This window comes from Genypterus blacodes, unplaced genomic scaffold (genome assembly GCF_046128005.1).
Source record: "Genypterus blacodes isolate CSIRO-AG114 ecotype Tasmania unplaced genomic scaffold, CSIRO-AGI_Gbla_v1 ptg000029l_1, whole genome shotgun sequence".
In the NCBI taxonomy this organism is placed as follows: domain Eukaryota; kingdom Metazoa; phylum Chordata; class Actinopteri; order Ophidiiformes; family Ophidiidae; genus Genypterus; species Genypterus blacodes.
Window position 1 is genome coordinate 6,845,915 of NW_027466842.1, and position 114,925 is coordinate 6,960,839.

General features: G+C 44.0%; 8 protein-coding genes and 1 pseudogene across 12 annotated transcripts; 7 read left to right on the forward strand and 2 right to left on the reverse strand.

The window, feature by feature from the left end:
- The first annotated feature begins 15,004 nt into the window (after positions 1-15,004).
- On the forward strand, positions 15,005-19,784 carry LOC142994104 (organic cation/carnitine transporter 2-like; annotated as a pseudogene).
- Positions 19,785-19,805: 21 nt separating this feature from the next.
- Positions 19,806-25,390, forward strand: map2k2b (mitogen-activated protein kinase kinase 2b). Its single transcript, XM_076144792.1, has 11 exons — positions 19,806-20,690; positions 20,789-20,999; positions 21,306-21,452; positions 21,776-21,853; positions 22,033-22,084; positions 22,336-22,460; positions 22,625-22,838; positions 22,943-22,995; positions 23,193-23,254; positions 23,416-23,461; positions 24,009-25,390. The coding sequence occupies exons 1-11, from the start codon at positions 20,602-20,604 to the stop codon at positions 24,117-24,119; spliced, it is 1,188 nt and encodes a 395-aa protein (XP_076000907.1). The 5' UTR covers positions 19,806-20,601; the 3' UTR covers positions 24,120-25,390.
- A 3,133-nt stretch (positions 25,391-28,523) lies between these two features.
- Positions 28,524-50,930, forward strand: tcf3a (transcription factor 3a). Of its 4 annotated transcripts, XM_076144623.1 has the most exons (21): positions 28,524-29,049; positions 32,633-32,728; positions 33,144-33,216; positions 37,276-37,349; positions 38,326-38,398; positions 39,002-39,042; positions 39,153-39,288; positions 39,740-39,789; positions 40,941-41,034; positions 41,614-41,750; positions 41,890-42,040; positions 42,173-42,231; positions 42,338-42,416; positions 43,656-43,732; positions 43,878-44,027; positions 44,197-44,305; positions 44,465-44,588; positions 45,471-45,539; positions 47,435-47,676; positions 48,086-48,232; positions 48,362-50,930. In XM_076144623.1, exons 2-20 carry the CDS (start codon positions 32,675-32,677, stop codon positions 48,223-48,225), a joined length of 1,932 nt encoding a protein of 643 aa, XP_076000738.1. In that variant the 5' UTR covers positions 28,524-29,049; positions 32,633-32,674; the 3' UTR covers positions 48,226-48,232; positions 48,362-50,930. The 4 variants fall into 4 exon arrangements, with proteins under 4 accessions (XP_076000738.1, XP_076000739.1, XP_076000740.1 ...); XM_076144624.1 differs by lacking the exon at positions 32,633-32,728 and having other exon boundaries at positions 28,709-29,049; XM_076144625.1 differs by lacking the exon at positions 45,471-45,539 and having other exon boundaries at positions 28,710-29,049.
- A 648-nt stretch (positions 50,931-51,578) lies between these two features.
- Positions 51,579-52,947, forward strand: uqcr11 (ubiquinol-cytochrome c reductase, complex III subunit XI). Its single transcript, XM_076144820.1, has 3 exons — positions 51,579-51,724; positions 52,131-52,266; positions 52,673-52,947. The coding sequence occupies exons 1-2, from the start codon at positions 51,675-51,677 to the stop codon at positions 52,249-52,251; spliced, it is 171 nt and encodes a 56-aa protein (XP_076000935.1). The 5' UTR covers positions 51,579-51,674; the 3' UTR covers positions 52,252-52,266; positions 52,673-52,947.
- Positions 52,948-53,753: 806 nt separating this feature from the next.
- On the forward strand, positions 53,754-58,990 carry mbd3a (methyl-CpG binding domain protein 3a). Its single transcript, XM_076145119.1, has 7 exons — positions 53,754-53,912; positions 55,139-55,292; positions 55,993-56,130; positions 56,265-56,355; positions 56,460-56,637; positions 57,706-57,867; positions 58,011-58,990. Exons 1-6 carry the CDS (start codon positions 53,866-53,868, stop codon positions 57,860-57,862), a joined length of 765 nt encoding a protein of 254 aa, XP_076001234.1. The 5' UTR covers positions 53,754-53,865; the 3' UTR covers positions 57,863-57,867; positions 58,011-58,990.
- A 170-nt stretch (positions 58,991-59,160) lies between these two features.
- Positions 59,161-67,802, forward strand: LOC142994234 (RNA-binding protein MEX3B). 2 transcript variants are annotated; one of them, XM_076144980.1, is made up of 5 exons: positions 59,161-59,426; positions 59,588-59,729; positions 60,239-60,800; positions 62,484-62,725; positions 62,854-67,802. In XM_076144980.1, exons 3-5 carry the CDS (start codon positions 60,305-60,307, stop codon positions 64,072-64,074), a joined length of 1,959 nt encoding a protein of 652 aa, XP_076001095.1. In that variant the 5' UTR covers positions 59,161-59,426; positions 59,588-59,729; positions 60,239-60,304; the 3' UTR covers positions 64,075-67,802. The 2 variants fall into 2 exon arrangements, with proteins under 2 accessions (XP_076001095.1, XP_076001094.1); XM_076144979.1 differs by having other exon boundaries at positions 59,161-59,729.
- A 2,529-nt stretch (positions 67,803-70,331) lies between these two features.
- Positions 70,332-96,792, reverse strand: LOC142994139 (protein unc-13 homolog A). The gene is made up of 41 exons (XM_076144823.1): positions 96,461-96,792; positions 92,657-92,686; positions 92,276-92,375; positions 90,968-91,085; positions 90,746-90,869; positions 90,200-90,270; positions 89,421-89,463; positions 88,975-89,004; positions 87,772-87,985; positions 86,110-87,204; positions 85,866-85,968; positions 84,662-84,705; positions 83,975-84,053; positions 83,677-83,751; positions 83,360-83,579; positions 82,471-82,698; positions 82,236-82,377; positions 81,833-82,002; positions 81,551-81,666; positions 81,249-81,412; positions 80,977-81,130; positions 80,634-80,702; positions 80,421-80,510; positions 80,023-80,157; positions 79,759-79,886; positions 79,200-79,285; positions 78,918-79,044; positions 78,725-78,821; positions 77,455-77,598; positions 77,288-77,365; positions 76,774-76,851; positions 76,611-76,699; positions 76,385-76,528; positions 76,103-76,226; positions 75,938-75,997; positions 75,767-75,847; positions 74,936-75,083; positions 74,753-74,809; positions 74,185-74,271; positions 73,933-74,089; positions 70,332-73,380 (listed from the first exon to the last, which is right to left on the reverse strand). Exons 1-41 carry the CDS (start codon positions 96,480-96,482, stop codon positions 73,092-73,094), a joined length of 5,610 nt encoding a protein of 1,869 aa, XP_076000938.1. The 5' UTR covers positions 96,483-96,792; the 3' UTR covers positions 70,332-73,091.
- Positions 96,793-97,941: 1,149 nt separating this feature from the next.
- Positions 97,942-102,076, forward strand: btbd2b (BTB (POZ) domain containing 2b). The gene is made up of 9 exons (XM_076144525.1): positions 97,942-98,491; positions 98,580-98,699; positions 98,873-99,029; positions 99,123-99,228; positions 99,350-99,547; positions 99,652-99,844; positions 99,946-100,033; positions 100,274-100,420; positions 100,531-102,076. The coding sequence occupies exons 1-9, from the start codon at positions 97,974-97,976 to the stop codon at positions 100,690-100,692; spliced, it is 1,689 nt and encodes a 562-aa protein (XP_076000640.1). The 5' UTR covers positions 97,942-97,973; the 3' UTR covers positions 100,693-102,076.
- Positions 102,077-102,148: 72 nt separating this feature from the next.
- On the reverse strand, positions 102,149-109,734 carry LOC142993939 (elongation factor 2b). The gene is made up of 14 exons (XM_076144524.1): positions 109,591-109,734; positions 108,021-108,235; positions 107,591-107,772; positions 107,290-107,501; positions 107,015-107,193; positions 106,809-106,914; positions 106,478-106,730; positions 106,196-106,391; positions 105,957-106,080; positions 104,156-104,398; positions 103,684-104,037; positions 103,391-103,573; positions 102,896-103,028; positions 102,149-102,776 (listed from the first exon to the last, which is right to left on the reverse strand). Exons 1-14 carry the CDS (start codon positions 109,591-109,593, stop codon positions 102,583-102,585), a joined length of 2,577 nt encoding a protein of 858 aa, XP_076000639.1. The 5' UTR covers positions 109,594-109,734; the 3' UTR covers positions 102,149-102,582.
- Between the last annotated feature and the right edge of the window lie 5,191 nt (positions 109,735-114,925).

Below are 114,925 nucleotides of genomic sequence, written 5' to 3' on the forward strand. Positions count from 1 at the left end.
TTAAGCTGTTTGGTCAGTTGTGATTTTATGTTAAATCTATTAACTGGGTCAGTTAAGGAGGCCTTAAATGAAGTAACTGCTTACTGTTTAATTATATTATTATTAATAATAATAATAATAATAATAATGGTCATAATAATAATTTATAAAATAATCAAAAGACTAATTAAATCAATTCATAATATGTCCGTCTTTCTTTTGTATTTTGTATGCTTATTTGTGTTTTCGCAGACGTTTAGTGTGTGTGCGTGTGTGAGCGCGTGCGTGTGTGTGTGCGTCTGTGTGTAATCAGTGTGAGTCAGTTGAGGACCAACAGATATAAATGAGGAGCGGAGCCGCTGCGGGTTCAGATCCTCTGATTGATGCGCGGCAGAAGTGCAGATGCTGCGTGGCCTTTTTATCTGACCGTGTGTGTGTGTGTGTGTGTGTGTGTGCGTGTGTGCGTGTGTGTGTGTGTGTGTTTGTCCGCCTGTGCGTGTGCGTTTGTATTATGACTCAATTTGTATCCATTTTGAACATCCGCTTTGTCTTGGTTTTAATTTGTAGGGTGCACAAGGAAAAATCAAAAATCAAAATCAAAACATTGAGACATTTATGCCCTAAAAGCAATAAATGAAAAATATTGCGCAATTCGTCCATTTGTTCTTTAATCATTAAAATATAATCAACCGGAAAGACAATAAATACTGCTTTTTAATTGGTTGTTTTATGGAAACTGTAGCCAACGTCACACTGTAAATACATGCATTACACACACACACACACACACACACACATACATCACACAAACACACACACACACTTTATAGTTTCCGGAAGATTTTAATCGTGATTAGTGTATGTGAGAGATATAATTTTTAGATTAAGATTAACTTCGTATTTTTTTAGGAATGAGTGAAGTACAGTGAAGGGAAGCACACACGCGCACGCACGCACGCACGCACGCACACACACACACACACACACACACACACACACACACACACACACACACACACACTTGATCAAATACAATTTTGATAGGCCCTCCATCCTAAACAAGATCTCTCTCACACACATAAACCATATCCAAAAAGGCCATATATCAAAACAGCTGCAAGGGTTAAAACGATAAGAAGAAGAATTTCGGCATTATCTAAAATGTGTCAAAGGTTATTTCCGGATATGATAAAGCTCCCTGGTTGAGCTGTTTCTCTTAAGTTCAAAAATTGATCGCTTCTTTCGATGTATTGATTATCGATCACTTCAACCTAGACCCGAGCTGTTTCCCCCCCAGTGTGTGTGTGTGTGTGTGTGTGTGTGTGTGTGTGTGTGTGTGTGTGTGTGTGTGTGTGTTGCATAAGATTAATAATTGTGTGCGTGCAGGCCTGCATGTGTGTGATTTATGTGATTATATATGTATATTTTGAATTAGTAATTGCATGTTGCTTGTTTTTATACAGAATTCAATCCTGATCAACCCCTATATTGTTCCGTGTGAGGGTAAAAAAGATATTCTCTTTTTCAGATGTGTTGCAGTAACACACTTCAGTTGTGTTTCAACGTTTTGCCTTGGTTTGGCAGCAGAGGTGCGTTCATGCTCCGTGTGTCTGATGGGATATTGACGCTTCACACACACTTTTATATCGCATTCAAACAGGGTTATGGCATGATATCTATAGCTCGATGTGTGTGTGTGTGTGTGTATGTGTGTGTGTGTGTGTGTGTGTGTGTGTGTGTGTGTCGCTGTGGAACGCGTAAATGTGGTATAACCTTGAAAAGGAAACATTTATTCATTCATCCATTTATTTTGTTGAGTATTTATATATTTTAAATTACGTAAGAATGGAGTAATTTCTAGCACATATCTTCCCTTAAGAAATTTTGAGGGTAAAAAAAACAATCCGATGTAACAAAAATGACCAACAAAAAGTTCATAATCCTGTGATAAGAGAATGACGTAAACGCACTGCGGGAAAAGTGTAAGAACAGCGCAGAAGAGGAGAGGGAACGTAACACGGCTTCCTCTTCCTCATCAGCTGAAAACGCAGTGAGAAGCAGACATGCGTCATTAAAGGCCATGCAGAGCAGCTTATTTATGTTCAAACAGAGATGGACTGCTGCAAGGGCGAGATCGAGATGCAGGCTAAACGTGACAGAAACCCACCACACAAAAATAACAACATATGATAAATAAAGTAAAAAATAACGTGGTAAGTATGTTATTCTTCTGTTATATGAGTCACTCACAGAGGCAAGAAAGGCTGGAGTGCAAGTTCCTGCATGTATGCAAGTGAAATTAATACATCAGGTATCAGCTATGGATCATTTACTCAGTTTTCACCAAAAATATCTCAACAGTAAAGCAACAATTGACTGTAAAACATCATCAGAACTGTGACATATATTCATTTATATATTAACTTTGGAAACGTCTTCAATATCAAACACATGACTGTAAGTTTAATTATCAATTATGCTGATGAAATATTTTTCAAGAGGATTAACACAGCATATTAGCCAGGGTAGTGTTTTCACTCAGTCACACATTTGGTTATTCTCTGGGTGGAGTAATGATGCAGACAAATGAAGAAGTGCTGGTAAAACTGCACTGAATATATGATCATAATATATAATAATCTGCAATTAACCAGAGAAAATGCAGCTATTAACTGCTATTTACAACTGAAGTGTGTTACCTTTTTTCAGTTATAAAACAAACAGACAAAAAAATTAAATAACATTTGGAACATATTGTGGTTTCTGAGATAATGAATCCATGCTGCATTATGGTCCAATTGAAGGAAAACAATGATCATCTATTTGAAATTGTGTTTAAAACACTGGCACAAAGCTATAATCTACGTGCCATGTCATTATTTACATCTCAGCATTATATCATCTAAACATATACATTAAAGAGATCAGCCTGCTTCATGGTGAGAGAATCTCATAAGCTGGTGCTCGTTCTCATATATTTTTTAGGCTGCTTAACAGCACACTAATGGCGACATTTTCATTAATCATATCTCTTTATCAAGCGAAAATGCACAGTGTACAACTTCTCCTGCATCCATATCCTCTCAGGCAATGGTTGCTAAGTAACAGAAGGAGAGATGTATTGAGACAGAATAGTCAATCAATTCTCCTGTGGTGTGTGTGTGTGTGTGTGTGTGTGTGTGTGTGTGTGTGTGTGTGTGTGTGTGTGGGTGCGTGTGTGCGTGAGTGAGTGAGTGAGTGAGTGAGTGAGTGTGTGTGTGTGTGTTTAGGGTGTTTGTCCAAGTATTGTACAACCATATTGTCTCCTGCTCTGTGTGTTCCTGTAAATAAAAGCCGGGAGAGATTTGTTTCAAAGCTACAAGGGATTTGAACTTTCCAGTTACCTCAGCTGCGCGCACACACACACACACACACACACAAACACACACAAATAGGATCTACAAATTAACATCCACACACAGAAAAATTCATTAATCCTTTCCCACTCTTGTCAACCGCTTAATCAAAACTACATATCGATGAGGTGGTCTTTAACCATTTTATATCCACACGTCAGGGTGGCCTTGCTTCTCCTCTAGGGATTATCTGTTTCACATTGCATCACTCTTATCTTCACCATACAAAGTAAAACAACAGATGGTCCGGTGGTCAGGTGTGCACTGGAAACCTTAAAAGGACACACTGGACATTGTTGGCTCGTGTGAAATCGAAACCGCTCCAAAAACACGATCCTGACCTCTGTGGATTGGGTTGACTGGAAACAATGTGCACCATCAGGGTTACAAAGTTCTTTACAAAGTTGAGATAAGATAACTTCTGTGGTCTGAAGTGCGACAACTAATGTGGTCTGAAGTTACTCACTGTCATGTGATACTGACTGACCAATCACATGCAGAGCACACCTGCAACATGGAGTTTGTTTTCCCACAATGCAGCAGAGCAGAAAGGGAGGAGCTACACTCACAGAAGGCTCAACTGCTCAATCAGCACCTCCACTGAATTACTGTATAAACCAAGGTCCAGCTTTGTTTTTGTTTCTGGCACGCCGAGGTAATGTTTGTTTGCTTGTCATGTAAAATCTATACGTTAATAGCTTTAACGTATAGTTGGCCCGTCATAAATCATTGAGAATAACGTCCCACCTTTTAATTGGTTAATTGGTATCACGTTACCCTGAAATGTTGTCTGTCTTTCGTGGTTTTGGGCAAATATGGCTGCATATGTGCAATTTCAGAGCACGCCATACAAATGTAAGTATTTGCAATTTTATTTCACTTCCAGTGTGTTGATGATAAAGTTCTTCCATATTGGTATTCCATAGTGGTCAGTACAAAGTAAAGTTAGTGGAAGTGTTTCTTCAAATCAATCTGTGGTGCTTATTCGACTGGACTAGCGCTGCACTGTTCCCTTGCAGGAATATGAGCGAGTGAGTCTATGAAGACTTCATGGCAAGAAGCTCTCACTGTAGATCCTGAAGTGAATATGACTAGTAACAAATCTCTGCTCTTGCTCCACTTGATTCTCAATACTCAAGACACTCTGCTACATGTTTGTTACTAGTTACTACATGTTGTAGTTTCTGAGGCGTTGGCCGTTCTTCCTGACTGAGCCTCCCATACCCAGGCTGTAACAAGAACGACGATGAAGAAGTAAACATTTACCATTTTAAACCTCATTCTCCATGTCGGCTCCTCTCACGTCTGTTGCCCTCAGGTCTCCTACAACAGGAGGCAGAGAAATATGCTGGTTTCATACATTCTATCGATTTTGCCCTCGAACAAAGACAGACAGAGAGAGATGGAGGGAGGGAGCAGGGAGGGCAGGAGTGAGAAAAATGAGATATAGATGAAGAGCACTTGCCAGTGGGAAATGTTCTTGTTTTGTCTAATGCTTAGCCACGTAGATTCACCTCGGCAATTATTGGCAATTAAGTGCAAATCTGAAAAACAGATACGTGGATGTACATTTAATATTTGGATGATTAAAGGATTCGGCGTGTTTACGAGAGAGGGCAGGCGCTCATCAAACTGACTGGAGCTGTAAAGTACCGTTTACTGTGTGATTGTGTGTTTGAGTGTGACACAGAGCAACAGAGCGAGAGACGGAGACATAGAGCAACAGGGAAAGGGAGCGAGAGCGAGAGCAAGAGCGAGAGCAAGAGAGAGAGATGGTGAGAGAAGAGAGAGATAGAGAGAGAGAGAGAGAGAGAGAGAGAGACAGAGAGAGCTGGGCTGGTGTTAAGGTGATTAGTCTGGTGGGTTGGCGATAGAGAGAGTTGATCAATAACCTATCGATCTCCCATGGCGAGTGTCAGGGGGGTAGTGGGAAAGAGAGGGAGGGCGAGAGAAAGGATAGGGAGGGAGTCGGTCCTGGCTTGACTTTTAAAAATCCTTTACTCTGCAGATGACAAATAACCCATTAGATTGCAGAGAGCTGGAAAATCTGGAAATCCTACTGGAGCGCGTACACACACACATTTACACACATATACAAGCACCTGTACATGCTCCAAATGTTTCCCAATTCCAATTAAATGTGTCACGGTTGTTTTTTTCTTCAAAAATAGTTGCAAAAATCATTTCTGCAAGGAGGGTGGAAAACTATTGAGCTCCATGCAGTGAAGTTACTTAGCAGATCATTACTTCAAAGAATTCCTCCGGGCTGACAAATTCACTGAAGCAAACGTCATCCAATACTCAACCCCCGAGCCTTTTAAGAAGGTTCTGCAATAAGTCTGCTGCAGAAACAGGAGATTCATTTCAACACCAAACCTGAAAAAGGATTGTTGCTTCAGCAGAGCTCTCTGTTTAGAAGCTCTACAAAAGGGCCAAATGAGACAAACAAACATCTTCGTTTCTGTAGCCATCTTTTGCATGCATGTATACTTTTGTATGCGAAAAGAGGTCAAGGTGTCGTGGTGGTGAAGTTTTTGTCGGTCCCCAGTGTAATCTGAGGGGGGCAGGAGTTGGGTCAGAGATGAGGGGTGAGGGTCCAAGGGTCACGTTGGGGCCTTGGAAATCCCACAGAGCTCACCGGACGGATGTCGGGATAATAGTGGAGGGGATGGTTATTGAACAACCCATAATTTTTTATAGTCAGCTCCCAAACCGGAAGTCTTTTGCGATACAGTAGACATAGAGAACGTCCAATGAGGTTTGGACCAGGTGCACAAACACACACAAGCACTTTCCCGTCATAAATCTCCAACACACTAGTCTCCCTCTTTGGACTATAGCCGGGAGATTTGACGGATTCTCCTTGTATTGGGGCTTGGCTCTCAAACAGTCATTATCATTACACATAGTGCTGACTGCAGGTCTCATTTGGACAAATAGAGAGAGCTTTCGTAACATATTTTGACATTAGAGGGAAGACACTTATAAGAATTGTAAATGGGTAAAACACAGCCCCCATAGCCAATTTTCTCTTCCTCATCCTTCATCCCAGTTCCAACTCCTTCCTTTTCCTCATTTTCCTCTCATTTCTTCCCCTACTGGATCTCTCCTTCCTATGTCCTTGTCTTGTGCATACGCCCCCCCCGCACATCCACCCCGCACATCCCCTCCCCATTGCTTCCCTCAACCCGCTCTGCTCAAAGCCCTGCCCCCGCTCAGTGTCCTCGCTGCCACGCAGTCTCTCAAATTAATGTGGAGATATTGACAAGTGATGAGCCCGGGAGGCATAGATCATCAGGAGGTGGAGAAGAGGAGGGCTGGGATGAGGCCAGGCCAAGCTGCTTCACATGGATGAAGGGGTTTCCCCATTATTGCCCTACTGTGGCTTTTAAGTGCACGCCGCCCCGCAAATCTACGCTTAAGGACAGACTCTGGAAAGCCCTTCATCAGTTGATTTCTCTTCTCTATGCACATCATTCAAAAGGCTTTAGAGGAAGATGAGATGGAAAAACAGGGTGTTGTTGCCCATCATGCACACCACACATACACATTTTTTTACCTACAGCAGCTTCAGCGCTACACATTACCTTATGTAAAATGCATACGTGCTACGAACAATGTAGAGAGTGCTAGTTGGTCAATACGCCAATTACATACATGAGGGTATGGAAAGGGCAAATGATAGCCAATCAGTGAAGTGCTTTTACTGTCTTCCAGCAAGAGCTGACCCCATTTCATGACCCTCAGGCCAAGGGTCACTCCTCTAGGGTCAGAGGGTATTGCTGGACAGAGAAGTGTTGCTATGGTTACAGCGCTGGCCGAAGATAGGTGTGGCATTCGGAGGGAGTCGGCTTATTGACCATTGTGCAGACTTACTTCCTGGCCTTACATGCTAAATGTAAGGCCAAATGTTCATTGCCAGAAAACACTTGTTTGAATGCCACTTCCTCTTTCTTTTTCATACCTCCCCTTGTTCCTGAGAGAAAGCTATGCTGGCATGCATTTTTGCCAACACAACACTCGATTTGCAGTTATCTTGCACCACCATGTGGTGGTGGCGGTATCCACAAATATGGGCGACTCAGCATTACAATAACAATGACAACTCTCTCAACCACATTATAAGTGTCATTATGAATATAATTATATACCACTTAGACTTAGTGCAGAGTCATCTTCATCTGGAAAGCCTTAAAGCGCTGTTTCTTAAAGGAAGTGCAGTATTTGGGCCCCATAATTTCAGAAGAAGGAGCTGCCACTGATCAGAATCTGAATCAGAGGAGCTTTACTGCCATATCTTGTAAGTGCCTTTTCACTTACAAGATATTTGTTTTGGTAGTTGGTGCAACCAAAATATTAAGAGCAAAAAAATAAATAAATCTAAAAATGAAACATACACCGTTATTTACAGAAAGTATAAATACAATTATCAATTGGGTCAATGGAGCGTCTTTGGAGATTGGAGCATATACACTATGGCTATGAGTGTATATAAATACAGTGCATATCAAAATGTGCAAGATGCAAACTGTGCAAAAATGCAAGATCAATTTTAGTCTGATTGTTCGGTCAGTGGGTGACCTGGGCCTTGTTGATGAGGCCCACTACGAAGGGGATGAAGCTGTTTTTGTGGCGTGAGGTTTTGGTCCTGATAGACCTTGCCAGAGGGGAGGGTTTCAAACTGTTTTTGTCCGGGGTGGGATGGGTCGGCCACAATCTTGCCTGCCCGCCTCAGGGTCCAGTAGGCATACAGGTCCTGGAGGAATGGCAGGTAACAGCCGATCATTTTCTCTACACAGCGGATGCTCCACTGCAGCAAACCAGGTGGTGATGGAGGAAGTGAGGATGGACTCAATGATGGCAGCGTAGAAGAGGCACCATCATTGTCTTTGGTAGGTTGAACTTCATCAGCTGCTGCATGAAGAACATCCTCTGCTGTGCTTTTTTGGTGAGGTAGCTGATAGCGAAAAAAAACTCCATAGTCTACTGGGAGCTGGACCGACTGAAGACTCGAGGTGCAGTCGTTTGTATATAAGGAGAGGAGCAGGGAGAAAAGAACGCAGCCCTGAGGGGAACCGCAAATCAGAAACATGTTTCCCCAGCTTCACGTGCTGCTTCCTGTCAGTCAGGAAGTCTGTGATCCACAAGCAGGTGGAGTCACGTGAAGCTGGGAGAGCTTGTCCTGCAGCAGTGACGGGATGATGGTATTGGAGGCAGCAAGATTACAGGAGTTGCTAACTGGCTGTTGAGCTCTTTGCTAGGTTTTGCAAGCTCCTACTGGAGAGTTGTGTCTTCTCCAAACTGGCAGCCCCATTGCATCACCTGGTTTCAGAGCTAAATAGTGTGAGGAGCCAGAAAGGACGAGTGCCATCGCTAAGGGAAGTCTGGACACAAAGCTGTGAATAAGGCACCCACACTTCCATGTATCCTGTTGCAAGGAAAACAAAGGTTGAGGACTCAATTGTAGTGATGTGTCCTTTCATGTCGAGGCTTCGAAGCGTGTGTCGGGTAATCCACGAAGATTTTTGCGAAGCGCGTATCGAGGCGTTTGTTGGTGACGTATGTGGTGACATCCGATCCTCCTTCCATCATCCGCCAGCAGTCCTGTCTCTACCACCCTCTCCATCATCTCCCTCTCTGTCCCAATTCTCTCCCCTCTCTGCCCAGGAGGTCCTCCAGCTCATCACATCTACCCGCCCCACCACCTGCTCTCTTGACCCTGTCCCCTCCTCTCTCCTTCAGTCTGCTGCACCGGATCTTCTTCCCTACCTGACCCACGTCATCAACACGTCTCTGGCCTCTGGCTCTTTCCCCTCTGCTTTCAAGACTGCTAGAGTCACTCCGCTTCTAAAGAAACCAACTCTTGACCCTTCAGACATCAAGAACTACAGACCGGTATCCCTTCTACCCTTCCTATCTAAAACTCTTGAACGTGCTGTCTTCAATCAACTGTCCCTGTACCTCCACCAGAACAACCTTTTGGACCCCCACCAGTCCGGCTTCAAGGTGGGCCACTGGACCGAGACGGCCCTCCTGGCAGTGACCGAGTCACTCCAAACTGCTAGAGCGAACTCTCTCTCCTCTGTCCTGATTCTCCTGGACCTGTCTGCAGCATTCGACACGGTGAACCACCAGATCCTTCTCTCTACCCTTGAGGGAATGGGTGTCTTTGGCTCTGCGCTCTCCATGTTCGCGTCCTACCTGACAGGTCGCTCCTACCAGGTAACACTGAGAGGTTCTGTTTCGAAGCCACGTAGGCTCACCACTGGGGTTCCGCAAGGTTCGGTCTTGGGCCCTCTTCTTTTCTCCCTCTACACAACATCTCTTGGTTCGGTTATCCACTCCCATAACTTCTCCTACCACTGCTATGCTGATGACACCCAGCTGATTCTGTCGTTTCCTCCTTCTGACGCCCAAGTGGAGACGCGCATCGCTGCTTGCCTGGCAGACATCTCGGGGTGGATGTTGAAGCACCACCTGAAGCTCAACCTGGACAAGACCGAGATGGTGTTTCTCCCAGGGAAGGGCTGCCCGCACCGAGACCTGACCATCACCATAGATGACTCCGTGGTGACGTCTACTCGGACCGCGAGGAATCTGGGTGTGACCCTGGACGACCAACTGTCGTTCGCGGCAAACATCGCTTCGGTGACGCGTTCCTGCAGATTCCTCCTCTACAACATCCGGAGGATCCGTCCCTTCCTCACCGACAAGGCAGCGCAGGTGCTGATCCAGGCTCTTGTCATCTCCCGCCTGGACTACTGCAACTCCCTCCTTGCTGGCGCCCCGGCTTCCGCCATCAGACCTCTGGAGCTCGTCCAGAAAGCTGCTGCTCGTCTGGTGTTCAACCTTCCCAAGTTCTCCCACACAACTTGCCTTCTCCGTTCTCTACACTGGCTCCCCGTAGCTGCTCGCATCCAGTTTAAAACTCTGGTGCTAGCCTACAGGGCAGTGAAAGGAACAGCTCCTTCATACCTCCAGGCTATGGTCAAGCCCTACACCCCCGGCCGACCACTTCGCTCTGCTGCCTCCAGGCGACTGGCTGCCCCGGCGCTCAGCGGCCCCTGCTTGCGATCGATGCGGTCACGGCTTTTCTCTGTTCTGGCACCTCAGTGGTGGAATGCTCTCCCGACTGATGTCAGGACAGCGGAGTCGCTACCCATCTTTCGCCGCAGGCTGAAGACCCATCTCTTCAAGAAACACTACCCGGATCCTCCCTCTTAGGACATCACCTACTCTGTCCTAGCTCTTCTGATGCTCTTGTTTTCTAATCTTTCACTTCTAATCTGTCCTTTTGTTTTTTCTCATTCATCATAGTACCTAACTTATTGCACTTCTACTCTAGCTCTAGTTATGCTCTTAGCTGTTGGTTTAGGAAGGAAATGCGCTTACGATTTCTTGTGACCTGAAGTTCTTTTATCTACCTTTGTTGAACACACTTATTGTAAGTCGCTTTGGATAAAAGCGTCTGCTAAATGACCGTAATGTAATGTAATGTAATGTGACTTTCGAAGCCTCGCGAACCTGCCATACCACGTGACTGATTCAGAAGGCAGGAGCTGGTTGGCATGTTTGGCTAACGATTCGAAATATGAGGGGCAGCGAAACGCAATCGATCCCCCGCTCTCACATTTTGTGGAATTAGTTGGGACTTTATTGCGCGTTTGATAGCGAGGACCCAAAAAGGTCCAAACGTACCTGGGTGAACCAAACATTGTAAGATTGGAGAACCCCCAAGAGCAGGGGTGGCAACCTGCGGCTCTTTGCCGGCTGACGTGCAGCTCGGCTGGAGTGCTCACTGATTTTTCTGTATATTTGGCAATACAGACAAAAAGCTGTCCGATTTTTTTCTAAACGAAAATATGAAGATGAACACCAGACGTTTTGCACTGCTGTTGTCTCTCTGTCTCCAGAGCCCGTCTGATTATGGGATGGACTGGTCTCTTTGTTTACAGTTTGAACATTCTTTATTAGTTAATCTTTAAGCATACCCGTGTGGGTTATCATCATTATCTTTTGTTTCCAGTTCTTTTCCCATCAAGTCATGGGTTGTCTTTCTGTATTTTTAGTTCTTTCTGTGAGTGAGTGAGTGAGAGAGTTGTTAGTTATTTCACCGCGAGCCTGTATTTGGATTTATTCTCCGTCACCTCTTCTCTATGGCTCTTCACAATGGTGTTGGGATGTGTTGTGGCTCTATGAGCTGGACTGGTTAACCACTCCTGATTTATTTATTTCAAAGCTTTGCACACCAAGGCCATCGCATCATTATAATCACGCTGACTGTTTTACATTCATTGTCCACTTGATGGGACAGTAAAGCAAATGAAGCACCGAGAAGCTTCGGCCCATGAGTGAACCAATTGGATGGAAAGCTTCAGAGCTTCATGAAGCTTATTCTCGCCATCACTACTCAATTGCAAGGCCACAGATTACAGAAAGACAGAACATCCAGAGAAAACATAACAGACAGACAAACTTAAGCAGCATGCTCCAAGCCACAGGACACTGCAGGGGAAACTCAAATACAAACATGGCTACAGGAAAATGGGGTAAACTCAAATATTACCGCTTAATAATGCTCAGCAAACTAAATACAACCAGAACATGGAACAAAAGCAAACTAAACAGACACAGGTGAAACCAATTAGCAACAATCATGGCACACAAGGACAGGAAGTAAAGTAACGGGAAAAACTACTGGAGACGATTACAAAATAAAACAGGAAATGAACACAACTGACAACAACACAGGATAATGACAGGAATGGCACTTCTTGGAGGCCATGTAGAAGGCCCGGCAGGCATAGCCTGCATAAGTGTTTCCAAATATTTGCTCCTCCAAGCTGATATGTCACACCTCTCTCCTCTCTCCATCTGCTTCCGCCATCGGCTCGTCTTTGCTGATAAAGCGTGTTGAGTGGCAGCGTTGTCATACTGATTGGGTCAGTGGTTCTTAAACTTTTTGTCTGACGACCCCACAAAAAAAACTGGAGAGATTTGGCGACCCCACTTTCCCAAAACCTATTGCAAACCCATGTTAACAACTTTCAGTCAAGCAAAAACAAATAGGCAATGTGTAAGAAATAGCCTGGGCTGCAACAATTTATTAACACGAACAAGAACCGGAACAAACAAAGCAAATAAACAAATGCACAAATCATCAGAACCAGTCCAGATCTAAAACGGTAGCCAAGAGTCACAACAGAGAGACAGTGTGTATTTATGATTAGAACGATCTCACTTCCTTTAATAACACAAATAGGCCATGTTAATGAGAAGGATGGGCCTGCTTCCACGAACATAGCAGGTCAATTCTAGGATCGATGCTGCTCACAGCAACACGTAGATTTTCCTCCATGCTGCTGATCCGACATCTGTATTTATTTTTTATATAGGCCAGGGACGAAAATGTCTTCTCGCACAGATAGGTCGATCCAAAAGGCATGAGAATGTCCATGGCAGCCTTGGACAACCCGGGGTATTCCTGCGCAACTGACTGAGAAGAATTCATCCAAAGTTTTTGATGCAAACGACATCTGTAATGTGCGGTCGCTGGACAGCTCAATCAGCGCATCCTCGAGCTCAGATGGCAGGTTGTTTGAGGAGCAGCTGGTGAATGGTTGTCTTATCCAGTCATAATGCTCTACATTTTCCGTGAGAGAGTACTGATGATTTGTCGAGGAGACTTCGGAGATGAGAGCTTATTGAGGCTTTCAATGAATTGGCATTCATGTCATTCTCCTCCAAAAAGTCATGCAGCTCCGAAAACATTTCAAATCCACACTCTCTGCACGGGCTGCCGACGCTGCAATTTTTTTGTGAAAGCGTTCACTTTGTCCGAGAGGGTCAGGATGTTAGTGTTGAGGCCTTGTAATGACAGGTTGAGAGTATCTAATTTGTCAAATATGCACGCCAGGTAGGCAAGACGTGATATCCATTTCGAGTCAGTGAGATGGTCTGCAAGAGGGGAATGCGCGTCTGAGAGGAAGGTGCGCACCTCGCTTCGCAACTCAAACAGGCGTGTAAGAACTTTGCCCCGTGCAAGCCACCTTACTTCGGAATGGAAAAGAAGGGATTCATGTGTAGACATGAAGCCATTTCCTGGCAGAGAAGGGTGAAGAGTCTTGAATTTAGAGGGTGCGATTTGATCGAATTCACTATTTGGATTGCTGTTTGGAGAACATTGTTAAGATCGGGTTCAAGTGTCTTGGATGCCAGGGCCTCCCTGTGGATAATGCAGAGAGTGAACTTGACATGTGGTGCAACGCTAAGGACCTTTGCTTTCAGTCCTTTATGTTTTCCCAGCATAGCCCCGGCACCGTCAGTGCATATGCTTATGCAGTTATCCCAATACAGGCCTGTCTCCTCCATCCAACCATTAAGACAGTTAAAAATGTCTCCACCGGTACACCTTCCGACATTAATCAAGTCAGTAGACTCGTCTAACTGGCAGTTTTGCACTCTCTCTGAGCTGGCATTTCATGTCATTAGCGAAGTCGTTAATGCGCTTGGACATGGTATCATTGGAGAGGGGAATTTGTTTAAGCACACTTGCAATCTTTTCCCCATGCATTGCAGTGGTCATCGCAATTGCTGCAGGAAGGATGAGGCTTTCAGCAATTGTGTGTGGCTTTTGTGCTTTGGCTACAAGGTGGGCCACTTTGTATGACGCTGCCAAGGCTTTGGTGGGCACAGTAGCTTGCCTATGCACTACAGTCTTTTGCAGCGCAGCTTCTTTTCGTAAAAAGAATGCCATGGGTTTTTGAGCATCATCGGGATGTCGGCTTTCGAGATGTCGTCTCATTTTTGTAGGTTTTAAACTTTCATTTGCCAGAACATCGCCGCAAATAACACACTGTGGGTGGTCGAGCTCATGTTTTACCTGGCACGTGAATCCATATTCAAGAAATTCTTTCTGGTATCGGCGGCGCCTCGTTGGTGGTTCTTTTTTATTCTCACCTCCGGCCAGACTTGTCCCATCTGAGGATCGCGGAGGAGTAGGTGCACAACTGGAGGTAGATGGCACTTCTAAACTTATATCAGGTTTTTTGAGCAGCCACCTGTCCATTTTCCATGAAAGTTATAACTAGGCTAGTGGCTAGTTACGCAAGAAAAGTGGCTAGTAACGCAAACGTGGCTGGTAACGTGGCGTGTTAACTATGACGTTTTGTAAAAAAAACGGGAAGAAGTTGAGTTTGAGTTGAGGGCGCAGATAGTTACATTGTTTCTATCAGAGGACCAATAAACGATACGAAACCAGAGCCATTTAAAGCTGGATAACTTTCTCTCTCTCTCTCTCCCTCCTCTTAACAGCGTGTAGGAATTAGAAAAAGGCAGATTTTCATTGTATTGACATTTTATTTTTCGTTGTTTCATCAGGCGTTATAACAGCTAATTTCCGACTGAAGAAACAAATCATTTGGCGACCCCACGGAAGTTTTTGGCGACCCCGTTTGGGGTCGACCCCTAGTTTAAGAATTTGGTTTGCAAAGACGAGGTGCGTTAAATTTCGTCTCGACCTGCCGACTTTTTATGATGTCAGTCACCAAGGTAGAGGGCGTGATAATCTGTACAGAGGAGCCTGGAGCCTGGAGCCTGGAACATTAAGTTTGGAACATTTATCTGCAATCATGCCCAATGACAAATCCCACGAGTATGAGGAAACCACGTCTTTCCTGGGCGATTACGGATTTTTTCAAATTGTTGTGATTGTTCTGCTGAGCTTTAGTGCAATTCCGTACGGATGGTTGGGACCGATTGTTGTCTGGTTAACTACCCTTTCCCCTTTTATCTGCAGTGGGATCTAGTGTGTGACAATGCATGGAAAGTCCCTCTCTCCACCTCCTTGCTCTTTGGTGGAGTCTTGTGTGGATCCTTCATCGGTAGCCATTTCTCAGACCGGTAAGCTCTGGCACAGTTGAATTTTATTTTACGCCACACACAACAGCCAGGCATGATGGCTGGTCATGTCTTTTCTTGATTTACAACAGCCTGACACACCTACAATTTGGCAGTTTTGATTGTGTGTGTTACAGCGGTTTCAGGCTTCTATTTCCTCCTTATCTTCACTCCAATTTTGCAACATGTTTCCCAAGGTCCAAGCATAGCATAGCACAACCTTTGTTGAAGAAACCCCATCTAGACCCCCTTGTTTTAAATAACTTAACATTAGACTAAGACTCATTTGATACAGTAGAATGGTCTGCTGTATATAAATATATATATATTTTGCAGCTCTAAGTATCTTAAAATCTGACTGACATTTTCTTATCCAGCCTTTGAAATTGCATCCAAACGACACCAAATTTAGTCCATGCTGTTGCATATTTGGATGAGCCTGAATAAACTACTTCATACTGTCATTTGCTGCCATTACTCACTTCAAATTTTGCACAAAGGCAAATATCCTTTTTCGCTGTCAACGCACTTTAAACCGTCATCCAGACTACACTGAGATGCAATGGGTCATTTAAGTTCACTGCACACAACTCCAAAAGGGAAACAAGTATGTACATATGTCACTAAAAAGTAAGAATACAAATAGCAAGGTATGCCTAATTAATTGGTGTATGTATGCTAAATGAAGTGTTGTCTTTTTGGCTTATCTCCCAGGTTTGGCAGGAAGCCAGTGTTTTTTACCTTCTCAGTCATGCTAACAGTCACTCCGTTGATCCAAGCCGCCTCAGTCAACTGGATTATGTTCTGTGCCCTCAGTTTCTTCAGAGGACTAGGTCTGTCCAATTACATCACATCAATCGTATTGGGTGAGGCAACATGTTGTCCTTATGTCTTTATTGTGTGTGACTGATTAGGCCTACTTTGCAAAAACAACTAATGAATAAGGATCATAGTAGTAATTAAAGTTTGATTGTAGTTTAACCACAAGTGACACAAATACATTATATGATGATGTATGAGCAAGATGACGCAACAATGGCATGTGATGGGGCGGCGGTAGCTCAGTTCATAGGCACTCAGCAGCTCAGTCCATAGGGACTCAGCTTGGGAACCGGAGGGTCGCTGGTTCGAGTCCTGTATGGACCACAAAAGTGGACTGGCAGCTGGAGAGTTGCCGTCTGCCTCCAGGGCACTGCCGAGGTGCCCTTAAGCGAGGCACCGAACCCCCAAAAAACTGCTCCACGCGTGCCATATCACCTGTGCTGACCCCTCTGTAAAGCATGTGTGTTTGTGTAAGAGGGGCACGCAAGACACATTTTGGATTGCCTTGTTTGCATTGTGATTTGACACAATAAAAGTTTCTATATTCTGTATGTGATTGCTGCAAGGTGTAGTTGTGTCCGCATTCCCTTGACATATCAGTCTTAAGTAAAGAACTATGAACTAAAAGATGACTATGTTGTGAACTTGTTGGACGGCTTTCAATGAGCCGCAGGGTTTGTTTTCTCTCATCCTGATGATCTTGTTCTTACTCAGGGTGTGAGATCCTGAGCCAGACCGCCAGAGTGACCTTTGCTATGATGGGCAGTGCAGTCGGCTTTGGCCTGGGTTATGCCTTGCTGCCACTCTTTGCCTACTTCATACGAGGCTCGACGATGTTACTTGTTGCTACAGCTTTGCCCAGTTTGCTCACAATTCCGATGTGGTGGTAAAACTGATATGAAATGTTACAACTATAACTTATTACTTTGCTCTTACACATATTTATCCTTATCCCTTTTTAACTCACTCTCAAAATTCCTAGTATCAGTATGTCCGGATTATCTGAATGGGAAGTCACAAACACATTCTGTTCCCCAGTGATTTATGCTTTCAAGCTGCGTAAAACTTGATGATAATAAATCGCTTAACATTAAAATTGATCTTAACTTCAACAGGATACATGAATGTCCATATGTATCGATCACTGTAATACTGATCCCTTTCAAATGGCTGGCAGAGATCATCTAACTATAAGTGGTGGATTATCCTTCATGTTTTCTTAATAAACTACAATGTTTCCCATCTATTCAATAAACAAATATCTCATTGTTTGTTTAGGGTGATTCCCGAGTCCCCTCGTTGGCTTTTGTGTAAAGGTCGAATAGAAGAGGCTGAACGTGTCATTCGAAAAGCTGCCAGGATGAACAAAGTGGCTGCCCCAGATGTCATATTTAAATCTGAGGAGTACATAGAGCTAATGGTGCTTTATTACTATTATTAGCAGTATAACTACTATTATCTTTACAATATATGATTGTGACTATTCTGTATCCCTTCTTAAATGTCTGATTTAGCAACAAGATGGTGCATGGGATCTTGAAGAGGAGCCAAAGTATACTTGGATGGATTTCATCTGCACCATGAACATGAGGAATTTAACATCTGTAAATGCCTTCCTATGGTAATGAGAAGTCTTCCTTATTCTAAATCGATATTTGATTTGATTTGATGATTATTATGACGATGATGATGATGATGATTAACACACAAAGCTCTCTTACTGGAGCAAAATTTCAGAAATGGGCATTCATAATTCGCTCTTCATTCTAGATTCTTGTATTCTTGCAGGACAGCCATCACAACCATCTTCTATGGTATGTCTCTGAACACCAGCAACATGAACTGCCTCATCTCTGCCATCTCTGATCTTGTGGCATATGTGGCCACCTGGCTGCTGATCGACCGGCTGCCGAGACCCACCCTGGTCTTCATCACTATGCTGCTCTGTGGCATCTTGCTTTTAGTAATCAAGCTGGTTCCTGAAGGTTCATATTATCAACATACAATATTGACCGAATCACACTGTGCATACACAAATCGGGCTAAAAAATATGATGTCTATTATTGTATGTTATTTATAGATGTTTGTTTCCTCAGACATGACTGTCATATTCCAAATGTTTGCCTTTCTTGGAAAACTGGGTGTGGCCTCTGCTTTTTGCCTCATGTTTGTGTTTACCACTGAGCTGATGCCCACTGTGGTCAGGAATAGGGGCACAGGCTTGGCCTCCACATTTTCACGTGTTGGCACAATGATTTGTCCCTATGTGATCTACATAGGTAAGTACTTAATTGGTTGACTTCTGATTTCATATTTGTATTTGTGCGCACTGTTTACACTGGTCGATTTTGTTGATTGAAGAATAAGAGAAGACGAACACACCACAATTTGTCTCAAACAATAAGAGTTGGATGCTGCTACAAAGAGAGGGAGGGAGGAACAGTGTGTACACTAGGTCAGAGATTGAGTATGTGTAAAGAATGAAACGGAGGCTATTCAAAAAATACTTTAATGGACTTTAAAAATGGTTAATCGTCAAAGTTATGGATCCTATCAGGATTTTATTTCAGCAAACCTGTAAGAAAGATGACATGTTAAACTCATAGAGCCTCAATATGCAGGTCAGGAACCACACCTTAAAATCACTTAATGTATCACATATATAGTAATCACAGTGTCTTTAATTATGTTTTCAGGTGTTTACAACAAGATGCTCCCATACATTATTTTTGGCACAGTCGCCATTATTGCTGCTGTTCTTGGCATGTTGCTGCCAGATACCAGAAACAGCAAGCTTCCTGACCTCATTCACGAGGCCAAACCCATCAGAGGATACTGGTATGTCGCTAACAAATTGGATACGCGTGAGCAAATCTTATAAGACACGTTTTCCCTCTAACATGTTAACATTTCTCTGTCGTTTTTGTGTCTCAAAGCTGTTTCTCATCCACGAGGCCTTCAGATCAAACTCAAACAACAGAATGTAAAGAAATCAGTACCCCCTCCTGACGGAAAACAGCAATGATAGGAGTTGTGACAACGCAGAAAGCCAGGAAACAATGCATGGTGCTGTCTCATTCGTACTCTCTTTCCCCATCTGTCCATGAATTAAATGTTCAGCTTTACATCGTAAAGTATTTAAAATTGTATTTAAGTGTGAGGCAGTGGCTCAGTGGGTAGTGCTTCCGCTTGAAAACCGGAGGGCTGCCGGTTCGAGCCCCTGCCGAGGTGCCCCTGAGCAAGGCACCGAACCTTCAATTGCTCCCCCCTCTGCGAAGGGTGGTAATGTAATGTAAGTCGCTTTGGATAAAAGCGTCTGCCAAATGATCGTAATGTAATGTAAATAAGGGCTGGCGACTGCAATGCTCTGTATTCCATTTTATTCATAAAATGCTGGTATTTAAGATAAGATGGCTAACTAACTTTTTAATGAACATTACTAATAGTTATTCATAATGTTTAACACACAGTGCACATACAGACTGTTATTTTCTTTAAATATTCTGTGCAAGTGCTTTTGAAAAAGTATTGCTCGTAAACAGAGCCTTTAAAGTTTGTTTTTTTGAAGAATATTTCATAAATGCAAAGTGTGTTTCTAGGACTGCTATGTCGTGAATTGGAAAATTAATAAACAATGACCCCTATTGTCGTTATGGTGGAATTGTACTCTGTACTTGCACAACGATTACCGTAAAGTTGAGAACAGACGCACATCCCAGTTCTTATAATGGGCGGCTAGTTTGACGGCGCAGAGGTGGATGACGGATGGCTAAACTGCATCCCCGGTACTTCTCCGCGTCCCCGTTTGCAGACTGTTGGTCCTGGTAGCCGGTGTAGAACCAGTGCGGACATCCAGACCGACGACAGCTCTGCTCGGCCCAGGCTTCGATCATAACCTACCGGCTGTGGAGGAGATCTGGGTGCTTGATTGGCTTGACAGTGGCACTAGGTAGCGCACAACACGGCAGCAAGTATGAAGTTAGCTAGCTAGCTAGCTTAACTTGTGTCTGTCATGGCTCTTGGTTTGGATATTTAATAAACCTTTTGCGTAGCTGGTATTAAAATTAGCCCCTTCGATGCATTGGCAATAATGTTATATGGCCTGTTAAGTTGCTTAAAGACTATTAGCAGCGTCTCATTGAAAACGGTGTCGTCTAGCCTAGCGTTTTAGCTTTAATGGTGCCATACGCAGATTTGTTCACAGTATTCTGAAACAGACAACATTTATCTAAGATGAGCAAAGTCGTGAACGCATAATTTATGCAACTTGAATGAACTAACTTCCCTAAACCCGTGTCACTGTTCCAGGAAGTCAAATTTGAAAACAGATGGCTAACTAACTAGCTTTCCGTGTTTATGCTTCGTTCCAAATCGTTCGCAGAGGAAATAATTGAATTTTTAATTTTTCCCGATTTCCAATCAAACCTGACTTGAGAAGCACCAGAAAGCGCTAAGTGAATTAAACTTGTAGGTAGAGGAAGAGTCTGAAGCACATCTGACATCATCATGCCTCCTAAAAAAAGACCGGGGCCCTTAAACATCGCACCCACCGGTGATGGATTGTCTCCCTCCACCAACGCTGATATCGCTTCTGAGTACGTTGGCATAATCATAAGATACACTTGAAGAGTCCATTTGCATTCTGAATGTGGACAGATGTATTTTTTTGTCTTTTTCCCCCCAAATTTCCCAGGGCAAATTTGGAAGCTCTGAAAAAGGTCCTGGTCGAGTTGGATCTGGATGAACAGCAGAAGAAAAGGTTGGAAGCTTTTCTGACCCAGAAGGCCAAAGTAGGCGAGTTAAAGATTGACGACTTCCAACGGATTTGTGAACTGGGTGCTGGCAATGGAGGGGTAGTCAACAAGGAGTGCCACAAACCATCAGGCATCATCATGGCCAGAAAGGTAAAGTTTACATAGATCATCTATCTATCTATCTATCTATCTTTTCAGTATAGATTCATCTGTTGATCATTATTGAACATCATAGTCCTAAATCCAGGTGTACAATCGCTCAATTTCGCCTTAACACCAGGTCAAATGCATCATTGTAACTAAAACAATGCTGGCAAAAATGATTAATTTAAATTAATCAGCAACTTTTCCAATTGGTCACTTATCGATAAAATGTGCCAAAAACCTTCTATTTTCACCTACAAAGTTGATCCAGTATTGGAAAATGCATAGATTACCTCAATACCTCTGTTTCAGCTCATCCATCTCGAAATCAAGCCTGCAATCAGAAACCAGATCATCAGAGAGCTTCAGGTGCTGCACGAGTGCAACTCTCCCTACATTGTGGGCTTTTATGGAGCCTTTTACTGTGATGGAGAGATCAGCATCTGCATGGAGCACATGGTGAGAGACTGGAAGAACGGTAGAGTTGGTGGGGCGGTTGTGTAGGGTAATTTCAGAAATGTGATGCCATAATGATCCTCACTCCCTTCTACGAAAGACAACGGTTGGGAACAATGAGGCTTTAATCATCTCTGAGGTCTGCTCTAACAAATGCAGTTCTGTTTGTAATCTGGTTTCCAGACACAAGACAATGAATGGAGAAAAATATACTCGCTCATCCATGTTTCATGCGTTGTTTAGTTAAGAAGGACTCTTGTTCATGCAACCCCACTGCTCTCTGTAATTAACTCTCCTCTTTCATGTTGTGTCTATGTGTTATGCAGGACGGTGGCTCACTGGATCAGGTGCTGAAAGAAGCCAAGAGGGTCCCAGAGGAGATCCTTGGCAAAGTCAGCATCGCTGTACGTGTGTTGTCTCCTGTATTGTAATATGATATGACGTTGGTTCATTTTGGGACTGTAATTTATTCATTGTTTTATATGCCTCAGATTATGAAGCCAGTGTCTATCTGGGGCATTTTTTTTACTTTGATTTTCAAATGGAGATGAGCTATAATAATTCACTTTTGTATTTTGTCCAGGTTTTAAGAGGACTTGCTTACCTAAGAGAAAAACACCAGATCATGCACCGAGGTAAAACATACAGGATCAACTAAAAAGCACATGGAGACATTATTCACCTGCTAAAGCTGTTTAAGCAACTCTGAACATGTCTAAAAACAAATTCAACCAAATATGTTTTAGACTCAAAGTAATCTGTCTTAATTTGGCAGTAAATTTAACCCGTAACATTGTTGAGCTTTAACTCAGTCATTCTGTTGGAGCAGATAGGGATCAAAGTGATTGGAATGGTGTTACAGTTGGTGTTGTTATACCTGTCTCAGATGTGAAGCCGTCTAACATCCTGGTGAACTCTCGCGGTGAGATCAAGCTGTGCGACTTCGGCGTGAGCGGGCAGCTCATCGACTCTATGGCCAACTCTTTTGTTGGGACGAGATCTTACATGTCGGTAGGTTGGGCTCTCCTGAATTATGCCTCCAAAAACGGAAAAGGATAACAGATGATCTTAAGTCAGATCAATAACTTACCTACAACTGGTGTCAAATAATAACTAAATTCAACAGCAGAATATTATTCATTGAAATAAAATGGTTGTTATGTATTCTTGCATAGCCTGAGAGATTGCAGGGAACCCACTACTCAGTGCAGTCGGATGTGTGGAGTATGGGCTTGTCCCTTGTGGAGCTGTCGATTGGACGCTTCCCCATTCCTCCTCCAGACGCTAAAGAACTGGAGACCATATTCGGTAGGCCTATCAGGGATGGCGCTGAGGGAGGGACGCACAGCACTTCGCCCAGACCCAGACCCCCGGGCAGACCTGTCACTGGTAAACACACTTTTTCTTCTTTCTATTGTACACATTTCTTTCTATTGCCTCTCACTCTCTGTACGTTTCATAGAAAAGATGGATTACTTTGTCCCCTTCTGTAGGTAATGGACCTGCAATGGCCATCTTTGAACTCCTGGATTACATAGTCAATGAGGTGAGGTGAATTTAAATGGTCACAAAAACAATTTGTACTTAAGCTCTGATTCAAAAAGCATGGAAGCAGTCATTCCTTATTACCATTAGTACCAGTTCAGGTATTGTGTACAAGTTCTGCCTATTTAAGATTATGAAAACTGTTAAGTCTCTCCACTGTCTCTGGTATAATCCCATTTTGATTTTACTGCATTTCAGCCTCCTCCCAAACTGCCACATGGCGTATTCACCTCTGATTTCCAGGACTTTGTGACAAAGTGGTGAGGCAGGATTTGTCTGTAAATGGTGTTTAATTCGTTCTGGATACACATTTCCGTCATTGCATTGTGGGGAAAAAGGCCTGCTAGTAACTGGTCTGCATGTATATATACCAAATACAAGCACAGCAGTGAACATTCCTCTCTCTTGTGCATTTCTACAGTCTCATCAAAAATCCAGCAGAGAGGGCAGACTTGAAAATGTTGATGGTGAGTGTTTGACTCAAACTATGACTCACTCTGAATGTACACTGATACTTTCTTTGGATCCTGTTAGGCTGTTACATGCTTAGACTCGGTTCAGATAGTTATAGTTTATAGTAACATTCTGGATATTGGTTCCAATATGTTGGACCATTGAAAACCAGCAATGTGATGTGTAAAAGTTTGTGGTTTTTGAAATGAGAACCTCACATATTGTCGTTGGTTAACAACAGGAACATTGAACTTCTTGCTTGAACGCCATTTTTTCAATATGCCCACTAATACTGCACACACTCGGCTATTAAGGCCAAGACACATACCAATTGATGCAGCTTTCCCATCCAAATGGTTTTGGACTCAATTGTTAACACTAATCCTTAAAGCACTAGACCAAAAGTATCAAAACAAAATGTCTGCATTGGTCCTGAAAATGCTCCTGAAGCTCATCTCAGCAGTTGGGGCTTCCCTGCACTCAAGCAAAGCACAGCAGCCTTTGGCTGTTTTTCGGTGTCTTGCCTCATATTTTCACTCAATTGTCTTTGTTTTGTTGCAGAACCACACATTTATCAAGAGGGCTGAGGCGGAGGAGGTGGACTTTGCTGGCTGGCTTTGTAAAACAATGGGGCTGAATCAACCCAGCACTCCAACACGCTTTACAGACTAAAAACACACACACTCTAATCACAGTCACGGTATGTGCTATACGTACTGTATGTACATGTAAATCCACAAGGGAGGCTGCTACCTGAAGCCGTATGTATGCAAACACACACACACCTTTTTTGGCTGCTCCCTCCCCCAGGTGACCTCTGGAGTCTCCATCTATAAAATAGGACTCGCCAGCATATTATCCAACTTTGTCATGAGTAAAAGTACTGCGTCTACAATCAGAACATATTGTGGAAAGTTGGTCCACGCTTATTCAAACTGATTCCTTGTTGGGAAAATTAAGTTCAGTTGCTAGTAATTTATGCCTGATTCTCTTCATCAAATCTGTTGTTTTAGCGATTAATATTTCTCTCCAGCTATAAATAAGGAAAGCCTCCATTTTCAGTCATACATCATGCAGAATCATGCAACCACACAGTAGTTGTTTGTACTTTATCACAAAACTAGAAACAATATTTCTTTCTCATGTGCTCAACCGTTTTGCAGATTTGCTTTGTGATTGTCTGAATTTCTCAGAAGCGTTTTCAGACTTACAGCTGGAGTCATCCTAGTTATCATTCCAATCATGGGCGTAGGCATGGGTACGATTTTACAGATGGATGCTTATAAATTAGTTTTCTGATTTGCAAACACGGTCAGAAATGTTTTACTTTACAGATCAGTGGTGTATCATTTAGTGGGATGTGTTGACTTTTGGGCAGTTTGGGGATTTAATTCTGGTGATGCGATTTGATTACTGAAAATTCTATTATGTCTTGAGGTGAAGTTTAACGTTGGGTTCATTAAAGGATGACCCTCTTGTAGAAGCCAAAAAAGGTCAAAGCTGAGCTGCATCCTCTGCTCTAACTGTATGGTGGACTTGTTTGTCAGCAGCTTTAAAGCAACATCCTCATCTTGTTACCATCAGCTTCAGATTAGCTGATTTTGAGAACTTGGCTTCCTTTGTAAATATGAATTCAGCTCTAGCCAGTATTTTTTTTCTTTTCAATCTCTGAGCTAGCTGCATTGTGACACACAGAGGCCGGAGCGGAACACAAACCGCCATTTCTTTGTATATGCTATGATGTAAACTACAGGACATGGATTTGCAATGATCATGCATCCTGTTGTGTGGCAGGATGAGGGTATTTTGCTCCTTTGTTTTCCTTTGTGTACTTCCTCCTCTGAATTAGGGTTTACAGATATAGATGTTTTTTAGGGTTAAAAAAAAAATCTAAATCTTTGTCAAAGTCATAATTGTCAATAAATGGTATGTATTGTAATGAGTGAAGGTGATGTCATGATTTACCACTTTACACTTTTTTTTTCACTAATTTTCTCACTTCTGTCTTACACCTATTTCACCAGAAGAGGGAAGCACATTCTGCACATAGCGTTTACGTTCTACAGTAACTAACGAAAGTATACTACCTAACAGAAAAATGGACCTATACTTCAGGAATAATTGCCCCAAATGTAACTAATAAATACTGTAAAATCACAGCATAGCATCAGGATTTTCTCCTGATGCTATTCTCTGGGCCTGGAGAGAGACAATGTTGCAATATGAGGGGTGGACAGAGTCTGAGCCCTGGTGATGAGAGAGAGACTACTGCAGCAGAAAAACGGCAAAGTCTGCAGTCATTAATATGCAAATATGCAAATGAGGGTGTAATTAAGATTGGGCTTTTGTCAGTGGCTGTTTGATTGCTAATGAATTCCAATCTGCAAGAAAGGGGGAGGGGGATGATGAGCTGAAAATGAGGAAAAATAACAGGATGGTATTGTGCCTTTATCTTTGCATCAAAACGAGTATGCGGTTTGGAGTTCATCGCATACAAAGACTCTACTGAACAAACACAAAATTACACTTTGATCCTCACAGATGCAAAAATCCTGTAAACGCAGCAGCTGTAAGACATCAATAAAATGTACAGAAGACGATACATAAAACATGAATAAGCATAAGAACATACAATGAAGCAAATGAGTTTGTTGAAAATGTGAGAGGCAACTGAAGGCATCAAAGAGACGACGGTTGCCTTGCGCACTGCTGCTTAACATTGAGAATGGCAGACTAGAGCCACCACAGGAAGGGGGAAAGATGTGTGCTCATTAGGAGTGATGTGGCTGACCCCTGTTGAGAGATATGTAGAGATGCTCAGGTATCTTGGCAGGGGGGTTGCAGCGGCAGAACGTTGTGTGTTATTTTGATATTTTTGGCAAATGGGGGCCTGAAGTTCACACACGAGCACACACTGTTGTTATTGCTCTTTCAGTGGTCCCTTGATGCTTGTATGTCTTCCTTTGTGGCACGTAAAATGAGAAAATGTATACATAAAATAAAAACAAATTAATCTCATGAAGAATGGGGGGAAAACAGCTGCTCTTGTCACCTTATATAGCCTAATGATTTCTTCATAAACCAGCAGCTTTGACTGTAAGTTCCAGAGCAGAACACAAACAGGCCATAAAATACTAGAATAATATATTTTTATTGCATGCAATTCCCTCAAACTTACCTTCAGGTCCATATTGACTTAAAATATTGAATTAATTATATATGTTTATAACAAAGCTTCATATGCAGAAAAAAGTCCTATTTGCCCCAGATAACAGGCCTCTTCCTGTGTTGGATGACATCATTGTTTCATAGCTACTGAACACTGCTTTAAAGCTTTTAGATCCTGTTTATTCACAAGATAACTAGTGATCCTTTCAGTGTGTGTCAAGATGTATGCCTGCCATCTCTTCGTGATAGAGGAAAATTCCATTTGTACCTGTTCATTCACAAGGTCACATCGACCATCCTACATTTTATATTTCTTAAAATTGAAATCCATCTCTCAGTAGATTCTAGATTAAGTATTGACAGTCCACTCAAATCTCAAATCTTTCAGTTTTTTTACTTTGATATACTAATATATAACCTGATATTTGTGTAAATACAAACAAGCTTGACACAAAAAACATATTTTATTGGAACAGCACAATCCCCTCATTGCTCTGTCTGGGTGTGAATACGCAACTGTATTTGTGTGTCTGTGTGAGGGGGGGGGGTGTATTTTTTTTACAGGAAACAGGAAACCAAAAGTCATAACAGGATGCCCCAAGTTTTCTTACTGTACCTGATGCGTGGGTGGATACACGGGGTAACCCATTTACAAAGGTATAGCGCTCATTTAGAAAAAGAGAGGTGGATGGGTGGGTGGAGAGGAGGGTGCACACTTTGGGGTGAGGAAAATGGAGTTCCACTCTAAATATAGCTTTGTAGTGTCTTGTGCCTTACCGTACACCTTGATGTTGTTCTGCTTCAGTTTGTCCTACTTTCTACACAGGCGACAATCCAAACATTCTTTGATGTTTGTTGTAGCACCGTGATATGATCACCTCCATGCTGCCATCTTTCCCCAGGTGTGCAAGGTTTGCAAGAGAATCTGTGACATGAGATCAGTTTTGTCGTAATGAGGTTGATCTGCTAACGTTGCCTAAAAGCTCCCATCCTTGTTACAAACCAGAGCTGAATTCTCCCAGAGTGTGACGGCTTCACAGTCTTACTCACAGAACTGCATCTGTCTGAGTGAAAATGTACAGCGTGTATTTCCTGTGAGTAAAATATCCCATGGTACGTTTTTGGAACATTTATTTACAACAAATGACAACATAGCCTGCCTTTAGGCACTCTAATAATGACATACAGGTGTATGCTTGAGTGCTTGCAGTGTATGCGTGTGAGGCTTTGAACCACAAAGTTGATGGTTGGCTTTTCTCGTAAAGGCCAGCACAGATGTTACCGAGGTTATTTCCCCTTAAACCAGTTGAGGTTTTCTCTAGAAAGTCGCACAACAAACACCATTGCTAACTGGAGTCATGTTTATACAACCATCAACTCATGAGAAGCAGCAGCACTCTGCCTCTCTGGAGTCTGTTTTGACAAAATGGCAGATTTTTATGTGATCCACTTATACACACTGACATCTAAAAAACATGTCGCTACTGTAATACCAAAGGTTTTTCCGACTTTGGATGAAAACATATAAAAATAAAAGGAAGGTTTAGAGAAAACTGTGATAACTTGTCTTTATTTCTTGTGTAGCTATTCATGGAAGGCCACACCACACCTAAGTTTCTTTTGACTTTACAATATGGCCAGTTAGAACCTTCTTAAATACTACACATGCCTCTCCGACAAACACACGCACATGCCCCTTTTTGTTTGTCTAGCAATACTTCCGAACAAAATTAAAATACTAGCACTCCGCAGGCTACATGATGCAGCCCTAAAGGCTGATGTGGAGAAATATTTGGGCGTCTCACTTGCCAATCACAGCTCGGTCGTTTCCTATTGGTCCGCCCTCCGATATTATCATTCCATCTCGTGTGGCTCACTCACTACTCTGCTGAGCATTCCGCTGTCCTCCTCCGCCAGCCGACATAGATCTGCGCGATTTGCCATCCGGGTCGTATCTTTTTCGCTTGCGGCTGCGAATTAGTAGCGTTTTATCGTAAACAAAGTCATCAATGTATACATTTGATGACTGTCAGACTCGCTTCCTTTGGTTCCTTCGTGCGTTTGAAATTGGACACCGCTGATGTTTCAGCGTCCATCTCCTCCCGTAGGCTGTGCCGCGGAGTGATACTCCGTTGGAACCGACAATGTGGAGGGTGTTAAAATGTCTACTAGGAAAATGAAATGCTCACAGATTCAACAACATTAAAGAAAACGGAGTTACACGAGAGTTATGGTCGGTTCGAGAGTCGTCGTGTCACTTTGGTGACGAAGAGATTATCGAAGCGAGGCGGCGGAGGAGTGGTTCATATTGTCCTTTTTCATCTTCACCAAGCCCACAGTCCGGACCACGGGGAAGGATCCTATCCCCAACTTTGTTTTTCTCTCCACTCTAGACCTTCATTTCCCCGGTCGGATGTCACATTACTCACTCCAGGTAAACATGCGGATAAGTACACTTTCTTACCGAGCATATGCGTGTCACACATACCAGTTTTACCGCGTTGTTACCGGAGTAATAATCAAGTTTAGGCTGCATCGTTCAAGTTGCAGAGTGCTTGAGCCGGGAAAAGCGGGTCCGGGATTGTCGTCCTCCTCCGGGCCTGGGCGAGCTCGCGGTGTTAGGACGGAGTATTGGCAGACTTCTTTGTTCAATGGACTGGAGCGTTACAACGCATTAGCACGCCACAACGCCGAGTTAACCGCGCTCCACTCGGGGTTTCATGTCTGCGCTACTGTTTTAGCGTTTTTCTGGAATAAAACGCGTGTATGCAGTAAAATACAGAGAATGTGTACTTGTTTTTGTAACAAATGTTCGAATGTAGCGGCGCAGCTTTCCACCTGTTATCCAATTGTTACTCTTTGCACGTATTGTAGTCAGTGTAGCTAACTGCTATCGGAACTATAAACCTGTTTTTGCCGTGATAAAGATGTTACTCGGAGTATATAAGCGGTGTTATTTTTACCCTCCGCCACATCTACAAACACTCGATGTAAGCGGCAGAAAGCAGCTAAAGCTAAATATACCAGCGGCTCGTGTAAGGTTATTAACCCATTTTGTCAATAGTTGTATGAAAAATTTGACTTTTTTGCGCTATTTAGTTTTTTTTGCCACCCATTCGAAACTTTGCCTGGTCGGCTCTTTGTGTTCATCAGTGAGGCGCCTTCAGTGTTCCCCGTGAGGGCAACAGGTTTTTGTTAGTCCTTTAACCTGTCCAACAGTTTGCCGATTAAAGTGTGACGTGGATTCAACATGTAGTGTAGTTATTTCGCTATTATTAAAGCTTTGCTCCGTATGTACAGGTCGATGGTGCTGGAGCCTAGACGAGCACAGAACTTCCATTTGTGAGGAGGGGCTACATTGCTCCCCCATTTTGACCTCAGCTCAGACACACAAACCGACGTATTATTCAGTGTCATCGTTGTGTTGAACCATTTAAAAACATTGCCACTCATTTCAATTTCCAAAATACGTTTTCTGCTTCTTTCCCACCCCTATTTAAAGTGTGTTTTTCTGTTTTTGTCATCATTTGACTCAGTTATAGACTATGTGTAAACGCTGTGAGAGTACTTGCAAGAGTACTAATTCATTACACTACGCATCACTGGCACAAGTACAAGATATATGACAAAATAACATCTATAATGTAACCATCTTTCCAGACATACTTAAGCTGTATGAGGTGATTGTTTGGCGTAGTACTATTTTGTTTTTTACAAGAAATAATGAAAACTTTATTGGCCAAATCTGCCTTTTTAATTTAACCAAATAATTTATTCAAACATATTTGACTAGGGTGCCTCACATGTGGTTATAAGACAGTTGTGACAAGGAGGCAGGTTCTTTGAATCAATTTACTGTATTGTCAAAGGTGGGAAGGACTAGATATAAAACAATAGAAAAGTTCGACATTAAATTAGAAGAAATGTATCTCTACAAATATATACACAAGCATATTATAAACTTGAATTAATAACACAGTGGTAAAATGTATATAACCAGTCAACCTGAAAACTATTTTTGCACTACAATCTCTTTTTACATTATGCCTTCCAACATACCGTACACACCTATACTGACATGCACTCATATATCCAATATTGGCTAATTAATATTGGCCCACAGATACAACAGTCAGGCTTTAGCCCAGCCACTCTGGTGGCTCACAATGTTGTGTTTTGTTGAGCCTGCCTGTTGATTTACCTGAAATGTGAGGCTGTAGTTTGTCGTCTTTTGTGTTAGTGACTTCCAATCAGTTTTGATGAGGTGTCTTTATGGAATAGCTGCTTTTTGCTATGTAGTTGTCCAGTGTTATATATATGAGGTTACTGCTTGACACAATTGTAAATAAAGCTGCTGAAGTAGGCCTTAATAAGTTGATTACCAATTAGCAGCATATCAGCTTAAGTATAAGTCTGTCACTCACCAGGCGAGTTTTCAAGGCAACATAGGCCGTTTATAGCAGGACAAAGGAACCACAGAGTTACTGCAATTCTGCCAGTACATCTTTCGCCAATGCTGCAAACATGTTTAACATCACAAGGGGAAAAGACTGCAAAATCACCACAACATATGTCAGACACAGTGAAATGCATTAATGGATAAGAACAGTGGTCACAAGTGGAACCTAACCAATACTGAAACGGAATATCTGCTTGACAGAACTACAACCTACAGCCTCAGAAGAGGCATATGGGGTTGAACCAACAGCTTTGCGTATCCCGGCAAAGACTAATGTTATGATCGTCACCAAGCTGGTATTAACTGCAGGGCTAGTGTATGTTACTGCAGTAAAAAAATATACTTGTGTTGATGGTTTCAACACCTTGACTGTATTTGCTTTGACATGGTGCAGAGTGTGACATTAGTGTGTATGTTTCTCTGAAAAGAGCCTGTAAGGCAGCTTGGCTTTTTGATGTGGATCAAACAGTGTGTGAGCCCAGGTGCTGTAGGACCATGAGCGCAATGAGGCCTGTGGCATAGCTGTGGTCACCCATGTTAGATGTGGCCTACCAAGGAAAGTCATACAACTGACTGGATTATTCATTATTATCTGGCCATTGCCCCTATGGTCTGTGGCAATGATGTGCTGCCTGAATGTCATTTATGTCCTATGTAAACCTAAGTTATCAAGGTTACTGTGTCATGGTAGAAAGATTATTCTAGTGTGTGTTATGTTCCCCGAAAAGCCGCTTGTGTGGTTGGGTGTGTTTGCACCATTGGCCTACCCATCTGTGCCAATTAAATGTCAACTTGAGCTCTTTTAAACAGCACCTATTGATTAGAGGGAGAGATTGATGTAAAAACAGCCCAGTAACATAAACGTAGACACCATTTTATTTACCCGCTGGATTGCAGAGCTATAGGGATGCAACAACATCACAAGACAGAGCTTTACAATGAAGTAAGGCAAGGCAACCACGTAGACGTTGTCTGAAAGTTCCCAGGTCAATTTTATTACCCAAGTCTCCTACTTGGACCTAAAATGTCCACTTTATTGTAAAACTGCTTCTTTGCGCTACAGTGGTTCATGGTGTAGTCATGGTGTATTTGTGAAAATGTAGCGGATGTTTATAGTGGACAGGTTGTGGTAATAATCTAAACTTTAGCCTTTGTTTTCACTTCCATACAAGTTGTTAAGACAATAAACTGGACTTGTTTAGAACTCGTGGGATTGTTTGTGCAGTTGCCACATGGTCTCTGTTGCAAAGAAGTCCCAAGCTTCACTGCTGTGTCAGGAAAGTTGATAGTTTTACCTTCATCATAACTATTGTCTTCTCCCTATATCTCAGCAATTAAGCCGCTCACTTAGATGTCATGATAGCTATTAAGAATGATCAACAACTTGAACATTAAATTAACTGTTCAGGCTGAGTGTGTCATATCCACATTACAAATCACGAGACGAAAAAAAAAATAGCATTTTTGATTTTGACTAGAACATTCTGTTTAAACAGAACAGTTAATCATCTTATAAGGGGGCAAAATATATTAATGTTGTCCTTACTTCTGCCTGTAGTAATTGCTGAGACTGAAAGGGCCAAGTGAACAGCAGCAGAGAATGGCTGCAGTGGGAACAGACAAGGAGCTCAGCGACTTGCTGGATTTTAGCGCGGTAAGGTCTCCAACAAATGCTTCAATTTGACCAGTATGCATCCCATACAGTTCGTGCAATGCTCACAAAATGACACAACAGGCCTTTTATTTTGAAGTGTGGAAGAGTTGTCTTAGGATGAAATGTGAATGAATCTGAGAGCTTCCATTAAAAGGTCAGTCAGAGGGTTTGACGGATTCCATTGCACCAATCAGCCCTTGCTTTACAACACTGTTGTCGTGTGTCACTTTGTTATCATTATCGCCTCCTTATTCACTCAGTTGAAGCAGGAAGGCTTAGATGGCTTCACAACCATGATACAGTAGCCCATTGGCTGAGCCGTCCCAGGGTAGTTTAAAGTTCCACCTCATCACCTTTTGCAAGTCGTCCTTGGGAATGCAGTGGTTTGTTTATTCTTTCAATGCTTTCATTTCAGATGTTTGCGCCCCCAGTTGCAAATGGGAAGAACCAGGCAACAACTCTTGGTAGCAGTCGGTTTGGAGGTTCAGGTAAGGAGAAGTAAACATTTTATTTTATATCCCCCATCAATCCCCAAATGCATTTATGCCTTCTTTTCTTTTCTTTTCTTTTTTACGCGGAATCTTTTTCTATCTGCACTACAATGCTCTCCAGGGTATTTCCTGACCCTGACGCATGGCAATGAGGGGGCTTTATAGCACAATCTTTCTCACAAATACTGCTTAGAAAAGTAATACAGCAGGAAATTGTTTTTGTGGTCATGTTTATCAAATGAGTTTGCTTTCAGATCAAAATCATTGAAAGGAGCCTCTGTAAAGACTTCCTAGTTATGTTATGTTATGTAGATCAGGCCTCGTCTCTTCCACGCTTCCTCATCCCTTACCGCTCGCCTTGCAGGTGTCTTTTCCCTCACCTTTTCAGCTGTTGCCATTCAATCACTTTCTACTGAGGGTGGGAGGACAAAGGCACATGGCGGGCGTTGATGGGAACAAGCCAATTAATCTCCTTTGCTTACTCTGTGAAAACGTCTATTCCCTTGTCCTGCAATCTCGCACCCTACTTTCCCCCCTCGCATAACTCATTTTCGGTTACAGCCATTATGCTCCTCATCAATTTAGCTTCACTTCTCAGCTTTGAAACCAGTTTATGGCTTACTCTAAACAGAAAACCTAGGGACTGAATCATCTTAAGATAACGCTGTTCCCTCTATTATCAGGAATCCTTATGGCCCGCTTGTATTGATGTCATACACAAAAAGTGTTCCACTTAAAAAGTCCTCATATTTCCATTTCTATCCCACTATGACAGATCCACTTGGCCCTTCACAAACCTTCTTCTCTCACCCTCATACCTCCAGAAGTGCAGTTGTCTTTCAGTGAGCAATAGAAATGAAACAGGATATTGAAGCGGAGATGAAAGATGAGGCAAACGATGTCTGGGTAGGGTACGGGGGCCCTGTGTCTTCTATTCACTTGAGGGCCACTTAGATGTTCTTTTGTGGCGGCAAGGTGCATGCTCACAAAGAGACACGTTGCTTATCAATCCAACGGCTGCCTGTGGTATTGTCTCTCAACCTTAAGCACAGGGCTGCACAGGGCGCTTTAGATACTCTGACAATGGGTAAGGTCAGAGCAGTACAGTGTCAGAATCGGGTGACATGCGATTTCACAGAGAAAGGCCACGCCTTAGCGTCTAAACCATGTCTCTCTATGCAAGGAATGGCAGTAAGGGCTTCATGTGGAATCTCTTACATTATTGTTTCTTATAAAGTTGTGTTGTGTGCCTGCCTTTTGAAGAGCAGCGGCCATGTGGTTTCCTTATGGAGTCAGTGAAATGCCTGTTTCCCCTGAATGGTAAATGTTTGGGTCTGTGAAGGTTCAACCTGTTTAACATCTGTGGCCCAGAGCTTCAGCGAGGACCATTTCACTTGTCTGTAACTAGTCGGGTAAAGTGATTTCCAGCGCGCCTCATTTTTTTGGTCAGTGGAAACCGAGAATGCTGAAATGTATTTTTAAACATTAGTATGGCCTGAAATGCAGAAGGGGCGGGGCTTCAAATTTGCATGAGATGTTCCAATTTCAGACACAGATGTGCTCTGTGAATCCCAAAGTCGCGAAAACGTTAGTGACGCAAACATTAGTTTTTAAAATTGGAATTTCTGTGTGCTTTTCTGCTCTGTAAATGAATAAAGCAGCAGAACAATTTTGTCTTCAATATTCACCAAATATGATATGTCTGTGTTAGTGATTTAGGCCACGAAGACTTTGTTTTGAGACAACTGTAATGAGTCACGGCTTACAACAACCAGCCCTGTGTTATTCTACATTGTTCAGTATTTCATTAATGTGCTCCGTCTCTGGGGAGTTGATCTGACATCATGCTTTGTGTCTGTGTGACTCACTTTGCCAAGGGAAGGAAGAAGGTGTGTGTGTGCTCAGTTGTAGGTGCCTGGGGCCGTATTCCTGTAAAAAAGCAAGACATGTCTGCATGTTTAGCCAATGTATGTGCATGAGTTTTGCTGGTGAAGCCTATGACTCAGGCTAGCTGGCTGTTTCCAGTATCTCTTCCTGTGTAATTATAGACTAGCCATGCTTAAAGGGGCGTTGTATGCTGGGAGGAAAAGTGCATCGGGGTTCACCAGAGAATTTGCCTGACGTTACTCACCCTTCTCTCCGCCTTTCTCTCCTCAGCCCTGCTTGTCTGGCTGATCAGTGGCACAGTCTTTGTTTTGGCACTTCTTGTGGCCCTAATAAAAACTGATTCTGTGCCATTTTGTCTTTCCCAAAATGGGCTTGTGATGTAGAGTTTAATATCTTAGTGCAGATCGATGCTAATACGTGTCAGGGAGTTTAGAATTCATGTTCGTAGAGATGTGTCTGGTGTTGGATCTTTTAAATAGCTCTCGGTGCCATTAATAGGATTCATGGTAGTGATTCTGAAAGCCTTTTCTTTTTATTTTCAGTTAAACAACCAACATTGTTTCTTTTGTCTGCTCATCAGCTCTGTTCATTAGACTGATTATGTGGGCTGAGTAACATTATTCTACAACATGTCTTGCATCGCTCATCCTCCCAAATAATTTACTAAGTTCTGTCATAATTGCTTCAAATTTGAGTGTTAATTTATAAGAACCCCTCTGTGAATTCTTCCATGCCATCAATCCCTTCAATGAAATGATGTCCCAGTTCCTTCATCACCCCCAACAGCACCACGCGGCTCGTCTGGAAAAGATAGCCTTATACAGGAAACGTCATGGAGCTAACTTCCTGCAGAGCTCAATGTACCGTTGAGCTACTATGGAACTGGGTGCCGTTAATTTCTTTCTTTTTCTGCTGCCTTAAAATCATCAGTCAATGAAAACACCACGCTGTTGTCTTACTAATTAGCTCTGAGTAATTTTTAACGTCAGTTCTACTTATGAGATGCTGCCTGTTCATTGACATGTAGGCACACTAGCTGTTTTGTTGCAGTACCGCCCATAGGAAAGCTGGTGTTTGTTGGACACGGCAACTGGCTTATGTCCTCATTACAGGATATACTTCTTGAATACATAATTGACTTTTCCTCTTTGGTCAGTCCCTTTGTGACGTCATCTACATGTCAAGTAACTAGCAGTCGCAAGTACAAAACATTGGATTTGAATTAAGTTGGAGACTTTTCTTATCTGGAACTTGGGTCCTGATAATATACAACCGACACAAATAGCTCTTGCTTCTCTTTCTCATCTTTGATTGACGTGGCGAGTGACAGTCAGCCATGCAGAGGGAACACGACATTGTCTCCTTCATCTCTTATTCTGCTGGTGTAGTGTGTATAGATCATAGTTGTCACAGCAATCTAGCATCTCTCAGCGCTCTGGACCCATCATTCTGTTCTACTGCTGATCCTGTCATGATTCTAGCCCGCCGCTCCCCCTCCCTTCTCCCCTCTCCGCTTTTTAATTAGACAACAAAACAAAAATATGAATATTCATAGCGCAGAGCTTCATTAATATGCACAATTATGCAAATCAGCACGCAATTAAGCTTCAGCTTTCCCCTAGAGATGGCGTGTTGCAGTATGAGAGGAGACTGAGAGAAAGGGGACGGGCAGGAATTTCTGCTTCACCAATCTTTAAAACCGCTCTCCTTTCACTCACATTCACCGAGCTGTAGTGCTCTGACCAGGGATAGTGTGTGTCATATATGTTAGATTGAGGCCTTCTGTCTGTGTTAAGGCAAAGGTATGAAAATGTGACAAAATGGGTGGGCTGTGAATGACTGTTGCCATGGAAAAATGTAAAGGAGTAGAGTGGGAGAAGGAAGAATGTTGACGATGATTCTGGGAGCCTCATACTGGGTGTTAATTATTCAAACTTCCTACAGCTCATATCCATGCTACGTGGCAGCGCTGTCACTGTTCTGTCTCTCTGTGTGAGTTGTGAAGTGGAGCACTTTGAGCAGCCTGAAAAAACATAGAACAAAGCAGGTCAACTTTACAACTCGCAATGTTAGACTGGATTTTGGCAAAACCAATGTGTAAATCCAGTGTAAGAATATGTCTGCCACAGAATGGTTAACAGGCCTAACCTAACTCTCTTGTCTTTGCAGGCCTAGATGAGAGGAGTGGGTCCAGCCCCTGGGAACCTGGAGAGCAGAACAGCCCATCTTTCAGCCAGGGAAGGGTAAGGCCAATACCTCATTGAGCTCATTGATCTAATTGATCGTGGCCATGCAGATGACATGCCACTGGCTTTGTGTACCTCAGTGAAACACCTCTTAATTTTGGCCGATCATGCTATTTGTGCCACTGCTTAATGGGGAATAGTGGAGAGGTGTTTCTGCATTTAACCATTCCCAAAGAACAGGAACGTTCGTATATGTTGATCCACGGCCGATATGCATAATTGCAAAAAACGGGCTCACATCAGAGGAGTCATAAAACCTTGAGCTGCTTTTGAAATTGGATTACATCATAAAGACACATTTTATAGAATATCTGCAGTATAACCTGTATGAACAGCATGTTGGAAGAGATATGTCCCATGATGAGCATTTGACTGTATTGGCATAAAGTGACACAACTGACCACAACCCCAGACTTGAGTTCCCCATATTCCCTTACACCCAGTCACCCTTAGCCTGCCATAAACTGAGGAATTATACCACAGTTTCTATAATTAATACCTCTTTCTTAGCCACGTTTACTCCCCCCAAGGTATTTTACACATCAGTATCATAAATCCATTATCTTTCAGTGTGAATTTAGGTTGCCTCACTTGAGGATTGCCAGTGCCGTCTATGTGAGTAACACATGTTACCAGGGTTGTTGTGTTTGTGAAGAAACTGGTCATGACTGTGTTGATTTACTTTGGATATTTGCCATGTTGGACAAATATAATACGACACATTATTGCAATATTATACACTCTGTAGTATAGTACCTGAGTGATTAAAACAAATATCTAGCTACAAGTGTTGATGATATGAAAATGACAAATACTTCTAATCCCTACAGTTTGGATAACACACATTCTCCGCTCTACATACGCATGACATGTTTGTTGTTTAAGGCTCGCTGCTTTGGTGTTCAATGAGTATAATATACTTGATTTTTGTGCTAAATAGCAACTCCTGAAGCTTGTTCTGTTTTCCCTCCAGGGTTATGGAGAAGAAGGTATTTACAGTGAACAAGAGGGGATGGCTTCTGCACCCATATTTGGATCAGTTGTTGGTAAGGAAGTTTACATTTTAACAGTTTTTAATTGTAAATCTAATGCCTACATTCACCTCATAGGGGAAATGTAGCGCCCATGTAGCACTAAAGAAGAGGGAGCATGCATGTTTAAATATCCCAGTGTATACTGATGGTGTATATGTAAATAAGTGACCTCTCACAGGTTAGGCACCAATGCATCATTTCAGGACAATCCATATTAATGGTTTGTGGTGATGAATGAGGGGAGCTGGGTAACCAGGGATGAGGTGGAGGAGGGGTGTGTGTGTGTGTGTGTGTGTGTTAGGGGGAGGTTAAGGGCACCCATGCACAAACAGGGCTCCCCCTCGGGATTACCCCGGCCTATAGCTGTCCTCCGTTTTAAGTGTCAAGGGAGGGGGAACAGAGGTTAGGCGCAATTGCCCCTGAACCGTTTATAATGGGCCAATTTGTTGTTGTTTTGCTGTCCAGAGCTATAAATACCACACATCATATACACTCACACAGCAGATGGGAGGCACCCAAATGGAGAAACGGGAATGGCCAGATTGTGATTTAATGTTGACATAAAGCCCAATTTTCTCGATGATGACCTGATTTTTTATTCCTTTTTACAAACAGGCAAGCCTGATCGAGGACAGTACAACTCATTTCCAACACAGGTAAATCAGTCGGCAAATGCAGAAGTTTTGTTTTCCCCGTCTCTCATTATCTTTAATCATTGTTCCTTTTTATGCACAATGTCTGTCTGTATTCCTTTACCCCTCTCTAGCCGGGTTTTATCCCTAGCGAGATGCCCATGCCCAGCCCTGACGCCATGTCTCCGTCTGGCCTGAAGTCCAACTCCCAGTTTTATCCCTCTTATGAGAGGGGCAACCCTCGGAGGAGATCTTCACAGGAAGCCATTGGTAAGACAGTAGACAGTTTTTTGGAACAAATATTAAAAAATAATTTGGAGTTCACAAAAAAACACAATGTTCACGTCAAAGCCATTTTAGCAGAAGTTCTTTATCTTTGCTCTGATTTATATTTAAATGCATGTCTATTATCACTTCTCCTGATGAGGTTTTAACAGTGTCTGAAGAAATAAGCTTACTTCTGCTTTGCAAAAGAAGGAAACCTCATTGAGTTCTCGGTGAAGAGAAGTTGACGTGTAACGTCAGACAAGAATACATTTAGATGAGGCATTAATGAGTAGTCACATCGACAGATGGATAGATTACAGGACTGAGGGAAGGGAGCTGCAGAAAAGAACCTCTTCATCTGTGCATTATATAGTCAGTGCTTCTATAAGTTAAGAAGTGTATGTGCGTAAGCATCTCTCACTCCTTCTGTTTCTCTTCCTCTCCCTTCTCCCAGAATCACACCCAAAAAAGATCAGAAAGGTGCCCCCCGGCTTGCCCTCCTCGGTGAGTACCAACATCCATCCAAACTGTATATCAGCTATTGCAGTCAGTCCAATGGAGCCAATGGTCACAGATTTCAACCATCCACTCTGCATCTTAAAGTTTTTCTTTGCCAGAAGAAGTAGAATAGCAGCAATGCCTGCACCTGTGTATCTGCACTACTGAGGTCAAACCTGTGAAAACAATTCTGCTCATTTACTTGGTCACTCCTTTACAATATGTGTTTATAGTGTGTTGTATTTGTAGGCCTCTACTTTATGGCCACATATGGCCCCAGCCATGTATCCTTGTTAGATCACTGAGGGGAATGTGTGCTGAGGTTTTATCGTTCTTACTTTACCTCTTTTTTCCTCCCACACTCTGGGCACTCTATTTCCTCCCATACTCTGTTTCTTCCTTCACCCTAAGCCTCCTCCTTTTCTATCCCCCCCACCCCCTTCCACCGCCTCCACCCCCACCACCACAAACAACAGCCCCCCCCCTTTCTCTCTCCCTCCCCCATCCCTCTATCCCAGCTGCCAGTGGAGTTGGCTGCCATCCAGGATTTGGCAGATGGTTCAGTAATTAGGAGTGCATCTCTCTCTTCCCTCTTCTCCTCTCCTCTCTTTTTCCTCCCTTTTCTCTCTGGTTAATCAAATTACAGAAAAAAACTTCAGTCCATGTGGACTTGATTTTTTTCAGTAGCAGTTTGATACTTGATTTTAATCTAGAATAGTGTTGATTGAGAAGAGTATATTGCTTCCTTTATACCCATTATAAGCTTTAACAAATGCAAATTAATCCCCCATTCTTTGGTATCATTTCACTTTGTTAAGAGTGTGATTTATGTATCTGTAAACCATTTTCAGCATGTTTCTGTAAACGCCTTAATGAGACACTAGACATGGCCCAATAAATCCCCTGACACTGCACATTCAATACATACTCCTCAATACCACAGTCTGCTTAATAGTTGCGACAGACTCTTATCAAATTAGGTAGTAAAGTCAGATAGTAAAAATAGATTCTTGCCTAGGAGGGGATGTGTGCCGTAAAGGCAGTGGCACTGTGAAACTCATTTAGTGCGTTTAGCTGGTTTTCTGTTTTTTTTTAATTCTTAGAAATCCCAGTTTAATGATAGAAGTCATTAATGCAACAAATGTTGTCATTTGCAGGTTTATGCATCAGCCTCAGGTTTTAACAGAGACAGTGCTGGGTACCTGGGATCCAAACCTGCAAACGTCTACCCATCATTATTCTACATGCAAGGTCAGAATAAAAGTGTTTTGCATTCACAATCTTCAGTTGTTCATTGTATCGGGTTTAAAGGGTAAATCTAAATGTATGCGTATAGTTAACCATATCACACACCTGTATAGGTGGCGGCGACCTGGTAATTTCCTTTATAGACCATATGTTCTAGAACAGGGGTGGCTAACTGTAATGCATGTGTTTGTGTGTGTGATATGTAAGGGGGGGTGCAAGACACATTTCAATTTGTGTGATTGCGTGTGATTTGATCGTGAATTGCATGTCATATGACAATAAAAAGTATCTTATCTTATCTTAACCCGTCAACATTTCTAAGAGCGGGGGGGGGGGGGTCAGTTTGCGCTGCGATGGGCAGCTCTGACAGGGGGGGTTGCTGTACCTGTGAACCTAGGTACTATAGCTGTGTCCCAGTAAATACCCAGCAGTTGTGTCTGGGTTTTGAATGGTGCCTCATGGTTGAATGAAGTTATCACAATAATGTGACATGTCTCATATGTGAGTCCCATTGTCTTTCATCTCCTGTGGTTTCCCTTACCCCTCTTCCTCCCCATTTTTCCTCTGAATGCCCCCTGACAGAAGGCCTCCACCCACCCTCCGATCCATGGGGCTCTGCCGGGTCGATGGTTCAGCCTGGTTATTCTGCCGTGCTGGGGAACACCCCCCATTTGAGCCAGCATGGTCCCTTCACTGCCATCAATCCCCAAGACAGACTGGTGAGCTCTGCCTTTTCACTTTGGGCTTGTTGTTCTGTGAAGGCATAATGAGGCCTTTACCGGTAGTGACTAATGCATCCTTAAAGGCTTCTGTCTTGATGTGCATTTAAGTCCGTGTCTGGGTTTCATTTCTTTCAAGAAACGCCAGCCACTGCCCCTATCTCCCCAAAACTTCCCCCTGCATGGCAGCGAGGTGAATGGGACTCATCCCTCCGGCTTCCACTCCGGCTCCAGCAGCTTCGGAGTCCCAAGCCACACACCCCCTATTGCCGGCACTGACACTATTATGGGTAAAAGCTTTATGAACAGTGCTCTTATGTTTTCACTCTATATTCTAACAAAGCTGAATCTGTTAATGATTATAAATTATGATTAAAATGTTGTTAATATGATTAAAATTAAATATGTTCTTTTTCCTCAAGGCAATCGAGGATCAGCACCTGGTAGTTCAGGTGCTGAGATTGGAAAAGCTCTGGCATCAGTAAGTGAAATATGCTCATAGTGTTACCAACCACTTGTTCTATGATACTATACAGTGTTTGTGCAATGTAGTATGTTGTGAAATTAAAAAAACACTCTTCTCTCAGATCTATCCCTCAGACCCCAACAGCAATGCCTTCCCTCCGTCCCCGTCCACTCCTTCAGGCTCACCCCAGGCCGTATCAGGTGTGTGTATAGCTGCAGTCATTTCTCTTCAGAGCTCAAGGTCACTCTGTTGGTTGAACTTGTGTTTGTTCAACACAGGGTATTGTCTTCATCCTGACTAAGCCTGAAAGATTTATCACAACAGTGTAGCTCCATCTGTTGGAACAAAGGTAGAACTAAAATACTGGGTAACATTCTAATTTTGTGTAGAGAGTAAAATTGTGTTCCAGTTCCTGTGCTGATAATTATGACATAATGACATGGTGTAATGATGATTATGTCTATACAGTCTGACACGTGCCTCCTCTGGTCACCTCTTTGGTTTCTGTTGCTCTTGTCAGTAAGAAATTATAAAAATTAGTTTTTCTAACAAGACACACTAATGATGGAAAATTGTTGGAAAAAGCTGAAATAATACATAATCAATGGAATTAGCCACAGTTACAAAAAGCAGCACGTCTACCTAACCATAATTTGATCAGATTTAGAGGTGAGTCGAACTTTTTCTTCTCATGTCATGTCTTTGCTAAGAAACAAGTTTATTTTAATTTCTTTTTCAGATAAGTAAGATTAGAACCAATTTTGTACATATGACAGGCATAGTAACAATTACTTAAGTGTAACGTGATGGCACAGTTCCCCGCCACAGCTAAACTGTCACTTGCTCTTTCAGACACACACACACACACACACACACACACACACACAAACACAACCACACACACACACACACACACCGACACACACACACACCATTCAAATATAACTTGTGAAAGAGGAAGTCAAAATACGGGGTGGGGCATTTAGTTAATGACTTTGTTCATCACACAGATTTTACATCAAATAGTAAAAAGAACATACTTTTAAAATAGGATATAGAGTATACATTATTTTGCAACTGCCTATTTCCTTTATACTGTGTCCTAGTATTTAGAAAATCGTAATTGTAATAAGAACTGTATGTGCATCGCTTTAACATTTCTTACACAGTAAAACTTTACAATAAAGAACATACCATTTATTTGCTACAGTTTTTTAAGTAGATCTGAACAGAAGATCTTTACAATGCCAGTAGTCAGTAGTGGTCCTTCATTCACCAATCTAAACCTCTAGTGACTAAGAACAGCTGCAGTGCTTGTGAACAAGAGATTAATAGGACTCAAAAATCTATTACTGTCAGTTCATATGTTCACAAGCTCACTCAATAAGTTATGACAAATCAGTATAATGTGAGTTATCTTACAACATCTTTCTTCCCAGGTTCTGCATCCCAGTGGAACAGACCCTCTGCCCAGCCTACACCTTCTCCCAACTTTGAGGGTGGAATTCAGGCCATGGTGAGCTATCTCATGTCTTATTCGTTTCCATATCAGCTTTACATCAAAACTATTGCACCTACATAGCAGTAGTAGGAGAAGCAGACTGCAATCATTCACGGATCACCTTCTGTTCTGCCATTTGTCCTCACCTTGTGAAATGCAGGACCGTCTGGAAGAAGCCATACATGTTCTTCAGCGTCATGCCAGTGGGCCAGGACTTGCTGACTTGCACAGCCTGCTCACATCTGGAATGGGGTTACCACCGGCAATCAACAGTTCTGGGCTGGGACTGGCCAGTCGCCTGCCTGGATTGGTGAGACTGATGCACTGTCACATTGGAAAGCTAGACACAAATGACTGCACAGAGTTCAATTAAACTAGACACTTCGGAGTGGTGTCACTGTATTGTTTCCGTTGTGTCAATATTAAAGCCTTTAGCAAGATAACATAATCACTGTTCATGTTAATTTGTTGTGATGAAGGTTTCCAATCACCACGAAGACTCCGGTCTGCCATCCAGTGGAGGACTTGTGCATGGCCATCATGGCTCTCAAAATGTCCAGCCAGGCTCCCAGCCTGAAGGCTTTACTGGTAAGTCGGTTGTTCTGAGCTCCCTTATTGCTTGTGTGCAGTGAACACTTCAGAAGAGAAGTAGTATTTATCAACTCTCAAAGTCAAAGGGCTGTTTCATTGTATTTATTTAATCTACTGTGAATACTCAGCACCTTTATTCCTGCGTTCCACCTGCAGGTCTGCCTGGTAGCATAACTCGTTCTAGTGGAAGTGACATCAAACGGGAGGATAAGGAGGACGATGAGAACAGCTCCATCGCTGACAAGTCAGAGGATGAGAAAAAATCTCGCATGCGAACAAGGTGTCTAAAACGTTTTCTACTTAAACACACACACGCTCAGTTACACAAGCTTGAGTCATGTACGTCTGCAGTGGTTCATGTGTCAAGAAAAAAATCTTACAACCTGCCAACTTATTTCTCTTCATAGTCACTGTTGTCTTGCCTAATTGGAGAAAGGAAACGGCTGTTATATTAAATTGGATAAGATTTCAGTTTAGTTGCATCAGTCTCAACGATGTTACTACATTTAAAGACTTTTTTGGTAATGTTGCGACTTAAAGACTGCGTTCAGCAATGTGAATCAAGTCTTTATAAACTATAAGTAAATGCATTTGGTGGAATGTTACATTTTTCATGTTATGTTCACTGTATTTACATGCCACTTAAGAAGTAAGATTGATATACTGAGCGAGCAGATGGAGATACTGTACTATGCAGCCTGCCTCCCACTCTGCCTTGTCTGGGACTTCGTTTCCAAACATGTCTTTGAAAACAATTAATAGAAACATTGACTCCTCAGTTCACACATCCTCAAAACACGAACATTGAATTTTGCTGGCATGTTCTCAATAGGTTGATTTCTAGACACACAGCGTAATTACAGTGGATTTCCAAGACTCGTGATAATTATTTAAAAATGTGAAGGTGCTTTATAGCCTTATAGATCCATCAGGTATTAAAAAAGGACTTAAAGTTGAATGTAACTAAGTCACCATCACAAACACTGCTACAAGTGTAGGTAAGATTAGGATACACACTAATCTCACCTGCATACGTCCACCATATTGAGTTATTGCTATTCATAGGAAAGTTAACACATTATCACTGGAAGGTTATTTTCAGTGAACTGTACCCATACTCTTGTCTCCCTCCCCCCTTCATCTGCCACTCACTCTTCACTAGTCCTGATGAAGATGATGACGATGAAGATCTGCCAGTGGAGTTTAAGGCTGAACGGGAGAAAGGTCGGAGGTTGGCGAACAACGCCCGCGAGCGGCTGCGCGTGCGGGACATCAACGAGGCTTTTAAGGAGCTGGGCCGCATGTGTGAGCTCCATATGAGCTATGAGAAACCCCAGACCAAATTGCTCGTGCTGCAACAGGCTGTTAACGTTATTCTCAACCTGGAGCAGCAAGTTCGAGGTCAGTGGGTGTCCAGGGAGAAAGGAAGAGGAGGGGAAGGGCCCGTTTGCCACCCACGGCTCCCACATGGCTTCACTTCCCTGCTCCTCCTGTGTCCTGTTACTCAAAGATTACATTTTCTTTCCAGTAATGTAATACTTAGTGTAATTCATTGATATATGCCTTTTTATAGTCTTTCTAACAATTTATATCAATACAAACAGTTTGATCATATTTTGATTACAATTATCCTCAAAATAAGGACACAGGAGGAAGAAATGAAGCTGTGTGAGAGTGATTTAACACTCATTCTCCCCTTAGTCTTCCAAGGTTTTTGTCCTCTGGTAACACATACAGGAAAGCAGGCTGCCGTCTGTCCTCATGCTGTATGTGTTGGCTGTCTGTTTCCATTGTGTTAGCGCTTCACTCTCTCCCTCACCCTTCAATGGATTAACGCATCTTCTATGTGCCCTCATTTGCTTTACCGCTCAAACCTCATTACGCTTCTAATTAATGTTGCTTTATAGACTTTTTTAGACTTTTTTTTTCTCGGAAGAGATTACTTTGTAGTCGATTTCTCCTCCACGATGTCTCCTCCATTGAGTTGTGGTGACTTTTTTATTTCTGTACTCGCCTCACACCCTGCTTGACTGACATTTAGAGTGGATAAGACACAGGTTAGCATGTAAGCAGAAGCTGTCTGTCATGTGTATTAACACCCGCCTCTCCCCTCCCCTCCCCTCCAGCTTGGTTGCAGTGCCTCTGTGCTGTACGTCCTGGCCTTTCAGTTGTTCAACTTTTATTTTGCTGCCCTGTTTTTGATACAGACTTCCCCATTTCTGCATTCCTTCCCAAATCTCTCTCATTTTCCCTTTGCAGACAGCAGCAGTGATCTACTCTCCCTCACTCTCAGATAAATACATCTCCTGCGGATGTATTTATGCCGTCTCTCTCTCTCTCTCCCTCTCTCTCTCTCTCTCTCTCTCTCTCTCTCTCTCTTTCTCTCTTTCTCTCTCTTCAGCTTTATCTTCATGGCCCTTTCTATGTGCTGCACTTGGCAGAGGGTTTTGCTTCCTCCCTCCCTCCTCATATTTCTCTCATTATGTTGGACAGTCCCCTTAATCCCTCAACTTCCATCCTGGACACCAATGACCAAAAAGATAAACTCCTTACGTTGGTTAAAGTGGAGGATATATTTATTAGCCCTGGTCTCTCAGGTGGACAGTTGTGTCTTGGCTTTAATATTTCACTTTAGCATGAAGGACTTTGTTCAGTCTAATGTCTTAAAGAAACTTGACACATTTCAGATTTTACTGACCAATCTTTAAATATATTTTTGGATGAGTAGTGCCTTCTACAAAACTAGGATATGACTTTTTATTTATTTATGTAGAGGTGTGCTATTAACACCTTATAGATCAGAGGAAGACTTGACTTTGATTTCACCCCTCCGTTCGCTCTCCTGTAACGCAGCACTACTCCACTGGAATCTTCTTTCAACAATATCCCTGATCACTTCCTGAGTGTTTAAGGATTTAAGACTTGTATCGTGTTTAAACATGCATAGAAGATGGTAAAAATACTTGACAAAGAAAAACACATTTCTTAATTCTTCTAAAAAAGATTCCTGGCTATCTAGTTGAAGAGGGAGATTAACCAAGTATAACTGCACCTTTAAGTGTAGGATCAGTGAGGGTTGTGATTTGGGTGTGTTAACAAACCCCTCCAACCCTCTCCTCCTCCTAGCTGCAGTGTTGTCTCGGTGACTGATGAGAACCTGACTGCTGAGGAGAAGGAGCAGAGGGAGCGTGAGCGCCGCCAAGCTAACAACGCTAGGGAGAGGGTGCGCGTGCGTGACATTAACGAAGCCTTCAGAGAGCTGGGCAGGATGGTTCAGGTCCATCTGCAGAGCGACAAGGCCCAGACCAAGCTCACCATCCTGCAGCAGGCTGTCCAGGTCATACTTGGCCTGGAGAAGCAGGTGCGAGGTAGGTCAGCCCAAACAGGAAGGTCCCCCCCACCCCACCCGTCAGTCTGATCCACCGAGGCCAGCAGCCATGTCTTCCAGAACAGGAGAGGAAGCACCATTCATCCAACCGTAGGAAAATCTCTCCTCACTCACTGTGTAACAACCACTTTAACTTCCTCTTCCCCGTTTTCCTGTTTCACCTGGCAAAAGTAAAGAATGAGAAGAAAGGGAGTGTAGTGGAGGAAGTAGAGCCCTGCTTATCTGCCAAACTCCTGCAGTTCACATCCTACTGTCCTCTTCACTTTTTTCTTTCCCTTTTTTACCCCCCTGAGTTTTTATTGACCATTGTCCTCTTCAGTGCTAATCGCATGTAATAAGCTTGTCTTCTTTCTTGATTATATATTGACTGACATGTCCTCTCTTCAAAGAGCGTAACTTGAACCCAAAGTCTGCCTGTCTGAAGAGACGAGAGGAGGAGAAGGTGTCGGGCGTGGATCCCCAGATGCAGCTCGGCGGGGGTCATCCTGGTCTAGGAGGCGATGGACACAACCCTGTCAGCCATATGTAACTCCTAGGTCAGTAGGCAGAGTGTGTATGACTCCAGAGTGTTCATGTTACAAAAAACACCTTCATTCTTTCACTGATTTTACTCTGTGGTTCTGATGTACAAGGATACTTACTGGTTTTTGTTACTTCTCTTCCAGTTACCAGTGATTGTACAGCCCTTAGAACACGTGGCCTTAAACATGTCATGCATCTCAGTGTGTGTTCATCGACTTTTGGGAGGACACACGCCCACACACACACCTCATTACCGACAGAGCAGGTGGCCACATTCCTGACCATGAATTCAAGAGAAACAAGCACAGTCAAACAGAAAGAGAAAACAATGTGTTAAACTTTACATAACAATACTTTGAACTGAGGACACTGGTTTGGTGACAGTGGACATTGACTTTTCCTATGATCATGTTTTTGTAAGACATTTTTAAAGTTGCTTTATATGTTGGGAGCAAAGCTTGTTTGGATCAAATAGAACCTTTGGATCAATCGCTCGTGTGAGCACAGTTAGGATTCTGTATCCTTCGATAGTTATTCGGCATTCCCATCTGAAAGTTGGTCTTACGTGCTTTCCAAGCAAAGAGAACACCTGGGTATACGTATATCACGTCTGAACAATACCTGTTAAAACGGCCTAATGCATAGTGTTTGGGTAAAATACAAATGCCGTCATTATTTATCTTCTCATATCATGACTGAATTACAGATGTAGTTTTGGGGACATCCAGGCATGCTAGCAGCATTTGAAAGACCGGTAAATCAGAGCAGACTCCTCTCTTTGGCATGCTGGTAGTTTCTGGTTGTCGTTTTATTTTGTTGCTTTGGCTAAAAAAAAAGTTGCCACGGTCACTGATCATCGTGTGATGGGCGATTGTTTTCCCCATGGATCCCTGGCTGCGCATGTCACTGCCATGCAAGTGGAACGGAAAGACTGCCGGAGAGAAACCCAACGCTGATGTTCATAAGAGCAAAAACTGAACGCAGGCACGGTGAGGCCGAGTCACGTTTTTGCAGAGAGGGGAATCCCAAGCCTCCGTCTGTGAGGCTGTTGTCGGACTCCAGCATACAGGACGTGGCCGTGATCACTGCTCGCATCACTCAAGAGAATGAGTTTAGTTCCTCGCAGCTGCAAACCTTGTAACTGAAATGTAGTCAGTATGACATCTGCTGCCTGTGTTGAATCATTACTACAGACACTGTTACAGCAAGGTGAACAGGTGACAGTAAGTGTCGGAGCAGTCTGCATTTTGGTAAACGACATTTTGTTGTAAGAGAAAAATGGAAATACGAGTATTTAAAGGGATTGTGAGTGTTACTGCTACCTTGTGGAGAATTTAACAAATTGTCATTGACTGACTTGTTTTGGTTGTTGCTCTGCGTTGTGGGGCATTTCGTGTTGTGTTTTTTCCCCTCTTGATCAATTTCAAAGAGTGTTTGTATGGATCTTCCTTTTGTAGAATTGATTTAACATGTTTTTTTTGTTTTTTTTTCACTTTGTAAGATAGTTGTATGAGTCTTTTCTTTATTGGAATGCTTTTGTCCTTTTGTTTACATTATTAAAATGTAAGACGACTCTCAATTTAGATTCCACGAACAAAGTGAGGTGATTTTTTTTGTGCCAGGTGCTTAGATGTTAGAAATGACAAAATGATCTGGCTGTAACATCACATGTTGTGATATATATATTTTTTGAATACCTGTATCGACTCATACCCGTTCTGCCATTCTGATAATTAGAACATTCAGAGAGATAATCTGATAGACCTTCGTAGTCAGCACAGCCCTTTCTCACAATTTTCAGTCATTCTAAGATTGTCAATTATATTCACGTGTGGCGATCTACACAATCTGCAACATACTTCTGTTTCATCCTGATATGAATCATAAAATGAATCAAAAAGAGTGGCCTTAAGTCATTTTCCTGACTTTGGGAGTTTTGATAATGGTTACTCACTTGTGCCTGACTACTTCACTGCTACATGGTGGATGATGTTGCATTTGAGGATTATAGGTTGTACCTTTTTATAACACATATGTATAAAAATATATATTTGGGAAACAGTGTGTCAGAACATCTAAAGGAAAACTTAAATGATGCTGACCGCTTCAGTGTCTGTGTGTAACCTGACATCTGCAACTCTGTCGATGATATGATGTTGAAAAAAAATTGTACTTAAAATTTCTCATCTATTACATACTGAATTTGTTAAAGGAAAATGATTTCATGCTTGACTGGCATGTGCATTGATATGTATGTACAGCTGTATGATATGTCCTTATCAGATTTATCATTGGAAGCTGATAATGGTATGTTACAGTATTTTGTTTACCGCTACGTGTCATTTTGTCAGTTGATTTCATTATAGCAAATCTTGCCCCTTGGACTTGACAGAACACAATTTTCTTATTTTCTGTCACTCTATCTCCCCCCTAGATGATGTGGTCTTGATGGAATACGTTTCATTTATACCTAAATACCCATTGAATTTATCCAGAGGAGTGAAAAAATTAGGAAAGCCTTTATGTCCTCCACAATAGACAACCGGCTACAAATCTCACTGTCTTCAGTCATGTTTGGGGACATTATGTATGTAGGCTATGTCCTCAAAGTGCCTCCAGTTTCATATTTTTTATATATAAAGTAGATATTGAGAACTGTTGTGTATATAACAGTAATGTAGCAATAAATGTGCCATTTTTAATAACAAAATATACCTGTATATGTTGTCTTTTATTTCATACTCTACACTGTGCCTGTGTAATGAAGGTTGAAGATATTTTCACTTTTTTATTTTCTGCAGTGACCAATCAGAAGTCCTGGGATAGGTTTGGATTTGCAGATGATCAAGCACTTAAAGACAACTACAAAGAGATTAGACACCAGACTTCAACTATGTCACTGGAAGTAGATTCATTTAAACAATTTTAGCTGACATTACAAGAGAAATGTTATATTGAATCCTGTAAAGACAAATCTAATAGACTGTCAGATTGGTAGACACCAGGGGAAGGATTGAGTGATTGTTTTGCTAGTCATGATAGACTCCCAACTCTAATCCAACACATGACCACACAATTTATTTAATCGAGGCTTGACTTTAGGTAAACATTGGCTTGACCCCAGTTGGAGACAGATGAAGAGACTGGGACATAGACAGAAATATGATGGAGAAAGACATGCAATGGTAAACATGAGTGGAAAATAAAGACTTGTTTATTAAATACTGCGCCATAACGATGGTCATTACAGCATAGCCACCAATGCAGGCCACAGAAATGAAATAAACAAACAATTACGAACATAAACGCTCGTGAATTTTGGAACTTTATTTTTTTAGAGAAACCGGACATGCCTCTTGCGCTTGCGCATTTGGTCTAGTTTGCACTTTGCAACAGCTGCTGCTATAACGTCTAAAACCTGCACATCTGGTGTAAGGTGTTGAATATTCCGCTATAATGATCAGCAAAGTGGTCGGTTCGAAGTACATGTCCATCGCCAAAACATGGTGAGAAACTGAGGATGTTTGCTTCATGATCCGTTTTCATCCCGGGATTGTTTTGTCCTTAGCTTGTGTTAGCTGTTAGCATAGCTAAGATCACAGCTGCGGGGATGACACAATAGTACTACTACCTGACAACTAAAGTCACAAATTAATAATATATATATATACATGCATATCTGCCACATTTTCAAAAGCGACTTATGCGTAGAATAGTACGATTAATACGAATTGATGTCCCGAAAGCATGTTTCTTAAGTGTTTTTGCAGTCAAATGTTCTGAACGTGTGAACATTTAACAATTATTGTGGTTCATTAAATTGGAAGTTTCTTGATTCCGTCTATATCAGAGTGATGCGTGTCCATTGTAATAAAAGGGAATGTTACATCTTGATCACTGTTCTTCACACAGGGTCCCCACCATGGCTGTGTGGAGCACAGTTGGAGGCGTAGCTCTGGTTCACTTCACAGACTGGCGGGTGTTTTTGGATTATGTCCCTTATGTCGGTGGAAAATTCAAGAGGGATGACTAATTAGAGTACATTCAGGTTAGTCCGAGATGTGACAGCATTGCGGGAATCACGGAGGCATGACTGTGTTTTGATGAGACGTGATATTCAAGGAGGGTATCAGGAAAATGCTCAAGTTTATCTTTGCAGCAGAAACAGGGAGACTGGTCAGTACTGGGGGAACGTTAAAATGAGTCAAAGTCACAGGCAGCTCGGAAGTGTCTGGAGACCTAAATCCAGGACGGTGGCCTATATAAAGGCTAAAAGTAGCAGCTTGTAACAGCCACCACAGCCTGCCTTCATTACTTAGGGTGAGATACATTATCACAACCAAAAGGCATCTTGTGTGCACTGATACAAGTTTCTTCAAAATTATTTTTTAGAGAATGGTGGAAGGAAAGGAAATTTTTACTGTGTTGGATAATGACTTGTTTTCCTCTGTCAGGTCCATGTAAAAATTATCTGGCAACGTGTCCTGCACTGTGGGCCAAAATCTCCCAGGACAGCAGCGTCCATCATCAACATCCTCCAGCTCAGTCAACAGCCTCTGAAATTTGCATTTGGCTCAGCAAGTGAATATGTGAATGACAAGAGGATTTCATGGCAAACTGACTTATATTCTTGTATTTATCGTTTTGGTTTGAATTCAGGGTTTCTCTAATTATCAGACTTCTGTACATCTTTGCATTTGCCAGAAATAAAGCTGAAAACACAAATGTATTTTATGTTGTGAAGAAAGTAAAGTAGTCTTCTATTTGTGGTCATGTCAAATTATTTAGTTTGCAGTGGTCTTAATATGGTCAGTGTACTACTGACTACTAAAACTAATTCAATGAAGGTTGTTGAAATTACAAACAAATCCAAAATTAAACCTAATTTATGTATTTATCTGCCACTTAAAAGGAATCAGACATTGACAATATATTTCTGACAACATCTTTCGGATATACTGTGTATTAACATTAGAGGCATATCGTGAGAGGTTAGAATGAAAATTAAGCATTCAGCTAATAATTGAGGCCTGGTGACATCACCAGAATTCCAATTTTAGCATTGGTATTTAGTATTGATATAAATGTAGTAATGTACTAGAGCATTTAATCTTTTAACTGACCTGAAAACATGAAAATCTCTAATTCTGACAAAGTAGCAATTCTTCCCCATTTTTGGTTGAAATAGTCTAAAATTTGAATTTTTGTCAATAAGAATTTTCATCCTTTCCAGTGTAGTGACATTTTCAAACTGCAGATTTCCGGGAATTAAAAATTAATAAATTGTAAAAAATAGTTATGGGGATTTAATCATGTATCTATACTTACTTAACACTAAATTATTTACTTTTACCGAGTTAAAATTCAGATGCAGGACTAAACTTGTAACCGAGTATTTTCTATTGTGGTCTTGTTCCTTTTACCTGAGTTTTTCTTTTTTTTTAACTCCTCCATCCCTGCCATGTTTATGACGCTACATGTTGGGACTAGTTTACATCAGTGTAGCGGATGGATTGCTGTGCTTATTACGTTCCGAGCCTGGCGGAGTGATTTAATAAAGGTCCTGACCGGAGACAACAGAGCGCTGATAACAAACCAGTCTGTATGCATACCGTAAAAACTGCTAATTAGCCGTTTTGTTCATTCTATGACCTATACTCCAATCGCGACAACCGGGAAGATGGAAAGGAAAAGGTGGGATAAAGATTGAACATTCAGCGGAGTTGATATAGTGAAAGTTTTTTTTGCAGGAAATGCACGCATGCATACATGCAGTTTGCAGATGGTGATCCGTCACCAGTACATGGAATCAGGTTGTTGACGCGCTAACTTTGGACTTAGTTTAGCAGTAGTTAGTTTAGCTTTTCGCCGTGCTTCGTGTTCACGGGTGAATGTATCCGCAGTGTGACAAAACCTGCAGCGAGCCAACTGGAGCTGCTCGCTGTCGCTGACGTTTTTTGCGCAGCTAGCTTGATTAGCTAGCTAAGTTTCATTGTTTACATACGCTGGACTTGAGCTGCGTTCAGACCTCACACAGTTACATTATGAAACATCGCGAGATTAAAGCACGCTGTCCAATGTGAAAAAGTTTTAGTAAATGTCACATTCCTTTCCCATTTTAAGTGCGGATTTGTTAAATGCGACTCCACCGATTTTTCCACCTCAAAATCAGTTTATTGATTTTAGGAATCACTGGTCTGTATAAACGGCTGGGTAGAGGCTTTGTGCCTGTAGAGGGCGCTGTGCATGTACCTGTAATATAACAAACTTCAAGCCAACCCTACAAACGTTTGGCTTCAGAAGTATACATTTGAAGTGACCCACTCTTTGTGATGTCATAACACCAGTTTTTGATCCTCTCTACGCAATAGGTTGTACAGTTATTTGCATGTACTAAATAGTGCTGCTCATGACCAGTGCACTGGAAAGTGTTTCCTAAAAGAACAAATCAAGACTTCTATTGTTTTTGTTTTTTTTAAAAGGATGATCAACTATTTCATGTTTTTACATGCAGAGGAAAAGTCATATTGAATGTTTTGGTTATATATATATTTTAATAACTAATGAGCTTCGTGTATACAGCAACAGAGTGCTTTACAAAGTACAAGGGCACTTTGAACAACTTAATGTGGGAATCTTATGAAATATTTGTTGTATGTCAGAAAGAGATTTAACAACTGTAGAAAGAGATTTAACAACTGTTTTGTGGCAAAAGTTTTTATATTTGTTTTCATTGATTCAATGTTTTCATTTCATATTCAACTTAATAATAATAATAATAAAAGAAATAGCCAACCAACACTAAGTGCAGCACATAAATTAGATATTTTTGGGCACATTGACAGCATTAAGCATTTTAGTTCACATTTGAGGTCACAAGAGGTCACTGTTGTGATGATGGTTTTGTTCTTCCTCTCCAGTTCACCTACTAAGCATTTTCTCAGTAAGCCTCAGCTGGTTCACAGTCAGGGTAGTAACCTCCACACAGACCCTCCCCGGACTGGACGGATGCTTATGACCAAAGTGCAGCGCAGCAGACATAAACATCTGTATGAGAGCAACCATCACATCAAGGTAAACAGCACTGAGTGCTGAGTGAGTTATTCACTGTCGCATCACCATATTTTTCTCTTGAAACCAAATTACAGTCACATATGTATGCTGCTCAGATTTAAAAGTAACTTTTTCAAATTCACAGATTATAAAAGGTCATTTTGAAAAGCCAGGTAATATTTCTCGATTCATTGCCTGATATTTGGTGATTTTCCCCATTTTCTCATTTAGAAACAGAAATTTGGGAAGAAGTCCAGATGATGCATAATGTGTCTTGGACTTTTTAGTTTGGTGTTTATTTCTAACTATTTTCCAACTTTAACAGTTGTACTGATTTGACTTTTCAGTTTTATTGCTGTGTTTTCAGAATTATTCCAAACTTGTCATTTTTCTGGATTTTATGTGGTTCTTTGTCTTTTTTTAGGGCAATGGAAAGCTCTCTTTTTTGAGAGATTCAAGTGTTCAGTCAGTAGTATATAATCCTTTTCATTAGCATATTAATTTTCCTTTTTTGGGAATTTCAAAATGATTTTATGGTTCCTCTGGGAACTTAACATCCCTTGTACTGTATCTTAGCAGTCCGTTCAACTCTGTGAGCTGAGGTTATGTAGAAAAGAACAAACAATGGTTGTGTTCTTAATTTTCTTTTGCTATTTTATTGTGGTAGAAAATTAATTATCAGGCTTTCAGTCAATCTGTCACTGTACGTTGTCTCTTAAAGGCCAAACCTGACTTAAACACAACACTACCAGTTCGTCAAACAGCTTCCATCTTCAAACAGCCGGTGACAAAGGTGACAAACCACCCAAACAACAAAGTGAAGGCAGACCCACAGAAGGCTGTAGAGCAACCAAAACAGGTTAGTCGGGAGGGGAGATGTTGTCATTTACACATTTACGACCCAAAGGCATATGAAACGAATGGACATTTTTCCTTTTTTTCAATCTGATCAGTACAAAGTAGAATCAGTTATGGTCACCTTTGTTTTTTCAGCTGTTCTGGGAGAGGAAGTTGAGCGGTTTAAGTGCATTTGATATTGCAGAGGAGCTGGTAAAAACTATGGATCTACCCAAAGGTTTACAAGGTGAGGTTTAGTTAAAAATGTGACCACTAAATATGATTCCCAGAGCCATGATTTTCTTTGAGCTTGATGTATATCTTCCATTCCCTTCCCTTCTCCCCGATCAGGCGTCGGGCCTGTGTGTTCAGACAAAACTCTTCTTTCGGCTATAGCCAGCGCCCTGCACACCAGCCCTGCACCTGTCACGGGCCAGCTGACCGCTGCTGTGGAGAAGAACCCCGGAGTCTGGCTCAACACAACACAGCCTCTCTGCAAGGCCTTTGTGGTGACCGATGATGACATCAGGTACAGACACACACACTCAACATCGGTTTGCTTGCTTTGGGGTTGGGTGATAACATGATTAAATGTGAAATCTAACATCCATTGATAAATCTGAGATAAATTGACATTTTGAAAAATTCAAATGGACAATGAATCAGTGTTTCTTGGTTTTTGCCACAGAAAATTATTTCAAAAGTTGTTTTCCTGTGTCCCTGCAAAAGACCTGCTTTTCAATTCGGTGTTTTGATTGGTTGGTTGTTGGTGCGGTGATCCTTTCCATATTTTAATTTGAATCACAGTTTGTAGATTTTAAAGTAACATGGCCTAATAATTGAAAATAAAGTAAAATGCAACTATATATAGTGTGTATATATACACTGGGTGTATATATATTTATATATGTGTAATGTGTTAGGTGACAGTCTGCAGTAAAATTACCAGTAGATACTGAAGAGAAAATGTTGTAGTACAGCCAGTACGTTGCTCTGCCTGAGGAAGAGCATCGAGCTTGAACTGTGTTACCATCAACTCAAGGCACTGCCAAGTCTGTACTAAGTGTTCTCACCGCTTCTACTGTAGTGTTTGTTTTTAGAACTGGCAGAACAAAAACCCCCCAAAAAGATACTGTTCTGCATCTGATGGTTTCTCACCCTTCTACCAACATATAATGTCGATCCAAAGCATTACATTGTCTCTTAACAGAAGCTATAGAAATGTGGTTTTAATATAAACATTATACCTGCATGATCACCCTTTTGATGCATATGAGATAAAAACTGTTAACAAGGTAAGAGGATCTTAAAGTCCAGTCATCTTAATTGGTGTACAAAACAAAGAATACAAAGAATAAATTAAAAAAGGGAGTATATAGAGGAGTAAATGTCACTTAATTACTTAATCTTAAGCTTTTCCAAAAGTTAAACACTAAGAGTCCCCAAATGTGTTTAATAAACCACAAATAATGGGGCCTACTTATAGTATACTGTGTGGTACAGAGGTGTCCATCATATGTTCTGCATATGGTGTTGTGATTACTACTGCTCAACTGAATTTACCTACTTAACTGATTTTTGCTTGTCTCACCTCCAGGAAGCAGGAAGACCTGGTACATAATGTGAGGAGGAGGCTTGAAGAAGCGCTTATGGCTGATATGTTGGCGCATATAGAGGACAGCAGTGCAGAAGAGGCAGCCAAAACACAGGAGCAGGTTGAGGCGGCGGAGGAGAAAGAGAAGGAGGACTTATAGCCAAGGTAGAAAAGAAAGTGCACTTCTGCTGTGCCTCCTTTTTTCTATTGATCCCTCCATTGCCACCATTTGGTCGGCTGCCATTAGTATGCACTGCAGCATCCTCCTAAACATGCTCCTCACATCTCCTTCGTCATCTCTCCCACAGGTGTGTTTGATGGCATGAAGTTTGCTGGTAAACTGTATTCTCCACTTTCCTACAACACTTTTTCTAACGATTGTCCAGAAATGAAGTATTTTTTTTTCTCTCCATAATCTGTCTTCAGAGTTTAACAACTAAAACAAAGGCTGTTTTCTTAAAGAAAGTATATTGTTTAACATCTGGCAGTGTAAATTCTCCACGGATGCTTTGAGTTTTTACCTCTGCTAATGTTAAGCAATTTGAATGGTGCTGTGTGTGTGTGTGTGTGTGTGTGTGTGTGTGTGTGTGTGTGTGTGTGTGTGTGTGTGTGTGTGTGTGTGTGTGTGTGTGTGTGTGTGTGTGTGTGTGTGTGTGTGTGTGTGTGTGTGTGTGTGTGTGTGTGTGTGTGTGTGTGTGTGTGTGTGTGTGTTCCCAGAACATGTTGTTTTACATCCTTCTCGGGCAGAGCAGGCAGCATGACATGTCTGGAGGTGCGTACAGACTGCAGTATGTTTACATGCACAGAGCACGCTCTTTGCTGTGAAAAAAAATCATATTATGGCGCTTTGATAAAAGGTTTTTATGGCTTAAAGTAGGATTATTTGTCATAAGAACCTGAGTTTACATGGCTTTTAGTCATATTCTCTGTGTTGACAATAAGATCTTCAGTATTGCTTTGAACTACACAAGTTAAGACGGAATAGTACAAAAACAAATATGCTAATGTACATACCTCAACAGACAGATGTATTGTACCTCATTTCCATGGTAGTTCTCTATTCATGTACTCTGTAAAATAAATGCAGCTCTTTGTGACTGGTGTCAGCTGTCTGTCTGAGTGTTCAAGGCCCTTACCGTTTGTACAGCTGACTGGTTGATTTGATGTTTTTGGGGGTTTCATTGTTGTGGTTATGAGGTTTACTGTTTTTATCCATTATTTCTTCCAGTATCTTTGTTACATGAAATGTGATGCTTTAAAAATTTGGATTAAAGTCTTGCTCAAGTCATTTCATCTGTATACCGACTGATTTCTTTGTACATTATGTCTTGCAAAGAAAAGCAGAGACACAATGCAGGAGCATCATTGGCTCGATGCTTTTGTTGGACCACCCAAAAAAAACACCAATGGAAGCCATGATGAACACACCCTACATGACTAAACTCTCACCGCCTCAACACGGACGAGGTGCGACGGCGACACATTAAATGTAACGATTCAACGCTGTCCAGTAGAGTGACAGACACAATGGCAGTGACAGCAGCAGCTCTGCCTTCGGTCGATGCTGCATGTGGCCTTTGAACCCATTGTTGTGTCGCGGGTGACGTCAGTGCCGTGTGCGGGAGACGGAGCGGCGTGCGCGGTGAGCCTGGCGAGACAAAGGCGGCGGACCGACCGGGGTCAGGCAGCAGCGGAGCCCACAATCAGTGTTTTTCAACTAAAAGGTAACTGCTAACCTTGGAATTCAGCTGTTGTCTCCGGGACGAGACGCGCCACAAAGGCCGAGCGACGCTCCCAGGAACGCGGCTTGACTGTGGCATAAAGGAGAAAACAACAGCGGCTTCTTTTCGTTTTTAAACGTTTTTCTCCTCCGCCCCCTGTTTAGCGCGCTAGCTAGCTAACGCGCTAGCTCCTACTAGCGCCGCACAGCACTGGTCGCCTCCTCCTCCTCCTGGCTGCTTCTCATCTTTCCTCCAAGAACTGGGCGAGAAGCAAATAGAGGACCTTACTGACAAAGGCAGCACAAAGTAAGTATGTGTGGTGTAAATACTTATTTTTATTGAAGAACAACATAGGCGCTGTTGAAAATAGAAACTGCTGTTCTGTCAGAGCAGAGCTAAGAAGCTAGCAGCAGTGCTCCCAAACAAAGGGGTCGACAACGTGACTGGGTGCCGACTAGCCTGTTAGCTCGCTGCCTGGAGCTAAGAACAGCTCAGTACGTTTCTTTATCATCTCCACCAGCGCGTAAAACAGTGATTTCCAACTTGGGGGGAGGTATAGAAACAAAGCCAAATTCGTGCTGGGGAATACTTTGTTGACCTGGATTTAGCCGCGCGTGCTTTATCCGAACAAAACAAGGAGCCACCTAGATGCTCCCAGTTGTCTGACAAGGAGCAACAACAGACAAAGCAAGGCGCCTAATTCAACACCATTAAGTCATACTGTGGTGTGCGATTGGGAGCTACAGTTTTTTTTTACTGCATTTGCTCAAAAACAAATCGCTTTAATTGACGTTTTGTCATTTTTTTTATTGTAGAGGAGGGTGCGCTCAACTCTTCAATAACAGATATCCCTGATCTGATGTGAGATCCACGGAGAGACTATGCCGAGCCCTTTATTCCACCCCGAGATTATGGACCACGACGTGGTAGTCAGCAGTCAGCACAACGGGGTCGGCCTGTCCCGGGAGACGGACCAGGAATCCCGGGAGGAAGACCACCAAGAGGCGCTTCGCTTCGCCCTGGACCAGCTGTCACTCATGGCCCTGGAGAAGGTGGAATGTGGGGGAGGTGGTGGCAGCGGAGACCCGCTCGATGGGACCCAGGGTCCGGGCTCTGAGAGCTGCAACGGTGTGGGTGGAGGTGGCTACGTGGATCTACAGATGCTGGAGCATCCTAGCGGGTCTCGGGACTCGCCGACGTCCTGCTCTCCATCCCCAGAGTACTACGGCTCGGGCGGGTACCACATGCCCGGCTCCCACTCAATTCTCCACGGGGAACAAAGCTCCGTCCTCTGCAGCAGGAAAAGAAGTGTCAACATGACGGAGTGTGTGCCTGTCCCGAGCTCCGAGCATGTGGCTGAGATCGTGGGGCGGCAAGGTAAGATCACCAGTGTGTTTACCATACTCACTGCTTGGGTGAGGAGTTGTTTGTGGACAGTGTGTACAGACAGCGTGCCGTCTGTGCTCTTTGTTTGGGTGCTTGGCTGCTGAGAGGAGGGTCTCTGAACTTTTACAGCCTCGGCTTGCTGCTCAGCCCGACCGCGCTTTGTTTGTTTTTTAACGCCCCGAATAATGCGAGCAGTTAAAAACACACACACACACACACACACTAAGTATATTTGCACGTCCTTCTTTCCTTCTTTTTTTTAAGTATAGAGACAATGGCCTGACAGTGTGGTTTGATGGGGAGGGGGAGGGGTGGGAGAGGGTCAGACAAAGCGGCAGATTGTCGTGAGTCTGGACATGTCTAGCAGCCGACAGCTAACAAAAGATTCGTATCGAATTATTCCGGATTCCTCACAGCGCAGATCCTAAGTGTTCATTTTGGGCGCCGAGCACAGCGTTAACCCGGATCTGTGCTTGCGGGGGCTGAGAGCGATTTTCCAGAGCGGATTCTCGTCTGGAGCGGGGCAGCAGGCGCACAAACACGGGACTGGGCGGTGTTACGCCCTGCACCCAGCGCCGTCTGCCGCTGCTTGCCACTTGGCCGCCCGTGTGCCGCTCGGATCGATCGGCTCCGCGGCTTCTTCACGCTTTTTGCCACCATATATTTCATATATTGGACCGACCGGCGTTGTGCGTTTGGTGCGGCCGTCGCATTAGCTAATGGCATTGTTCTCTTTGTTTGAAAAAGCCATGCTTTCTGCTTCCCACAATGACATCACACACCGCGCGTCCCATTGGCTGCTCGGCTTGTAGCGTCCATATTTAAAGAAACAGCACACACTCGCTGTCGGAGAGGGAACACGAGGTACCAAATGAGGCAAGCAACATCCATCGATCCAATGTGATTGATTCCGATCAGAGGCGTGTTTGCTGCCTTTGCTCTTATTTCTGTGTTTTCCGCAGAATCCAATACACACGTGTACTGCATACACATGACCACCTCTTTTCATATGCAACCAATTAATAGACGTAGTCATTTATAAAGTGAAAATGCCAAACTTATCTAAGCTCTCTCTTTGCTCCATGTCACTGCTCTTGGAAACGTTGTCACTTTACCAACAATGGATAAAAAAATTCAAAGCAATAGTTCAGAGTACACATTTACAGTCTGTATGAATGTAAAGGCAGCACCTTTAGAATAATCTGATACAAGTTTCTGTCAGTTACTTCATGTGTAAAATGTATGGGAGGCAGTAGCTCAGTGGGTATTGCTTCCGCTTAGAAACCGGAGGGTGGCCGGTTCGAGTCCCTGCCGAGGTGCCCCTGAGCAAGTCACCGAACCCTCAATTGCTCCCCTTCTGTAATGGGTGGTAATGTAAGTCGCTTTGGATAAAATGATCGTAATGTATGTAAAAAAAGTGACAAAATGTCAGTGACATTTCCGTAAACAAATGAGACGTCTTCATTCTCCTAATGTCTAAACAGAAGTTTAAAGATTCCGTTTATAGTGAAATACAAAACAGCAGATCCTAGACAGCTGGGACCAATACATGAAATTAATGACAATAATTAATTCATAATGAATTCATAATTTCACCAGTGTCTGCTTTAAGAAACAAAATCCTTTCGGTCATCATTTTCTGAGCCTGATGTCAATATGCTTCTGCCCCTGCAGGTTGTAAGATCAAGGCTTTGCGTGCAAAGACTAATACGTATATAAAGACTCCAGTCAGAGGTGAGGACCCAGTATTCATTGTGACGGGGCGCAGGGAGGACGTGGAGATGGCCAAACGGGAGATCGTCTCCGCTGCTGAGCATTTCTCTATGATCCGGGCGTCCCGGTGCAAAGCTGGAGGGCCTGGAGGGGGGGGCTCCCTCCCTGGACCGCCACACCTCCCAGGACAGACCACCATACAGGCACGTAGACTTTGTAGCATAGCATCTGCTTTAGTTTTCCTACAACACCCAATGACATCATTTTCTGTCATAAAGAATTGAACAATGTTTTTACAAACACTAAAATGTGTCTGTTATTGTTTATCTAGGTGAGGGTCCCCTACAGAGTCGTTGGCTTAGTTGTTGGACCAAAAGGAGCAACGATCAAGCGCATACAGCAGCAGACTCACACCTATATTGTGACACCCAGTCGAGAGAAGGACCCGGTGTTTGAGGTGACCGGCATGCCGGAGAACGTGGACCGGGCCAGAGAGGAGATTGAGACCCACATCACGCTGCGAACTGGAACATTTGTGGACCTCCAGGGAGACAACGACTTCCACACCAATGGGACTGACGTCAGTTTAGAAGGCATGGGTGCCCTGAGCGGAGGACTGGGAGCGTCTCTGTGGTCTCGGGCTAGCGGTCATCATTCTGCACCCCCCCCTCCTCCTCCGCCATCCCCGCCTCCTGCTCTTCCAATGGCCACCCACCACTCTTCCAATCGGAAGATGTCCTCCACGGTGTCCTACCACGCACACAATGGCGGGATGAGCTCAGACAGCTACAGCACTACACGTAAGAGCAATGAAGGAGGAAGCCCCACGAGCCCCTTCAGCACAGGATCCAGCAGTGCTGGAGGAGGATTCACCTTTGGGGGCGACTCGACTCCCGGGCTGCCCTCATCAGATGAACTAGGTTTTGAGTTTAGCGCTTCCAACATCTGGGCACCTTTCATCAATGGCGGAGCAGGCAATAAGACGGCCAGCTCATCCCAGCAGCAGCCGATACGTCGTAACAGCAGCGGCCTGAGCGGCGGTGCCATCACTCCACGATTATCTCCGACTCTGCCTCAGGACACCGGCGTGGGCCCCTTGGATCACCCGTTGGCCCGCCGTGCCCAGAGCGACCCCCTCAGCACCCTCTCCTGGCTCCAGTCCGGCAACGCGGGCGGCGGCTCCTTCTCCGGGGCGTCCAGCTCCAGCTCCGGCGGCTCGTCCACCGGCTACTCCTCCTGCTCGGCCTCCTCCCTGCCCGGCGGCTCGCCCACCGACTCGGAGGGGGGCGGCAGCGGCGTGGCCCTCAGCTCCGGGATGCTGGGCCGGCTGAAAAGCGGCTCCGGCCCCGGGGTGGCCGGTCTAGTGGGCGTCAGCCCCGGCGTCAACAGGGACTGCTTTGTGTGCTTTGAGAGCGAGGTGACAGCAGCCCTGGTGCCTTGTGGCCACAACCTCTTCTGCATGGAGTGCGCCGGGCAGATCTGCCAGTCAGCGGAGCCGGAGTGCCCCGTGTGCCACACCCCCACCACACAGTGCATCCGCATCTTCTCCTAATGCCCCCGGGGGAGGGGGGCGGGGCAGGAGCGGCTGCCTTTCTTTCCACAAGAACGGACTGGGACACCAGCTGTGGAGCAAGTGGACGGAAGGACTCACACTAATAACCTTCACATACGACAGACCATAATAAATGCATTAATAGAGATGACGATGATACTATACATACGGATGTTGATTTATTTGCTGATAACTGTCAAGATTAATAATAACAGTAATAATAATGACTTATTTTCTGAGTGAAGGGTCAAGCTGGTGTGCAGACAGCAGACTGTGGGGCCTCAGACAGTCTCACGGTGGGAACTTATGGAAGGAAACTAGTGTCTTATCTCTCTTCAGGCCTTCATTTTGACGAGGCCCAGTGTGCGCAGCGCCGCATCGCTCCGGCTGCTGGCCACTGGTCCCCGTTTCTTCATTCTGGCTACTTCAGATCTCTGCCTGCTTCTCTCTCATAGCCTTTCCTTTTGACACTTTTGTACTCAACAGATATTTTTGATGAAGCTGTCGATGAGTCCTGCACTTTTCTACTCATTATTTTTGTCTTCTTGACAGGACACCAACTGTTCCACAAATCCCATTGCTCTCTCTCCTCTCTCTCACTCCCTTGCTCATGCTCAGATGATGGAGCGCTGGGGGTCGCTATTTTCTGTAAACTTGGACTTTTTTCCAGTCGGCGTCTGGTCAGGCACCTAACAGAACAATGCACCCAAGGGACCTCTTGGTGATAAATTCCTGTTTCTTGTTGCCACTCAAACATTACTGCAATTTAGCCATCGCTAATGCCAAATGAATGCTATTGATAGAATTAAAAATGTCTCTTTAATTCTTTATCCAATTACCCTAATTCAATAACAACACGGTACGCTGAATTCTGATGAGTCTGCTTCACATTGCAAATGTGTTTGCTGCAGTGATTCACATTAATTCTCCAATGACTGAGAAACGTTCCAATTATGATACTGAAGGAATGTGTCTGAGGTCAGATCCCCTGAACCTTTGGGCTGCCTGACAATCCTTTACATCTCTCTCTCTCTTTCTCTCTCTCTCTCTCTCTCTCTCTCTCTCTGTCTCTGGTGTGTGTGTGTATGTGTGTGTGTGTGTGTGTTGGGTTAGTTGTGAATGATGCCCACTCATGCTGTTTGTTTCATTGGCACAGTTATGTGCCATCACCTTTTAGAAAGTCTGTATTTGTCCTCCTGCCCCTGGGCTTAGCTAAGGGATCCTCTGGTCCACCCACAGTCCACTCAGAGCCTCTGTTACACTAAGATTGGCTTATTAAGGTTCTTTTTTTAACTAGTTTTTAACTTGACTGTCAAGCGTGTGGCTAACAGATGTATTTTGATCTATAGGATAAGATAGGGCTTCTCTGATGTCACACTTGAATGTTTTGTCCATGGGGGGTCCAGGTCAAGGAGAGAGGGCTGCTCCTCCCCTATCAAACAGTAATAAGGGGCCAGAATGAGCCATTTTTGTATGCACTGTAACTCCCAGCCCCTCTAAAAAGGAGAAAAAGACGCGGCTCTTACTGTTTTTTGTTACGTTTGGTCTTCCACCCCACGTTCACAGCAAAGCTGTATGGCACTCTCTCAAATGACACACTGTCGTACACCATATAGAGCTGTACTCCCGGCCAAATGTAGTGCACTATATGGATCGTTATTTCAGATCAGTCCTGTGTTTCATTGCATTACTGAGTAATTCCTGGTGAGGCGGTTGCATCCTATTGAGTGTTAGTGTTTTTTAATTCAGTGTGAGTTTGCAGTAACTGCCTCGTATAGTGTTTATGTATGATTTGGACATGCTGGGTGTTGGTGTGACGGTATGTGGTTGCTGTTGTTGGCCCTTTTGAACATGCATGGAATCCGCTCATACAATGAGACAAGCCATGACAACTGAACTAAAATGACAACGAATTCTCAAGGGCTTCCTATGACTGCACAGACATTATGACATTTTCAGGCTCACAGTAGGAAGAATCAACTTATCCTTTATGGCAGCTAGTAGCTATGTCATCCAGGGCTTCCAGACACTGTTGTGTTCAAATCCCAGCAGCTGCAGAATGTTTTACTTGTTGTAGGTTTTTTTGATTGTTTATCGTTTCCTAACGAGGTCTGTCCCTCCACTCTCACCCGGTTCTCAAACGGCGTTCAGATCCTGTGAGTCAAATACAGGCCGACGCATTCTTATCTCCTCCCTGGACATAGTTGCAGAACAGAAATGGTTTTGATATCAAGGAAAGAAGGGTAACTCTAAATGAGTCCATGATTGTTAAATCAACACAAACGTAGACATAGTGGGCAGTTGCTGCTGTGCTTTGGTGCTCCAGCCAGACTGGTTGTAAAACTCCAGATACCGAACCGCTGGTTTGGTACTTTGGTGGCGAGATGGTAGATCGACAAAACGAGCAGCTGTCCTGGTTGAGCGCAGCAGTGCGAGCACTCATGTGTCCTCCTGCCCAGTAGCTGAACAAGTCTTTGTGAAGACTCGCCTATGGTGCTTTGGTGCAACTCCCTACTGAAACACATTAAATCGAACAAACCTGGTGACGTGCGGTAGCGCAAGTGCGTGTAGTTTTCAGACTATAGACCTGGCAACCCTGCCCTCATTCTCGTCCTCGTGAAGGACCGCTGTTTAAAAGAGGCAACCCATCGCTTGTGGGTTTCCGATGTCAAATGTTGCATAGTGTCTCAACTCGTGCACACTGAGAACAGATGCAAAGGCTTGAATGTGTCTGAATGAACAGATCAGTGTGTCGGCTGTGTGAGTCTGTCCAGGCTCCAGTCTTCTGAAAACTGTCCGAATCAACTTGCTCAAGAAATGAAATGTTTGCCAGAAGGGACTAATGTGAATTCTGGTGTTGCACCAGGACGTCTCTGACCAATGGGAGAATGTTAGGGTAGTGTACAGTAGTTTAATTGTTAAAAGGTACAAAAAATCTCAGATTTGACTGCTGATTTTGTTTTTTGAATATTTCTTTTTTAGCCAAACCTCCCCCTCCCCAATTTCCTTCCAAAAGGATTGAAAACAGGGTTTCCTGAGGCATGCTAGCCAGTGACCTCTGACCTTTTTTTGTGATGAGAGGGGGATGCAAAGGGCCCACACCATTGAAGTGGTGCCACACACTCCCCTCAAGCCTCCGCTCTACTATTTTTGCTTTAATTCTCTTTGTATGCAGAACCAAAATGTAAATGTCAGCAAACTAGGTTTCAGGCCTGACCTGTGTGTGTGTAAATACCCTGAATACAATCATTGGGATTTTGTTTTCAAAAGGTAAAATGACTTAATTGAAGATAAGTGTAGTTTCTAAAGAACATGTATCATTATTTGTAAGTTAACCATCTGCATGTCTTCAAGCCACCTGTTATTAGCTAATTTTTAAGATGAGAAAAAAAACTTTTTACACATTTTATTTTTACAATTTATTTGCTTTCCTAAATATCCCAGACAATAATGTGACCCTTTTTATTACTTCAAATGTTTTTTTATTTTCCATTTTTTTATTTTCCTTATTTCCTGTGTATTACATATAGGCAATTTATAACAAAATGAAAAAATTATTGAAGAAATTTTAAAATTGAAATATATTTTATTTGAAAGTTTATGGACCTTTTAACCGTGAGCCGGGGTAATTGTATAATCATATAATTTGAGCTGACTTGACGGTTATGAGAAATGTATCAAGAGTTTTATTTTTTATGCTTCTTTAATAAAGTCTTGTTTTTGGTTTCATTTTTTTACTGTAAAATAATAACTTCAGTCTTGTGTCTTTATTTCTGCAGCGCTTTAGATTTTAATAGCTGCATCCCACCACAAGGGGGTGGTGTGTGTGTGTGTGTGTGTGTGTGTGTGTGTGTGTGTGTGTGTGTGTGTGTGTGTGTGTGTGTGTGTGTGTGTGTGTGTGTGTGTGTGTGTGTGTGTGTGTGTGTGTGTGTGTGTGTGCGCATATATATAGTACAGCTGAAGATGCTGCACTAAAAATAAGAGAAGAGGACAATTCCTCTTATTCTACATTTTTATTTTTGAAAATATCCTATATATATATATGTGTGTATATATGTGTGTGTGCTGTGAAATCATTACAATATTCATTATTTCACGTTACTTAAATAATTATTCAGACTCTTAATCTTACAGCTTTATCTCTCTTATATACAATAAGAAATAATCACTTTTGAAAAAGTATCAATACTGTTGTTGCTATAGGTGTCTGGTCTGATCTGACCTGGTTGCTGCCGTCTTCATTGCCTTTGTCCTGAGTGGGGCTATAACATCTGGTTCACCTTCTGGTAAATGTGTGACAACCCCCTACACGCATAGGTCAGAGGTCATGTCTGCTCTTGTTTCAGGTTCATACCAGGCTAAGGAGTGGAAGGTTGTTGGTTTGATTTCAGGGCACCTCCTTTTGAAAAGTTGTTGAGCAAAACATTGAACCACTAAAGCAAACTGATGTTCAGGTTGACGCCTTGCATGGTGCCACCAGTGAATGAGTGTGAGAATGAAGTATACAGTATGTACAATATCATTTTAAATATCAACATCTAAAATATACACACCATCACCCTTTAGCAATTAAAAACGATTCTTCTCTATGTAATGTTGCATTTAATGCCCATACATAAGCGGTTTGTGAGAAAATGTGAAGTCCTCTCCAGACAGTCAAACTAAACCAGAGCAGAAATGACTGATGCCGCTGCTGCTTTGTGTGGCTACCGTGGCTTCTGGCGCCCCCTGCTGGTCACATTAGAGACCGCGCTGCTCTTTTTCGTAAGGAGCGCAGTACAGGTGTCTGGGCAGGAGCCGGTGCAGCAGAGGGGAGCCGCGGGGTCTTCCCGGGTTACACTCACCAGACAGTGGGATCGGTCAGCCAGAACATTTTATTTTGGGATATAAATAAATACACATTATACTCTTGTCTTAGTGTCAGCGTATCTCCTCCTGTGTCCTTTTCTTTAGTGACAGCAGCTGAGGACATTTGCTGTTTTAGCTTAAGCTCGTTAGTCAGCTTCTAGTATTTCATTCAGGAAAAAATGCACTTCATGTCTGTTTTATTATTAAAAACATTTCAGGCTGACACCAAGATTCATACCAAAGCTCTAAAGCTGTAAAGCTGGGCAGCATTATGTTGGAGCTGTCCGTCTGTACAAGTCATTACCATGCATAATGTAAGAGCTGAATAGATATTTTAGTTCATATTTCAGTTCAAGTTTACAAACAAGTATGAGATATTTCCTTTCTAGTAATTAACATTTGAAGTAGGACGTTTTAATGTCTAGAGTATGTATGCCCCCTATACGTCATGGGGGCATGAGCATAAAGGAGTGCCAGGCCAGACGGGAAGGGGTTCCGTTGATTGCGCACACCATCATTGACCGTATCCGCATCCGTACACGTGACCGGGACGACGATCGTGAATAGGAACTGGAACGGCGCTAACTTGATTTAACACAATAGAACAAACCGTTTTCATATCATTTTACCTTTTCATTTGAAAGCAAAATAAACGTCATCAACTTTACCGCATCAACGTTTCCTGGAGAATGTTTACGCGTCAGATACACAAGACACCGGAATTCCTCTGAAGTGGTTCGAATTATCAAAAGTTTGTCAATGGGACACAACAAAACATTTAGGTTTTGCCACTACACATAAATTGCATAAGCTGGTGTGACCATTTGAAGTCAAATAGACTATTATTAAAAGCAAAGACATTTTTTACCCACCCTCATATATATGAATGGGAAAGACAAAATATTAGAAATATAAATATAGAAGTATTAACCAACACGTCTGACACCATGGCAACAAAAACACATGAACATAATCAGTTTTAGAAAGGCAGAATTTTAGCAGGGCTGTTACATTGGATTGTAGAAGTGTTAATCATAAAGTAGCCACTTAAAGGCAAAATGAGAAAAAAAAGATTACAATTATTGATACTTTTTGGGAGGAGAAAACAGTGAGATAAAATTTGACTGCCTAAGATGTTGTTGCTATAAACAGTCATACATGACGATTTAAAGGTATTTTGAGATAAAAAACAGAATTAAATCAAGTACACATCAGAATGTAATCTGATGCAGCATGGATTTGCACATTATCGATTTATTGACATAAAAATGATCACAAAGAAATGATTCGCCTGTTATCAAATTATTTATTGAGTACACATGCTCTTTTGGATAAATATCAAAATGAATATCAACCCTTATGAATTCATATATAATATTCTATATCAATGTTTGTTTTTCTAAAATAAAAGGCTGCAGATCAAACAGCGATGAAGCTCCGTGTTAGATTGTGACACAAAAGTCCTTTTAATAGGAAGCAGATCACAATCAGGCTGCATTCCATTTCCACCTCATCCTCATTAAAGAACAACCGAGAACAATAAACAAATTAGAAACATCCTCAGTAGAAAATAATTCTCTCATGCGAGTTCCATGTTCACACCACATTCAGGTTGGTTACAGATGACGAAATCACAAGCCTTCTGAAAAACAAACGGACGCGTTATTGATACATAAAGTCTAACAAAGAAAACTCAGTCAGGTAACATCAAAGAGACACGTGCTGGCACGATAAAGTTTCCCAGCATGCAACTGTGGTTGATTCTATTCACAGGGTGGGCATCATTGGTCTCCACAGAGTTGTGTCAGCGTGCATGCATGCGTGTGTGTTGTGTGTCGTCCTACATGTGCCCCTTTGTGCTTGAGCATAAACTGGTGTAACAGTGTGTGTGTGTGTGTTTGTGTGTGTAAACGTGTATGTGATCAGTACTGTGTGTGCTGTTTGTATGCATACATACGTGAAGCAGGCAACCAACGAGCCCCCATAGTTTAGGATCAGGCCCTTACATGACCTTACATGACAGAGACACTGTCCTATCCTCAGATGAGGGACGCTCACGAGGACAAAAAGCCAGCGTTTACACCTTCACGTCCATCAAAAAGGGCGAGTCCACCCAAAACCGTGTCGGGTGACATCAGGATGTGGTGTGGAGCTGCTCCCTGCAAGACGTACTCTGGGTGGAACTGTCCCTTTAGAAGGCGGTGAAGTTTAAAGTTGCTTCCCGTTTTGCCACGGTCGACTTTCACCATCAAAGTGTCTCACACTTCATCCGTCTCTGACATCATTAACGTTTCAGGAAGAGACTAAACAGACAAAATTGGACGACGGACGTTTGCTGACGTCTTCTCTTGTTGCAGGGAAGGAATGTCTCACAGCACAGGACACTAAGAACAGGACTGCAGAGATGCTTGGCGGCAACTCTGATGGCTTTGTCTCTTGAAAAACATCCAAGTTTGGTTCGTGCAAATTTGATCCTTCTCAAGGCAAAACAGCGATTGGAGGACTAAACACTTTTCCATCTCCCTTATACAACTGTTCCAAAACCTCTGAGAAAAGCACACACACACACGTCTGCGGGAATGGGAATTTCATAAAGGAAACACCAGACAGGAGCGTTCCTTGGCCCTGGATATTGCAGTTGGTACTTTGTACATTGACATAGGCTTACATTTAGGTAATTAATACAATATATTGCTCATCTCTCTCACACACACACACACACACACACACACACACACACACACACACACACACACACACACACACACACACACACACACACACACACACACACACACACACACACACACACACACACACACACACACACACACACACACACACACACACAGGGTTTTGTTCGTGATAAAAACCAAGAGGTTGAGTGAACGTACAAACAAACCACTATTGCCTCAAGAAGACGAGTTTTGGATAAGTGTGCAGGCATTCAAAAGGACAACACGTCGTCATCTTTGCGTCTCAGTTGCCGAGCGTCCTCATGTTTTGTGTGGGTGGACGAACTCGGTGGTGGGGGTGGGGGGGGGCTGAGGAACGAGCGGAGCGTCTGTCGCTTCTACTCAGGGACAAACTGCTGCGTGTGTTGGTGAAGCTCCTCTGTGATGGGACTCTCTGAATCCTGCCGTCTCTGCAGTACGGCGCGTGTATGGCGTCTGGGTGCAATGGGCAACAGACAGTGTGTGTGCGTGCGTGTTAGTGTGTAAACCGACATCCCAGTCCAGTGATCCTGTAGCCCTTTTTGGAGTTAATGTGCATTCGTGGGGAACGTACAAGGGAGGTGAGGCTCTGCTGCCAGCAGGAGCGCCCAGCTTAGAAAAGCTCTGGCTCTTCAAGTCACTTCACTATAAATGCGTCACACACACACACACACACACACACACACACACACACACACACACACACACACACACAGACAGACAGACAGACAGACAGACAGGATGATCATGCTCACACAGGTATAAGGTGCCTGTCAGATGCAACAGAATGTTTGCAAATTGTGGAAAATGCACATTGCCATGGTTACAGTGAGGGAATCACAGTGTTTCTGCGGGGGTGGACATGCAGGGAGTAGTAGTATTGTGTTGTCACATCCGTCGCTGTCTCACGTGACGCATCGCGGCGGAGGAGAGCGAAGGACGGGAGGGGCGTTGAGGAGATGCAGTCAGGCGGGCGAGCAAACAGATGGACGGACGGAGCGGCGAAGCGACGACGCCGCTCGTGGAGACAGAAAAGCCAAAGTGCAAAGTGGTCCTCCTCAAACTTATTATTCACACGGATTGTTGCTTTGCTTTACATCCAATCACATATATGTTTGACATGTACAGCGTATAAAAGGTGTGACGTGTGACGGGAGAGGCTGTGACACACACACACGCTTGCTAATGCGTGTGTCTCACCTTATGCCTATCAAAATTAAGTATGAGTGTTTATAAAGACTCTCTCCATGTTTGCATTGGTAACATTGCAGTGTTCATGTTGCATAATGTATGCAGATATATGTACAATATAGCATCTGTCAGGTGTGCTTGTGTACTGCACATGTTGGTCTGTGTGGGTGTGAGCACTGTGTGTGTCTACCGGGCGGATCTCTTGTGTATTTGTGCAGGTGTGTGTCCTCCCTCTCTCTCTCTCTCTCTCTCTCTCTTTCTCTCTCAACTGCGACCCTCCTCGGCCGAGCGCTGGTCCGACTTCAGCTTGACAAACTCCTTGGCCACGTCGTCGTTGTTGCGCTGCGACAGGATGCGCAGCACCGTCAGGCCCGTCTCGTCCATGTGGACGCGGCGGCCCAGCGGCATCCAGCAGGTGAAGCTGCCTTTGCTGGCCACGTCCTTCACCTGCAGCACCGCCATGCCCACCGTGCGGTCCTCGCGGGCGAAGCAGTAGTCCTTCACGCACACCTGCAGCTCGTAGCTCTCGGGGCCGACCTCGGTGCCTAGGGAGCTGCAGACAAGAGAGCGGGCGGCAGGTTAGCGTGTGAGCCGTAGATCCAGGAGCAGCGATACAAAGGCTAGAAGGTATGAGGACAAACTCTGTCTTTGCCATTTTAACATGAACATGCTGGGTACTGGTGGCAGTGGCTCAGTGGGTAGTGCTTTCGCTTGGGAACCGGAGGGTCGCCGGTTCGAGCCCCTGCCGAGGTGCCCCTGAGCAAGGCACTGAACCCTCAATTGCTCCCCCCTCTGCGAAGGGTGGTAATGTAATGTAAGTCGCTTTGGATAAAAGCGTCTGCCAAATGATCGTAATGTAATGTAATGTACTGATGCATTCTGGGATGAAAATAAAAGCAAACACATGTTCAGGAATGTTCATGTGTGATTTAAATCCAAGATAATATGTTACAAACGGTGTAATAGGTTAGACAGTTTGTCAAAGAGCTTTGATTATACACCCACAATTTAAATAAACACACACTGATAAGTTGAAGTGCGGCAACACCGTTTCAGACCTGATCTGAATGAACCCAGCAGGCCACAGGGTTTTGCAGATACTCACTACTGGACGCTCTCGCTGAATTTGGGCGACCAGGCGTTGTTCTTGGACTTGGTGGCGAACTTCCTCTTCTTGTCGCTGAGGTGTGGCCCGATGATGTAAACCTCCACGAAGGGACGGAAACCCTGCGCCTTCCACTTCAAGTCATTGGCGGCCACCACTGCGTGAATGGGACGGCGAAACCAGCGTGAGCAAAGCAAGGAGGGACAACGGGACGAAGAAGACACACACACACACACACACACAACCTCTGACCTTTGACATTGATCTTATGTTCTCCGTTAGGTTGCGGCAAGATGTCCACGTGCATCACCACCTCTCCAACCGCATCCACTCCAGAAGCTGCAAACACAGCCAAGATGTTGATGGATGTGTGTGTACTGTATATGTGTGTGTGTGTGCCAGTATAAGATTGTATGAGTAACTGCATTTCCACAAAAACTGTGATCAGTGACTTCAAGCAGAAAGATGCAGCAGCAGATTGGGATCTAAATTTAAACACACACGCACGCCAGAAGCACACACGCACACACGCACACGCGCACACACACACACACACACACACACACACACACACACACACACACACACACACACACACACACACACACACACACACACACACACACACACACACACACACACACACACACACACACACACACACACACACACACACACACACACACACACACACCCAGAGAGAGAGAGAGAGGGTGGCTCGTCACTCTGTGGGTGTCTGTGTGTTTCCTTTTACGACTGCTCACACACGCTGAAGGTCTGAGCTCCTGCAGATTAAACATCACACACAGCTGACATGTACCTTTCTCTGGCGGCGTGTCTTCGTTCGGCGTGCACCTGATTCCTTTCCCTCCGTGCACTAGGGGAGAGAACAAAGTATAAAACAACACAAACACAACCAAAACAAAACATGACACACAACCCAAACAAGCGAGTGTGACAGGTTGGGTTGAGTGTGTGTGTGTGTGTGTGCGTGCAGTCGTACCCTGTGCGCTCTGCGACAGGACAAACTTCCTGATGAGCTTGTCAGTGGCCTGCGTGTAGAGAGACAAAGCGTAACGCAGAGACTGCAGGTCGGGACTCTTCTCTAGGAAGGTCTTCTTCAGGCCAACCCCCCCGGCATGGAAGTATTGCTGCGGAAGACAGACAGACAGACAGACAGACAGACAGACAGACAGACAGACACCTCTTGTCAAGTGGTGTAAAGTAGCAAGCACACACACGTGATGTTTGTGGACTTTATATTTATATTAGTTACGTTCTCATTTAAACTTATAAAAGTTTGCATCCCTTCATCTGGTGTCAGTTTGTCTCAATATGCTGAGGAGAGGTTAGAGGTTAGAGGTTAGAGGTTAATAACAATCATGTGTGACCGCCAGATAATGAAGTGGTTTTGCAGCATGGAGCAAAGCCAGAAACGGAGTCGTGGCTGGGCTGGATCCGGGCCTGGCAGGGAGTCCAGCCCAAACCTTAGGGGAGTGTGTGGAGTCTGGGCACCGTGCCAATAACACAACAATGCCCCCGTGTTATCCGTTCCATCTTTGGACATCATTCCTACTTTAAGATACATTAACAAAAAGCTGCATCAATGTCCACCAGGCCGTCACCTCCATCGCATGTCCTTCATCATGTATCTTATTTAGCCTCCGAGTTGTGGTGTTTAAGTCTCAGTCAGACAAATTTGGCGTATTTGTCCAAACGATGCGAGATTGAATCAGAAACTACAACTAAAATATGTTTGTTTTCATTCAGCAACACAGACAAAACCCATATTCTCCCTACTCCTATAAGAGCTCTGATTTCTCATCCTCTCTACCTTGATGGTGTCCAGTGCCAGCTCGATCACTGCACACTGTTTAGGAGTTAGAGCCTTGGCCTCCTCTCGCCCCATGTGCTCCTGCAGGACAGACAAAAGGAAACATTACACGCACGTCTTAACTCTGCTCTGTCGGACCTTTCGGCGTTTCCTATGTTTTTGATTTGTCACCTTGAGTTTGGAGAGCTGGCCCAACTCTTTGGCGGCATTGAAAATCATCTGAGTGCCTTGCTAAAGAGAGACAGACAGGGAAAGGAGAGTGGGGTGAGGCGGTAAGTGAGCTGTATGTGACCGTGTGTGTGTGACAGCGTGCGTGTGTGTGTGTGCGTGGCCTACCGTCTGGTCGGTGAGAGTCGGAAGCACAATGGTTTTCTCCATGGTGTTCATCACCAGCTTCCACAGCTCCTTCAGCACCCTCTTCAGTACCGTCTTCTCACAGATCTTAGCAAACAGCGACAGACTGAAACGCAAACATGACGCACGCGCGGTCAGCGTGTTGACAATGTGTGTCGTCACGAGGTCGAGGGCAGCGAGAGGAAAACATGCGGCTCAATTGCGCAACGTGGATTTGATTCCTGCACTTGGAGGAGCTTGTTTGTGTTTGTCACTGTCACTCACTTGCTGTCCAGGAAGTCCATGATGGGCTGCAGGACGTTGTCGGCCTCTTGAACCACGCTGCCATTGGCCGGGACTGTTTGACCTTTGACCTGGGCCAGGATGTCCCCCATCTGCCTCACGTTGTCCTCAATCTGGGGCTGGAAACTAAAATACATCGCACAGACTCAGTGGAGAGTTTGGTTGTGGCATCGGTGACTTTTAGTTCCTTGAAACTTTACACACACACCTGACAGCAAAGATGTGGCTGAGGTCGTCCATGACGCTGTTGAGTTTGTTCTGCAGCTCCTTGAGAAAGTCACTGGCCTCCAGGTTGAGCTTGAGGAGCAGAGAGCTAGATGAGCACCAGGTCATGTTTTATTCCTCACAGCAAAGACAATGTGGAGACTTACATCCTTGCCTCCCATGGCCTCAAACATCTTCTCCAGCTGAACTCGGAGTTGCTGGATGTTATTGATGATGATACACGGCTGAGGAAGAGGGAGAAATGATAACATGTCAGGTTTTCGCTGTAATCAATCAAGATTCGCCCTCCTAACTTTTCGGGGGGGGGGCAGGAGAAGCTGCTGCTGCTCCGTGTTCTCAGTAATCTCCGCTCCACTTTGCAGAGTCCTCGCCGCGTTGTGCTAATTACACGGCCCCTAATTCACTTGGACACGCTGCAGAGACACCAGGGAGGTTTACTGCTGCTGCTCACAGGGATGGACGCCACTTACACACTGATCAGGGATGCTGGGAGGAGTCATATCGGCTCCTTTTTTGTTATTTTTAACAATGTTTCAAAATATATTAACCTTGCTGCTGACGTCTAACTGTATCAGATCTCTATATGGAAACTGGATCCCACGTGGGTGGATAATTTTCATTGCATATTGTTCAACTGGCCACTTTAAAAAGCTCACTTACCACTTTCTCCTTCTTGACATGGTTATGGAAGTCCTTTGCTATGATGTCGGCATAAGACAGCAGGACGTTGCCGATGGTCTGAGAGAGAAAAGAACGAAATGAGAGAACTTACACATAAAACAACTATTTTCCCGCCTCAGAGGTTTCACGCCAGTATTCAGAGTCACCTTGGCGAATCTCTTCATGTAGTTGCCAACAATCTGAGGGTCGGGACACTCCAGCTTGCGGATGATTTCAAAGCTCTGATTGAGCTGAGAGAACACATCCACGACGGAGCAGGAGAACAAGGCGTGTTCTGACGTGACCTGGAACTGCAGAAGGCGGGAAAAACAGAACCACAGGGTTAAATTATGACTCGGCTAGAATGGCGGTGCGGTGCTGTAAGCGCTCACACATGTACTTCATCCCTGTAAAGGCCGTTTCTTCTTCTGTCATAATCTACACCACTCATGTGAATCCAATCAAGAAATCTGAGGCATAATCGCTGTTGAAGTCAAATAAGCCTTTGGATAAGACGGGCGGAGGCGATGAGCCAGTTATGATGTGTACCAGGACTCTCGTCGACACCTCGGCCATTAGCTCAGAAGTGAACAGTGTTCTGGTATGCGGCGGTGGCTGGGGAATGCAGTTGTGCTGACGCAGGGAAGGAGAAGCGGCTCCAGGCGACAGTAATTGTACCCAGAGGATTCCTGACGTATGAACTGGGAGAGTCTTCAGCTGCTTTGTATCGACCTCTTTCTGTGTGGGTATGTAGTATGGGAGAGAGAGCGTGAGTCACTGCATAGCGCAAGTGTGTGTGTGTGTGTGTGTGCGCCCCCGTGTGTGCGAGTGTGTCGGCTTGTGCAGTAGCATCTGCTCTTCTCTGCAGTGGAGCTTTTTTACATTTGCTTTAGGTATGGAGTCATTATTGATCGCCTTGAGGCCTTCAACCTGGCCGCTTGCGTTGGCTCGTGGAGGCTACTGTATATGTGCTGAGTCCTGACTCATGAGCTGATGGGAAGGGAATTTGCATGAGAAATGCATGAATCCATTTCAGGGGAAGATGCTGCAGATAGGAGGTCAAACACATACTTTAATTCTGTCTAAGCAGAATTCAGTGTCCCATGTTGACACTTTGGATCCGCCGTCCTTTACACTGGTGGAGGCTTCACCATATTAAGAAGATATTAAAGACCAACCCAAACTGGTGCAAGCACACTGTATCTTAAGTACATTCTCTCTGCTACTTCACATAAAGACCAAATGTCACTCAAGCTGCAAAGTAACTTAACTGACCACCAAACAAATAACATTAAACTTTCATTTCTGTTTGAACTGACCTATCTCTATCCTTTTACAAAGTTGGAATTTAGACGCAACATAAACGGACATATCTCCATATAGCATGAGTAGTATTGTATCCTGTTACGCTGGTGTTTCACACAAAGGGAGAGTTACCCCGTCTTTTTTGTCCCTCTCCAGAGCTCCGTGAAGAAAGTCTCTGGAAACCTCCTCGTTTTCATCCAACCACATGATGACAAATGGCTCGAACCAGCTGCACAATGAAGACACAGCTGAGTGTACGTGCCACAGCAGAGGGAAAGTACAACAACACGAATACTAATACTAAAGTATTAAAATCCATACTCACGCCGGGTACTCAGGTACGTGCTTCTGGAAAGTGGCCAGCTCTTTGCAGTACTCGTTGTAGAGCCACTTCACCTTGAAGTGCAGGTTCATATAATCTGCACTTTTACAAAGGCGGTTCTTCTCATGCTCTGAATATTGAAGAGAAAGAAAGAATGAGGGGAGTCCCTCCTCACCAGAAACCACCCCCTCCCCTCCGTACACAGCCAACAAATAAAAAAACCTCTGTCTGACAAATATCACAAATATATCTGATATACCTATTCTATAAGATACACAAACGTACCCTCCATGGCATATTTCATGTCCTGTGCAAACATGTTCCACATCACCTCAGCACTGATCTTGCCCACATTCAGTTCCTGTGGAAACCTGCGGGGGGCAGCACAGCGCTGAAACTTTTACTATGTAAAAAACACTGATGCTGTAATATTCAACGAGGCAGCTCAGGCACTACTGATGGAACTTTGGTGTCTCCTATATATTTACTTAGCTGTTACCATATAGAACATACCTGAGACAAACGTGAAAACATATCAACCATTTTTCTCCCAAAATGCACCCAGTAACTGGCATTCTAAGACGCGCCATGGGACCCAAATCCAAACTATACCCACCCATTACAGGAAACAGCAGTTGCACCCACATTCATATAAGCTTATTTTCAGTGACCATCGTGTACGCATGTATGCAGCCTTCTATTGCTTTGTATTATTTCATTCTATAAATCAATGCTGACTGTGTCTTATATCATCCTGTATTCTCCTCAGATGGCCTTGAAATTTCCAGCTTCAATTGTCTGTGGATAAAATGAAAAAAAGGGCTCATGGTGTGAGTGGACTCACTGGTTGAGGCAAGGTGTGTATGAGTTTTTGTCCTCTTCTATGATGGAGACGATGAGGGTAATGAGCTTGGACCAGAAGTCCAGGTTTTTGATGTTTGGACCCTGCTCGTCTGGAGGGACGGCCTTCGACTGGAAAGAGACGGATTGACGCCACTCATAAATGTGACATCTGGAGGAGCAGCGTTACATCTGTCTCACACACACACACACACACACACACGCACGCACGCACGCACGCACGCACGCACGCACGCACGCGACTCACAGGGTCTGTCTGGTATTCCCTGTTGTAGAGGTCGTGGCAGTTGTTGAAGATGTACTCGTATGTAGAGTTGAGGCAGGCCTTCACGCAGTCCTTCACCACCTGGCTAGCTCTGGGGGGACTCTGCAGCTCCTGGACCTGAACGCAAACATCACAAACATTTTCCTTAGCTGGGGGTAGAGTATATCTCAGTGGGTATGGAACCATAACTTCGACTCACAGAGCAGCACAAACACACACAACTTCAGTTTGGATAGGGTAATGTTAGACTAACGCTGTGTTTGTGCCTCAGGCTTCCTACTGGGAGGACATACAAGAAACTTCCTCCATGTTCTTATGGCTGTGGAATGCTCATGTGATGGTAAAGTTAAACAAAATAAAAAGAAACATTTCAGTCTTACCTTCATCCTGAAGAATGTAATGCTCGTCAGGAGGTCAACAGTAGATTTGAGGTCCTGTAGTCTTTCTGGACTGCTGGCTGGGAAGTTATTCTGAAAGCAGATTCACAAAGAAACCATCAGAAACGGCACAAAATGTTATTTTCAGTTCAACACAAGTTCTCCTGCTTCATTTGGTGAAATAGTAAATAATAAAAACAAAGAAGCGGGCCGTACCCGGTACATGGACAGGTCGATCCTCAAGGAGTTGTGCAGCTGATCCAGGAGTTTCACAAACCTCTCTTTCTAAACAGATCGAGACAACCCAGAAAAACACTCAGAAACAACCAATGGCTGATGTGTTATTTACCATTTGACTATGCAAACCAAAGTCAGGTCGATCTGGTTGGGTGTTTGGAGAAGAAGGCCGGGCGTGTGCCTCATCGTAGCCCCCGGGGTGGAACACAGACAACACGTTTCTGAAGTGTTTGCCAAAGACTCTTCACACATAGACTGTATATGACATGATACCGACTGTGGAAAAGGGACAAATGCGACTCGGTGTTTGTCAGGGACTCACGCCAAAGTTGGAAGCGGCAAATCGGTCTGAGGCAGAGACATTGTTGGTGGACTCGGTGGTGTGGGCGTAGTAGGCATTGATGTTGGCAAGCAGGGTGCTCATCACAGCTGGCACCCCAGGGCACATGTATTTAGATGACAGGCAAGCAAAGTGGCTGTTGGACGGGAATAGCAGAGAAGAAAAGAGGATATTTGGAACATTTCTAGCTTTCTTTGCCCGCTGTGCTATAAAATTCCTGTCAAATACTATAGAGTAAGTCCGAAGCGGCTTACGTCATCGCCTGGTAGATGGACTCGACTCCGTATCGCATGGCAAACTCATCCACTATCTCCTGAGCTGTCTCCTCAAAATACACCTTCCATGCATCATCCCCTTTGGCATCAGGGATCTTTACGACGCCTCCATTTTGCTCCTCTGTGGTGTACTGGAACAGATGCTAAGCAGAGAGAAAGACGACAATAAGTGTGGGACGTCTGGACTGGCACTGACTCAGAACAGTCTGTAGCTTTAGTATCTTTCATGTTTTATTTGCAAGAGGAAACGAGTTCTTTCATGTGCGAGTAAACACACTGACCTCGTGCAGGCAGGTGTACTGAACATGGTATGGAGCCACCGTTTCCTCGCCTTTGATTTCAACACTTATGTGCATCCGAATGGCTCCCGACACTGCAGATTTATCTGTCCGCTTGTCTGTCAGATGAAAGGAAGATGCACATGGCCTCTTAGCTTGCTGGAATCTGCTGTATCTCCCGGAAACAAGGACTTCAATTATCAATTTCTTGTTACATTATCTCTCAACGAGTGGCTGTTCCCCTTTTTTCCGTCTCTAACCCCTCGTCTATTATCGAGAACTCACCAAGGTTGTACCAGACGTCCATCTCCCCGCTGAGAGTGCGAACCTCGATGATGGTTTGACCCAGGAAGTCGTCGCTCTCGCGTTTGAACCTCTGCTTCACCCGGGACTTGATGTCGTCATCCTCGTCCCAGACGCGAACCTTGATACGGTCAGACGAGTTGTGGCATTCACTGGACGAAGCAGAGACAGAACATGTAGAAGCTGAGCCACAAAAGTCCACAAATGTTAACACTGATGATAGATGAACTAATAATGGTGAGACCAAAATATTTGGTCCAGGAAAAGGACAGAATTTATTTTCCTGCACATATATCTCCAAAATAATAGCAGTATCTGAAGAGTGCTGGACTATTACAGTCCATGATTAATCGGCATAATCTTCCAAGTTCCTCGCTGAACTCACAAGTGGAAGTTCTCTTCCCAAACAGGGTTTAGGTTGCCGTAGATGGTTTTGGTCCTTTTCTTGGTTTTTCCCACTTGGACAGTGACATACGGGTCACTGGAACCTGTTTTGTCTTTAGCCTGCAGGCCCTGGGCACACGCCACTGGGAAGGAAACACAGAGAGACATTCAAACAAACAACTGAGGAGCAGACTTTTAACACACAATTAATGTGTTGCGTGTAGCGACTTCCTCACCAGTGATGCTGATCTTTGCCGACCATTTGGAGGTCCCGTCAAGCACACTCTGCTTGATCTGTTTCATGTGCGTGCCATGTGTGTTTTTGTCGAGGGCGAACACCTCCTGTATCTGCTCAAAAATCTCTGGCTTGTTCCGCTCTCTGATCTTCATGCGGTCCTTCAGAACCATGATGATGTTCTGGGTCCGGTCCTCCGCCCCGTGCTTGGAGCTCTTCTCTGCAGCTCCTGATTCGGCAGGGAGGATGAAAAGAGGGAAGCACAGTATGTACGTAGTATGTAAAATATATTCAAGGCATGATGGCTCAGAGGTCGACAGCTTCTCTCCTTTTTGCTCTGTGATCCATCTCTTTAACAGCCAACTGCCAAGTTAAGATAGCATCAGATCAATTTTGAAAGATTCTGACATTTCCTGGCCAGGGATCAAAACCAAAACCTCCCAGTTATTAGGGTGGAAATTGTGCGCACTTAGCCACTGATCTGGTCAGGAAAAGTAGAAAGAGAGATGTTTGAAGCAGCCTCCTCTTAGAAGACTCGTTGGAGACCAGAGACGGATGAATAATGCATTGCATAAATTGACTCCAAAATCAGTCAGGGAATTGGATAAGTCACCCATTGTGGAGTGGAAATAGACAAAGCAGTATGGATGCGAAAGCTGTGGGTAAAAGTAAGAGAGGAAAGAGGCAGGGGTATGACAGCACATTACTCAGGAGATAAATTGGAGAGGAAGAGGGAGGAGAATGTGAGAGTAGACAAGAATAATGGGATGTCAACTGAGCAGAGGGGTACTAAGGAGCTAAAATGGCTGTGAAGAAATGGGTGCATAAGTTAAGCGGTATGTGCAGGAGTTGTTCATTCTGGGCGTGACGTGTTTTGCGTCGGTCCTTACGCTGTAGACAATCAGCATTGAGCAGATCCTGGCACTTATCGTGGCATTTGACGCCACACTCGGAGCAGCGCATGCCCTGTCTGGCGATGCCCCACAGCAGCCCCTCACACTCGTAGCAGTAGGTGGGAGTGGTGGCTGTCCACACCTCGAAGTTGTGGGGCGTGGTGGAGGAGATGGGGTAGATCAGGGCCTGCAGGGTCTTCTTATAAACGTGGCTCTTCTGCAAACGACAAGAACATAGCAATGGGGAGTTTGATACCAACAGGGAACGCAGCCTAAATAAGATGGTGAAAAAGGAGAGAGCAGTGGAGACCCACCAGCTCCTCGTTGCCAAGAGTGGTAGAAGCCATGGCAGAGGTGATTCCAGCTTTACGGGAATTCTGCACTAGAGACTGAGATACGAAAGAACATATGCTCATATTTGAATGTGAACATTGCGAGTGGTTAACATTTTTATTTGCTATGAATCAGGGGTAAACAAGCACTTACCATAGCCTGAGGGTGCCAGGCAGGGAGAAAACGGGGAGAGAAAAATGATTATCTTTCTGACAGTGTGATCATGTCTCATTGATCTGTATATGATGCGTATGTGTGTGGTTTGTGTGTGTTTCTCACCAGATCTCTGACTAGAGGAATGGCTTTCCTCTTGCGAAGGTCGGGCATGCTGTCAATACTGTAGAGAGCCCCTCCCATCCTGAAAAGCGTAGTTATTTATTACATTGTATGAGATATCGGGCTACACAAATAAATGTGATTTGATTTAAACATACACAGATGTGCAATACTATAATCGCCATCCCCTAGCTTTAAGTCAAGTTCTCATACGGCCCTAAATCCCCTCAATTATTTCTTTTGTTACTGTATTCGAGGAATTCCCAAGGACATTCCAGAGGAGATAAATTATGCCGATCCCTTGTCTTAAAAAGTGGCAATGACAATACACAGCTGGATGTAAGTACTTGGTTTGTATTTGGCTAATGCTGCAGTTCATCAGTATGCAGCCTCAGTTCCACTCTGAGGTTTGCCTCATCTACAAACGACCTGCCAGCTAAGTCAAGGCAGCCCACCGCCACTCAATACACACTGGCCTGAGAGCTGAACGAGCCAGTGGATCAGACAGAAAAAGAATGGAGAATCGCTAGACAAGAGGAGAGCCTTTTCATTCTGAGGCAGCGTTTGCAGGTGTGTGATTGTTCGAGAATTTTTAAATGTTAAGACTCTATGGTTGATTGGCGGAGCACAGCTTGCCTAATAAACCTTTTCATGTTAGTACATTCTTGGTCAAATAATGCAGAATCTTACCCTCCTTTGCCAAACCACAGGGAGCTGGAAGTCTCTCCTCGAGCCTGATAGAAGAAAGAAGAGATAGCCAGAATAAAACACAGCCCAGATTATCCATCACCATCACATCCAGGATGAAGCTATTTGATAATAACATTTCTTTGATAGTCTCTCTCACATCTGAAATCCAATACCATCCCATTCCAACCTATTCCATCTGTGTCTTATTGCATCAGTGGTTGAAAGTGACCTGGGTCAGTGGAATCCTGTATGCAATATTATTGCTTTAACATCTTTGGTTAGCCTCATAACATCATAGTTTTAATTAATATAAGTATATCACAGTGGGTGACAGCTGTGCTAAGATACAACAGAAAAGATCAAATTGTGGTGAGGACGACTGAGCGAAGTGAATGTGCTCGTTTCCAGACATTGCTTTCTCTTCAGCAACCAATCAGGCTGTACGTACCCGTCAGCATGCTCCAATGATGGCCCGAGCAAAGTACATGCGAGTATCACTATGGCAATGACATGAAACTGTAAAGAAAACAAAGTTGGTCGGCATAAGCAAACAAACAAAAAAAAGACAAACGAAGGGAAGCCACATGTCGAAAAACGCAACTCAACATACATGAACATAAACATGGAAGCATGCCATTATTCCTCGGAACAACTGAACTCAAAGGGAATGAAAAGCAACACAATATGTGAGTGAAATATGCAAGTGCAAATTGATCAAGCAAAAATCGAAGTGAATCAAGCAGATGTGTGTTCACTGGAGTCGCACAACGGTAAAGTGTGACACCCCAAATCACTCCCCCCCCCCCCCCCCCCCCCCCCCCCCGCTGTTTGTAAAGTCCTCGTGTTTATCTAGAAAGTCAGAAGCATGAATTATGGAATATATAACACACACATTAAGCCTGCATTCCAGAATCTAGCAAACACTATCAAAATAGAACTGAGTAAGTTGCTCTATCCAACCAGTCTTTGCATATCAATAATGCACTTCACATATATATTTTAAAGACCTGGTGGACACTTTTAGAGTGTCTTGTCTGTCACATGTTTTAGATTACAGGAGTGGAAAGACCTGGAGGAGGACTAATGTTCTGGGAGTCTGGCTCTGGGAGTCTGGCTCTGTTGTTGTTATATGTTGTAGAGGACTGGTTTGAATTTTTTATTGAGGGCTGGTGCTTAAACAAGACTGGCTTATAAGACCTCTTACCTCCCGCAGCTGATCTAAGACTTTGTTGTAGAGCCTTAACCAGTTTCCCTTGGCCCTAACTGCTGGATCCACAGGCTCTTTGGGCTCTTCTATGACTTCAGGACTAAGAGGAAAACAAGGATTTAGTGTCACAGATCTACAGGATTAGAGGTCTTGTGCATCATAGCTAGAAAAGAAAAGAGGTAGTCATTTCTTTTGTAGCATATTTTGTTTTTGATTCAGCCTTCCGTTTATTTAGCCTCACCTCTCAGGCAGTATCTCTTGTTCTTCTTCTGGCGTTAGAGGCTGGTCCTCTTCCATGTGCTCCTCGCTCTCATCCATCGGAAGTTCCTCCTCTGGTTGGTCAGGGGGCGTCCTAGCATCCATGTCAAACATTTGCTCCTCTTCCATCCAAGGCTCTTCCTCAAGCTTAGGACCCTGGTGATCCTCAGGGGGGGCTGGCTGTGCAGGGGCGCGACCATTGGCCTGGGCATGAGGTGGTGCAGCGGCTGGGGTCTGTTGAGACACAGGGCCTGTGGCGGAGGGAGACTGGGACGCTGCAGTGGCCGGGTGAGACGGAGGGATGGCGCTGGCTGCGGCGGATTGGTACTGTTGAGGTGCGGCTGAGGGTGGGGGGTGAGACTGCGCAGGTTGGGCAGCGGGAACAGAAGACAGGAAAGTCGAGGCCAAGCCTGTGACCGCAGCCGTTAAAGGTTTAGCCATTGAGAAGAAGGAGCTGGCGGAGGGGGCTGACTGCGGCTGGGGCTGTGGCTGTGGCTGTGGCTGTGGCTGGGCTTGGGGCTGTTTAGGTGGTTGGGCCCCTGGTTGACCAGCAGGGGCCATGTCGGGGGGATGAGTCTGGTTGGTAGTCTGGTTAGGGGGTTGAGCAGGGGGTTGCTGTTGGTTTAGGGAAGACTGCTTCTCTAAAGGAGGTCTGGAGTTGGATGTATCCGCAATTGGCGGGGCAGTTGAGGTCGGGGTGGGTGTGAATGGAGGCTCCAGGTCCTCACTAAGAGTTCCATCCAAATTGTAGAGATCCTCCTCGACGTACATTATCTCCTCATCCTCGTAGAGACCCTCCTCTTCACCGTCATACAGTCCTCCATCGTCCTCCTCATACAGCGCCCCCTCCTCCCCTCCGTCTTTGCTGTAGCCGCCCTCGTCGCTGTATGCGCCCTGGGTCTCATCGGGGTCCCAGTCCGGAGAGCCTTTACTGTAGCTAACCGAGGAGTGGCAGGAGTGGTAGGAGTCGTTCTCGTCGTAAGGGTCCCTCTCTCCATACTCGCCGGTGTAGTCATCCTCGCTCAGCTGACTGCTGCACCGACTCAACTCTGCGGATGACGCATAGCTTCCCGTGGGACTGAACGGGGAGAGAGGAGAGTAAAATGCAGGAGCGGGAATGAGGAGAGGAGTACAGTTTAGAAATAGAGATACAGACCAAAACAAGCACATTCTAAAGGAAATGGTTATTCAGGCCTCATCCCAAAAATGCTTACGGAGTACTTTTGCTGGATTATGGCCTATATGTTTGTACACAACCAGACTGCCTCACTAAACACCTTCTCCACGTGTCTCAGGGTGGCAGGCAGCAATAAATACAGCAGAAAAGGAAAATGTGAGGCCTCTAGAAAGCTGACAAATTAAAAGGAAGAGACGGGGGGCACCTTGTCCAATATACTCACACAAGCAGCTAATCTTACGTGCAGTATTGACTATAAGATTGCCACTTCAATAATTCATAATGTAAGAGGTGGAGGGATGCATGCTCTCATTCCCCGTCTGTGAGAAATGCGTCAACAAACCCTGCGAAAGCTTGCAGTGTTCTAAACAGCTGTGAAAGAGAAAATCATCCCGTCTGCATGATCTAATGAAGAACTACATTCATTCTCTTTAACGTCTCTGATTAAAATGATGACCGTTTACACACCTGGCAGCCCTCTGATGTTGGTAGTCAGGGTCATGGTTGTTGGTTGAGTGTGTGTAAGGTACGTTTCTTGAGGTGCGGTGCTGGTGGCTGATGGGATACTGGTGCACGGAGGCATTAGGTTGAGATGTGGTGTAATAAGGGGGAGGGATGCTGTTACTGGTCTCGCTGCGATAGTCACTGTCCCGGTCGTCCACGGCACTGTCCGGGTCCTCGTCTGCACAGAAGGACACGGAACAGACATGAGAACAAGTTTCTTACAAGTTTTTTTATGTTGTATCCATCAATCCTCGCAGATTCAGACAACAGAAGCTTTAGATTTGTACGATATAAAAGCAAGAGTAAGAAAACACAAGCGAGATGATAAATGACTTCTACAGACAGAAGTGATGATCTGACGTTGTGCCTTTGCTGGACTCCTATCAGACTCGCACAGTCAGGACATTTTGAGTGCATCCGTCTGTGAAACATGAAACATGTGATGAAGATTCAGTGCCTTTCCCCTCTCAATTCCATCATAACTTAACACCAGATCCACTCCTGTTCCGTGCAGGAGACTCCTCTTCATTCTGTCGTGTCCGTAGATCACAGATTAATGTTCCAGCGGGAAGCCATGAGAGTTGAACAGTGCTGAATCAGTCAAACCCAAAACCAGCATCTATTAATCATTCATCATTATCCATCATTGTCTTTCACACTCTGAGGCTGCTGCTGCACCCGTTACACCCTCATCTTCATCTGTCTAGGCATGTAAACACTAATTAAAGGCAACAACTGGGCGTCTCTTTTCACCCGTGACCTAACAAGCCTCTCTCTTTGTTGTCCTCTTACACTTGTTCACTTCATCGGCTCTGTACCCCCACTCTACTTTTGTCCTGAGTGAACAGAGACGAGATGGATGAAATTCACTGCAGTGGAGTGGGCGAGTCTGATAGACGCTTACATACGACCATCAGCTAATCAAGGCGCTTAAGAGAAAGAGATTGGGGTGTTTCTTTTTGCATACGCACTCAGTGTTCACTTCATTATAAACGCTGCAAAATCCGATCCAATCCAATGGAACACCTCTGCTATACATGCTAACTTGCTAGAAGCTGATCATTTATGTTGATATAGTGACGGCGCATTGTATTGAAAGGCCTCATGTGTGTGGATAATATTACAAACATCTTTCTATATGACACCACATGTAGCCAATCTACTTACTTTGTTGTTCTCCCCATAGACTCCAGTTACCTGTAATGAAACAGGATGTGGTGAGTATTGATTATGAATCGCATTGGTCTGCCCAGTGTCGAGCAAAAAAAAACAATACATGCACCAAAATTCCAGATGGAGTTTTTGAATGGAGAGAAAGCACAGAGGGAAGGTTGAGTCTCTCCACCTGCCCCAGACAGCTGGTTCAGCAGCCTCGGCAGACTGGGCCAGCATTTGAAACGAGCAGCATCCAGGAGGAGCTCGCCTCAGGACATCTGATACTGCTATTGATCCATTACAGTGCAGCAATTCAGCGACTCTTCCTTCGACACACACCGTAACTCGTGCGGTTATACGCATAATGCACATGCCGAGGTGGAGCAATCTAATTACATCTCTGCCTTGTTCGGGTCAAACAAACGACTGTTTTGCGCAAATAGTGATCGGTCACTTACAACACTGGGTCCCTGGGACAGGAAGTGGGCGCTCCTGTTCTTCCTGGTATTGGAGCAGAAGAAGGGCAAGACAAATGAAAAAAGACGACTATAGGCAATGAGCAAGGGAAGATTTTGGATTCATTAAATGCATGCAACAGATGATTCTCTGGACAAACATATAATTAATTACCTCTGTCAAGACAGCTATGCTTTATGTTCTCAGTCGCTTTGTTTGTTTTTATTTGTTAGAACAGCACCTCAATATTTAAGAATGAATGTTGATATAACGTGGTGGAAGTACACATTCACTCTGGTGCAGACTGAGATCCAGGGACACATTCAGGTATTCATTCAAAATGATTCAACTTTGCAAAAAGAATGCTTTTCAATATTTTTTATCATTTTCCTCAAACTACACCAACCTTGGCAGAAGACATTCTGGCATACTTAAGCAACAATAGCTATCAATAGATGACATCGTGGTCCAGATTTGGCTCAGGATTCAGATGTGAATATTTTGGGTGGAAATATGTGTTTGGTCATGGGTCACATTAATGGAATAGTGCAGTAACAAATGGGGCTACATGCAAAAAGCAACGTGTACAGCTGAGATATAGCGGATTCAGCAGCATGGAGGGGAGCTCGAGCCAGAAAAAATGTTTCTCCTTAGACCTATACATTATTAGAACAAGACTCAATCTATCAGGGCAGGATTCTTCTCCGAGTAAATCATGATGCAATGTTCCAAAAATATAAGGAAATGCTGAGCTAATAGATTAAATAGGATGACAGCTTACGTCTTGGTCCCTCATGGCATTTAGTTGCTCCAGTTTTTTGGCCCAGTACCGAGCCTCATCCTCAGGAATATCTACAAAACAACCCAGACAAACTTGTGTCAAAAAAACAAAAACACAGCAGCTCCACTTAAAATGTTTAAAATACTTACAGTCTGTCATATTACACAATTAATGTGACACGGTAAATTCCGTCCACGTGCCAACAAAGTAGTTTAAGTAACTCAGACATGAGAGAGACAAAGTTTATAGAAACTTGTTTTGCAGGACAGTGACAGTAGAAATGGGCCTTTTTTTCTTAGAGTACTAAAGCAAACACTTCCTATGTCTACACACACTTTGGGGGGTCGGGTGCACAATATCAACTAGATGAAGAGAAACAGTGAAAATTACAGTGAACAATAATCAATGCTGAGAGGAACATATTGTGATCATTGAGAAAGGAAGGACCTAACCCTAACCCAAAAATGAAGTGAAGTGAATCAGTGTGTTGTGAAGGTCTGTATACAGGCCGTATATATTCTCCCTCTAAACCAACAGATCTCTCACCGAGTGGCAGTTCGAATCTGGTGTCGAGCAGCACTAGGTGCAGCGTGGGATCTTTGGTGCCGCAGATCTCGTTATCGGTCATGATGACCTGAGAGTCCAGTGTCAGCCACTCCCCCGGACCTTCCTGTGTATAGAAGGACAACACACGGCTGACACACCAAGTACAACTCAACGTGCAACTTTCAAAAACTGGATTTCTCATTTGCCGAAGTTGTGGCAAACCTCATTTGACTGCCGGATGCTCCGGAGGGGGATCCACACGGTGCCGACCATTGTATCCCAGATCAAACCTTTGTTCCACACCTCTACTGTCAGACCCAAGTCCAAGCGGTTAATTTCACTAGAGATAGGGAGAAAGAAAGAGAGAAAAGACATTTCAGATGTTACTTGAAGCAAATGAGTCATTCATACAGTCATAAAAAAGACACTTTTAAAGATTAAGCATCGGAAATGTGTGTGGGCCTCACTGTGACAAATATAAACCATGTCTCTGTTGGCGGAAGAGGATCTAACAAAGAACATTACAAGATGCATGGAGCAGGGGAAAGATGGAGAGACAAATATGAGGAGGGAGAGAAAGCAGTGGAGGGGGGTGATTGTATCACAGGCCTGGAGGGATAAAGTGGGAACTTTAATTAAGAAGTAGGGGGATGGATTTCCAATCTTAGTGTTTACTCTGTTCAAGAAAAGGGCCTGTTTGATTCATGGCAGCGAGTGAGGGGGCACAGTCATTTAAAGGCAGTTTGAAAAAGGAGCTGAGGATCTCCGAAGCTCAGCGTTACATAACACGGCTGGTGCAACACCAGTACAGTGCTCAACGCCTCCAAACATCATACTGATCCACAGGATTCCGCGCCTGCCTGCTGCATCCCACATTGTGACTCTCAACATTTATCATGGTATGTCAGCGCACACTAATGCTCCCTGCATGACAAAACAGGTGAGACAAACTGGTTCAGGGGGAGCAATGAGCTATAAGTCCAACATTTACTGAAACATAAGCTTGAACAAAATGATGCCGAAGCGAAAAAAAAATGATTGGGTTAATGATTGCTCAACACAGCAGAGAGAGGAGAGGGAGAGAGCAAACCCATGGGGAAGTAGGAACAGAAATGGGGAGAGGAGGAAGGGCAAAGCAGATAAAGATCAAGGAGCTGTGTTTAGCAAAAGTGACAGAAGAGGAGAGAGACGGGATGGAAGGAAGCCAAGGCCAGGAACAAGGATGAGAAGAGTGAGCGGCAGAAGTACCGAGGGAGACGAGATAAAAGAGGAGACGAGGGAGCTACTGAAGGCAGAGGTGCGGACGCAGAGAGGAAAGTGCTACGTGAAACAATACAGGGATAAAAGGTGCTGGGGATGGAAATGTGGAAAAAAGGGAAGGAAGAGGGAGGGAGGAGGATAAAAAAAAAAATACAATCACAGAAGCAATCAAGCAGTTCAGTTCAAGAAGAGAGAAAGAGGAAGAGAGAGAAGAAGGGGAGATTCCCAGAGAGGGAGAGAGAGTTAAAAGTGAGGAGATGATGGACTCACAACATGAAGTCTTGCTCCCAGCTGGGCAAGTTGCCTCTGACAGCGATGGTTGTGCTCTTCACATTTTGCACCTTTAAAGTCACATAGGTGTTGAACTTCTCTGTCGGGGCAAGAGGGGATAGAGGGAGAGATCAGAGGAAAGAACAAGACATGCGTTTTCTGCATGTCTTTGCTCTCCACATGGCCCGAGCATGAGGAAGCTGCAGCCCTGCGTTTGGCTCTCCGGGCTCGCTCACATCCTCTCATTTCCATTATGGCTTCAAGTCGCTACGTCTCCCCAGTCAGCAAACCGGCTTATGATTAAAGATTTATGTCGCATCACAGTGAGTCACTCTGTATGTGTGATCTAACTCTTTTTAGTACCAGCATGCCGGCTCTTACCTTGGGGTCCATCCAGCTTGGCTTTCTTCACTGTGGAAACAGAGAGAGAGAGAGACAAAGTCAGCCACACGAACACCATCTGTTTCACTCCTCAGCAATGCTCCTGCGTTCCCTATTTGGGCTTTTACACAGAGAAAAGACTATGGGAGCGGCTGAACGCTTGTGTCTACAGGAAACGGGAACGCTTAGGATGTCCTCATTTCCAAACACTCCCATATTACTCCTTAGAAAAGAGGCTCGGGAAGACACCACATAGACTCACTCGGGAAATAAACAGTGTAAATATTCAGATTAGCGCTAAATGCTCTGCTGTGTTGGCAGCCAGTGAGGTGACGCGACACAGAAACACACACAGTGTCGGTAAAAGATAAGCTGCTATCCCACTGTGGCACTTCATCAGTGTGAGATACTGATAAATTGAACAAGATGACAAGAAATATATATTTTTTTTTTTAAATCGGCTGACAAGAATAGAAGAAGAACAACAATTGAAGCATTCAGAATGTAATGATTCAAAGCAGTTAGGACATATTTACATAATTTTCTGGGATTTTATTGTTTGGAAGCAAAGTTTTCCTCCAGCATCAGACACAAAATACTGATGGATTTTGTTCCATGGAGGGATAAAGTCCAGGCTGCAGCTCCCTTTTACCAGCTTTGATGTGACCTCCATGCATATTTAATGCACTGCGATTCCTCCCCCATCACACACACACACACACACCTCCTAATGCAATACATGTGCAAAATAGCTCAAGTATTTCAAAATGTTCAGCTAGGTATCCCACACTGCCACAGCAGGACCAGTCACCATAGAAACCACCACGAGATAAAAACTTGATGTCAAATTGTCCTGAGTCAGCAAGAAATGTTTCTTTCTCCCCCCCTTTACTCTGTATCTCTTTCAAGCAACGCACACAAACTCAAGCAAGCTGGTGTCTTTACAGCGCACAAACGCGCACACACAAACGCGCGCACACACACACACACACACACACACACACACACACACACACACACACACACACACACACACACACACACACACACACACACACACACACACACACACACACACACACACACACACTTTACAATGTTGTCAATGATGAAATAAGGCAACACTATTATTGCAGAGGGCAAGAATGAAACTGAGCTGTAATCTCTGCAGTTCTTTAGATCGTTCACTTGAGGTGGACCAAAACAGAGTGCGATTCTTGCTGTGTTTTATTGTCAAGCCTGAAACAGCCTGGGAAATATAACAGTACACGCGGAGGATCAATAAAAAAAAGAATTGGATTTTCAGCAGAGGAAAGGCGAAGCTTGATAATGGCACGGAACAATCATAAATCTCTGAGATGGAGTGGGTTACCATGGGAAATGTCCTCCAGCCCTTACAGACATCTTTGATTCAAGTTTTCATGCATCCGAGACTCACCCGACACACACACCCAAACACATGTGTGCGCAAATGTGTCCATATACCTCATAAACAACACGGATGTCAGGGGCTGTAACATACAATCAATGGGCTGAAATGTAGGCTATGGGCGAGTGGCCTAGATTCAGAAACCAGGGCAAGGCCATTAACAATATATAAACCTCTGATTAAAGGATTCGCATTGATTAGGAAATCAAAATCAGTTTTATTTCACACTTTATTCTATTTTTCCAAGGTTGGACAATCTCGAGCAGAATCGGTACTGAGCCAAAATTGTATTCTGCTGCTCTAGTTTTTCATCGCCCCTCGTTTCGGGAGGTACCTCAGAGATGGCAGACACTGACTTATGGGAACGCCAGGTATTGCCAAGAAAACAGACAATCAACCGCAAATCAAGCAAAACCTTCCTCTCCAACTGTCAGGGAATGTGAAATAGGCAGTGGGTGAGCTAAGGTCAGCTACCCACTGGCAAAGTTGACTTGATTTAAAGTGACAGTGCCAAATTCCAAGAGATCATCTAGATACATGCAGATGCACAAGAGTCTATGTAACTGCTGGCAGACATGACACTCCTTCATTCAAATAGTCTTGTCCGAATAGACAGGGGGAAAAGAATGGACAGGGAATTGTGTTGGATAACTACGGGAAAAGAAGCCAAGTCAGCCAGAGTTAAATCCGAATTCTGCTTTGTCTGCAGATGCTACAAAGTAAAATGCAGCCTATTCAAGAGACACGAGTGCGGTGAAGGCCAGAAATAGCTCCAGTCAGGTAAGCATGAATGATGTAACAGGAAGAGAAAGAAAGAGGGCTCCCTGCCAGGTCCCGTAGTCTACGACACTGACAGCCGCAGCCAATGTTTATGAATGAATAGGGATCAGGGTCTTAATGATACACGGGACTGGTATCCCATAGAGGCGGTCCGTGGGTGTGGTGGGGAAGCATCGATTATGGACCCTTCACTTTCCTTCTGCCATTCCATCAACAACTGTCCACACCTCAAACACACATCCAAACACTCAATTACTGATCACAGATTAATCAGAAATGAAATGAAAGAAACGTGCTCTCAATAACCAGTCCTCCTCTGTTATCGAATGAGAACAATGGCTATAGGAAGAAGAATGCATTGATTTTCTATACTGCTCGCCATGTTCAGGGTCAGCCTGTCCTTGCTTGAGTTGGGTGGGGGGTAAGGTACACAGTGGGCAGTCACAGGGCTCAGACAAACATGTTTACACCTATTGGCAATTAAGCTTCCTGTTTACCTGAGCTGCATGCCATAGGCCCGTGGGAAGGAAGAGAACAGGGAGGAACAGATGGAAAGCCATGTCAACCCAGCAAACTAGACTAGAGTAAATAGTCTGCACATTAAACCCAGATTGGAACCAGGTGCAGGACGACCTAACGGCAAAAGAAGAGTATTAATGTCTTTTGAAATCAATTAATAGAAGGAAATTCAAAGTCTAAATAAAGAGGCCCGAGTCTGTTGGGTTAGACCAAATACAAAATCATCTTGCTGTTTCATCTAGTCTAGTGTAAAAAGTAGTCAGTTTGGGAAGCCAGGGACTAGAACAGGTACTCTGATACCCCCCCTCATTAAGGTAAGTGGGTACATCATGAGCGAGGGCGGGGTGGGTTCCTGATCAGGCACAGCAGATGCTTATTCATCGCCCTGAGAATCAACAGTGTCAGCATCAGGTGCTTTCAGGGAGTCTGGTGAAGGAGGTGGTGACGCATCGCTTCAGGGAAATGTTGAGGAGTGACGCGCATCTCCTAGTATTCCCTCACGACTACAGCAGAGCGGAAGAGTGCGGCAGGAACAGCGCGGCGCGGCGCGGCGCGGCGCGGTGCGGTGCGGTGCGGTGCGAAGCGGCAGGGGCTTCCTCGTCTTCCTCCTACTCTTGATTGCCCACGCATGAATGAACGGAATGGATGACACACAGCAACCGCAACAGTACTCGAGGAGGGAAAGGCTATCCTCCTCCTCCAGGAAGACATGTACAGAAACTATACGTCCTGGGACTGTTAGCTGTCACGACTTACACAGTAGTCACATCCTTGTGTCTCACTATCTGTTTCTGGAAGAGGGTTTGCATAAAAGGTTATACTAAGAAATAAAACCTGCATCCAGCAAACTGTCAGCTAAAGTATCCCGGTGGTGTTCTTAACTTCAAACGTGTTGTATCCCCGTGAAGACGTGCGGAGCTACCGGGTGATTTAACGACTATTCAAGCACAAACCCTCCGCAGACTTTTTTTGCGGAGCTGACAGCCTACAGGCTCCGTCAGACCGCCGCTGCACCTGTGATACTTCAACAACCCGGGAGTAAAGGGCTCCGTCGCCCCGTAGAGCCGCTCTCTTACCTCCCACACACAGCAGGGACATCTCTGGTAGTGGCGTGAGCGTCCCCGGCTGTCCTCTACTGAGCGCCTAGCTGCTCCGTGATTTGTTTGGCTCAGTCCGTTTTTCTCCGTGTAAAAAGCAAGCAAATCCCCCCCCCCCTGACGCTGTCACCGTGGACGCCCTGGACGGTAACGGGAGCGAAGCGCCGGTTTGTTCCTTTGCAGCTGTTGCTCTCTGTTCGGGACCGGACTCCAGTGTGGGTTTCTCCTCTTCCTCCTCTGCATTGCCTCAGCTCGTCTCCTCCGCTGCTCCTCCTGCGCGCACAGCCATCTTGTTTCAGCAGTAACCTCCGCTCCGCGCGAGGACAGCTCACGCGTGCCGCGCAGTGCCGCCTGACGTCACCGTTAACGAATGGCAGGTGGGCCGAGCTCGTGCCTAGTGTCCCAAAATATTCAATGAAAACGGTGAGAGTATGCTAATGTACTTGACGCCCTTCTTAAGGATTTATAAACGAAAACAGCAAGTCATTAAGGACACACCCTGACATTACTCAGATTTTTTTATACTCAAATTTTCTTCATCAGATCTTGAGAATCTCAATTAAGCCACATAAATAGGAAATGCTGCTGCCTTTCAGAATATGTTTGCTGCTCAACAAATACACTGATGATAATGATAATGGGAAGAAATTGGAGTTGTGTCCCAATTGGCTGTCGTCATGACAGCTTTTTTACAAGACATAACAGCAGAAATACATTTGGGAGTAATGGTATTATCACTTGTCATATGTTCGATTGTGCCAGGACTCTAGGTAATGCTGGCTACTGCCTCACCCGAATAGAGCCATATTTAATGTTAGTAATTACACCTGTGAGTGTACAGCCACAATATCTGAAATGGAAGGGGCCTATTCTACACTGCACACATATGCATATTACTTACAAATTTGCATACGATTTTGGCATTTTCTATACAATTAATATATGCCTGTTACTGTATTACAGCATGCAGCTGTGACAGACTGAATTGCTGAAGCCACAAATACATTTATTTTCTATTTTTCCTCCTGTGAGCAGCCCCTTGGTTTCAAATGTGAATTCAGTTTTCAGACAATAAACCTACCCTGTGCTAAAACACAGGTGTTGCTAATAACATTGATAATTGCTGCATTGCATGTCATTGTGCCCATTCAGGGCCCAGGAAGTGTACATGCTGACTCGCTGTCAGCTTACACATACACCTGCATGCAACAGAGCAGTGATTAATATTATTAGTTTGCATGTTTTCTCTACTAACAGAGAAAATGTAAATGACACAAAATATGCACAATGAATGAGGTCATAGCGTCATTAACAGTGACCTCGGAGTATGACATCCTGTGCTCATAATTCCTGGCTACGCCCCTGAGCTCTAAAAGGAGAGTGCAGCTTGCAGTGTGAATAATCAACGCCGGGCGGCAGCAGATTGCAGATGAGCCTGCGACAAAACCAAAAAGCGAAGAAGTGCGTTGTTTACGCCTACGCTCGGTCCAAGATGGCTGCTGGGGACAACAGCGGCAGGCCTCCTTGCCTTAATTTCTCTGGCCCGGGTCCTTTGGGAAACAGCCAACCAAGCAACAGTGTATTCTCCATGCCAGCATCCAACGGTGGAGCGGTCGGTTCGACCGGGGGAGCACAAGGAGCAGCCAGACGTACGAACCCGCAGCTGGGGCCTGGCGGCGACAGCAACGGCGTTTCGACCGGAGCTCCGCCGACTGCGCAGAACTCCCTGCAGCAGCCCTCTGCGGCAGCCGCTGCAGCAGCCGGAGCCATGGCCTCTCCGGCGTCCAACATGGCAACTACGGCAGCGTCGAACGCATCCACGACAGCCGCACCGACCGCCGCTCCTGCTGCTGCCTCTGTGCTGGTGTACCGAGAGCCGGTTTACAATTGGCAGGCCACGAAAAGCACCGTGAAGGAGAGATTTGCTTTCCTCTTCAACAACGAGGTGCTCAGTGACGTTCACTTCTTAGTTGGCAAAGGAATGGGGGTCCAGAGGATACCTGCACACAGGTGGGTGTATTGACTGCGGGGGAAATGGCTGTCAGTCTGTATTGTATAGACTATGTCTAAAGGTCTTTGTTGACTGTCCACTTGTCAGGTTTGTTCTCGCCGTGGGGAGCGCAGTGTTTGATGCAATGTTCAATGGTGGGATGGCGACAACTTCCACAGAAATAGAGCTGCCTGACGTGGAACCTGCTGCCTTTCTAGCCCTGTTGAAGTAAGAAACTGTGTGTGTGTGCGCGATTTCATCGGTGTTTGTTTTATTTTCAGCCGAATATTTGAGTATTGGAGGCATCAATCTGGTAAATGAAATGTAGATGTGAATGATTTAGTCTTGACCAGTAGTTGTGTTGAATAAAGCAGTTTCAATGACTTGTCCACCTCCTCCAGGTTCCTGTACTCGGATGAAGTCCAGATCGGGCCTGAGACCGTAATGACGACCCTCTACACAGCCAAGAAGTATGCAGTACCAGCACTAGAGGCTCACTGTGTGGAGTTCCTCAAGAAGAACCTGAGAGCCGACAACGCTTTCATGCTCCTCACACAGGTCAGTTTCCCCTCAGGAGGCTCAACTACAACTTAATACAGCTACAACTCAATACCCTGCAGAGAAAAACAGAAGCTTTACTCTTCGTTCCAGGCTCGGTTATTTGATGAGCCTCAGCTTGCCAGCCTCTGTCTAGAAAACATTGATAAGAACACTGGGGATGCTCTTGCTGCTGAAGGCTTCACAGACATTGATTTGGGTAATCTTTTGCCTTTTTTTGGTCCTGAAGGCTGCCATTCCTCTTAACAACATTCATTGCCGTGTTGTATCTCAGAGATGTGGTCTAACTGCGTGTGTCTTCTTCTCTCTCCCTCCCTCAGACACCTTAGTCGCAGTGTTGGAGAGGGATACTCTTGGGGTTAGAGAGGTGCGTTTGTTTGGCGCCGCGGTGCGTTGGGCTGAGGCGGAGGCTCACAGACAGCAGCTACAGCCCACGCCCGAGAACAAACGCAAAGTCCTGGGGAAAGCCCTCACTCTGATCCGCTTCCCTCTCATGACCATCGAAGAGTTTGCTGCAGGTGAACAGGAACTAATTGAAACTGTAACTCTGACTCTTACTTTCATCTCTCTGTGTGTTCTTCATCTTCATCTTTGGGGGGGGGTTATGTCGTCTTGCCCTCAGGTCCGGCCCAGTCCAGTATTCTGACGGACAGAGAGGTTGTGAGTCTGTTCCTTCACTTCACAGTCAACCCAAAGCCTCGTGTGGAGTTCATTGACCGGCCTCGCTGCTGCCTCCGTGGGAAGGAGTGCAGCATCACACGTTTCGGACAGGTGGAGAGTCGCTGGGGCTACAGTGGGACAAGCGACCGCATACGGTAAGAAGCGAGTAGTGTATGACATGACTATGATGAAAGTTGTCAAAAATTCAACGTCACAGATACGGAGGAACGTGATTCTGGTTCCGTTTGCCACTCAGATTCTCAGTAAACAGAAGGATATTTGTGGTCGGGTTCGGGCTCTACGGGTCTATACACGGACCTACAGACTACCAAGTCAACATACAGGTATTGTCCTCAACCAGTCAGCATCTGAAATGTTTCCTGTTTCCCCATGTGATGAGGTGTGTGTGTGTGTGTGTGTGTGTGTGTGTGTGTGTGTGTGTGTGTGTGTGTGTGTGTGTGTGTGTGTGTGTGTGTGTGTGTGTGTGTGTGTGTGTGTGTGTGTGTGTGTGTGTGTGTGTGTGTGTGTGTGTGTGTGTGTGTGTACGCACGCATCTACGCACGCATCTACGCATCTACCTACAGATCATTCATACAGACAGCAACACGGTGCTCGGTCAGAATGATACAGGCTTCAGCTGTGATGGATCGCCCAACACGTTCAGAGTCATGTTCAAAGAGCCAGTGGAAATACTGCCAAACGTCAACTACACTGCCTGCGCTACACTTAAGGTACACACAGCGTTCGCAAGAACAGATACTGCATGCTTACTTTCGGTGTGCGTATGTATACAGTATTTATCCACTACCGCACTCAGCTGTGACTCTGTGCTGCATTTCAGGGTCCAGACTCTCATTACGGGACTAAGGGGATGCGAAAGGTAACGCACGAGTCGTCATCCACCGGCACAAAGACCTGCTTCACCTTCTGCTATGCGGCGGGCAACAACAACGGTACCTCAGTAGAGGACGGTCAGATCCCGGAGGTCATCTTCTATACATAGTCCCCTCCTGATGCGGCTTTTACTTTCCATCTAATGTGATAACCTGTCCTCCATGCGGGGTCAGACCAGAGCAGTTGTATTAGGCCGGTCTCTCAGACAACATCTCACATTGTTCTCTCCATACAGTGCGCTGCAATTGGCCACGTGGGAAAACATGTAGCTTCGAGGTGTTCTGTCACTACATGGGGTGTAGCTTGTCATTGAAAACACTGTCTCTGTCTTTTTCAACGGCTTCCTTTTATCCTATTTTGTTGTCCGAGTGATGCAAGCAGACGTAATGACTGTAACCGATTCCACGGGGGTGGGGGAGGGGCCTCTCAGACTGATCACAGTATTCATGTCACTGTTGTGGATGAAAGACGTGAAGCGTAACACACTGAACTTTACTTTAACCGTACGACCCCCGCTAGTGCAAAGAAGAATCAGAACTGTAGGACTGTAGTTTGTTCCAATTCGCCTCGATAAAGATCCGCCTCCAAACCAGCATTTCACTCGATGTTACATCAACTGTAACTTCCACAGACTCCAAATCAGCATTCAGCAAATCTGAACCAAACTTAACTATACTTTTCTTTGTTCTAACATTTTTGTTGTGTTTCTACTTACAATATTTACTGGTGTCTGTCAGTCATAGAGGAGTTCTTCTCACCGTTGAGGGCTGACCAGCATTTCACTCAGTTCCACATAAACTCTAACCACCGAAGACTTATGAACTCTTATGCTTAATACTCACCGAACCGGACGTCACAGACCATTATAAACCTGTTATTTAGTGTTAACGCATACAGTTTAACCTGTTTAACCTGAAGATCCTTTTCATGGTTCAGTATTGACTGGCATTTCACTCGAATCCACATCCGCCACAAATTCACCCAGTGTAACAAACCCTTGGTGCGTCCGAGGATATAATCTTGATTTAAGCCACAGTACAATCTGCATTTGGACTGAAGACTCTTCCGACTGTTCAGTGCAGACCAGTGTTTTCACTCGATTCCACATCAGCACTTAAGTTCCATAGACTCAAGCACTTTGTTGGCTTTATGAACTCTTGGGAGAATCTGAACCAAACATCTTATGTCTTTCTATGAGGAACGTGCGGTTTGTGTGCACAGACGAATCATCTGTCATGTTCCTGCTTGGTAGTTGCCTATACTCATGATATCTTGCACTCTTGGCCTTGCATTTGTTCATATCGTTCTATGGATGCAGACTAATTCATTTGTTCCTTTTTAGCTTTGTTTAAAAAAAGAAAAGGAAAAAAAAGAAAAAGGTGCGGGTGGAAAAAAAAACTCTCCCTCTTGGTGCAGAAGTTAAAGGGTTGTATATTAAAGTGGCATTTATTAACATATATGTAACTTGAAATAAATATTGATTTAAGTCAGAATCTTGTCGTGTTGCTTTTTTACTCTTTGATCATTTTCGAAGGGGAACAAACAAAAAAAGTATGAGTCATTGAGTATTTCAGGTTGAGTTTTTTAATTCATGATGGCAACTGAGCAAAGGTCTGATCCAGTTCAATAACACTTTGATGTAATTTCCATGGTTTTATCTGGCCGTAAATACGCATTATTGCAGTGGTCTCACAGTGCACTGTACAGCCCCAATCAGGCATATGTGGGGAGGGGGAACGATGAGATAGAATTGATGTGACTGCTTTACCCCAAATGTTGCCCAAACCCTGGCCCTAGGCACTTAGTGTAGCTGTGAAATGAAACAATAAGCATCATAACTTCCACTTGTCTGAAACGGACGCATACGCGTTATTTCTCCCTCCTGTTAAAAGTCAAAATAAAATGTGCGGTGTGTCTTTAAGCCTGTGCAAAAATCTTAACTGTGCCCATGGGGTAGGGTTTGGAAATTGATTTGGTATTTCTAATCCAGGGGCAGAGTTTACAGTTTGTCCAGGTAATTGTCGAGAGCAGGAATGCCCTCTTTCAGACCTTTGCGCTTCCTTATTTCTGCGACAACCTGTGAGGGTTTGGAGGTGCTGTCGCTGGGGTCTCCCTGCAGAACCTGCCAGTGGTCAAACACGCACTGAGGAAAGGCCTGGCCTCCTGTGTTGCTGCGCAGGTCAGCCGTGAACCCTGGAGGGATGACATACACCATACAGGAGAATATCAGATGAGGAAACGTGAAATCTCTTTGCTTTGGAATTCTTATCTTAGCCCGTCCATTACAGGAAACTCAAAACTAAAAAACTCACCGAAGGATTCGTTGACGGGCAGGTACGCTTTCACCACAAACATGGGAGTACCTATCACCTGCGATTCCTCAAATACGTGACCTCGCTTCCTGTTCAACACCCCGTAGATCCCACCGACCACCTGTTCTGGGCACTGCAGGACAGACAACAAGCCGATTGTGAGGTGAACGAGCACGAGGATCTACTTATTAAACGTAAAATACTCTTGTGACATAAGAAGCCAGTCAATTCTGATGTTGTGTAGCTGTGTGGATACATGAACTGACACAAGTATACACTGGAAATGAAAGTATTTTCCAGTTTGTCTTTGATGTTTAGGCATTACCGGCTACATTTCTCCATGTGGAATAATCATAAATACTGATTTAGCTTTGAAACTTTTCCTCTCCGTTTATCATAAAAATTGTCACAGTTTACAATCATCTTATTTTGATTGTTTGATTGAACATTTAACAATTTAGCTTTGACAGTTGTGATTTGTTTTGGGTCACACACCTGGATCTCCACGAGGTAAACAGGTTCCATGAGTCGTGGCTGAGCAGTGATCTGGCAGGCGTACAGCACCCTGCGTGCTGTGGGAATGATCTGTCCTCCGCCGCGGTGGATGGCGTCCGCGTGCAGGGTTACGTCATGAATGTCAAAGCGAACGGCGCGCATGTTCTCCTCGCACAGCACCCCCTGCAGGACGAGGAGGAGAGCAGGTTTAAAGAGGCTTCACCGCATGCAGAGAACATGTGGCATAATGACACAAACACCTTTGCGTATCTCATTACAAATTTGACACCCACCTCTTTTGTCGCCCACTGGAATCCAGCCACCACGCTGTCCTTGATCTCGTTAAGGTACTGCACCCCCTTAGTCACGTCGACCAACAAGTTGGCTCCGCTCCCGTCGGGACCAAAGCACCAGATCTTCCTGGCTTCTGTCACCTCCCACTCGAATTTGTCCGCCAGGTAGCGAGCGCGGGCCTTCAGCTCCTGCCGTGCGGTGACATCACCCTTCTCGATGTCATCGGCCAGACCGTCGGGGAGGGGACGGGCCTTCATGAACAACCGATTGTGCTTGTTGGGGGATTTGGACAAACACATCTGGTATGATTCCTCGCTCACCGTCTCCCTGTAGGACACCACGGGGTCTGATTTCTGGAGAGGAAACAGGTTTAGTGATGCAATTTAACAACCGTTATTTCTGGAGGAACATGAAGTAATAGTATAGAAGTAAGAGATCCTATTCCACACGCCCACACCTCAGTCCACTCACCTTCAGTGGGATGCAGGCGTGGTCCTCCTCCAGGTCCTTCAGGCAGATCTCCAGGTGAAGCTCTCCAGCTCCAGCGATGATATGCTCCCCAGACTCTTCGATGATGCACTGCACCATGGGGTCAGACTTGGCCAAACGCTTCAGACCTTCCACCAGCTTGGGCAAGTCGGCCGGGTTCTTGGCCTCTACAGCGACTCGGACCACAGGGCTCACACTGAACTTCATCACCCTCATGTTGTGGGCCTACAGGTGGAGATATGATGGAAAGTTGTGTCTCCGTGTGGCAATTAACAATGCACTACTTCAGGGGTCTTTAACCCCCTAGGGGGTCCAGGGAGGTACTGCAGGAGGGGTCGCAAAATTGTGGTTGAGTAGCCAATTTTTTTATTTTTCAAAACCAATTAATTTGCCCACACATGTAAATGTCTTTAAATCAGTGGTCTCCAACAGTAGCTCGTCGGCCGTTTCTGAGTAGCTCGCAAAAGGTTCAAAGAATACGTACATTTGACAACACGTCACTTGGTTAAGCTGTTAAAATTTCTAACCAAACAAATTCACAGACATTTTTTGACACCTTTTGTCACAAAACGATTATAAGCCAATCAGCTGTCAGTCCAACTAATGACACTGCTGTCATGTTTGGTTAAGTGACACCCTAACATTCGGCTAGCAAGCACACGCCGGACCTGACGATGATCGTGGAAAATAGCCCCGATAAAAGGAAACAAATATACTGTTTTCGCAAGGAATTAAAAAATTTACGAATGTGAATGACAAGTGTGTGCTTGTCTCGTTCGACACGTTTTTTTTGTTGTTCGACCAATTCACATGAAAACAGGGGGGGCATGTTGACGGTCTACTAAAGATATAGGCAGGACAGAGAGAAGCAGAGATGAGTCACAGCTGGGAAAAAAGCAGCATTTGGATGCATTTTAACAATTGTGACAACATAAAGGCAGAATGCTGAATTTGTAGAATTAAGCCGTCATGTCCACTCAATCCAGTGTATGTTCTTCCAAACAGGAAGACATCTCAAAACTGTACGACAGCGAACGTGCTTCACTGCAGGAACATTCCAAAACTATTTTAATTCCTCATGAATACAGTACCACACTCACTGTCATCTCACTAACATCAGAACAGACTGAATGCATGTGAAGTACAGATGAAATGGGAACTACAGGGAATTGAAGGGAAATTGTGAGTTTAGTGTGAGTTTGACACTGAAAATGTATACAGAAAAAAAGAAGCTCATGTTGCTGAATTGAAGGGCATTTTGATACAAAATGTGAGAGTTGGATATTGAAATTTTGTAAATGTTCACGCAGAAGACGCTTATTCAGCTGGTTTGGGTGGAGAATCAGCGGTGGACAAATGTGGACAAATGTTACTAATAATGTATAACATTATTAGTATGGTCTACTGTGCTGTCAAACGAATCTATGAAGCCATCAAAGCTGCAGCGTCACTTGGAGACAACCCACAGCCACTTAAAAGACAAACCTGTTGAATACTTCCAAACTAGTCCAAGGTCAACAGACATTGATGAGAAAATCTATGTTTATACTAGGCACCAGGCCCAGTTTGATATAAAACACAATTTTATACAATATATATAGTAGGGGGTCACCACTCCATCTCTCCATCTGTTTGGGGGTCCTTGGCCTGAAAAAAGTTGAAGACCCCTGGACTACTTTATCATTACCTTCACTACAGTATAGACTTCATTCCATGTCAACATCCTACACATTATTGTTATTCCTATTCTTATATTACAGAACAAGACAAAGCACTACTCTACCTGTTCGAAGGTGGTTATGGTCCCAGTCTTAATCAGGTACTGGTCTACTCCAACGAGACCCACGATGTTCCCACATGGGACATCTTCAATTGGCTCTACATATCGGCCCATCATCAGAATGGTCCTGAAAGAAAATTACAAAGTGCAAGAGGAGAAGTCAAAGGTTGTTTAAGATATAAGATAGGAAGCAGTTTGGATCTTGGGGTCTTCTTCTCTGGTTTCTCACAGACGGGACTCACCTCTGGATGGGTTTGATGAAGAGGTCCTCCTTCTTGCCCGGGGTGAAGTTTGGTCCCATGATACGCACCTTTTGGCCAGTGGACACGCAGCCAGAGAACACGCGGCCGAAGGCGTAGAAACGACCTTTGTCGGTGGTTGGAACCATCTTTGAAATGTACATGATCAGGGGAGCCTTTGAATCACAGTTCTTGATACCTGAGAGGGGGACAGAGATCATGTGGATTTGGTCACCACGAAATACAGCCAGAACCTTTAAGAGTGTGTGTGTGTATTCTACTGACCCATGGCGATCTCATCGTCTCCTGGCCCTTCATAAAGCAGCTCACAGCGATATTTCTGTGCGGTGACAGGGGATGGCAGGTGGATGGTGATCATCTGCAGCAGGGCCTCTCCGGCAGGAAGCCAGCGGCGCATCACGGCCTTCAGGAGAGGCTTTCCCTCCTTCTCCTTATCTTCCGTGTCCAGTTTGACGTCCAGCTTCTCGATCAGTTTGGCTGTCTCGTCCTTTTTGAAGTTCATTATGGCATCGAACACCTACAGACGAAGAGGAGAACATGTGTGTTAGGGTTTAGCAGTGACAGAATCATACTGTTAAGCTGTAGGTCCATTCACCTTAAAGATGGGGTCCAGAACCAGCTGACAGAAGGTCCGTGGGAGTTTTTTGCCATCAGGACTGTTCGGAGTTTTGCTAAACTTGCCGGCAGCTGTATCAAAATATCTGAAGAAGGGTATTTCAAGTTACTGCACAACATAAGATAGATCTCCTCAGCTCTGGATCTTGGATCTGGACATGTTAGTGTGCGCAGCAGTGTGTGTACCTGTCTCCCCAAAGTTTCTTCATCATGTCCTCCACCTTCTTGGCTCTCTCTGCTAGTCCAAGCTGAGCGTATCCTTTAGCGGCAAACTTAGCCACATACATCTCAGCAAACTGCTTCAAGGTGAACGCCCAGCCATGGAGGCCGGACCCGAACCCGACTGTTCCAATTACAGGGTCAATCTGAACAAAAGAAGCCCAGAATTCTGAGAATTAGGCAAACATTTACAAGTCATCATATGACTGAGTGCGTGTATGACGTTTGAGCGTGTGCGTCACCATGATGTTCCCCATGGGTCCTGCCTCATCTTCTCCATAGGTGGAGATGATGACGTTGACGTTCTCCACAATACGCTGGAAAGTCTGGAAGAGCTCATCTGGTTCCAGCTGCAGTTCAAGCAAGGCCCGATCCATCTTGTTCATCATCAGAACGGGCTTGATGCGCTCAGCGATGGCCTGCCTGAGCACCGTCTCTGTCTGCACGCACACACCTGCCGGGAGGACAGGTGCACAAATGAGTGAAAACCATCTGAGGTGCTGGATGCCGAGGCAAAGGGGTCAAATATGATTTAGGATGTACCTGAGACGCAGTCCACCACCACCAGGGCTCCGTCAGTCACCCTGAGGGCAGCGGTGACCTCAGAGGAGAAGTCAACGTGACCCGGAGAATCGATCAGGTTGATCAAAAAGCCGTTTCCGTCTTTAGACTGCTTGATGAAGGCCAAATCGTTATCACAAAGTTCGTAGTACATGGAAATGGCCCTGAATGACAGAAAAAATCGTCACCGTTTCGCACCACACGCGCTGTCTTCACAAGTCACAGCATAGTAAACGATCATGTAACTCGACACTCTGACAGGCCAGCAGCTCCTTTTATTCAGCTGAGGCAGACATATTGAGCCAAGGAGTCATTCAGTTTATTTTTTCCACATTGTGACTAAAAGTGAGGCAGCAGCTGTTTCTACACATGAAAATGGGACACACAGCTGAGGTTTCACTAAACCACATACGTCGACTTGATGGTGATGCAACGCTCCTGCTCGTCCTTGCGTGTGTCCGTGAAGCGAGTCTCTCCGGCTCGGGCCGAAGCGATGATACCCGCCTTGGACACTAGGGAGTCCGTCAGGGTGGACTTCCCATGATCCACGTGGGCGATCACGGACATGTTCCTGATGTTGGACTTTTTGTCCATGATCGTACGGATCTGATCCACTGTGAAGTTCACCTGAAGGCAGGGAGGGAGGGAAGGAGGGAGGGAGAAAGGGAGGGAGGTGTACTTAGTAAATATCCAATTGATTTAGTTTATCATATTTGGCTCTATACTGTGTGCCACCTGCCATTTCTCTGAAGCCATTCCACGCTGAGCTAAAAAAAGAAGAGGACGAAACTGAACCCCCGAGCTGGATAAAGAACTCACCGCATGGCCCCTCACTGAGCTATGGGGAAATGACTGAGTCTCCAGCCACACACTGTGGCAGAGAGAAGGAGCTGTACCATTTTACACTAATTATTCAGCATTTACTGTAAATGCCGGTGTGCATAAATTACAGAGCTGGATACTCATGATGCCTCATGAGTCTTGGGTAAACCTGGCAAACAGCATTAGTCACACCTGCGACGACACTAGCAACTTCCCTTTACACTGTTCATACAAAATTAGTAAATGTATGTTCAACTGTACTTTGTAATGTCAATCAATGACAATCATTTGTGAAGCCATCCAGACTTATGAGCTCACAACAATGATGTCATTTTATAACTATGATGTCGCAAAATTATGAATTACATATTCAGAACTAAATTATATATTTCAGAATATAATCCTTATGAATTACTAATAATCGAGTTAATCTTTGGCTATATGAACAGAGACTTTGATTAGTGAACTAGCTGCACCTTTGATGGTTAATTTTCCTTTTGTCTTATACGCTTACGTGTTAGTCACTGTGGACTATATTGTCGCTTTAAGTGCGCACTTGCCAAACAAACGCTCCGTCATTATGTCATTTAGCGGCTGTCTCCTTACTGGATCAGTCTAGCTAGCACGCCGGCTAAGCTGCCTTGGCACGGTTACCCTGCATCGTCACTGTTACAGAAACATAAAATGGTGCTGCTTTAATCGCGATGATGTTATTTAACAGTCATAAACCGGCACAGACTTATCGATTCGCTACTTAAACCTCTTAACCACAGGCCCGAGGGCTCCCTGTCACACCCTGCAAGGCTCTGTGCGTTTTGTCACACGCTGTATCGGCTCCATAAATGTTCCTGTGCCACCTTGATATCAGACGCTCCGATCGTCACAGCGGGCCAAGCAGTGAAGGCCACGGCCCAGCCTACTCCGTCGCATGGCTCTGCGTACTTACTCAGTACAACATTTTTATTAACACAAACACATCTGACTACATTACGTGTCAAGGCTTAAGCGGCTGTTCGGGTCGAACCTTACGGGCTCGGTTATGGTTTCACAAGTAAACTAGAATAAAATGAAGGTTATTACGTGGACATTACGGCCGCCGCAGCTAAAGAATAAAATACACAAAAGCAGGAACACTCACTAATCTGTCCGTGTTTACTCACCATATTGGCTGTTGTTCGGAGGTGCTGTGTGTAAGCGGGTTATTGCTCTAGACCCACCGCCTCAGGGAACAGGCAGCGCGGTACTGACAGGAGGAATGATAAGCAGTGCTGTGCTGCCGTCTACTGCGCACAGGAACGCGCTGTAGGACACGAGCCGCGCCACCAGAGAGCGCTACCGCTCTAACTTTGTCACATTTACCTTTGCCAAGAAGGTTGGTATTTTTTCACCCGCCAGGATGGTTTGGTAATTTAGGTAAGTGGAGCATGGACCAGGGATGAACCCATTCAGATTTGATGTGCTTCCAGATGAAGCGGTTGATCATCCAGGAATTTTTTATTGATTTATTCAGATTGCCTGTCAGGGCATCAAAAGTTGTTTCCAAACTCAATGAAAAATCTATAAGTGAACGTAGAAGTCAATGCACACAAGATGACATGGGTCATGGAACATGGATCTTATCAAAATCAGGTGCTGCCACAAACTGTCACAAATGGTAGGTAGTCTATCCAACTACAATGACATGCCACAACTGAGAATCAAAAACCAACAAAAATGTTTGGGTCTGAAAGGTTCAGACCAAGATGATCAAAGAGAGCAGATGTGCAAAGTGCTTTGTGGAGACCCTAGGCAGACACTCTCAGTAGTTAATAAAGCAAGCAGTACTCAACATTTCCCCCTCTATCCTCTCATGCAGGGCCACAAGCTGTTGCAGATGAAATAGCTTCAGTGACATATCCCTGTGGATTGGACGGTCCCTGCTGTCCATGGTGCTGACCCTGGAGCTATCACAGGTACACACCTAAGGAATGAAAATGAGCAGTGATGACAAAAGATGTCTTTATTCATGCGTCTACTGATAACTATACCTGTTTTCTTTCTATTGGTGAATTTTAGAGGTGAACACAATTTCAACATAAAACAAACATAAAATCAAATTAAAGCTTAATAAATTATTATTATTACTATAAAATAATAGACAATATAGATTTAATGTATTTTTTAGCCTAATTTTTTAACCCTTAGATGCATAAGTGGGTCAAAAATGACCCGGTGAGGTTGTTTTCTTGAAATATCTTCGTAATGAAAAATTGTTATCATTTCATATTCCAGGTATTCCTCAAAAAACATGTTTTTGATATAATGCCATTTACATTTTTAACTTACCTTTTATACATTTTAAGAAATTGTAGTTTTTGTATTACTACCCCAAGCTTCCATAAGTGGGTCAAAAATGACCCGCATGCATTTTCTATGGAATCCAATGGGAACCTTTGATTCTTATCACCTGTGGCTGTCAGGAATACATTACCTGTGGACCACACAGACTATATCAGAAGTGTCACCCCTCAGGAAGATTATTTTACACAGCAAGAGCTGATACGTGTAAGTATTATCTTCATATAATATATATAATATAATATATTTCTACAGTACATGCCAAGCAAGCCCGCCAAGTACGGCCTAAAGATCTTCTGGGTTTGTGATGCACGCATTCCCTATGCAATAGATGGTATAGTTTACACGGGGAGACAACCAGGGGAAGAAGTTCAGAAGAATCTGGGGGAAAACATTGTCCAGCAGTTGTGTAGTAGATTTAGAAACACAGGTCGCAACATCACCATGGATAACTTTTTCACCAGTGTGCCTCTTGCGCAGCATCTCTTGGAGAAGGATCTCACTATTGTGGGGACTCTACGTCAGAACAAGCCAGACATCCCTCCTCTGATGAAGCCTTCCAAGTCCAGGGAGGTTCATAGCACAGAGTTTGGATTCAACGACAGCCTTACCATGGTCAGCTATGTCAGAAAGAAAGGAAAAGCTGTTGTGCTCCTGAGCACGATGCACCACGACAAAGTAGTGGATGAAAATAGCAGAAAGAAAAAACCAGAAGTGATCACATTTTACAACAAGATGAAAGGAGGTGTAGACACCACTGACCAGATGGTTGGCACCTACACCTGCAAGCGCCAAACACAGAGGTGGCCCATGGTGCTCTGGTACAACATAATTGACATCGCCACCCTGAATGCCTACACCTTTTTCACGGCTCAGCACCCAGAATTCAAGAGCGGCATCACCAATGCACGACGGCTCTTCCTCAAAGAGCTGTCAAAGGAGCTTGTCACACCACACATGAGGAGTCGACTGGAAGGCTGCCCCCAACTGCAAACCCCGATTATTGAAGCAATGGAAAGGTGTGGGGTGACAAAAGCCACAACCCAGCCACAGGAAAGAAGCAGACAGGGCCAACCAAAGAGAAAGAGGTGTCAGATCTGCCCAAGTAACAAAGATCGCAAAGTCAACAATAGGTGTGGGAAATGCAATGTACCTGTGTGCAATGATCACAGCCAGAAACAGGTAGTTTGTCTGAACTGCATACAGTGATGAGACAAGAAGGCAAAACAGGGAAAAGAGAGAGGAACTGTCAATGACTGGACAGTTACACACATACATACACACAAACACACACACACACACACACACACACACACACACACACAATGGATGTTCACATTTTTCTATTGCTGTTCTGGGTAAGTTTCTTTTTCAAAAATGTTAAAAAGTGAAAAATAAACATGAAATCATTCTTGTGTGGTCCTAAATATAATACTAAATATTATACAAGTGATTATTCTTAACCAAATTGACAAAAATGGCATAAAAACACATTGATTCTAATATGGGTCATTTTTGACCTACTTCTGGAAGAGTGTAGGGTCCAGTCACTCGTGCATCTAAGTTAAAGAAGGAAATAACATATGAGCTATGTTATCCTAAATTTGTCTCCAGAACTCTGTAATCTGACCAACAAATAAATGACCAGTCTACTTACTGGCAGACACAACCTTGAGGTTACAGAGTTAATATTTCAACTCTTGTTAAAGCTGCGCTATGACGTTTAATCATGTTAGGTCATGTTAAACCCCGCCATTGAAGACAGATACACAAGATAGATATTAATGTCTGGTGGGATTGTACTGCTTTTGTCCTGCCCCTGCAGACTGCAGTATATGTAGGGAGGATCACTGATCCCATCTTCACAGCATTAAATGGCAGAAATAGAATGAATAATCCAAATCAATCAAAGTATTAGATTATCAAAACTGACAAAGGTATTGCACCTGTTGGCTTTATTGGGCACAATTTACTATCAGTGCAGATAGCATTAACGTATATTTCCAGCAAATATTTCCCAATACTGATGAGCTAAACCACAGTTTGGTGAATGCTGATTTATTAATATGTTTATGCTGACCCGCTGTACCGACAACTAATTCCACAGGCCTTGAATAAGGAATCAATCTATCTATCTATGCTGCAGAATGAGAGAATGAGGATGAGGATCAAGGTCCATGCAGGTCATTGAGTGACAGCAGTCACAAACGTTTAAAGTGAACAAATTCCCTGTTCCATCATTACATTCCACACTAGTATCCGTGCCAAGAATTCACCTATGACCATGAGGCTGGAGAGACTTTTAGACAGATGGACATTAGCTAGTGGTTTAACTAGTTCGGTGTGTAATCATCCCTCCATACAGCTGAACTTGGGTCAAAATTTGCTCCACCTTTCCTGCACATCCCAAGTAAGAAATCAGTTGAGTATACAAGACATCCATCTTGCATTTCATGGCAGGTAGAGTGATTTATATTCAGCTCCCCTATGGATTGCAGCAGCAGTAACCTTGCTTTACTCAGTTCCCTTTTTTTTGCTTGACCTCATATTTTCGACATTTTCATATTCAATTTCACACCTCTTTATCATGGTAATGAAGCGACACAGACTATGACACTGCTTTTGATTGACTGAGGGCCCAGATGTAGCTTCTGGATCATGATGACATGGTAGATTTCATGCTGCTGTGTTATTTGGCTCTGTGAATCACTTCATTTCAGAGTGTGAAATCCCTTCCTTATATTCCAACATTTAACATACAACTCTTCGCCCAGCCAGTCAGTCACACGCATGACAAATGGGCTGACAAGATAATATGGAGTTATGATATAATATGAGATTAACTGCAATTATCTGTGTTAAGATGCAGCCAGTTCTGAGATGTGCTTAAATGTCCTAGTGAGCTAATATCAGTATGAACTTTGAAACTAAGTAATCTTAAGATAAAACAACCATAAAGATAGCAGAGATGTGCAGTAATGTAATTAGGTCTGTTACAGTACTAATAAAACTATGTTGTCTGTAACAGTCGATGGTTGTTATTGCAGCAATCCACAACTAAGAGACAATGACTGAATGACAGTGACCAGATTTATGAGGAAACGAACCCTGAATAAACCTAGACCTAGATCATTAATGAAACAAAAAAGCCATGACAGTGAACAAAACTAATTTTCCACTTACATTTTCTTTACCAGAATTGATTTCAATAAGATTCTTTTTACGTGCAGCGTCACATTAGCTGTTCTGAATTCAGTTTTCTCCCTGTAAAGCTTTCAGAAAAGCCAATAAATGCAAAAAATAAACAAGTCTCAAAAAGCTTTGAAATACAAAGTGTGCTGAGAGTGAGAGAGAAGCAGTAATGGTCAGGTTTATTCACATTATGTCCTAGATTTTGACACATAATCAGGGAGGATGAGAATGAAATGGCCAAGGCAAAGTACCCCTTCCTGTTCAAATTGATTTGACAGAAAATGGCTCTCTGTGTGCTCAGCTGTATATTGTATAAGTCGTTTTTGATTTAAATCTGACCTGTCACCTCTGCAGCTCCATTTCCCTTTTTCCCTCTCTCTCTCCTCTACTTTGGAACCTTTATACGCTTAATAAATGCGGCACTATCAAGAAATATGAAGTGGAAAGAAGAAAGATAGAGAGAAAGAAAGAAAGCAGAATTTTCTCTGTGTTCCTCTACTTTGAACTGTCTGGCCATGGTGAAAATGTGAAAGGAAAATGAGTTTCAATTATTTCAGCCACAAGGCTTACGAAGTATGCAGCTCAGTCTTTGCCCCCCAGAGGTGTAACAAAGCTTTGATGTAGAAACAGTTTGATGATTTTCTTTCTAGAAACTAGAAGACAGAGTGATGATTTTACTTTTCTCAACTATGGAAGAATCAAATACTTCAATTGTTCCCTGTGATAAGTTGCTGTACATGTTTGCACGTGTGCACATTCCACTTGTGTCACTGCTTTGCAAACACCTTACGTAAGGCTTTGCTTTATGGAGCCCATGTTTAAACAGCCTGAAGTAGATGTTCCTTAGTATGGCAATAAAGATAAGCAACGGTGAGGCATAGGGACCCTGCTGAAGAGCTACTTTGAATCATATGAATCATGTTTTTGTCATACCCATGTCTTACCCTCAAAGGATCACGAGTGGAT

Coding starts and splice junctions, on each gene's coding strand:
- map2k2b (XM_076144792.1), top strand. CDS start 20,602: ATGCCTCCTAAAAAAAGACCGGGGCCCTTAAACATCGCACCCACCGGT. Junction 20,691..20,788: donor AACGCTGATATCGCTTCTGA/GTACGTTGGCAT, acceptor CAAATTTCCCAG/GGCAAATTTGGAAGCTCTGA. Junction 23,462..24,008: donor CAGACTTGAAAATGTTGATG/GTGAGTGTTTGA, acceptor GTTTTGTTGCAG/AACCACACATTTATCAAGAG.
- tcf3a (XM_076144623.1), top strand. CDS start 32,675: ATGGCTGCAGTGGGAACAGACAAGGAGCTCAGCGACTTGCTGGATTTT. Junction 32,729..33,143: donor ACTTGCTGGATTTTAGCGCG/GTAAGGTCTCCA, acceptor CTTTCATTTCAG/ATGTTTGCGCCCCCAGTTGC. Junction 41,751..41,889: donor TCAATCCCCAAGACAGACTG/GTGAGCTCTGCC, acceptor ATTTCTTTCAAG/AAACGCCAGCCACTGCCCCT.
- uqcr11 (XM_076144820.1), top strand. CDS start 51,675: ATGATCAGCAAAGTGGTCGGTTCGAAGTACATGTCCATCGCCAAAACA. Junction 51,725..52,130: donor ATGTCCATCGCCAAAACATG/GTGAGAAACTGA, acceptor TTCTTCACACAG/GGTCCCCACCATGGCTGTGT.
- mbd3a (XM_076145119.1), top strand. CDS start 53,866: ATGACCTATACTCCAATCGCGACAACCGGGAAGATGGAAAGGAAAAG. Junction 55,293..55,992: donor AGAGCAACCATCACATCAAG/GTAAACAGCACT, acceptor TGTCTCTTAAAG/GCCAAACCTGACTTAAACAC. Junction 56,356..56,459: donor TCTACCCAAAGGTTTACAAG/GTGAGGTTTAGT, acceptor CTCCCCGATCAG/GCGTCGGGCCTGTGTGTTCA.
- LOC142994234 (XM_076144979.1), top strand. CDS start 60,305: ATGCCGAGCCCTTTATTCCACCCCGAGATTATGGACCACGACGTGGTA. Junction 60,801..62,483: donor TGAGATCGTGGGGCGGCAAG/GTAAGATCACCA, acceptor CTGCCCCTGCAG/GTTGTAAGATCAAGGCTTTG. Junction 62,726..62,853: donor CAGGACAGACCACCATACAG/GCACGTAGACTT, acceptor TTGTTTATCTAG/GTGAGGGTCCCCTACAGAGT.
- LOC142994139 (XM_076144823.1), bottom strand. CDS start 96,482: ATGTCCCTGCTGTGTGTGGGAG. Junction 78,822..78,917: donor CACGTACCTGAGTACCCGGC/GTGAGTATGGAT, acceptor TTCATTGTGCAG/CTGGTTCGAGCCATTTGTCA. Junction 76,700..76,773: donor AGGCCATGGGAGGCAAGGAT/GTAAGTCTCCAC, acceptor CTGCTCCTCAAG/CTCAACCTGGAGGCCAGTGA.
- btbd2b (XM_076144525.1), top strand. CDS start 97,974: ATGGCTGCTGGGGACAACAGCGGCAGGCCTCCTTGCCTTAATTTCTCT. Junction 98,700..98,872: donor GCCTTTCTAGCCCTGTTGAA/GTAAGAAACTGT, acceptor CACCTCCTCCAG/GTTCCTGTACTCGGATGAAG. Junction 99,548..99,651: donor CATCGAAGAGTTTGCTGCAG/GTGAACAGGAAC, acceptor TCTTGCCCTCAG/GTCCGGCCCAGTCCAGTATT.
- LOC142993939 (XM_076144524.1), bottom strand. Junction 107,194..107,289: donor GACCCATGGGGAACATCATG/GTGACGCACACG, acceptor TCTTTTGTTCAG/ATTGACCCTGTAATTGGAAC. Junction 103,029..103,390: donor TTTACCTCGTGGAGATCCAG/GTGTGTGACCCA, acceptor TCTGTCCTGCAG/TGCCCAGAACAGGTGGTCGG.